The 144,179-nt window shown below is 42.1% G+C and overlaps 1 protein-coding gene across 2 annotated transcripts; it reads right to left on the reverse strand.

The window, feature by feature from the left end:
• Window positions 1-8,358: 8,358 nt before the first annotated feature.
• On the reverse strand, window positions 8,359-109,351 carry FBXO38 (F-box protein 38). Of its 2 annotated transcripts, none has more exons than XM_089671105.1 (22): window positions 109,269-109,351; window positions 102,175-102,333; window positions 100,108-100,241; window positions 89,713-89,876; window positions 86,533-86,698; window positions 86,302-86,439; window positions 80,735-80,872; window positions 72,640-72,733; window positions 71,810-71,940; window positions 67,689-67,859; window positions 64,714-64,856; window positions 63,449-63,716; window positions 52,872-52,982; window positions 50,263-50,436; window positions 43,058-43,705; window positions 42,832-42,926; window positions 41,357-41,459; window positions 37,715-37,881; window positions 35,222-35,367; window positions 34,836-34,939; window positions 18,003-18,116; window positions 8,359-11,511 (listed from the first exon to the last, which is right to left on the reverse strand). In XM_089671105.1, the coding sequence occupies exons 2-22, from the start codon at window positions 102,297-102,299 to the stop codon at window positions 11,333-11,335; spliced, it is 3,513 nt and encodes a 1,170-aa protein (XP_089527231.1). In that variant the 5' UTR covers window positions 102,300-102,333; window positions 109,269-109,351; the 3' UTR covers window positions 8,359-11,332. The 2 variants fall into 2 exon arrangements, with proteins under 2 accessions (XP_089527231.1, XP_089527230.1); XM_089671104.1 differs by having other exon boundaries at window positions 42,832-42,929.
• Window positions 109,352-144,179: the final 34,828 nt, after the last annotated feature.

The raw sequence follows: 144,179 nt of genomic DNA on the forward strand, positions 1-144,179 counted from the left end.
TTCCAATTTCAGAAACCTGGAGCAGTTGGTGAAATATCAGTAGGGAGGTGTAAGAAACTCATTGGTTACAGGAAGCAATTGATTTCAGTATTTTGTCCAAGGAGTATGCTACCAAATATTAAATTGAGGGTGTCAATTTTGTCCAGTCCATTTTCGAGGTTTTGCACGGAATGTGTCAGATTTCTGAAAGGGGTGCCAATAATTTTGGCCCTGACTATCTCTGCAGCAACGAGGTTCTTCATCAGAGAGACTAGCAAAGTCCACAGAGTACTTGCAAATATTACAATGATCAGAGTCCCATTCAAAATATTCAGTATTTCTATCATGGCAAGCATAGACACTACATCATCTAGCATATATATCCAATCTATTGTATATTATGCACCTAGGTAGCTTCCATGCATACAGTAATGTGTGTTATATTCTAGACCTGTGCTTCCATGATACTGTCTCAGCAATCAATTTTTTCTTGATATACAGTTTCTTTCCCCCATCTACTAACATGTAAAATCAGCTCATTGGATGGTCAAGTACCTTTGATTTTCACATGAAAAAAACCCTACTTGCATTTTACTGAAAACAGTTTACAACCATCATGACCCAGAACAGTAAAAAATTGAACATTTGACCAATTAACATTTTACTCATGACCGTTACACAGGTATGGTTTGCCTAGAGCAAGCATAGGAACAGTCTGCCAACTCCATCAGTCTTGATTACCACTTTTTTAATGTGTAAATGGACAAATGAACCCTGTTTATGCGTGTCATGTACATCAAAAATATATATATATATATTACACCTGACACACACACTGTATAAAATTATACCCACAATATACTACATCTTAACTGCCATCAGCATCAGGTGATTTGAAGAATGGAACATCCCCATCTGCCCTGGGTGACATGAACGTTGCATTGGGCTCCCTACCTGACATGACATTTGGTAGTGTGATCCAATTTGTGAAAGAGGTAGGGCATGGGAAAATTGACTTGTTTCAACCATCATGTTAAAGACTGCTTGATGAATCAGGGAAGAAATATCTTCTAATCCAGAGAGTGACCGTCCCAGTGCTGCAAAAAAGTAAACAGCAGACGTCTGTAGTGACAGAGGGCACTGGCCATGGTAGAAATAGTGGTCATTAGGCCTATCACTTTCATACACTATCTTGGCAAAGTCAAATCTGTCAGAAATTGGGCGGTTGAAACCAGCAAGATTTTCCTGTTCCACAAAAACACTCAACCCTTCCTTGTGGCGAAGATTATTACCAGATATTCCAATCTCTCCAGACAGAGTTAGTTGATTCTTCTAAAAATTAACTAGCCCTTCGAAGAGCCTCTTCCTGGCGAGAGATAATATGAAATCTCAAATCTGCTAGCAGAAGAACATAGTCAAGGTGATGGAAGATCCTCAAATTGTGTACTCGGAAGAAAGCTAGCACCGCTAATAAGAGCTTTGAGAAGACTCAATGAGCTAAACTTAGGTAGAAAGAAAGGCAAACTAACCGATGATAGAATAAACAAAAATTATACTCTGTGCTACTGGATAACTGGGCAGCTAGAAAGGAACCAATATATGTTAATTCCCAACAAATCTAGAAAAAAAATTAAAGCACCAACAAACTAAATCATGTACCATCATGTGGCGAACACATGTTCAAATATCCATATATAATTCATAAAAAAATAAACGTTCATAAATTCCTATGTAAAATTAATAAATACAATAAAACCCTGTGAAATAAATATATTGTCCATAATCAGTTCATCAATATAAAAAGTCCAAAGATTTTTCAAACAAAGGAATTATTATTATACAGGATTTATTTATTGTGCCAACAGTTTGCGCAGCATGATAGTAAACCGTAACAATCAACTCTGGATCCACAGATTGAAGGGTTGAAGCATCCGACACTACAGGAAGACAGTGTGCGTGTTAACTCTGAAGATAAGCTTCTGATAGAGAACATCCAATCAGAATGCTGCACTGTTGAGATAATGGTTCTTATGGACTCCCATCAAAACCTTGCTGGCCCTAAGAAGGAGTTCAAAACTTCATATCCAATACTGGCCTGAGATTGCTCAACTTCTTCACCAGATTGATCAGGGAATACAACCCCCTCGCTGATCCATGGGAAATGGAGAACTACCGCTTTGGCATCAAATAGCTCTTGTACATATCCCTCCAGAGCAAGCCTTCTTTCCCTTGAAGACGGTATACGAATCTGGATGAAATAGTTGTTGGGGGAGGCATCTAGCTACTCCAACTGGCATCCACTCTTCACTAGTGAAATCACCCATGCACCCTGAATGTGCACTACCCAGACCCCAGAAAAGAGGGAATAGCCTTGTTCCTACCTGCAGAGTCTGGAAGGGCAGACCTTCAGAAAGATCTGTCTGTTGGCTTAAATCCTTGGGCGAGCTTAGACTTCTGACCCTTAAGACGCCCATATATGGATCGAAATTGGACCATTTAAGCAGGGACCTGGCAAATTTCAATACATGTATTGCAGGGAGGTTGTACAGAAGTGATCTACCATCCTAGCAGATTTTCCCCAACCAATCAGCACCACTGGCTAGAGCAAGCAGTGCCGATCAGTGTCTTCTGATAGCAGGGAAGTCTACCCACTGACAGGATACAACAGGTCAGTGGGGAGGATTCCCACATCCACGTCGAGTGTGTAGATGGGGGATTCAAGTAATTTTTTTCGTTCGACCTGCTGGTTAAAAGGAAAAAAAAAATACTGCTAATGGGCAGCCTTCACAGAGCACTGAGCCACTTTTCAGGACTGCCAAAACTGATCTCTGGACCCTGACACATGACAAAAGGGCTTCTGCTCCATGACTTCATGGAGAACTGCTAGAATCTACCCAAGCCCTCATGGTTCTGGCTACTGAAGATAAGGCTACTGCCAATCTACATGCAGTCTCAGCTGCCAGATCCTTTTTAAAGGATAAGCTCACCTTTTTTTTCCCTTTTCTAAATTCCATCTCCCCTATGTACCAATATAGCATTAATGTGCCTCTTTAGCAGAAATTCAAAAGCTTTCCATTTTTTTCTACACACCTTTATGTCACTGTCCAGATGGTTGAATAAAAAAAAAAAAAAAAAGCTTCTCCATTACTTCTGCTTTATTTCCTGCAGAGACTTTGGTCAGCTGGTAAATTTCTTCTGTGTCATGACCTAAATTAGCACACACTCTGCATCATCTACCCTCCCCTACCTACCACCCACTTCCAGGTGTATGTTTATTAAATGAAATGTAAAAAAAAAAAAAGTAAGTGTCCTAACCTTGAACCTTGGGGTACACCACTAATAACCTTAGGCCATTCACAGTATGAATCATTATATCACTTCCCTCTGCATGTGGTCTTTCAACCAGTTTTCAATCAATCTACAAATTTAATTTTCTAAGCTTGTAGATGTTGACTCAGACGTGGTTCGCACTATTGTGGGTTTGAGGCCTGCATCTCCTGCAGAAAAAAAAAAAAAAAAAAAGGTGCGTACACCATTTTGGAAAGCAGCGGCCAGGAAATCATATGGTTCCTAACTTACTATATCCACGGCCACAAATTGGTTTCTTTCATCATAAAAAGAAACCAAACTTGTATGACTATTTCAGCCTTTCTTGAATTCATGCTTACTATTGCCTAAAATATTAATGCTAGCAAAAACTCACTTGTATCTTCCCAACTACAGGAGTTAAGCTAAATGATCTGAACTTAAAATGTTACACTTTTCTAAATATAGGCACCACATTGGCCTTGCACCAATCTAGTGGTACCAAGCTAGTCATCAGAGAGTCTCTAACAATTTAGAATGGCTTGAAATAACAGAGCTCAACTCTTTGAGGACACATGGGTGTAAACCATCTGGCCCCAGTGCTTTATTCACGTTTAGTTTGTCTAAATATTTCTAGAATATATCAATATTGAGCCACTGAGGTTCTTGTAGGACTATGCCAAAACTATCCCCACTATGGACCTGAGCTCCCAAAAAACATATTTAATACATTTACCTTCTCTTTGTCCCCATTCACAAAACTCAAAATTATCTTGTAAAAGGCCTACATGCTCAGACTTGACCTTTTTACTATTAACCACTTGCCTACCGGGCACTTATACCCCCTTCTTTACCAGGCCAATTTTCAGCTTTCAGCGCTGTCGCACTTTGACAAATGCACGGTCATGCAAGATTGTACCCATATGAAATTTTTATCACAAACAGAGCTTTCTTTTGGTGGTATTTAATTGCCGCTGGGCACTTTACTATTTGCACTATAAACAAAAAAGTGCAAAAAATTCAAAAAAAAAAAGTTTGTTTCTATTATAAAATTTTCCAAACAGGTAATTTTTCTCCTTCACTGATGTGCGTTGATGAGGCTGCACTGACTGGCAGCACTGCTGGGCTGCACTGATGGGCACAGGTAGGTGGCACTTCTGGGTGGCACAGGTGGGTGCACTGCTGGGCACCGATCATGAGGGCACTGATCATCAGTGCCCTGATGATCGGTGCCGATCCCTGCTCTGACAACTGCCGGTTCTCAGCAGTACTTTCCTCACGCACTGACAGCGTGAGGAAAGTGCAGCCAAGAACCGGCAACTGCATTTCTCGGTGATCACCGTGTCATTGGACACGGCTGATCACGTGGTAAAAGGCTGCTGTGATTGGCCTTTTACCACAAACAAGAGATCCCTGTGCTCAAATCCATACAGCTAGCGCATGCATTTATCCATCAGGTCCCTATTTATTGCATAGTTTGCTTGAAAGGGTATATACCAGTGTGCAGAGGGTCCTTCAGAATTTCTGGCCTTTTACCACATCACGTGGTCAGCTGTGTCTGTAGGACACAGCGATCACAGAGATCGCCGGGGGCGTGCAGGAGAGCGCGTTCTGGGAGGACGTCATATGACGCCCTCACAGAACTGGCCGGCTGCAGTGTAGCCATTTTTGGGGGTCTGTACTACTCTTTCATATCTGGCTTGTTTTGAATTTTTGCAGCCTTCAATTCATTTTTAAATATTCTGTTATATTCTTTGTAACTTTCAAATGAGGATAGCGCTGTTTAATTTTTTTTTTTAATGTTTGGATATTTTGCCTTTTCAAAAAAATGTTTTAATCTTTCCAGCAATGTGCTTGCTGTTCACAGCTGACATTAAATGATGATATAAGGCTTACAGTTTGAAGTAGAATGGTACTGTTTGCATAAGATAAATATAGTATATATAAAGATTTCCCATAGCAAACAGCATAGCTCAGTATAGAGTATACAAAGAAACACTCACCTGTAAACCACCATGTACATTACATTTTACATCTTTTCAATATAGCACGTATCCAGACTGTGTGTAAACATACAGTGCAGTGTCATGTACACAATGGGCATCTGGCATGTATAAAAACTTACATTGACCACAGGCGCTAACCAGTTTTGTGTACACTGAAATAGATGTGCATCTGAAAATGTAAATTTTAGCAGAAACCCTGACAGTACTATGTCCATTGCTCCTACAGTCAGGTCCATAAATATTGGGACATTGACACAATTCTAACATTTTCGGCTCTATACACCACCACAATGGATTTGAAATGAAACAAACAAGATGTGCTTTAACTGCAGACTGTCAGCTTTAATTTGAGGGTATTTACATCCAAATCAGGTGAACGGTGTAGGAATTACAACAGTTTGCATATGTGCCTCCCACTTGTTAAGGGACCATAAGTAATGGGACAAGTGGCTTCTCAGCTGTTCTATGGCCAGGTGTGTGTTATTCCCTTATTATCCCAATTACAATGAGCAGATAAAAGGTCCAGAGTTCATTTTAAGTGTGCTATTTGCATTTGGAATCTGTTGCGGTCAGCTCTCAAGATGAGATCCAAAGAGCTGTCACTATCAGTGAAGCAAGCCATCATTAGGCTGAAAAAAACAAAACAAACCCATCAGAGAGATAGCAAAAACATTAGGCGTGGCCAAAACAACTGTTTGGAACATTCTTAAAAAGAAGGAACGCACCGGTGAGCTCAGCAACACCAAAAGACCCGGAAGACCACGGAAAACAACTGTGGTGGATGACCGAAGAATTCTTTCCTTGGTGAAGAAAACACCCTTCACAACAGTTGGCCAGATCAAGAACATTCTCCAGGAGGTAGGTGTATGTGTGTCAAAGTCAACAATCAAGAGAAGACTTCACCAGAGTGAACACAGAGGGTTCACCACAAGATGTAAACCATTGGTGAGCCTCAAAAACAGGAAGGCCAGATTAGAGTTTGCCAAACGACATCTAAAAAAGCCTTCACAGTTCTGGAACAACATCCTATGGACAGATGAGACCAAGATCAACTTGTACCAGAGTGATGGGAAGAGAAGAGTATGGAGAAGGAAAGGAACTGCTCATGATCCTAAGCATACCACCTCATCAGTGAAGCATGGTGGTGGTAGTGTCATGGCGTGGGCATGTATGGCTGCCAATGGAACTGGTTCTCTTGTATTTATTGATGATGTGACTGCTGACAAAAGCAGTAGGATGAATTCTGAAGTGTTTCGGGCAATATTATCAGCTCATATTCAGCCAAATGCTTCAGAACTCATTGCACGCCGCTTCACAGTGCAGATGGACAATGACCCAAAGCATACTGCAAAAGCAACCAAAGAGTTTTTTAAGGGAAAGAAGTGGAATGTTAGGCAATGGCCAAGTCAATCACCTGACCTGAATCCGATTGAGCATGCATTTCACTTGCTGAAGACAAAACTGAAGGGAAAATGCCCCAAGAACAAGCAGGAACTGAAGACAGTTGCAGTAGAGGCCTGGCAGAGCATCACCAGGGATGAAACCCAGCGTCTGGTGATGTCTATGCTCTGCAGACTTCAGGCTGTAATTGACTGCAAAGGATTTGCAACCAAGTATTAAAAAGTGAAAGTTTGATTTATGATTATTATTCTGTCCCATTACTTTTGGTCCCTTAACAAGTGGGAGGCACATATGCAAACTGTTGTAATTCCTACACCATTCACCTGATTTGGATGTAAATACCCTCAAATTCCAGAAACCCACACTTCCAGAAACTTTTACTACACAACTAACTACCATTGCTCTGCAGCTCCTAAAAGGACAAAAGAAAAATGCCTGCCTTTTTCTTGATACTTTAACTGTGATAAACAAAGTTTATATTTATAGGATGCACTTAGATCATCCAGGACAATAAATCTACACAATGTTATCACCTTCATATTTTTCTCACTTCTAAGCATTACAGGCATGAAAATGGTATAAATAGGTTTTTAGAAAAAATTAAAAATTCAATGTACTGGAATGTAGTGACTTCACAAGGCCTAAATGCTTTGTTCACACAGGCTGTAGCTTGTATAAGAGCAGCATGTACAGCAAGCTTTGTTGAAGCCCTTGAAGTTTCATGGGAATGCTAAACACGAATCCTAATAGGATTGCTGACTGTCACTTTAAAAAAGTGATTAGAGGGCTTCAGGAAGTTTCAGCACTACATGAAGTATGCTGAAAGCCTGCTGAATATTGCTTAAGTGACAGTCAGAACTCCCATTAGGATCAGCATTTAGCATCTCAAACTAGAACTGAAAAGTTCTTTAAAGGCTTTCATTAAGCAGCTCTAATCTTACTTTGCTTCACTAAAGCATGCTGCATACACTGCTCTTTCACAAGCTAAAATCCATCTGAACAAACCCTTATAGGAAACCTTTACTGAGAAGTACTAAAGCCACCATTACTCATCATTTTCTACAAATCCCAGGTATCCGAACGGCTCTCGATTTAATACTTTTGGTCACTGACCTGGAATAAGCACACAGATCAGACTAAAGTCAAATACTTTGACGCACTGACCTGGAACAAGTGCGCAAATCAGGAGTTCTGACTTCACCGCTTTCAAATGTACATGATTGTTCTAGGTCAGTCCCTAAAAGTATTACATTCATTGGATTAGCCAGGTAATCAGCATGTTCAAAAGATTACAGTATGTCAGCAACAACAGCCTCTGTATTCTCTCAGTACACGTTCTAATGGGTTTGCGGGTTTAAACAGCAGTATAAGCTTAAAAGATATGCAGTTATAGACCCAGAACAGCAATACACAGCAGACTGGGGAGGAGAGTGTGATCTATTGGATCAATACTGCCTTGTCATAAGTAGAAGAATTGTATTTTATATTCTTTTGCTAAGATACATTACAAAACACAGTAAATATGAAAGCATTACTGTAATGAAGGGGTTGAATCACCAGAGGAGTTTCGGAAGTCTGCAGCTACATGTGAAAATTACTAAATTCCAAGGATACTTGTTCTGATTGCTTTAGTAGACTCAAAATGAAACACAAAACTGACAAAGTGACCAGTCCAATGAGCTTTTACTTGATGCTGTTATTTGGAAGGTGTTGGATATGGATTTAAAAATTGACACAAAGCTTATGGAAAAAGTTTACAAACGTATCTGTAATTAGGAAACAAAAATACAGGAAATATACAAACTTTTTTCAGCTCTAGGAACTGCTCATTTATATCCTGATTTGCCTTCAATTCAGTGCAAAAGTCATGGTTCAAGGCCAACTCCACTCAAAAGTGCCACTTCAGCTTCGGGTGGTTGCTGGTTGACTGATCCACAGGCTCCCTCTTGTCTCTCTGGGATGATGATGATGGCTCCACAGTTCACCAAAAATCCTAATTTCCAATGATTGCCAACAGCTATTACAAAGCAAGATAATGGTGCCATATTGGATTCTTCATGATGTAGAACCAATTGTATAATCCATTTTGTTGGAGGAAACAACTGCTGCAGGGAAATCACCCTATTTGACTTCAAAAGTCATAAGATGCTATTGGGCAATTCAACCTATTGGCATACAACCAAACCGGACAGTAATTTAGTGTGGAGTTTACATTTTGTTTGTTTTTTTTTTTCCTTAATGCAAAGTCTACTTTGTATTGAACATAGAAATATATGTAACCCAGGGAACACAGTTAGTGCTGCATATTTAGCATGTTCTCTTGGAAATCAGTTGCAACTACTATTGGCGAAGTCAGGTGCTCAATGTTTACAGAAATTCACTTGGTGGGCTTTATATTCTGATACCCGTTATCAATTCCCAGCATGTGCCTCGCTGCAATCGTACAGCTAGATCATCAAAGCTGCTGTAAAAGGGCTGACTAAAACAGAAAAATCAGCACAAAATGTAACATTTTGCCAATGGCAACCCAACAGGTTTTACTTTATGGAACATTTAAACAAGAATTGCACCATGGGCAACAACAGTTTTGCACTCAATTTCTTTTAACTTTCAATGCAACAGCTCCATACTGTCACTACATCTTTACTAACTTACTCTTTATTAAGACATCTAAGGCATTGTCTTGTGATAAATAAATCTTATCACAAGGACAAATGCTTAATTTCTATCAAGTATTGGCTACCAGAAGGCACTGACAAAGCCCAACTATCTACTGCAGAGTATTTATTGTATATATGTTCTTCCTGGTATCTTAATTGAATACCTTGAGACTGAAAGAAGAATGTCAGTCAGGCCAAAGAGAAGTGTTACTAAACCCAGGACCCTGCATTCACTTTATCTTGTCTCCCACTATACATAGAAAATGAAAATGCAATTAATTTAGTAAATATAAACTGCTAAATACAATTTTGCATCAGCAGTTAGAGCAGACTTGTGACTTCTATCAGTGTCCAGCTGAGCACTGGTTAAGGCTTGTAGGAGTTTTCATTCTCCTATGACTGCCCTATGAGGCTGCATAACCCTTGACCCTCTGTCTGGACAGTGCTGATTGGTCCTGTGTAAAGAGTGACTCCAAAGACTCTGTGTTATCAGGAGATCAGTCGGGGACAATGGAAGAAAGAGGATCGGAGAAGCCTGAATTAAATAGCAGTTTTACACAATAGGGAAGATTAACCCCTTAGGTTCCACAGTGAGTATAACAAGCATACTTGACTGCATATACAGACTGATTTTACTGTTGTGGGTTTAGTAACACTTTAAATGCATGTCTGCTTAGTTGATCTTTGCTTCAATTGTGAGCTTCACAAGTCTTTTTCCTGAACATTAAAGTGAACCTGTCATATGCTCAATGCTAACTTCATCAATCCACAGTGCTTAGTACACAGAGTCAAAGTTGTTGTCCCATTTCCTTTTATGTTTGTTTAGAATTGGTCATTAAAGTAGAACTATAGGCAAAACTTTTTTTTTCTTAATTTTGGATAGAGTAAGGGAGGGTTATAACCCTGTTCAGATTTTCACCATCTGTGTCCCATTGAGGAGATTTCCCTTTGCTTCCTGTCCAATAGCCAAACAGGAAGTGAGCGGAAATCCCTGAAAATTAGATTAATTTCTTGGGGACCCCGAGGTCACCAGAACTAGTGTCCCCATTGGAATATTTCCCCTCAAGTAATTTTCTGGGAACAAGCCAAAAGATGGGATTTTCTTTTACTTTCAATGATAACGGTAAACAGGACAAATAGAGAGAGTGAGTCTCCCTAACAGGAATACAGACAGCAATAAAAACTGACGGGTGTTGTAATCCATTTCCACTGTATCCAAAACAAACAAAAAAAATGTTACCTTTAGTTGTACTTTAAGCTAAATAACGGTCTGCTGGAAGCTACCTGTGCCTGACTTACACGTTCTCCTTCTTTACACACAGTGGTGTTTAAGTGCTACTTAACTGCCTTGGGATTAGCACGCAGCTTGTGAGTCAGACATTGGCATTCTTCTTCAGAACGGTATCTATCTTGATGAAATATATCCCTCGCCTATTAACCAGCAGCATTGGTATTGGGAGCCTCCGACTACTCAGTAAGCAGGATAACGGTGTACAATGAGGACCCCTAAACATGCTCAGGAGTACTTGGTAAACTTTGGTTGTAGTAGACTCAATCTACTGTGGACTGTTGGCTCCTGCATCCAAAGATAAAATGCAGATATAGGAAAAACAGCTGTTCCAACTGTTCATATAATACATTTTATGTTCACCTGAGGCTCTTCTTTAAGTAGCCAGCTTTTTTCAGGAGGCCTATGCAGCCACAAAAATACAATAAGAATTAGTGATGACTTATTTAGATGTAAGTGCACCACTGTCTCCAACACAGTGTCAGAGCTTTCAGGAAGACATAGTACTAGAAAAATAAGGGGCGCTGCGCTGCTTTCGTAGACTTTCTGGTCTTGAACAAAACATCCACCTGAACTTGAGCTGCACGGATTGCTTTCAGCCAAGTGGTCCAATGGAAATGTTCATTTTCGTGGATCTCCTCTTGGTCTCTCCGTGCCTCCAGCAGAATCATCAAAAACTGATTATTTTGCCTCTATATATAGTCATCTTCTACAGGTTCACCATTAACATCACAGTAATGTATAAATATGGCAACAACTCGCTGGAATACTCCTTTCTTTATCTGCCGAAGCTCTGAAATCTCCTCACCAATCGTTTCCATGCAGATGTCAGCTGAAAGTTGCCCTTTTCGTCGGGGAGCATATATGGTAGCTGGGATTAAGTAAAAAAAATGCATAGTGTATTAAATTACAAGAACAGCCAATAGAAGCATGTGAGCACATTCTACATCTTCACAGGAATTCACAAAGGTCTACAATAGAAATCTGTCACAGAATCACATATCTTCAAAACAATCTCAGAGGATCTCTGTCACTCTAACTACAAAATTGTGTACTTGTTACAAGGAAGTGACACTAAACCTATTCAGAAAAAAAAAAAAAAAAAAAACACACCTCTATCCTGCTCTAATATACATGTCAGAATTCAGAGAATGCCAGCATCCAAGTCCTATGGCAACTATATTCCTTCATGACAGATTTCCTTTAGGACTGCTTTCTAATTGATAATATATCAAATCACTCACAAAGCAGGGCTATATTCCTCAACTCAACTGTACTCGGGCTGTGTGTAATTTGAACGATCTCTGCAACTGCAGTGTTAGAGACGGTTCTACCATAGGGAGTCACAGATCTAAACAAGTGACTATTGCAGTTGTTCCCAAAATAGTGCTATTAATTATCCTAGGACAGTGATGGCGAACCTTTTTGAGCCCGAGTGCCCAAACTGCAACCCAAAACCAACTTATTTCTTTCAAAGTGCCAACACTGCAATGAAACCTGAATATCGAGCTTTTGGTTTAGAAAAAACAACTCGTACAGTAGTGCAAACTAATTAACAGTACAGGGATGACCAGAGACTGCGGACACAGTACAGGGATGACCAGAGACTGCGGACACAGTACAGGGATGACCAGAGACTGCGGACACAGTACAGGAGATGACCAGAGACTGCGGACACAGTACAGGGGATGACCAGAGACTGCAGACACAGTACAGGGATGACCAGAGACTGCAGACACAGTACAGGGATGACCAGAGACTGCGGACAGAACAGGGATGACCAGAGACTGCGGACAGTACAGGAGATGACCAGAGACTGCGGACACAGTACAGGAGATGACCAGAGACTGCGGACACAGTACAGGAGATGACCAGAGACTGCGAACAGTACAGAAGATGACCAGAGACTGCGGACAGTACAGGAGATGACCAGAGACTGCGGACACAGTACAGGGATGACCAGAGACTGCGGACAGTACAGGGATGACCAGAGACTGCGGACAGTACAGGGATGACCAGAGACTGCGGACACAGTACAGGAGATGACCAGAGACTGCGGAGACAGTACAGGGATGACCAGAGACTGCGGACAGTACAGGGATGACCAGAGACTGCGGAAAGTACAGGAGATGACCAGAGACTGCAGACACAGTAGAGGGATGACCAGAGACTGCAGACACAGTACAGGGATGACCAGAGACTGCGGACACAGTACAGGGATGACCAGAGACTGCGGACACAGTACAGGAGATGACCAGAGACTGCGGACACAGTACAGGAGATGACCAGAGACTGCGGACACAGTACAGGGATGACCAGAGACTGCGGACACAGTACAGGAGATGACCAGAGACTGCGGACACAGTACAGGAGATGACCAGAGACTGCAGACACAGTACAGAAGATGACCAGAGACTGCGGACAGTACAGAAGATGACCAGAGACTGCGGACAGTACAGGAGGAGATGACCAGAGACAGCGGACAGTACAGGGATGACCAGAGACTGCGGACACAGTACAGGGATGACCAGAGACTGCGGACAGTACAGGGATGACCAGAGACTGCGGACACAGTACAGGAGATGACCAGAGACTGCGGACACAGTACAGGGATGACCAGAGACTGCGGACACAGTACAGGGATGACCAGAGACTGCGGACACAGTACAGGAGATGACCAGAGACTGCGAACAGTACAGAAGGTGACCAGAGACTGCGGACACAGTACAGGAGATGACCAGAGACTGCGGACACAGTACAGGAGATGACCAGAGACTGCGGACAGTACAGGAGATGACCAGAGACTGCGGACAGCACAGGGGATGACCAGAGACTGCGGACAGCACAGGGGATGACCAGAGACTGCGGACAGTACAGGAGATGACCAGAGACTGCGGACAGTACAGGGGATGACCAGAGACTGCGGACAGCACAGGGGATGACCAGAGACTGCGGACAGCACAGGGGATGACCAGAGACTGCGGACAGCACAGGGATGACCAGAGACTGCGGACAGCACAGGGATGACCAGAGACTGCGGACAGCACAGGGATGACCAGAGACTGCGGACAGCACAGGGATGACCAGAGACTGCGGACAGCACAGGGATGACCAGAGACTGCGGACAGCACAGGGATGACCAGAGACTGCGGACAGCACAGGGATGACCAGAGACTGCGGACAGCACAGGGATGACCAGAGACTGCGGACAGCACAGGGATGACCAGAGACTGCGGACAGCACAGGGATGACCAGAGACTGCGGACAGCACAGGGATGACCAGAGACTGCGGACAGCACAGGGATGACCAGAGACTGCGGACAGCACAGGGATGACCAGAGACTGCGGACAGCACAGGGATGACCAGAGACTGCGGACAGCACAGGGATGACCAGAGACTGCGGACAGCACAGGGATGACCAGAGACTGCGGACAGCACAGGGATGACCAGAGACTGCGGACAGCACAGGGATGACCAGAGACTGCGGACAGCACAGGGATGACCAGAGACTGCGGACAGCACAGGGATGACCAGAGACTGCGGACAGCACAGGGATGACCAGAGACTGCGGACAGCACAGGGATGACCAGAGACTGCGGACAGCACAGGGATGACCAGAGACTGCGGACAGCACAGGGATGACCAGAGACTGCGGACAGCACAGGGATGACCAGAGACTGCGGACAGTACAGGGATGACCAGAGACTGCGGACAGTACAGGGATGACCAGAGACTGCGGACAGCACAGGGATGACCAGAGACTGCGGACAGCACAGGGATGACCAGAGACTGCGGACAGCACAGGGATGACCAGAGACTGCGGACAGCACAGGGATGACCAGAGACTGCGGACAGCACAGGGATGACCAGAGACTGCGGACAGCACAGGGATGACTGCTGACCTTTGGGGAGGGAGGGGGAGCGGGTACCTGAATTTGACAGGTACCCGCTCTTACTTCCGCAGAGTTTTTTTTTTTAATCTTACCTGTTCCTTTATCCAGCCGCGCGTTGTCTTCCCGGCTTCTGTAGTGTGGGCGCTCGTCGGACAGCCGGATGCCCAGTGCGCATGCGCGAGAAGCGCTGCGCTTTGTGATTGGTCCGGCGGCTTCTGGGATCTGTCATGTGTCCCAGGTACCGCCTTACCATTCACAAAGAGCACTGTTTCTTGTGCATGCGCACTGGGGACCCGGCTGTCACGCACACTACAGCCGGGAAGACAGCGCGCCGCTGGATTCTCCTGGCGTGCCCACAGATAAGGCTCGGCGTGCCGGCTGTGGCACGCGTGCCACGGGTTCGCCATCACTGTCCTAGGAGATCCAGCATCTGTATACTCCTTATGGACTACAGCAAATGTCCGCCTACTGACTCAGCAATATCTCTTCTCACGATCTATAGCCAAAATAGATTCTCATTTTACTAGAGTAGGGAAAAAGTAGAATTGTGGTCACCAAAGGGTTGCAAATACTGTTCTGTATATGTAACGCTAAAGAAGACTGTAGAGTGCAAACATCCTGGAAAAAAATGATAGAGACAAGTGGACACATATACACTCAAATACATATGTATGCCACTGTAATCAAGGAAGAAGCTAATCGAGTGTGATCTGTGCTTCATTAGCTTTAATGAAGGGCAAATCTCATTAAAAGGGCAAGTCTCATTAAAAAGAACCTTTGAACACTTTTGGAACTCTATGCGATACAAAATAGTTTATTGATATAATAAATAAGGGTCAAAAATAAGGTTACACCCACGCATGTAAAACCCAGCCCCAAAAATATATTGAGCCCCACCTTTCCTCATACACACGAGCATAAACACACATCAGGGGTGCTACTTACAAAAAGATTAATTGCACTGCACATTACATATTGCTATGCACACCAGAAAGCAATAATTTTAGGACCATTATTCATGGTTAACTCTATACTGATGACATGTAGGGTATTTTAAATCATCATCTATGGAAATATAAGGTACCGATGTTTGCTGACGTTTCACGAGCAAATGCATCATTAAGGCAATAATAACTACAGAAAAAAACATTGAGTGGAAACAGTGTAATTTTTCAAACAATTACTTTGCCTAGAATATGTAAATTCAGATTTTTTTTTACTCTTTAAGAAACCATATGAGGTCAGTACTAGCCTTTCCAACTTCCCCCAGCAGCTATCCTAAGGCCTCATTCACACAGGCGTACTTAAATGTACATCTTTATGAGAGCTGTGTTTTGCCTGCATGGGATGCACAGGTGTTTCCTTTATCTGCGTGCAGGAAGTCCCATTCATGTTAACTGCGATGCAGCCACTGCACGGACACAATCGCTGCTTCCAATGTGTCATCCATGTGGGCACGTCCCCAAACACACATGGTCTGCGTTTGGGGACACGCAATCACACAGATTAACTTGGGAGCAGTGGCTGTGTCTAAGCAACTACTGTGTCCCAATTGACATAAATGGCACTGCCTGCATGTGGATAGATGAAACATCTATGCTCCAAATGCAGGCAAAACACGGCTCTCACATAAGTGCACACAAAGTGATACTAAAAGGTTCAGCTTAAAAAAATATAAATAAAATAAATAATTACTTTTTACACACACACACTCGAAAAAGTATTCATACCCCTTGAAATTTTCAACATTTCATTTTGTCATGTTACAACCAAAAATGTAAATGTATTTTGTTGGGATTTTATGTGATAGACCAACACAATTGTGAAGTGGAAGGAAAATGATACATTTTTTTTTTAAATAAATATCCGAAAAGTGTAGCGTGCATTTGTAGTCAGCCTCCTTTATGCGGATACCAAAAACTAGTGGAACCAATTCAAAAGTCACCTAATAAGTAAATAGAGTCCACCTGTGTGTAATTTAATCTCAGTATAAATACAGCTGTTCTGTGAAGCCCTCAGAGGTTTAGTGAACAAACAGCATCATGAAGGCCAAGGAACACACCAGACAGGTCAGGGATAAAGTTGTGAAGAAGTTTAATGCAGGGTTAGGCTATAAAAAAAAACTATCCTAAGCTTTGAACATCTCACGAAGCAGAGTTCTATCATCCGAAAATGGAAAGAGTATGGCACAACTGCAAACAAAACAAGACATGGCCATCCACCGAAACTGACAGGCCAGGCAAGGAGAGCATTAATCAGAGAAGCGGGCAAGAAGCCCATGGTAACTCTAGAGAAGCTTCAGAGATCCACAGCTCAGGTGGAAGAATCTGTCCACAGGACAACTATTAGTTGTGCACTCCACAAATCTTGCCTTTATGAGAGAGTTGAAAGAAAGCCTTAAGAAGTCCCATTTGCAGTTTGTGAGAAGACATGTGGGGGACACAGCAAACGTGGCAGAAGGTCAGATGAGACCAAAATTTAACTTTTTGCCTAAAAGCAAAAAACTATGTATGGCAGAAAACTAACACTGTACATCATCCTGAACACGCCATCCCCACCGTGAAACATGATGGTGACAGCATGTTGTGGGGATGCTTTTCTTTAGCAGGGACAGAGAAGCTGGTAAGAGTTAATGGGAAGATGGTTGGAGCCAAATACAGGGCAATCCTAGAAGAAAACCTGTTTGAGTCTGCAAAAGATTTGAGACTGGGGCGGAGGTTCACCTTCCAGCAGGACAACAACCCTAAACATACAGCCAGAGCTACAAAGACTTGAAAATTGCTGTTCACAGACACTCTCCATCCAGAGCTTGAGCTATTTTGCAAAGAAGAAAGGGCAAAAATGTCACTCTTTAGATGTGCAAAGATGGTAGAGACATCCCCAAAAAGACTAGTAGGTGTAATTGCAGCTAAAGGTGGTTCTACAATGTATTGATTCGGGGGGGCTGAAAACAAATGCACACTACACTTTTCACATATATATTTGTAAAAAATGTTGAAAACCATTTATCAATTTCCTTCCACTTGACAATTATGTGCCACTTTGTGTTGGTCTATCATATAAAATCCCAATAAAATACATTTATGTTTTTAGTTTTAACATGACAAAATGTGGAACATTTCAAGAGGTAATCCTCTTCTCAGGTCCACCACCGGCATGTCATGTGAGGATGGGGAAGATGTGCATAAATAGCCTTATATAAATTTCACCAAGCATAAATGGTAAGTACAACCTACTTAGTCTTTAATATATTGGAATACATATGTAAGTTTAAATATTCAATTGCTTGTCTTGTTCAAGAACAGCATGCATTAACAAATGTGGCCATGAATTCTGATTTCCCATCCATTGCCTCAATAACTCAACAAATACTGAGTGGCTACTGGTTGGCTGATAAGGTCTGGGTGACCTGTGTGCTGGCACCTTTTACAATGACTAGCCTAAGCACAATACTGTTTACTAGCTTACTTTTTTCATCATCCTCAAAGTCATATCTTGCATAGCTGTTCGGTTCAGCAGTTCTAAGCGAGCGAAGCCATGGAAAATCTGTGATCATGGAGTATGGAGCACCATCTACAATGCCTAGAGGAAGAATGGAAAAGTTAGCTAGCATTCAAAGTTACAACCATATAAATCAACTGAAGTTAAATGGCAACCTAATGTTACTTTCGTGACAGGTTTCCTTTAATGGATAAGATCAACTTTGTTTACCTTTTTTTTTTTTTTCTAAATTCCAGCCCCCGTGTACCAATATAGCAATAATGTGCTTCTTTTGCAGAAATTCAAAAGCTTTCCATTTATTTTACCCATCTTTATCTCACTGTCCAGATGGCTGTATAACAAAAAAACAAAAAAAAAAAACAAAAAAAAAACAAAAAAAAAAAAAAAGGTTCTCCATTACTTCTGTCTTACTTCCTGCAGAAACTTTAGGTCATGGCACAGGAAGGAGTTGACAGCTGGGGGGCGTGTCCAAGATGGCGCCGGGAGCAGACGCTTCTTTCTGAAGCTCCGGCACCCTAATCCTCCATCCGTTACCATCCGGGATACGGAGGCTGCCCACAGCGGATCCCCAGCTGCCCAGACACCATCTGACATCTGAGGAGGGGTGTCGAGTCGCTCTGCCCCTTCTCTGAACATCTGGGGCGCGGGGCGGATTGAGGCCTACCGCGGCGTGTGAAGCCGCGGTGTTTCCTAGATCCGCGGCTGGAGCGGATCGCCGTTGCGGCCGGACTGCCGCCCTATCGCCTTGCCCGCCAACCCCTGGAGTCCCCTGGAGTCAGTCCGCTATTGGGGCAGGTTGGGTGGGCTCCTAGGGTCCTCCTGGTGGCCTGGTGGACTGTGCTGTGTCCCTGCAAGATCCCAGCAGGATACTGGAGGTCTGACCTGCTACAGGAACGGTGCTGGCTGGGAGAAGGCATCCTCCTGCATAGTCCCCTTCCCCAGTGGATAAATCAGGGGTGTCTGGGATATCTTCTGGCAACCTCTACACAGTCTGCATACCTGGCCTATATATCATAACATCTATATTTCACTGACTGTAACATTATGTTGAACCTTCTGTGAATACCTCCCCGGTGGGGGACACGTACACGAACCAAGGGGGAAAATGCCAGAGTGACCTCCTTGGGCCGCGCCACCGTGACATTCTTCTCGGCCATTGGGCTTCTACACCCTAACATTACACTTCAATAGTCTGGGGGTGACTTGGAAATCTGTAGACCGCTTTTGGAAATGCACCGCACTCCCCGCACTAAACTTAAACACCGGGCCAAACAGCAATCCCCTTTACAAGGCCACATTGCCAAGTTGATACCTAGCCCGCCTGAGCCTGATGATACCACCCAACTTCCAGGGGACCCCGAGTCTGATGGCGATAGCGGCAATTTCCGTCGGGGATGGTCGATCCTCTTGAACATCATCCCAAAGCCTTACTACACAAATTCCATGCTATAGTGCGAGAGGAGATTACTGTTGCTTTGCGTAAATTATCTTCTGATCTGGCGAGAGGCCTAAAAGAGCTGGGTCTCCGCGCCCACCAATTGGAACAACGCATGGATCTGGCAACTACAGTCCTGGAGGGTCATGAACAAGAAGTGGAGGATCTACATGCTGAGCTGGATACTTTGAAAGATAAGCTGGAGGATGCTGAGAATAGAGCTCGCAGGGATAATCTCCGCATCCGTGGAATCCCGGAGGCAATCACCGATTTGCAGGGCACTGCAACTGCCCTTTTCCAGGAGCTGGCCCCTGAGATTCCTCTGGAGCGTCTGGAGTTTGATCGTATCCATAGAGCTCTAGCACCTAAGTCCACGGAGGGTCCTCCCAGAGACATTATTAAATTTCACTTCTATCGCACTAAGGAACGTCTACTGCAGGCAGCTCGGAATCATTCGGCTTTGGAGTTTCAAGGTCATTCTGTCCATCTATTCGCGGATCTGTCCCCAGTCACGATTGCCAAACGTCGCACCTTGAGACCTTATCTTCGGATTCTTCAGTCAGCTGATATCAAGTACAGATGGGGCTTCCCTTTCAAGCTTTCTTTTTCCTTTCAAGGTCGTCAATTTCAAGCTTCTACGCCAGCAGATCTCCGGCGTCACTTTCGGGAGCTCAACTTGGAGTTGCCACAATCCCAGAGTGAGGAGACTTTACTACCTACGCATCATCAAAATTCTCAGTCTTTGCTTAAATCTCCTCCTAGTCAAAGCGGTTCACAGGCTCTTCGATCCTTACAGGCCCAGCGCTTTCAAGAAATCTCTGCGACCTGATGTTTATGTAGCTTAGTCCCATGTGTTTTTTTTTTTTTTTTGTCTCGCCGCCACTCTCTGGACTTGAATTTAGATTTGTTCAGGGATTTTACATTTCCGTGTGCCATATCTCTTCCGGACAAGAGTGGATGTTACTTTTCTCTGCATTTATTGTCCTGCGAGTTTTGGATTGCCTATTCACAGGTGTATTAGCCTTAGTTGTTTGTATAATGTTTATATATTCTATATCAATGCCGAGTTGTTCCGGTGGAGGGTCGTGTCCCCCTCCGAGCTGGCTAGCGGTCTGGTCTTCTGTCCCGCCCGCTACCTAGCCTCTATGTGGGTGTTTTACCCACAGGTGATTCTCTATGATTTACAGATATCTTGTTTGTATATTAGAGGTCTTATTGTCCTCTTTTCTTCTTAGTTTCTTTCTCTTTGTCCTTTGTCATGTATGTCTTGTGTTTTTGCAAATTTTTGTTTCAAGGGCTCCCGGGGATCGTGGTGGATTTTATCTTCCTTCCTTTTAGATATCCATGGCGTTGAACTGGTTATCACTTAATGTCCAGGGGATGAACTCTCCACAGAAACGGGTAAAGATATTTAAGTTTCTTCGGGCTCGCAAAGTTGACATTGCTTGTTTGCAAGACACCCACTTCTCCACTACTTCTGCCCCAAAATATTTTGATGCACGTTACCCTCAGATATTTCAAGCTACTGGTCCCACTAAACAGAGAGGTGTATTGGTTGCCTTCCATAGTAAAACTCCATTTGTCTGTGTGAAGCGTATTGCTGATCCCAATGGTAGATACCTTCTGCTCCAGGGTACGATCCATGGAATAGATGTTACCATAATGTCTTATTACGCTCCTAACGTCAACCCTGGACCTTTTCTGTCACATCTATGTTCTCTCCTGGCCACACATCAAAGGGGTACGCTTCTGATGGCGGGGGATTCAAATTTAGTGTTAAACCCTTCACTTGATAAATATCCGGCAGAACGCTCTGACCCTTCCACTTCAGCGAAGTCCTTTGTACGGACGTTAACGACCTATGATCTGGTAGATTTATGGCGTGAATTTCATCCTCAGGGGAAAGACTACACTTATTATTCACACCCTCACCATTCTCATTCTAGAATTGATCATGCCTTTGTTTCACGTAAACATCTCCCTCTGGTTCGTTCTCTCTCTATCCTAACAGTCTCATGGTCAGACCATGAGCCTATTTTGGTAGTCTGTCAATCTCTCCTATGCAGGCCGACCTTCTCTTCATGGATAATGAATGATTCCTTGCTTTCACTGAAGGAGATTCAGACGGAGTTACATCGTAAGTCTTAGGAATATTTCCAGTTAAACCCAGGTTCTGTCTCTTCTTCAGTAACATTGTGGGAAGCGTATAAGGCAGTTCTTAGGGGGCATATTATCCATATAGCTTCAAGGCGAAAGAAGGAAAGACAGCTTAAGCAATGTCAGTTAGAATCGAAGTTAACTTCCGCGTCAGCCCAGTTTAAACAGTCACCTTCCCCGTCAAATCGTAGAATGTTGGATCAGGCTCGCTTAGAATTGGATCTGTGTTTAACAGATGAGGCTGAGCGCTCCTTGCGTTGGACTCACCAGAAGTGGTATAGCAAAGCTAACAAACCAGACCCTATGTTGGCCCATATATTGCGTTCTTTTGCACAACACCCCAAACCGATATCTTTACGTACTCGTCACAATACCCTTACGAGCAACCCAGTAAGGGTTTTAGAGGAGTTCCGGCACAGACTAGCTAAACTTTACTCTGATCCCACCCGGGCTGACCCTCAGTCTATTTCTGACTTCTTATCTAGTTTGTCATTACCCACTTTAACGTCGGCCCATAGGGATCTGATGGATCGAAATATCCAAGTATCTGAGGTTTTGCAATGTATAGCAGAACTGAAAACAGGCAAATGCCCAGGTCCTGATGGATACACGGCACTATATTATAAGAAATTGGCTGATGTGCTCGCTCCCCACCTTGCCGCTATGTTTAATGCGGTGAAGGGAGGCTCGAATTTTTCCCCGGACTATTTAACTGCTAATGTGGTTATGATCCCTAAACCGGATCGAGATCATTCTTCCTGGGCTAATTACAGGCCTATCTCTCTTATCAATATCGATATGAAGATTCTTACTAAGATTTTGGCTACTCGATTGAATTCCTTCCTTTCTCGTCTAATTAAAAAGGATCAGGTGGGATTTGTTCCCCATAGGCAGGCCGGAGATGCTATCAGACGTATTTTACAATTGCAACATTTGGCCCATACTCGTAAAATCGATATGATGCTCTTATCCTTAGACATCAACAAGGCTTTTGACACTTTATCCTGGCCGTATCTCCTGTCAGTCCTCCATCGTTTTGGTTTCGGCCCTTCCTTCTTACGATGGATCTCTTCACTATATACATCCCCTCAAGAGAAGCTTAGATACTACGGATTTGAGTCTTCTACGTTCTCGGTTGCTAGAGGTACTAGACAGGGCTGCCCGTTTTCCCCTTTACTTTTTATCTTAGCCCTGGAACCGTTGGCAGAAGCAATCCGTATACATCCTGATATTAAGGGAATTGATGTGGCAGGCTCCCAACATAAATTATCGTTGTTTGCGGATGACATATTATTGTCAATCTCGATCCGGGGGTTACTTTGCCTAATTTGCTAGCAGTTCTCGATTCCTTTGCCACCCTCTCAGGTTTACATGTCAACCCAGCTAAATCAAGAGCTATGTCAGTTACCCTCCCACCACCACTTTTGACTACTTTGAAGCAAACGTTCCCCTTCCAATGGCTTTCGGCCTTACCATATCTAGGAATTAAGCTTACCCCGACATATGATGGACTGTATCAGGCTAACTTTCCTACTGTTTTTCATGAGTTGACTGAGCTCTTGTCCTCTTGGTCTCATTTCCCGTTATCATGGTTCGGTAGAATTAATGCAATCCGTATGACCTATCTTCCTAAACTACTATACCTATTTCGTGTTCTGCCAGTTTCAGTACCTTAGGATATATTGCGTATACATCAGCGAAAACTTTTGTCCTTTATTTGGGGCTCCTCTCGACCTAGAATTAGTAAACATATTTTATTTGCGCGGCGGAATGCGGGCGGGTTATCTGTTCCAAATCTCCAGTCCTACTATTTGGCGGCTAACATTGCTCCTTTAGCTCATATTCATGCTTCTCACCATTTCCCCCTGTGGGCTGTAGTAGATATGATGGACTCTCACCCGATACCGCTCCCCTCCTTGCCCTGGCTCCCTAATTCTCAGCGTCCATCTAACCTTAGCCCAACGCTGACACTTTTGCTTCGTCTTTGGGATTCTGTAAAATACTCCGCATTATTCCCTCCGGGTAAGGATAACCCTAGGCAGTTTGTCTGGTGGCAGACACATGGTTTTTATGATGTCCATTCACTCCTATCCCCCACCAGAATAATTTCCTTTGACACTTTGCGTTCTTCTTATAACATTCCCCTCCGAGAACATTTTGGTTATCTTCAACTTCGTCACTTTATTCATACTCTAATACGTACGCATCCAGGACCATACCGTTTATCCCCTTTTGAAAGCCAGTGTAGACATAGACCTCATGCTCCAGGTTTGATCTCCCTGATTTATTCTTCCATTATGTCTTATAGAACCCCTCCGATTCGTTCCTACCATCAGCGTTGGCAGTCGGAATTAGGGGGAACCCTGGATCAACAAGACTGGCAGCTCATGACCCAAACATTATCTAAGTGTTCCAGAAATGTCATTATTCTTGAAAATGCCTACAAAATTCTATACCGATGGTACTATACGCCTGCCCGTCTAGCTAGTTTTATCCCTAACTATTCCCCGGTTTGTTTTCGGGGATGTCAACAATTGGGTACCATGGCACACATCTGGTGGACTTGCCCTAAGGTAAGCAGGTTGTGGATTAGGGTATATGCCCTCCTCCGCACTATTCTTCATACAGACATTAAGCGTAATCCATATGAAGCTCTTCTATTTAAACCACCTGAGGGCCTTCTCCGCTCTGAACGGCAGCTGGCATCACATTTATTTATGGCAACTAAATTGACGATTGCGAGGGCTTGGAAGACTCCTGTCTTTAGCTTTGAGGCTGTCAAAAATCGGATGAACTTCATAATGGTCAATGAAAAACTGACGGCCATATTGTTGGATACCCATACAAAATTTCTGCAGATATGGCGTCCCTGGCTGGATATAGCTCAGCCCTCGAGATTCGACCAGTCCCTTTTATCGATAGGAGGATGGATTCTGCTGTGATCTCCCTGGGGCCCCTCCCTCTCCCCCTTTTTTTTTTTTTGTGTGTGTGTCTGTGTGTGTTGTCCGTGTCTCTCTACTATTTGTCTTTTTCTACTCTTCTGTTTACTCTGTCCTTAAACATAATTTACGGATTGTACCTGCTGTTCTCTGCGCTGCATCCTTAAGGCTATTTATGCAATCTAGATTTTTTTTTTTAAATTCTAGGTCATGAATATGTACTGTTTTTTGATGCGGCCTTTTCTCGGGCCTCTCCTGTTTATTATAATGTTGATGTAGCAATACTTCCCTTTGGAGTTTACATTATCATTGACCCACAAAGGTCTGTTACCCGTTCCCTCCCAACCTCCCTCCCCATCCCTTCCCTCAGGGCACCTATGTAAACTTTCCAGATTTTGCCTTTATCGATGCATGCCTTGCACCAGCTTCCCTTCATTTATTGTAATATGTAAATGTTGGTCATTGAATTTTTGCTTCGATTGTCTGTTCATCTTTGCTTATTATTCAATAAAGCTTTTTGTAAAAGAATTGACAGCTGACCTCATTAGCACCCACCCTGCATCATCATCATCCAGCTGCCACATTTTGTTATGTTACAGCCTTATTCCAAAATGGATTAAATTTATTTTTTTACTCAACATTCTACAAACAATACCCCATGACGACGTGAAAGAAGGTCATTTTGAAATCTGTGCAATTTATTAAACATAAAAAAACACACATGTACATAAGTATTTACAGCCTTTGCTCAATACTTTGTTGAAGCACCTTTAGCACCAATTACAGCCTCAGGTCGTTTTGAGTGTGATGCTACAAGCTTGGCACACCTATTTTTGGGCAACTTCTCCCATTCTTCTTTGCAGTACCTCTCAAGCTACATCAGGTTGGATGAGGAGCATTGGTGCATAGCCATTTTCAGATCTCTCAAGAGATGTTCAATCGGGTTCAAATATGGGCTCTGGCTGGGCCACACCAGGACATTCACAGAGTTGGCCCGTAGCCACGCTTTTGTTATGTGGGCTGTGTGCTTAGAGTCGTTGTCCTGTTGAAAGATGAACAGTCACCCCAGTCTAAGGTCCATAGCGCTCTGGAACAGGTTTTCATCAAGGTTGTCTCTGTACATTGCTGCATTCATCTTTCTTTTGATTCAGACTAGTCTCCCAGTTCCTGCTGCTGAAAAACATCATGCTTCACTGTAGGGATGGTATTGGCCAGGTGGAGAGTGGTGCCTGGTTTCCTCCAGATGTGACACTTGGCATTCAGGCCAAAGAGTTCAATCTTTGTTTCATCAAACCCAAAAGTTTGTTTCTCATGGTATGAGAGTCCCTCAGGTGCCTTTTGACAAACTCCAGGTGGGCTGCCATTTGCCTTTTACTGAGGAGTAGCTTCCATCTGGCCACTCTACCATACAGGCCTGATTGGCGGAGTGCTACAGAGTGGTTCTTCTGGAAGGTTCTTCTCTCTCCACATAAAACCGCTGGAACTCTTTCAAAGTGACCATCGGGTGCTTGGTTACCTGCCTGGCTGAGGCCTTTCTCCCTTGATCGTTCATTTTGGCTGGGTGGCCCACTCTAGGAAGATTCCTGGTGGTTGCAAACTTCTTTCCTTTATGGATGATGGAGGCCACTGTGCTCATAGGGACCTTCAATGCTGCAGAAATCTTTCTGTACCCTTCCCCACATCTGTGCCTTGATACAATCCTGTCTCGCAGGTCTACGGACAATTCCTTGGACTTCATGGTTTGGTTTGCGCTCTGACATGCACTGTTAACTGTGGGACCTTCTATAGACAGGTTTATGACTTTCCTAAGCATGTCCAATCAACTGAGTTTTCCACAGGTGGACTCCAATCAAGTTGTGGAAACATCTCAAGGATGATCAGCGGGAACAGGATGCACCAGAACTTAATTTGAGTGTCATGGCAAAAGCCGTGAATACTTATGTGCTTTTTTTTTTTTTTAATAAAGTGTAAAGATTTCAAAATTAACTTCCTTCACGTTGTCATTATGGGGTATTGTTTGTAGAATGTTGAGGAAAAAAATGAATTTAATCCATTTTGGAATAAGGCTGTAACATAAAAAGCGAGCTTATCCTTTAAGGTAGATGTGTAATTAAAACAAACTTTATACAATGTTTTAATATGGCAAATTTTACGGCAGATGTTTACATAGATTAACACAGTTCACATCATTCAAACTTGATCTTCTGTTCCCACTAGTGGGAAAAACTATAAGCTTGCATATGTAATGCAGCAATTGTAAAAATGCCACAAGCATAAAAATGTAAAAATGACATTAAAATTAGTTTAGGGCTCTTCACACTGTCCTGCGGCCCAAAATGCTGCTGCCCACACAGCATTTCCTGCCTCAGAGCCATACGGTGGGGGGAGGTGTGATGCGCTTTTATCACAGCTCCATTTTTTTCCTCTGACAGAGCTATACATGAAGTGCACAAAGTGACCATACATGCACAGCAGTAGTGTGATATAATGCAAACATGTTGCTCTTTTATGCAACTTAGAGTTAAATTTATTTTCCTGCATGCAACTTCCATGAAAAATTGGCTGCTATAAAAATTAACATAACGTGTGTTTAAAATATGCTCCTTAAGACTTCCAAGTGCTGTGAGATTTGTGGAGTTAACTTTACTATTAAATAAGTGCTTGCGGCACAACACAGAAGGAGGCAGCCTAAACATTTTTAGATTTCCTATCACTTTTTTTCCTGTGACAATTGTCACCAGGATGAAAATAAAAAGGTGAATCTACCTAGCAGGGAGACAGGCAGCACTAAAAACACAACATGAATTCTAAACCTTCCTTAATCTAACATTTTTTTTTTTTTTTTTTAAACAAAGAAAATGTACGCTATATATATATATATAAATATATATATATATAAAAGGTTCATGACAGAAAAATGAAGGATGTTATGTCCTCTCCTCCATTTGGCTGCATCCTTGTACATATACATTATATTGCCAAAAGTATTGGGACACCCCTCCAAATTATTGGATTCAGGTGTTCCAATCACCTCCATGGCCACAGGTGTATATAACCCAGCACCTAGGAATGCAGACTGCTTCTACAAACATGTGTGAAAGGATGGGTCTTTCTTAGGAGCTCAGCAAATTCAGTGTGGTACCTTGATAGGTTGCCACCTGTGCAATAAGTCCATTTGTGAAATTTCCTTGCTATTAAATATTCCACGGTCAACTGTCAGTGCTTTATAAACAAAGTGGAAGCAACTGGGAACAGCTGCAACTCAGCCATGAAGTGGTAGGCCACGTAAAATGACAGAGTGGGGTCAGTGCATGCTGAACACGCACAGTAAGCAGAAGTCACCAACTGTCTGTACAGTCAATAGCTAAAGACCTCCAAACTTCATGTAGCCTTCAGATTAGCACAACAGTGTGTAGAGAGCTTCATGGAATGGGTTTTCATGGCCAAGCAGCTGCATCCAAGCTTTACATCACCAAGTGCAATGCAAAGCGTCAGATGCAGTTGTGGAAAGCATGCCGCCACTTGACTCTAGAGCAGTGGAGATGTGTTCTCTGAAGTGAGGAATCATGCCTCTGTCTGGAAATCCGATGGACATGTCTGGATTTTGTGGTTGATAGGAGAATGATACTTGCCTGACTGCATTGAGCCAAGTGTAAAGTTTGGGGGAGGAGGGATTGTGGTGTGGGGTTGCTGTTCAGGGGTTGGGCTTGGCCCCTTAGTTCCAGTGAAGGGAACTCTTAAGGTGTCAGCTAATCAAGACATTTTGGACAATTTAATGCTCCCAACTTTGCGGGAACAGTTTGAGGATGGCCCCTTCCTGTTCCAACATGACTGCACACCAGTGCACAAAGCAAGGTCCATAAAGACATGGATGAGAGAGTTTGGGGTGGAGGAACTTGACTGGCCTGTACAGAGTCCTGACCTCAACCTGATAGAACACCTTCGGGATGAATTAGAGCAGAGACTGCGAGCCAGGCCTTCTCATTTGACATCAGTGCCTGACCTCACAAATGCGCTTCTGGAAGAATGGTCAAACATTCCCATAGACACACTCCAAACCCTTGTGGACAGCCTTCCCAGAATAGTTGAAGCTGTTATAGCTGCAAAGGATGGGCCAACTCAATATTAAACCCTACGGACTAAGACTGAGATGCCATTAAAGTTCATGTGTGTGTAAAGGCAGGTGTCCCAATACTTTTGGCAATATAGTGTATATTATTACAAAATATACACATAAACAAGGCTATTAAAAACATTAAAATAAAAAAATTTATGGGAGGGGGGTGGGTGTCCGGCTGGCTCCATGTATGGTCGCTCCTTTACAGAGCTTCTCAGTCATTCCAGCTGTAACAGTGGCAACTCTACGACTTGCGGATTACCGACACCCTACAATGAAGGGCACACTTCCCTGACCGTTCTGACAATGCCCCGCCACCGAAGGTCACCCGGCCAGAAGTAAAAGCTGACAAGACTCTTACCCGGCCTGGGACCCCAGCAGCCAAAACGGTGCCGGCGGCCTGCCGCTCTCATGGAGGAGAGATCTACATACACATCTGACCCGCACCTGTTATTATCTCTTTACGATGAGGATCCGGGTGAGTCGTCTCCTCTATCTCCCACCACTTGCAGCCATGATAAATCACGGCATAGGATAGAAGAACCCACATACACAGCAATGCATATAACTGCTCTCTCCCACGTTCCTGCCTCACAGTTACAGTCAGCTATAGAAGCGTTCCCTGCCTCTGACCAGCCAGTATCTGTATAAACCATGAAAAATATGCTCCTTTTTTTAAGACAAACTCTGCATAGTGACATTGCAGCTGTGATAGCTCCAATCTCAAACACTGTACATGATCATGCCCAACGCCTGTAACATGTTGAAACCAAAGCTACAACAATTAAAACGCAAAATAGCTTACCTAGAAGACCGCTCTAGATGGAATAACATTAAATTCCGTGGCATTCCCGAGTTGGTCAACCATCATGCCTTATCTAAAACAACTGATGAAACCTCTCATCCCATCGCTTAATAATATAGAATTAGCAATAGACAGAGTGCACAGAATTCCAAAACCATCTTTTTTACCAGCATCAGTCCCTAGAGATGTACTGGCACAAATACACTTTTACCATATTAAAGAGAAGCTTATGGCTGCAGTGAGGAACTCAACAGCACTCCCCACATCTCACGCAGGTGTTAACCTATATGCTGACCTGTCTAAAGCTACATTACTTAACAGAAAAAAAAGCGGATTTCCATTACTAAAGCCCTACGCAATAATGGCATAGGATACCAGTGGGGTTTCCCCAGTAAACTCACTATCAAATGACAGGGCAAGTCTTTCACAATTAGATGTCTGGAAGCAGGTGTTGACCTACTCAGAGATTGGAATATCTTACCTGCAGACGACCATCAGTGCACTCCTAACCAACCTCACCACATGAAAGGGGATTGTATCTGATCGTGACCTAATATCCCTTCGGTAATCCTACTTAAAATCTGTCTAATACTTGTAGCTGGAATGCCTTGGCCTAATCCACTAAATTTTAGGAATAAAAAAGGTGCATACCACCATGACAACCTGCTATTGCCATGGTTACTAAACTACCCCCACTCAACAGTAGCGGTTTATGCTACCCATATTTCTTGTATTTATAACAAGATTTTTTTATATTTTCTTTGTTCTCGTATTTTACGTTGGTACTACCAGTCTCACATACGCTTATATTTACTATGAAATTTCCAGCAAACTAAACCACGGAAATCACTCTTGTGTGACCTTACCATTCCTCCTAAGACCTTCAACCTACTACCTCTACCTCGTCGAATGCATGCCATCATAAATATTGACACACCGCTCATGCATAATGTGACTCCTCTAAACCTACTTGAAGTAAACCCTTTGAACCAGTCTATATGCCTCAACTTCTACAAATATGGCACTTAAAATAGTATCCCTTAACGTTTGGGGACTCCCGGTACAAAAGATCATCAATTGTCAAAGAAGCTCATTCACTCCAAGCGGATATCATCTTCATCCAGGAAACCCACTTTGCTACTACAAAGACTCCCCACTTCACTATGAAACATGTTCCTACCTCATACCTAGCTTCAAACCCCAAAAAGAAGAACGGAGTTATGACTGCAATAAAAGATAAATCAAAAAAGAAAGAAAAAGCACCAAAAATTAATTTAAATATATACAAAAACCGCAGCAAACCTAAAACCTCAATCAAGGTGAATAATACAAACAAAAAAATAGGAATGCACTGTGAATTACTAAATATACATCTATAATCAAAAGTCCACATAAATAAAGTCACTTCAAAATTAGTGCACAAAATTTTTTTTCAAAATCACTTCAAAATCGGTGCAAAAAATATATATTTTGTATAATTGTGCTCATAATCCACCACCAGAAGAAATAAACTCACCAAAGCTTTTTGCTGATTAATTAAAACCAGCAAAAACGCTGTTGCTCTGGGAGCAGTGAAGTATCCAGGTGGCAAAATCAATACTCTGTATTGGAGGGATATCCAAGATTGGGAGCAATACTCTGCAACAGAAGCATCAAACCAGCACCTGGGAACCTTTTATTAAACGTATCCTCCAGTCATAGTCAAGGAGCCACACTCGGGAATAAAGAAAGAGGATGATGGTGCAGCGAGTTTAAAACATCATATTTAATCAAAAATAAGTAAAACACTCACAAATAAGGTGTCACGCCGACACTAGCATGATAGGCAGTCAGCAATACCATCAGATTGCAATCAGCAAGCAAACCCCCTTACCACGGATACCTCCGCTAGACAGCAGGGAACGTCCTGACGTCACGACATCCAGGCTCCGCCCTACGCGTTTTGTCACACAGGACGTCCTCACAAAATGCGTAGGGCGGAGCCTGGATGTCGTGACGTCAGGACGTTCCCTGCTGTCTAGCGGAGGTATCCGTGGTAAGCGGGTTTGCTCGCTGATTGCAATCTGATGGTATTGCTGACTGCCTATAATGCTGGTGTCGGTGTGACACCTTATTTGTGAGTGTTTTACTTACTTTTGAATAAACATGATGTTTTAAACTCGCTGCACCATCACCCTCTTTCTTTATTCCCGAGTGTGGCTCCTTGACTATGACTGGAGGATACGTTTAATAAAAGGTTCCCAGGTGCTGGTTTGATGCTTCTGTTGCAGAGTATTGCTCCCAATCTTGGATATCCCTCTTCAATACAGAGTATTGATTTTGCCACCTGGATACTTCACTGCTCCCAGAGCAACAGCGTTTTTGCTGGTTTTAATTAATCAGCAAAAAGCTCTGGTGAGTTTATTTATTTCTTCTGGTGGTGGATTATGAGCACAATTATACAAAATATATATTTTTTGCATCGATTTTGAAAAAATTTTTGTGCACTAATTTTGAAGTGACTTTATTTATGTGGACTTTTGATTATAGATGTATATTTAGTAATTCACAGCGCATTCCTATTTTTTTGTTTGCAATAAAAGATAAGATGAACTTTCATCTAACCTCTGAATTTAGAGACCCCTCAGGGCCGCTTTCATATCCTGGTCTGCGTCATTAACAATATCCAACACATCCTAGTCAATATATATGGACCAAACTCAAACTAAATCCAATTTTTCAAAAAATTACACGCCTTGATTTCATCACACAAGGGCCACTTAATTACAGGAGGAGACTTCAATATAGTTGGAAACGTCCACCTGGACACGTCATCTGGCAAATGACCCTCCAATCACTCTTTGAATCACTTTTTACACACCAACGACCTCTACCCTCTTCGGAACATTTTACTCATATGATGATTATCCATTGCATACAATCTAAAAACATTCTGTCTACCACCACTCTTCAGACCCCAGTGTTCCAATAGTTCAACAATCCTAAATATCCAGGAAGAGAGATTTCCCTGTTCTATTCCACATTATTTAGTTACAATTTAATCTAAGAACAACGTCCTTAAACTAGGAACTGATATTTTCCCAATCAATTCCAGACCAAACCTGGCGCAAAGCCTTCATTCTTACATATAAATCCTCACATTGCGCTACACATTGAGGATCCTGTCTATCCAAAACTCCTCCACCACTGGTATTTAACACCTGTCAGATTATCCAAAATTTACTCCACCTGTTGTTCGCAATGGCATCAGTGTGGAGAAATAGGCTCTCTCCTTCACCTACTATGGTCTTGTAAATCACTAAAATCCTTCTAGAACAGTGTTTTTACAGTAATTTCCAAAGTAACAGGAATCATAGTGAGCCCTGACCCCACTAGAACTATTTCATATTGGTCTAGAAAGATTCCCCCTTAACTCACATTTTATAATTCATATATTATATGCAGCCAAAAATAATATTAACAGGTTGTGGAAGTTGCTCACATAGCTATGATAATTAGTGATCTAAATTTCCAGTGTGATATGGAAAAGAGGTTTATCCTCAACAGCATTTCTTACACCTAAATTTTTATGGTCACACAATCCAAAATGTATGGTTCGAATCTGATAGCTCACCCATTATGGAGTATACAATAATACTTTGAGTGGTATAATGTTCAACTTTGTTAGTTTCTACAGTTGTTCCTGTATTTCCTATCTTCTTTATTTTATTTATTTCAGGTAGTTATATAGTGCTGTCAATTTACGCAGTGCTTTACATATATATATTGTACATTCACATCAGTCCCTAACCCACAAGGGGCGCACAATCTAAAGTCCCTAACTTACATTCATACATACACATACTAGGGCCAACCAATTTAGACAGAATCCAATTAATCTACCAGCATGTCTTTGGAGTGTGGGAGGAAACCGGAGTATACGTAGGAACCCACGCAGGCACAGACAGAACATGCAAACTCCAGGCAGGAGGTGCCATGGCTGGGATTCGAACAAATGACCCTAGTACTGCCAGGCGAAAGTGCTAACCATTTAGCCACTGTGCTGCCCCCAGGTTCTTAGTTGTATTTGAACTTGTAAGTAATGGTTCCCACACAACATAACTGAATCTTTGTAGACTTTACCCCCATTTTATGTTGGAATTGTCAAATACTGCATCAGCCATTTATACAACTGTGAACTTGTCTTGTTTTCTGGTTACCTGCTTTGTAACTGCATTCGTTTAAAACTTCAACAAAAAAAAGTATTTGAATCTAAAAAAACATTTATAGGATTATGTACATTAATGTGTACCTGTATGCAATAAATGCACGCACACACCACTGAATTCTACTTGGAGAAAGTGCCCTTTAATAATAACATTTTCCCCTTGCAGATTAATGGCTTACAATCTGCAGTGTTGCTATTTAGCAAAAATGGTTGCCATTAACAGACCCAATCACCACCTCTTGCGTGAGCAGCTAAGTACATTAAGGAGAAGGCCAAAAACGCACTCAATAACAATGCCTTTATTTTGCCAAAATATTGTTTATTCTCTTCTCTACATCAATTGTTTCACACAACTTGAAACTGACACTTCCCCAAAGTGTAGCTCAAGCTCAAGATCCCCTTTGCTCATGCACCCCCTTCCATATCCATGTCACTTCCACATCATAGCCCTGTCCCATGTGAACTGTGCTCACATAAGTTGTGTGCAGTGGTGAGAAAGTTAAGTAAAGAAAACAACTCTTTCCCTTTTTTGTTCCACTGTATATTTAGGTCAGTTCTCCACCATCTTCTAAACACAGACTTCTGTCATAATATTTTCATTCTGACACACTCCCCTGTGATTACAAGATTGTATAGTACTACAATAGGCACCATGAACACATACTTTCTTGCATATGCGAGACCACAGTGCTAGATCCCTTGACAGAATGAACTGCGGCTGGTAAAGAGATGGATCTCTAAAGCAACCCATTATTTATTTTTTTTTTTTGCCATCTGTATCCCACTGGGGAGAATTCCCTGCAATTCCTGATCCATAACTGAAATAGGAAGTAAGAGGAAATCCCTTCAAAGTGAGGGAATTGTAGGGCATCACTAGAACTAGTGTCGCCAATGGAAGAATTCAGCCTTTACTCTTGTTCTGGTGTCAACTTAAAAATTGTTTTTTTATTTCACTTACTGTAAACAGGACAAATAGGGGGTGAATCTCCCTAACATGTGCACAGACAGCAATTAAACTTGACAAAGGGTTCTAATCCCTCTCCATTCAAAAAAAAAAAAAAAAAAGTTTTGCCTTTCCTTTGCCTGCCTTTAAATTCTTACACACTCCTTACTGGTTGGGGCAGATAAATAGATAAATACCTTCCAGTGTGTATATGTCCCGGCCCCAAGGATACTTTGTATATTTCTTAACTTCATCTTCTGTCCGAGTGGCCTCAGGAAAAAATTCGTATTTAATGAGCTCTCTGTGGAAAGGAGATCAAGGAGATATTACAAATCAAAGCAGAGAATGGGAAAAGGGCAGAAAAAGGCTGTGATAGGAAAAGTAAACTGTAATAGTCTAATGCTTTGATGGAAAAACCAAAGAGTTTAAATCAGAAAGATAAATTATTTTTTTTCAACTAAAAATAGTTACTGCAGATCTAATTTTTTTTTAACCAGGTTAAATCCTCTTCCTTTGTTGGAATTGGTACTGCTGTCTCCATATCTGAAGGCATCAAGAAAGCAGACACTATGCAGATACTCACTGATTGATGTTCGCTATGGTGTCCATCCAGCTCCGCACACGGACTTTATTTCTTACATTAGGAGGATTGCTAAACTCATGTATGATACAGATGTGGTAAGGATATGGTCCACTAAATATCTGTCTCTCTAAGGTCAATGTATCTACCTATTTGGAAAGAAAAATTATTAAGAATCGGTTTAAAAACACACAGCTTCTATGAGGAGCATTTGAGAAAAAAAAAATAGTAAGCATAAGTTTGATCCTAGGTTTATGAAATGTCCATGTACGGGCTCTAGCCTACGTTTATCCCATGCCCTAATTAGTGGCTTCATCTAAGTTTTATGACTTGACCCCTCTGTACTGCACTTCCTGAACTAAAGCCATGCATACTACAGGTCCTTGATAAACTGGTAGGTAACAACAATTAAAAGTATACCTAAAAATATTACAGCGAGTGTGGCACATAAACAACAATTGGATGTTACACCATTATGTTAGAGAGGTTGTGGGAAAAAGGGCACAATGGCACATATATGGTGGGGATGTCCTAAAATACAGGGGTATTGGCAGGAAATAACCCAAAACATTCAAGAGATATGTGGGATTACTCTACAGAGGGACCCGTGGTTAGGTTTATTTTATAATTCTGAGTCTTCAGTGACATTTCATAAAAATAGGGTGTTGTATCATTTACTTAGTGCGGCTAAGGGTTTAATTCCCAAGCAAGCCCCAGAGCCCCAAGAATAAGTGACTGGAAAAATCGAGTTGAAGACAGGTATAGGATGGAGGAGTTGTATCATGTGGAGGACGACAAAAATTGAAACATGCAGGAAAACGTGGAATAAGTGGTCAGATTTTAAATGATCTAAGAGATATCTGGGTTTGTTTGGAGTTTAAGGTGAAAAGTCTAATGGCGAAGTGGAATGAGGGAGCGGAGGGAGGAGGTGAAGGGACACCAATATAGGTAGAAGTATATGGAAGGAAATAGAAATTAGGAAAAGGGATATGGACCGGGGTATTTAGATTGGGGGAGGGAGGGAGGATAGGCAGGGTAGGGGGTAACGTTAAGAAGAACAGAATTTGTATTTATGTGAATTGTACAAGTATATGGTTCTTTTTTTTTTTTGTATGAACAAAAACTTAATAAAATACTGAATTAAAGAAAAAAAAAAAAACTATAGCTAAAAACAAGACTTCTGATATAAATGTTTTTCTTTTTTACTTTTTGGATAAAGTAAAGAGTGGTTAAACACCACCACCATTTTTTCTGTCGGTGTCCAATGCCTTTAAGCCAACACCGCTGACTTACTGCTGAGACAATGCTATGTTAACAGTATGCAAAATTATGGTATATTTAGATTGTATATTGTTACCACCTTTAGGCCCCTTTCACATGGGGTGGTTTCCATTCCAATCAGCAGGGGACCCGCTCACAGATCTCCTGCTGATCAGAGCAGATGACACATCTATGTCCGCTCTTTTTCTGCAGAGCGGACACTACCAGATTCCGCTCTGATCTATGGGCGGGCCAGGAGTAAACTACCTCCAATGTCCATTTAGACCCAACTACCCTCCAATCCAATTAGCCTAAACTGAAGAGAATGGATCCCCTTCCATTTTTATTTTTAGGGGACTGGATCAGACCCAGAGGTAGGTGGGTGTAAAACAGACTTGTGTCTGTTTACATCTGCCTGTTCATAAGCATGCATGGACTTTCCGATCAGGCCTGCCTGAAAAACCAAAAGGTGTACCTGAACAGATCACCCATGTGACAGGGCCCTACTCTATATAGAGAGATAATTTACAGAACAGAACAGACTTGGTCACTGAATTAAACTTTTAAAAGAGAAGCAGGGCTTTCCCCCCCATTTATACTTTCCTAGGTGGATGCAGCACCGGTCCGATGTGAGAACTCAGCGATCACATGACTGCTCATCACAGAGTTCTCACAGCCGCTCTGAGCAGAGAGCAGGACTGTCAGTCATCGGTGTCTGCTCCACTTCCCCCAGTGCTCACTGAAGTGCTGGGCTGTGGAGGGGAGGGAGCTCCAAGCACTTCACTGAGAGGCTGAGCCAGGTGCTGCTCCAGACTCTGGGATGGATGCTGACTTTAAAGTCAGGATCTTTCCCCAGCCTGGACTTCAGTCCGCTGTCAGCTGAAAACAGGTCTCCAGTTTGACAGCAAAAGCCTCAGTATGTGATGCAGGTGCTCTTATGGTCACCATACACGTGACAATCTGACCGTACAATCAGGTTCTAGCACTACATAGTCATTGGTAGATTTAAAGGAGAATGTATAATCAGATTGTACTTATATTTACATGGTTTACCGTTAGTGAATGCAAAGTGATTTCATTAATGCTTGCTTTATTATGACCTGAACTAAAAAAAAAAAAAAATTAAAAAAATTATATATGTAAATATGTTTTGCACATTGTGTGTCAGGTAAATATTAAATACTGTAGATTCCCAATTTGTTTTCTCATTTTGAGCTAGCTAATGAAAATACTTACTTGCTGCATTGGACGTAAGTAGATTATTCGATTTCTCTCAGGAGGCATTCTAAGAATCTGGTCCAAGACCTGTTCCATATTTAGCTTTTTACATTGTGCATAGTCAAAACGATTCACTATGGGAGCATTTTCAACCTTTAAGTGCTTTAAGACACGGCATCGTGTTGCTTTAAAGAAAAAAAGAAGGGGGGGGGAGGGAGAGATTTGTAAAGTGTAGAAGTTTATATTTGCTCACTATTTATTAGGCCCCATTTACAACAACATTTTTTAGTGTGGTTGCCGAGTCTGTTACGCGACAGCATAGGGATGCTTATTCACTTGAATGGGCTTTGCTACATGCAACAAAAGTAGCTCAAATACCTTTTTTGACACAGGTGACTTTTTTGAAAACAGACGATTTTGATTGCTTTTTCAGACTGCCTAAGTGTGAATGCAGCCATAGGGCTGATCAATAAGTTATTATATACAGCAGGTCAGTCATGTTGCCCCAGAGATTTTACATGCATAATGCTAATATTTGAGTGAAGTGTACTATAATATACATGTATAGTATACCAGTTTTTTTTATAGATTCAAATTTCAATCCATTTACCAGAACCCATTAAAGTGTATGTAAATCCCAACAATGAACTCTAGCTAGGTTGCTTTTGGTCTGTTAACCACATGCCGCCCAGCCACTTTAGAAATACGTTGGCAGGACGGCACGGCTGGGCAAAACCACGTTTTAAAACGTGTGTTTGCAAAACAGGTAGGGGGCACACGCGAGGCGCGCCACCGCCCTACCTGTCCCGACGATCATGGCCGCCGATGTCAGTCGCCGGGTCACAGCCGGTCGTTACTGGCTGTGTCCTGCCGATTAGCGGCAATCACTGACAGAGAGCAGGGCAGCAGTAGCTCTGTTCTCTGTCAGTTCCCTATCAGCTCCTGACATGCTGATCCGGAGAGAAGAATTTCTCTCTCCGGATCAGCGTGTTCCCGTGCAGTACACACTCCCACCCCCTAGTAAAACACTCCCCTCACACAGTTAATCCTTTCAGTAAATAAAAAAGTTAACCCCTTCCTCCCCAGTGCCATTAGTACAGTGTCAGTGTTTTTTTTTTTTCCACTGATCACTGTATTGGTGTCACTGGGGATGTCAGTGACCCCAAGTCAGTTCCCCCCCAGTGTCAGCATGTCTGCCGCAGTCCCGCCATAAGTTGCTTATCACCGCCATAAGTCACTGATCGCCGCCATTATTAGTATATAAAAAAAAATAAAAATCCCAGTATCTTTACCGCCATTTGTAAATGCTATAACTTTCACGTAAACCAATTAATTTACACGTATTGGGGTTTTTTTTTTTAGCAAAGACATGTCGCAGAATGCATTTTGGCCGAAATTTATGATGATATTTGATTTTTAAATTTTTTTTACTGTACATGTTTTATAGCAAAAAGTCCAAAATATTGTTTTTTTTTCTCAAAATTGTCAGCCTTTTTTTTATAGCGCAAAAAATAAAAACGCACAGGCGATCAAATACCACGGAAAGAAAGCTCTATTTGTGTGAAAAAAAGTATTGCATGACCGCACAATTGTCCGTTAAACTAGCGCAGCGCTGTATAGCAAAAGAATGGCGTAAATTGCAGTATCTATACCATAGTTTATAGATGCTATAACTTTCACACAAAGCAATCAATATACACTTATTGGGATTTTTTTTACCAAAAACATGTAGCAGAATACATTTTGGCCTAAATTTATAACGGAGTTTACTATATATTTTTTATAACTGAAAGTAAAAAATATTGTTTTTCTTCACAATGTTTGGTCTTTTTTTGTTTATAGCGTGAAAAATAAAAAGCACACAGGTGATCAAAGTACACCGAAAGAAAGCTCTATTTGTGTGAAAAAAAGGACGTAAATTTCGTTTGGGTGCAGCATTGCATGACCGTGCAATTATCAGTTGAATTAGTACAGCGCCGAGTAGCAAAAAGAGGCCTGGTCATTAAGGGGGGTAAATCCTTAGGCGGGCAAGTGGTTAAGTATACCATTAAAGGATGGTTTGATAAATTTAAAAATACTTGTTGATCCTTCTAGATCTTTTGTGAGCTGATAACTTCCTGTGCTCTGTGCTGCCTTATCAATTAACCACTTCAAATCCGGACACTTTTACCCCTTTCCTGTCCAGGCTAATTTTCAGTTTTCAGCGCTGTCACACTTTGAATGACAATTGCGCGTTCATGCAACACTGTACCCATATGAATTTTTTAGCATTTTTTGAGACAGATAAAACTTTATTTTGGTGGTATTTATTCACCACTGGGATTTTTATTTTTTTGCTATAAAAATGAAAAAGTCCAAAATATTTTGAAAAATATTATAACATTTTGCAAATAAATAATCTTTCTTCATAAATCTTGGACAAACTTTATTCAGTTATCTTTTTAGTAAAATAAAAATAACCCAAATTAGTTTATAACTAAAAATTATCATTTTTCAAATTTTGTTTTACAATCTTTTTTTTTTTTTTACATACTGTCACCCTAGCAGTACAGTGTCACCATAGTGACACTGTACTACTTGTGGGGGTTATGAAGATTTTTTAACACAGATTGCTTTTACACCCATAAAGGCTGTAAAAGCAATCATTTCTCCTTCTCTCTGGCTGCATTCTTGAGAAATACTGTGTGAGCTGTGATTGGTCACAGCTTGTCACATGGTACAAGGCTGTTGTGAATAGCCTTGTACCATGTGACCTCTGTTATCATTCACAGATTTCACACGTAGTAAGCAATGATGTCAGAAGTGACATCTTGCTTACTACTCTTCATGTGAACACCGATTGGCCAATCAGTGATCACATGATCGGGACTCACACAGAGGTACCGTACAACGATCGGTGCTCCACTGTGTCTGGAGGACACAGCGGGCACCGGATTGCGGTGCGGCGCGCTTCCAGGGAGCGCGCACAAATAAGGGGCGGGGAGGTCGTTTATAAATGGCCACCCGCCCCTGCACTGTTACCATCCAGCCCATGTATATAAACGGTTAAATTGATCTCTAAGGACTAAAGAACCACACCCTTTGATGTTATGGACAATAGGAGAAGGCCATAGTTTCCTAGTTCTATCTAGTTTCTGTTGATACAGTCTTGTCATCATAGGATTGTAGTGTGTTGCTACAGGATCCTCAGTTGATAAAAAAAAAAAAAAAAAAAAAAAAAAAAAAAGGGAGCCTGGAGAAAAGAAACAAAAAAGATACCAAAACGAATGCAGCCACCACATCTAAGGATTTGTACCCTGTAATACAATTAATTTTTGTTCTGGGTTTGATACACTTTAAATGATAAAGGTGTAATTTTTCCTTAATTGCTACTCTTTTCAAGGAAACTGTATCACCATATCATACTTGTTCTTTTAGCCATGAATTTAGTCAGGAGTACCACGTTATTTACTGGAATATTAAGGGAAAAAAAAAAAAGCAGAAGGTGATATAATACGGGGCCTCTGATTCCTCCTGTATTCAATTGTAATGTAACTGTACTACTTGCCCTCATGTTGTAAAGAGCTGCGCAAAACTGTTGGCGCCATATAAATCCTTTATAATATTATACTGGATATATGTATTATAACCATTATACCTCTTTATACATCTTTTACTCACCGTGAATGAACATCATTTTTGGGCAATCCTTAAGAACCAAATCAGTAATGCCACAGTTGGTTAGTGTAATACCCACAAGATTCTTGGATTTAAGGTTCAAAACCTGGGCAAAAGGATAAAAAGTAAAGGAGTCAAGAGTATACTCACACTGCTTTTCCCAATGGCTGGACAGTACTGCATTTGAATTATGCAAAAATTATGTAGAATAACAGAAAACATAGAATAATAAAAAAAAAACGTCCAGGGATATGCTTGCCTGGCATAAAATTACTAAACTATATACATATATATATATACACACACACACACATACATATACACACACACACACACACACACACACACACACACACACACACACATATACATATACATACACACACACACACACACACACACACACATATACATACACAGTATTTGTGCAGGTACTTTGAAACAAGAGAGACCTTCAGCAGTCTGCATGCCCATGTGCTGGGCCATTGTGATCCAGGCTCTGGCACTTCCTTGGTATAATGAAGCTTGCCTGCTCCTTCCACCTCCTATGCATTCTCATTAGCCAATGAGGCAGCCTATAAGGATGATGGGCACAACAGAAATGTAGGGGATGGAGAGAGCAGACACGCAGCAACGCTATACAACATTGTTTCAGCTTTGCATCTTCAGAAGAGCCTTGCATATGGGCACAGAGGCTGTTACAGGTATTTGTAGGTATGTATAGGTAGCTGAACACTATACTTGCTATTGGGTTAGGTAATTGAAACCATTGAATCAGCATCATAGCCATACAACCTGCTTCAATTCAGAATGAGATGTTATCAAGTTTCAAAGCATCAATTTTAATAAGAGTGTATTTCACATATGGAATTTGATATACCAATCTAATAAGGCCTTTCCCAAAAGGAGTACTTCAGAAGAGAAGCAGTTTAGTAAAACACAACACTCTTAGTTTGATGGGGTCCACTTAACTGACAGCTTGCTCATTCTCTGTTATACTAATTTCCACTACACATACCACAGTCCACAATTCATAAAAATTCAGGCTAAAGTGTGTAGCTGCAGAGCCCCATGGAAGTTATTGCTGTTTAATTGAGCAGACAGAGGTCAATGACTGGAGGAGAGCTGGTCCTGTAACTTTGACAGGTCCCATGATCAGGTTCTCCACCTGGTTTGTTTTGCTTCTCTAAACTCATTGGGGGGGAATTTACTAAAATTGGAGCAGACAGAATTTGGAGTAGCTACGCCTAATAAACAATCAGATTCTAACCCCAGCTTGTTGAAAACAAAAGCTAGAACTGTTTGGTTGCCACAGACTCCTGCTCCAGTCTTAGTAAATTCCCCCAGTTGTGACCACATTTTCAATATATGGCCATACACAACCATTCCACATTTACAGTATATAGAAATATTAAATAATGCAGAACACAAAAACACATGCATATTCAAATATAGAAAGGCTTCACAACACACTATACCTGTACATGGTCATCCTCAATGACTGGATCACTAGTGCTTGTAGACTTATCTGCAGTGCGTTTCCTCTTCACAGCTTTCCTATTTTTTGGTGTTGCTTCTTAAAAATAAACGTTAAACAAAAATATTTGTTCTGAAAAGGTAACTTCTTTAACAATTACACCAATTAAAAAAAAATGTGCCAAAAAGGTTAAAAAATGTAAACAGAGAAGCAGTAAAGGCACTCACCACCATCAGACACCAGTGACACCTGAGAAAGCCTTGATCTTGCCCTTGTGAGAGGCCTCTGAGAATTCTGTCCATGCTGTTCTGCCCGGCATAAGGCAGAGGAAGCAATTGAATCTGTTTCTGTATTAGTCCTGTGTGTTGCACTTTGTGGAGTCCTGAGTGTGTACTCTGGGCCATTTCCTGGAAAGGACCGACTAGTGGAGGGCTGAGGCCCTTCACTACCCCCACTATTTCCTCTTTGCATTGTCAGCTCCAGGTTCATATTTCTGGAACAATGGGGACACCGTGCGCTAGGTGCTTGCTCTGGGGCAGCACTGGGTTCTCCGGTCCTATTGCATGTACAAGAATCAGATTCTTCCGAAAGATCAGAACTTTCATTCAAAGAGGGATCGCTGTCCATTTGTTGCGGAGCAGATTCACAAGCATTTATAACTCCACCTGCTGTGCCCACATCACCACAACCATCTTTGCTTTTGTTCCTCTCAGTTGGATCGCTGGCTGCCTTCATATCTGCCTTGATCTGTTCACTAGTTACTTGACACCCTTTTTCACAGCTACTCTCTTCACTTGGTGTGGCCTGTTCTGGCGGACTCTTGGCTGTAACACTGCACTTCTTGCGCAAGGGTGCTTTGCCTTTCCCACTTACAGCTGCAGAGAATACAGGTACACAGTGAAAAGCACAGTAAATCTTCTACACACATTATTTGCACTAGCTGCCACAGTCACATTACAGTGATGCTTTAAAGTTTGTGTAGCCAAAACATTTTTAAATATTTTGGATAGAACAGGTAAGGGTTAAAACACCTGACAGTTATTTTTTTTTTCTGCCTGTGTGTCATTGGGGAAGAGTGAATCACCTCAAAGGAGAACCAGCAATAAAAACAGAATAGAAGGTCTAACCCTTCCTCACTATTCAAAAAACAAACAAAAATGCCTAACGATACACTTTAAAGGAAACCTATACTAGGCGGCGATTGCGGACCTCCTGTTTTCATGTGGATCTAAAATCTTCAATACTTTCAGTCATTGTCCTGGAACAAGTATAGGGAGCAGTAATGCTGAATTCACTGGTTACATGCTTGGTCTCAAAATATAGTACTCAAAACAAGCATTAAAAAGAGGCACCCTGCTGTGGCCAGAAGACCAGCAGAGACAGTAGCTGGCTGGAGCGTACTTCGCCTCCATCACCAAGCACAGGAAGGATCACAGAAGCATCAGACAGTGACAGGTGGGATCGGTGTGAGAGCTGAATGTACTCATGTTTCAACTACCTGCTGGTATTCACAAAGGAGTGTGGAAGAAAGAGCAGAGTCAGCAGGGTAGAGATGCCTAGGAAATCTGCAGATCGGCCAGTATATGCTGAGAGGCAGCAGAGCTCTCATACCATGTGTCTGCTCCAGACGGTTGGCAACTCAGTCATGCGGCGGGCCCGCTGCTGGCCCCGGGCAGTGTCCGAATGCCCACATGGTCAGTCCACCCCTGCATCTGCCTGTACTGATATAATGCCGACTGACATTAAGTGAATACAGTTTGCTTACCATTAAGAAATTGTCTGTGAAGTGCCTCCCTTGATCAATTAGAAGCCTCAAAATTAAAAACATTAATGCTCAATTTTTACATCTATAGTAGTTAAAAGCACAATGGATATAACTTTAAAGAATATGAAGTATCTTTGCATAGGTACTTTAAGCAAAATGTATAATATTGTTGTCAGTATATGTCTTGATGTTCTTTTTTAAATTGCAGATATTGGAGTGTAGTTAATTGTAATATTAACTTTTCTTTTTTTTTTTTATATTAACAATTTTTATTGGTTTTCAAAGAAATCATATGTTACAGAAAACAAGGAGAGAAAAACAAAAAAGACAAGCAAAACAGAGAAGTACATCGATGGCAAGGATTACATTTAGTCAAGACCAATAGAGTCATATATTAACAGTGCGTTAATAATCAGGGTCTTACAAACTTTTCTTTTTTAAAGGCACAGTATAACAATTAAACCATATGCGATTTGTAAGGTTTTAGACCTCTCCTATACAAAATAGTGGAGCCTGAACCTACACTTTATATCTGGAATATCTAGGTTGTTTACAGTTTCATACAAAAACACATTTATGATCTTTCTTTTTTTTCCTTTCTGTAAATACAGCCCTGGCCAAAAGTTTTGAGAATGACAAATATTAATTTTCACAAAGTCTGCCGTTTCAGTGTATTTAGATATTTTTGTCAGATGTTACTATGGTATATCAAAATATAATTACAAGCATTTCAGAAGTGTCAAAAGGATTTTGACAATTACATTAAGTTTATGCAAAGAGTCAATATTTGCAGTGTTAACCTTTTTCAAGACCTCTGCAATTCTCCCTGGCGTGCCATTAACTTCTGGGCCACATCCAAACTGATGGCAGCCCAATCTTGCATAATCAATACTTGGAGAGTTTGTCAAAATTTGTGGGAGGTTTTTTGTTCACCTGCCTCTTGAGGATTGACCACAAGTTCTCAATGGGAGTAAGGTGTAGGGAGTTTCCTGGCCATGGACCAAAAATGTTGATATTTTGTTCCCCAAGCCACTTATGGCAAGGTGCTCCATCCATGGCTGAGAAGCAACCCCACACAAATGGTCTCAGGATGATTTACTGTTGGAATGACACAGGACTGATGGTAGTGATCACCTTCTCCAGACAATGTTTTTTCCAGATGCCTCAAACAATCAGAAAGGGGATTCATCAGAGAAAATTACTTTACCCCAGTCCTCAGCAGTCCAATCCCTGTACCTTTTGCAGAATATCAGTCTGTCTCTAATGTTTTTCCTGGAGAGAAGTGGCTTATTTGCTGCCCTTCTTGACACCAGGCCATCCTCCAAAAGTCTTCGCCTCACTGTATGCGCAGATGCACTCACACCTGCTGCCATTCCTGAGCAAACTCTGCACTGGTGGTGCCCCGAACCCACTGCTGAATCAACTTTAGGCTATAGTCCTGGTGCTTGCTGGACTTTCTTGGACACCCTGAATCCTTCTTCACAACAATTGAACCTCTCTCCTTGAAGTTCTTGATCTGATAAATCAGTGGTTTTCCACCTGTGGGTCGCGACCCCTTTGGGGGTCGAACGACCCTTTCACAGGGGTCACCTAAGACCACTGGAAAAAACATATTTCCGATGGTCTTAGGAACCAAGACCCTGCTTGTCTATCTGTCCCCAGGCGGGTCCGCCCACATGCAGTCACGCCCACATACGAGTACCCGGCGTGATGACATCATTGTGTCAACCCTATCACATACACCCCGTACAAATACAGGTGTATGTGACAGGGTTGGTGCCATAATGTACTTATGTGGACCAGTCAGTGTAAAGAGCAGCCACTGTGACGAAAGCAGCTACTCTGTTAAAAGCAGCTACTGTGTTGAAAGCAGCAGTATTGGAGGTAAAACTACACTTCATGAATTATAATTACTGGGTAAATGTAAAATCATGTACTGTAAAATCATCAACTACTGCAAAAAAAAAAAAAAAAATCTGTACCATGGGAACTTAATCTGGATGCGGATCGGTCTTTTTATATGCAGCTGTGGTTGATATGAATACTGCCCCCTTGTGATAGTAACAGGTATGTAAAAAAAACAACACAGAGAATGGTAAATCATAGGAAACTTTAATTAACTGTATTTACTGAACTATGCCATGTAGCATCTTTTGTATTATTAAAGCTATTGTTATATATTATAAATAATTTTATGGTTGGAGTTCACCACAACATGAGGAACTGTATTAAAGGTTCAGGGCATTAGGAAGGTTGCGAACCACTGCGATAAATGCTTGATTTAGGTGCAATCGTAGTAGCAGCAATATCCTTGCCTGTGAATTCCTTTGTGCAAAGAAATGATGACTGCACGTTTCCTTGGCGGTAAATTAATATTTCTGTCATTCTCAAAACTTTTGGTCAGAGCTGTAGATCCAAGTATAGTGTTCTGCCATGCGTTGTGTGAAGTATATCAGCCCTATCTTGGCAATGGAACAGTTTTAGAGGAGTCTCCGGTCCTCCCTTTTCTGTCAGCTCCTGTGGACTCTGCGGTTTAATTTACTACCGCAATGTTAAGTTTTTTAATGGCAGCAATCAATCTGGAACATTATATGTATTTAATTATTTAATATACATATTTTTTTAAGATCTTTATTAGAAAAACCTTTTGGTACTCCTGAGATTTTGGATTCTTGGGTTCTTTCCTCCATGCTCTGGGAGACACAGCACACCTCCTGGTAATGGCACAAATTGATGTTCCATACTTGAGGAGATGGACTGGTATCGCCTCATGCTACCAGTAGTAACACCGACCCTAGCCAGATGGAAAACTAGTGAAAAATAGTAGAGAAAAAAAAATGTCAGTGGCCTTCACCTGTAAAACCATTCCTGTTTTGGGGGGTGTCTCATTGCTGCCCATCTAGTGCACCTGTTGGTAATTTCATTAACACCAAAGCAGCTGAAACTGATTAAACTACACCCTCTGCTACCTAACTGACCAGATCAATATCCCAGGAGTTTAATTGCCTTGATGCTATACTGATTAAAAAGTGTTCCTTTAATTTTTTTGAGCAGTGTATATTTGAATTATCCTTGAAGGATATTAAAACATTTCCTTGTAATTGAGGTCACTGTATTGTATTACTTTTCTGTTCTGTTTTGGTTTTAAATGAGAAACATTTTATTGTTTTATTTAAATAACATACAATTTTAAAGAAACTGGTCAATATGTAGTGCCTCAAAAGCCCAGCCATCAGTTTTTGCTGTTTTAGCATTTTGACTAACCAGCCATAGTTTGATAAAGTCACACAGTTAGGATAGGGAGGGGGACAGTATCCTCTAGTGAAAATAAAGTTCTAGCAAAGGTTTCCAACCACTTAAGCAGTTGGGTACCTTTAACCAATAGCCGCCCGGCCAATAGCCGTTTTGGCGGCCAGGAAAAGGCTCTAGATTTCCGGGTGGACGCCATATGGCGTCCTCCCGTACATGCACAGTTTTCGCGCTTGCAGAGCTGCGCAGCGGCACGATCTGTCAACGGCCGTGTACCTCGGACACAGCCGATGACATATCTGAGTACCGGCCCCCGCTGCCGGCACCATGTGACCTGCTGTGACCAATCACAGCAGGTCACATGACAGTTGTATATAATGGATGGCTTCATACATGCCATCCATTTAATACTAGTGTCTAGCTGTGAATGGTCACAGCGATCACATGCACATGTAATGTGATTAGCTGTGGCCAAATCACACCTAAGCACAAAAAAAAAAAAAAAAAGCCCTGAATGAATCAATGTCATTCAGGTAAATGCTTCCCTTTAGCAAAGAAATTCTTTGCTATAAGCAAATTGTGTAAAAGACAAAAAAAAAAAAAAATACTGATCACTTCCCCAAAGTAGTACAATGTTACTATGGAAACATTGTACTACTTTCGACATAGTGAAATATGAAAAAAAAAATTAAAAAATAAAGAAAAAAAGTAATAAAAAAATTAATAGAAAAAAAAAAAATATATATATATTTTGTTTTTTCATACTGTCACCAGTCAATGTCTCTGATCACTGCCATGCCAGCTATATGATGAGGCTGTACTGCACTGGTGACAGTAAGTAAAAAAGAAAATTAGTGAAATTAATTTTTTAAATTTTTTCATTTTCCAAAAAATGACAAAAAAATACAACTTCAAAAAACTCGCCATGCCTCTTATGAAGTACGTCGGACTGTCTACTTTGCAAAAAGGGGTCATTTGGGGGATATCTGTACTGTTCTGACATTCTTGGACCTCAAGAAATTAGATTGGCTGTCAGTACTTCCGGATTCATCAATATTCAGATCTATGCCATAGTTTGTGAACTCTCTAACTTTCCTACAAACTAAAAAATACATTCTAATTTGGGTTATTTTCACCAAAGACATGTAGTAGAATACATCTTGGCCTAAATTTATGAAGAACAATTATTTATTTGCAAACTTTTATAACAGAAAGAAAAACGTGTTTTTTTTTTCTCAAAATGTTCAGTAATTTTTTGTTAATTTAACAAAAAATAAAAACCCCAGCGGTGATTAAATACCACCAAAAGAAAGCTCTAGTTGTGTGAAGAAAATGATAAAATTTTAGTTTGGGTACAGTGTTGTATGACCGCGCAATTGTCATTCAAAGTGTGAGAGCGCTGAAACGTGAATAGCCTGGGCAGGAAGGGGTAAAAGTGCCCGTTATGGAAATGGTTAATCACCTCCATACTGCCTTATTGTGAAAAACCAAAACACACACACACACACAGAAACACACAGGCACGCGGGTGGTGGAGGTATATTTCTGGAATGCCATTAATAAAGGTCACTTTCAGGCTATTCCTGCAACAGCATTCCAAAAGTCAGGCTAGGGATGGCCGCACTGTACAGCTACAAAGTGAGGCGCTCTAGCAGTGGTGTAATAAAAAGTAGAAAAGTCTAGATTGAAGAACACAAAATTGAATAAGAAATATAAAGCAAAAAAAGTTAACCTTTAACACACCACAACTGAGAAATAACATATATGCACTAGAGGACACTAGCAAAAAACAAAAAAAAAAAAAAACACTGAAGCGTGCTGGTAATAAGAAGGATTGCCCAAGACTGGCTTATATTCTTTTGTTTGCTAGTGAGTAATTCTCTTGCAGGCGGAAATCTAACATGAAATTTAAAGACTTCCTGTGCCTTACAAATGGACGTAAAATAAATTTTTAATGTAATTAGTAAAAGGTTAACTCAAAAAAAAAAAAATCTTTCCGTTCAGTGTGGCTCCTCCAGCACTGCAAGGCATAAAACCTGCGGTTGCAGGTCCTCTGACATCATCACTACCAATACAGAGTCCACAGGCTGGCATTGGACATGAGGAAGCCAGGAATAGTCCACTGCTACAGGATAGGTGAGCGCCAGCTGCCAAGGAAGTGGAGGATCAGGTAAGTAAAAATGCTTTTTCCTGTCCACTAGGCCTAAATGAACATTTAACCCTTGTAGTGTGGGGGCATTCCCACTGCAAGGGAGAATTGTTTTTCCTGAAGCTGGACTTTAAGTGCAGAATGGCAAAACTGTGCTCATCAAACGGGCATATAATTCCAATACAGTTATATGAATTTGCTCCTGTAGACCTGGAGCGCAACACCAACTAGACTAAGTTTACAAGCAATTGATGAGCCCATTCACTTACTTATTGTGCCCTCTTGGGATTCTGCCAATTGTTCACCTTTGTTGTTCTCAGGAGGGTAGTCAACTGAAGTGCCACACTCACCGTGACTACCAACAATGTCATCATCATCTTCGCTGTCAGAGTCATGGACTGTAATTGGCGCAGCTTTCACAGCTGGCTGTAAACCACTGGGTCCTAAAGAAGTAGAGGAAAAAAAAAAACAAAGAAAACAAAAAACAACATGAATGCTAAAAATAACTCCTCCTCCTCCCCTCTCCAAATAAACAAAAAAAATAAAAAAAACACAACATCCTTATTTCAGGTGGGTTATCCCCATATGTTCAGCAGGTCAGCATTAACTGCCATGATCTGGTAGCACAACACTCAATTGTGGTATTCGGTCATCTGGTAAAGTGTCATCAGGAAACTCCGGTTGGAGACAGGTATTACAGTGATGTTTATGGGTGAGCATTTCTAAATGAAAAGTAATCAAAGTGGACAAAAAAAAAATGGAGAAAAATATATAGGATCTGCTGTGGCTAGATTGTTTTAGGGGCTGGAGTTGCCATCATGATCCTGGCTTCACTACCTAGTGAATCATTAATAATACATTAAATTGAATCATTAATCTGCATCAACCAGTGAATCTGAGTTCCTATTTTTCATGCTTGATCCAGTTCAGTCACTGACTAGATACGAACATTGTGGATCAGGATGACAATTTTGTGGGTTGATCCTCAAAAAAACCCCCAAAAAAACCAAACAAAAAGTCAATAGCCGCTGCCCTACTGATACCCTGATGTGAATATGAGTAAACACACTAACATATTTACATATTCTGATAAAGCAGAAAAAGTGTTTAAAAAGAAAAAACAAACCACCTATTCTGGACCTTTCCAGCTACTTGTATCTGAAGTATCGTAGTTTTTGCTCCATAAGACGCACTTTAGTCCCCCCAAGAAATTGGGGTAAATGTCTGTGCGTCTTATGGAGTGAATATGGAGCAGCCGGCCCGGTATTCCCCTGTCGCTGCCACGGTGTTAGAATATCGGGGCAGCCGCTCGGCTCTTCTGTGGCAGCGCCAAAAGCAGTTCCAGATGGAAAAAAAAAAAAAAAAAAGTCAGAAGCTACAAAAAAACTAGCTGCTGACTTTTAAAATACAGCCACTTACCTGTCTCTCGGTCCAGCAGTTTCCTCACCACAGCTGGCTTCACCGGCCGTGCTCTCTCCCTGGCGCCGGAATCTTTAGTGTGGGCACCCGGCTGTGACAGCTTGCGGCTTCACAGCAGGATGTCCACTGCACATATGCGAGAAGCGCTGCTGAATGGCTCCATAGTCCTATGAGACCTGTCACGTGTCCCAGAAGACTAAGGGGAGGGAGGACAACTTAAGCAATCACAGTGGAAGTGGGAGCAGGTACCTGTCAAATTCGGGTACCCGATCCCCAAAGGTCTGCAGTCTCTGGTCATCTCCTGTACTAGGTCTGCAGTCTCTGGTCATCTCCTGTACTATGTCTGCAGTCACTGGTTATCTCCTGTACTATGTCTGCAGTCACTGGTTATCTCCTGTACTATGTCTGCAGTCTCTAGTCATCTCCTGTAGCACATCCGCAGTATCTGGTCATTTCCTGTACTATATCTGCAGTCCATTGGTTCAGAATAATTTTTTTTCTTGTTTTCCTTCTCTAAAACGGTCTTATGGAGTGAAAAATACAGTAATTTGTTTCTCAGAGTCTCAAAATACACAAAGGATCTAAAGTCAGGTGTCAATTTATTTATTTATTTTTTTTACAGCTCAGAAACACCTGATGATTGTGCAATTCAGCAGACTGGCAAGCTATCCAGATCCTACTTTTCACAGAAAAAAGCTAAGACCACTAAATCTGTTGTGAATTTGAAGACAAATTTCTCAACATTGCCTATAACTAAAGAGGTGAATGAGGACTTGTTTTAAAGTGGAACTTTACCCATAAAAACAAATAATGTTCTTCAGCAATGGAACATACATTCACCATGAATAATTATGCTACCCAAATTAATTAATGTGTGCAGTAAATTTCCTCCAGCATTGTTCTGGGTTCTTTCTTCTGGAGGCTGCCATTTTGTTAAGGCCAGAGCTCTTGAGCAGCAGTAAATTTGTGAGCAGATCAGACTGGATTTTTGGCAGTGCCAAAATCAGAACAAATGAGCATGAGCAGAGCATGGTGACACAATAGATTACTGGATTTTAAGCAGTATAGGCATTTAAAATATGTTTAGTGTTTTACATAGCAAAAGGGGCCAGCCTGAACTGATCTAGCAGGACTTTATTTTCTAACTAAAGTTCTACTAAGTGTTTTTACTGCTCATTAGGAATATGTAAATAATTTACATATAATTTACAGGTGAAGTTTAGCTTTTACAGGCTTGCTAAAGATGCTTTAATTTTTATTTACAGACCTACGAAAGCAAAAACAAACAGTGTCAAATTATGAAATTTAACTTAGCAAATCTTTCTATTGACATGGATTTTCATACATCTTTAAAATAAGTCGCATTTAAAAATAAATCTGCAAGTGCCTAATTGTTATTTGATGTTATTGATAAATAGAAAATAATAATAAAAAAAAAAAAAACCTGAACAAGACAGACCTGCTCGTTCCTCATCCATATCCATGGGTATCACTGCCACATTTGGAACTTCATTTTCTTGCTCTGGAAGTCTTAATTCATCTTGTGACACATCTTCCATGTCATTTAGAGCTGTCAATTTTAGGGAAACATAATTAAGGTAAAGTATAAAAAACACCCAAAAAATAAAAAACACATACACACCACATAGCGACTGAAAGTGAATATTTAAAAGTATAACTGAAGACAGCACTCTTTTTGGTGTTAGAGGAGAGGAATTAGGACATCTGTAAGTTTTTTTTATTGCGGTCTCTCTTTTTTGTACCAAAAATGGAAAGAAAAGCCCTACGCTACTGCTAAGAGGTCCAGATACAAGTTTATTCCAATAAAAGTCAGGAGAAAAACCCATACAGCAGCTAACACATTTTGGGGGTCCAATGCCTTCTTCATCAGGGCTTGATTGAACACAGTGTGAATGGACTAGAAGTGAACTGGACATTTAACCACTTCCCACCTGCAATGTACTGCGACTGGGTGGCAGCTACAGGCAAAGCAATGTATCCGTACGTTGCTCTGGCTGTACTAACACAAAAGGGCGCTGCGCACCGGAGGGCCGACACAGAGGCGATCAAATACCACCATAAGAAGCTCTATTTGTGTGCAAAAAAGAGCACACATTTTGTTTGTGTACAGCATTGTACGACTGCACAATTACCAGTTGAAATAGCACAGTGCTGAACAGCAAAAAATGGCCTGGTCAGGAAGGGGGATAAATCCTCAGATGGGCAAGTGGTTAATGTTATTTCTTCCATTGTGATTACAAGCATAAGCCTTGTCAGCAGCTGGTGTGCTGTCAAACCAGCTGCTGACAAGGCCTATGGACCCAATATGTTTGTGTTTCTTTTTTTAGCATATTTTCATTAAACTTTATGGAATAATGCACTAAGCCTGTGCACCCTATTTTGTTTATGTTTCACACATGCAGGCCATTCATTTCCTCAGTTCAGTCCTGTTTTTTCAAAGACAAAAACGGATTAAATTTACATCAGTTTTTCATCCATTTTTTTACATCCTACAGCTACAGTCCTTAACCACTTGGGTCCTGGAGCCATTTTTTCAAAATTTTTCATGCAAAACAGACCATTTGTCCATTTACATCCTCAAGGATGTGCAAATCCTATCGCCCGAGGCTCGATTTTCTGCTCACTGGTGCAATGCTTTCCAGGCTCCTGAAAAAAAATGTGCATTTATTTTTTTAAAAAGATGAAGCTATCCTTTAACTGAGTGGACACTGGAGGTTGATTTGGCTGCTCAGCACGTGCTTGTACTGAGCACCCAAGTGCTTACATGTGTGAGGGTAACCTGAAGGAATAAAATTTTCTTTTTCTCATTTGGCCTGGCGCCTCATTTACTCGCTCAGCAGATGTGCTTCTGCTGAGCGTTGAGAGCCCAACACTCCCCTTTCCTGGCAAGCACCCAATCAGTGCTCATTACAATGTAAGGTTTCTCCCCTCCCTGCTAGTCCCCCGGGTGTGGTGCTGGACACAGGTGGGGAGGGGAGGAGGAGATAAATAAGGCAATGTTAAAAATATTAAAACTTAAGTCGCCATAAAGCCCCTTTTATTTTTAAAAACCACAGACATTCCTAAAAAGCACCTCAGACTTAAATATGGATTTGGTTAAAAAGCCATGGCCCACCTCTTCAAAGTGGCAAACCAGGCTCTTCTTGGCCACCACGGGGCCAGCAAGATCAGTCTGCAGCTTGACTGGCTCAGCTTCTGTAGTACCCACGTGATCAATGCCAGTTCGAAATTCCTGTCCTGCGCTAATGCATCCAGACCCTCCGTCCCCTGCTCTCGGGCCAGGGAAAAATGCCGCTTCACCTTCCTGGTTTTCCTGAAGGCAAAAAGGTCCATTTCCGAGCTGCCAAAAACTTGACTTACCTGAAAAAAAGACCTCGAGGTTGAGTTCCCACTCTCCCTGGCGTATTAACGGTCGGCTGAGCAAATCTGCTTACATGTTGGCAGACCCCTTTATGTGGACCACCAACACTGAAAGGACCCTGCTGTCCGGCCATCCTAGAATTTCCTGCGCTAGGTCCAAGAGATTCCAGGAACTGGTGCCCCCCGATGATTCAAGTATGCCACCATCGCTAGATTGTCTGACAGAATTTGAACTTATTTTCCCCAGATCCTGTCTTCGAAGGACTTCAAGGCCTGACTTACTGCCAGCAGTTTCCTGCAATTTGAGGTCACCCTTAAGTGTGGCTCTCAGGGGCCCTAGGCTTGTTGGTGCTCTAGAGGAGCACCTCAGACCCACTCGCTTGCATTCGTAGTTACCTGAACAGGGTCTCACTGTGCCCATGGTCTTCCTTCCCCCAGATTCTGGGCTCTGAGTTACTACCTAGGACTCTCTTCTTACCCTTATCCTTTTTGGCCTTGACAGGGAACTTTTTCCCCTTTTCGGTGGACCCCGATAACACGTGGGCCAGCCCTGAGCCAAACAATAAAGAACCCTCAAAAGGGCAGACTGCAGAGTCAGGCTCTTGACGTCTGATCACCCTCTCAGGTTTTAACCCACACTGGGGTGAGTTGAGAAGCGCTGCAGTCTTAGCTGATGCCCTGACCATCTCCACCACAGCGTCTGCTAAGTAGGAGACTGCCTTACTGATCACCTCCAGGTATTCTAACACCTTTTCTGTCTGGACTTCTCCCTTTTTCTTGGTACCCTGAGACACAGGATACTCTATGCATCCAGGCATCAGTAATCATAGCAAGGCAAGCGGATGCCAGGGCAGGAGCCATAGTAGCAGCATTGGCAACCCAGGCTCTACGTAACAGAGTCTCAGACCCACGGTCCATCTGATCTCTGATGTTATCTGAATCCTCATAGGAAAGGTCAGATTTTTTTAGACACTTGTGTTATTACAGTGCCTAGCTTGGGAGTCTTGAGAAATTTCTCTTCCTCCTTCTCCCCAAAAGTGTACTGCCTTTTCCAGGTCTGTAAGTTTAAAACCTCTCAGGATCCTTCCACTCTCTCAAGACCATATCTCTGAAAGTTTGGTGCATGGGTAACTCTCAACCCTGCGGCCTCACCAACCCCCTATACATCTTATCTTAGGTCGAGACCTGCGTTGGTGGTTCTGGGATGTCCTCTAAGGCATAAATAGCTCTTAGGAGCCGCTGCACATCTTCCACCCGGTCTGGATTTCCCGCTAGCCTGGCTAACACCATCCAATTCTTCCCTCTTTTAGGAAGCTTTGGTCAGAGACCTCAGCCTCCTCTGTGACCTGAGAGGATGAGGAACCCAAACCCCCCGTCCAAAGTCTCCTCCTGGGAAGATGATCCTTCCCAAGAGGACCGAGTAGCCACCTCCCTGGATGTCAGAGCTGTCGAAGAATTGTAAGGAGGCCAACAGCTCTGTTTGCACTGACAAAAAAACCTCCATAACTGCAGAGGTTTCTTTCCCTGACAACTTGTGGATACATTTGTAACAAAAAGGGTCTGGCATGGTTTTGGCCTTGGGTGTCTTGTGGGCACTCTCCTGGGTGGTTCCACAGGGCTCTAAGAAGAGACAAACAAGGGGCCTAGTTAGAATGGTACTCCTCCCTAGGTACACCTGTAGGGGAGTGGGGAAGGACTCTACCCCCACCAGCTGAGTCAGACTCACCACCTGTGGTGTTCTCACTGGTTGAAGCCACTGCCTTGCCTTACATCCTCAGCAGGGCCCCTCGGGACTGCAACACCTTCGATAGGCTACTGGGTCCACACTCCAAGGGGTGATTCCTGGAGGCTCCTCACCGACTTCATCAGGAAGGGAATGCTGACTGGCACCGCCATCTTTACAGCGGAAGTCCTTCCCTAACCGGAAATCTGGCTGAGAACGAGGCTTGGTCCACAGCCTCGCTACTGCTTCTGGTCTTGAGCCCATAGACCATTCACAACCCATTTTCAATGCCCTGGCTGAGGGAAGAAGGTTCTCATCCAAGATTTGACGGTACATTGAACCGTCCATCGTCCCTTTGATGCGGTGCAGTTGTCCTGTCCCCTTAGCAGAAAAACACCCCCAAAGCAGAATGTTTCTACCACCATGTTTGACAGTTGGGATGGTGTTCTTGGGGTCATAGGCAGCATTCCTCCTCCTCCAAACATGGCGAGGTGAGTTGATGCCAAAGAGCTAGATTTTCGTCTCATCTGTCCACAACACTTTCAACCAGTCCTCCTCTGCATTATTCAGATGTTCAGTGGCAAACTTTAGATGGGCCTGGACATGTGGTTTCTTGAGCAGAGGGACCTTGCGGGCACTTCAGGATTTCAGTCCTTGTCGGTGTAGTGTGTTACCAATTGTTTTCTTGGTGACTGTAGTTCCAGCTGCCTGGAGATCATTGACAAGATCCTCATGTGTAGTTCTAGGATGATTCCTCATTGTTCTCATGATCATTGACACTCTTCGAGGTGAGATCTTGCATGGTGCACCAGACCTAGGGAGACTGACAGTTGTTTTGCGTTTCTTCCATTTGCGGATGATTGCACCAAGTTGCTTGGCAATATTTTGGTAGCCCAGTCCAGCCTTGTGTAGGTCTACAATCTTGTCCCTGACATCCTTGGACAGCTCTTTGGTCTTTGCCATGGTGGAGAGTTTGGAATCTGATTGTTTAATTGCTCCTGTGGACAGGTGTCTTTTATATAGGTAACATTAGATTAGCAGCACTCCCTTCAAGAAGAGATGAGAGGGATGATCAGCGCAAAAACTGTGCAAAGTCCTGGGCTATCCTGGTGCTGTTGTGGATGAGCTTGGGATGGCCCATATGGCACTAAGGGCAATGCTTCCAAAAAGTGCTGTAGCAGACTCTGTAGGGTGAGAGAAGGAGAAGAAGTGCCTCTAAGTGCAGCATACCATTTTATAAAGGTTGAAAGGTAGAAACACTCAAATGGTTGAGGTTAATATTAGCATTAAAAACCGTAGTAGGTTGTGACATCAATCAGATGGGTGTACAGGGTGAAGAGCTGTCATCAGAAGGGAGGATGGTGTAGTCAGCGTACCGCTGGAGCAGCGTGGTGGCTGGAGGGGACAGCTGAGGAGCCGGCCGGCGTGCACGTCCTCCCTTCAGAGCCGGGTGGAACGTACACTGGAACGCAGCGGCGGCGTGGCCGTGATGTCAGATCCTAGAATGCACTGCAACGTGTTTCGGAGCATGCGCTGGCCTGCGAAGGCGGAAGTGCGCTCCTTTATCAAGCAGGGGGAGGTGGAAGAGCAATGTGGACTTTATACGGAAATGGGAGGCTGATGGACACTTCAATTGACCAATCAAATGGGTACACGTGATTGAACAAGTGATTGAACCATTGCTGTGAGATAATTAGATTAGAATATAAGTGGATGGAAAGTCACTGAGATAAAAAAAAAAAAGGGGGGGAAATTCACAAAAGAAGAAATTGTGGAAATTAAATGTGGAAGATGAATGGATGGGGACAGTGAACAAATGAAAAAAGTAAATGAGATAGGTGAAAAAAATTTTGAAAAAAAAAAAAACAAAAAATAGAATAAAAAGGAAAAGGATGGTAAAAATAAAATAAATATTAAAAAAAAATATATATATATATATATATATATATATATATATATATAAAAATGAAAATAAAAGTAAGGGGATCGCCTTGCAAATGTGATACATCAACATGGGATAAAAGTGGTACACTTAGTAAATAATGAATAGCAAATAACAGTGGTATGACAAAAAGTCCATATGGTTGAAAGTGGTTTGATGATAATTGGAATATAGTGATTAAGGACTTAATAGAAGTGGAGGGCAGAGTAATTATAACAGATGGAACAATAAATGAAATAATAATAGGGAGAATGATACAAAAAAGGGGGGGGGGGGGTGTTCTATGCATAATACTCCCTTAGATATTGGTAAAGGGAATGGAGTAGATAGTAAAATGAAGGTTAAGAATAAACTTAGTGCTAAATATGAATATCAATTTGAATGAAGTAAAATTAATATGAAATAAAAGATTAATTAGGAGAATATAAACTAAAAAATGTATAAAAAGTACAAAAAAAATAAAAAATATTAAATATGAAAAATATTAAAAGATATATTAATACAAAATATATTAAAATAAAAAAAAGCATCGAATTTAAATAGAAATTCAATTCAGAGAAGAAATTGGGGGAATAAAAAATGAATAAATATATAAATGAAAAGATACAAAAAAAAACAAAACAAAACAAAAAAAAAAACCGACAACTCATAAGGAAAGAAAAAAAAAATTAAAATCTAGATTAAAAATTTTAAAATTAAGAGAGCAATAAAAAGCAAGAAAGAATAAGAGGCAAGAGAAAATATAGTATAGTAAATGAAATTGTAAAATGGTTGATAGTATGGTGTTGATGTCTAATTCCTCATTAAGTCCCCCCGGGGATAGTGTGTCTAGTATAAATATCCAATAAGTTTCTTGTGAGCAGAGTTTATTAAAGCGTTCAGAATCTGAAAGGCTTTTGGGGATGGATTCTAAAATCCAGACTTGTAGGCCGTCAGTGGATTTATGATGGTATTCCAAGAAGTGGCGGGGGACACTGTGTTTGTCCTTACCATCTTCTATGAGGCGTCTGTGTTCTCCGAATCTGGCACGGAGGGGTCTGATGGTGCCCCCCACATATAGGAGGCCGCAGGGACAGGATAAACAGTATATCACGTGGTCAGTGGAGCAGTTATAAAATTCTTTTAGTGTGTAGGTTTTTCCTTTGGTGATGAAGGTTTTTTGACCATGTTTAACGAATTGGCAAGTTTTGCACAGAGCTTTTTTACATTTGTACATACCCACAATAGGTACGAGGCTAAGTGAATTGGATGTGTTGGTGGGGGGGTTATATTTGCTGGGGGCAAGTCTATTTTTGAGATTGGTGGCTCAGCGGTAAGTGTATTTTGGTTTCTTATCAAGAATGTCTACTAGGTGAGGGTCTTGCAATAATATTGGCCAGTGCCTGTTGATGATGGATTCCATTTTGTGGAAGTGTTTATGGAATTTGGTTATGAATCTTACTTGGTTTAAGGGCTCTGTACTGTTGTGTGTTGGGGGTCTGCCCTCTCGGTAGAGGGAGTAGGCATCATCTACCAAATTGTGTGGATAGCCTTTGTCTTGAAATTTCTTGATTATGATGTCACTCTGGAGGTTATAATCAGAGTCTGTGGTACAGTTTTGTCTAAGATGACAGAATTGTCCTTTAGGTAAATTCTGGATCCATTTGGGATGGTGACAGCTGTTGAAGTGGAGGTATGAGTTGCCAGATACGGGTTTAAAATGATTCTTTGTGTATATGTTGAGATTGTTGTGGTATAGTTTAAGATCAAGGAATACTAACGTGTCTTTGTGGTGAATGGAGGTAAAGGATAGGCCAAAGGGATTGGAATTACAATGGGTTACAAACTGGTCTATGTGTGTTGTAGGGCCATCCCAAATGACAATGAGGTCATCTATATAACGGCCGTAGAAGATGATGTGTGAGGCAAAGGGGTTGTTGCGCCATATGTATGTGTCCTCCCAGAAGCTCATAGTTAGGTTGGCGTATGAGGGTGCAAAGTTGGCGCCTATGGCTGTCCCTTGTATTTGTAGGTAAAAATCATTGCTGAATGTGAAATAATTGTGTTTGAGACAGAAGGTGGTGGCATCTATTATAAAGGATGATTGTCTGGGATTGAGTGATTGATTCAAGGATAGATAATGTTGGATGGCAATAATGCCTACGTCATGCTGTATCGAAGTGTACAGTGAGCAAACATCCAGTGAGACCCAACAATAATCAGGTTCCCAGGTATATGTTTTTAGCAATTCTAACAAGTGTCTACTGTCTCTGATGTATGAATGTTGGGCCTGTGCCAGTGGTTGTAGGAAGTGGTCAATGTATTGTGAAAATCCACTGGTAATGCTACCTGTGGCCGCTACAATTGGTCTTCCTGATGGGTTAAGGTTTTTATGAACTTTGGGTAGAAAGTAGAAGTACGGGGTGTTAAAGAAGTCCTTGGATAAAAAGGAGGCTTCCTGTTTAGTGATGACTCCCTCAAGTAAAGCTGTAGTTGTTAGTTGTAGGGCTTCTTGTTTAAATTCAGGTAGCGGGTCTTTGGTTAATTTGAGGCAAGTGGATTTGTCTGAGAGGAGTCTGTTGGCTTCACTTATATAGTCAGTTGTGCTGAGAAGGACAATACCGCCACCTTTATCGGCCGGTTTAATGATGATATCCTTATTGTCGGACAGGGTAGTAATGGATTTTTTTTCAGCTTTATGTAGATTCGAAGACAAATGTTGATGGCTGGGGTTACATAATTTAATGAGCTCTGAGTAAATTACTTTATAGAAGCTTTCTAGATAGGGGCCCTTGGAGTGTGTGGGATTAAATACGGATTTGGGCCTAAGTGTGGTGTGAACAACTGGTGTAGGATTGGTAAATTGTAAAGAAAGTTGAGTTAGAGAGAGTTTTAGAGACAGATGGTCTTCAGGGTTTGATTTGGCGTATAATTGTTCAAGTAGGTCTAGAACATCTGGATCAGATGGGGTTGGGAGATTAGTATCTTCTATGTCAGATGAGGTGCCAGTCTGTTGGTTTCTTTAAGGATTAGATGTGAAAGAATCTCTTTAGGGTAAGGTTGCGAATGAATTTGTTTAGGTCTTTGAATAGTGTGAACAGGTTTGGTGGGGAGGTGGGGGAAAAGTTTAGACCCCAATTAAGCAGAGAGATTTCAGTGTCTGATAATTGATGGTTCGATAGGTTGAAGATTTTTACAGTTTGCGATGTTTGTGTTTGGTGTGTGGTGCGGTGTTTACTCCGTCCCCCCCTACATCCTCTGTGTGTTTTCTTTTTCTGTGGGGGGGATTTGGGCCTAAAAAAGGAGAAGTGGTGGTAGGTGAAGAGTTGGTGGAATTTAGATTGGAGTTATGGCATATGGTTATGGGAGTACCAGATCCAAAGGTGATGCCGATGGTGCTTGGGGCGGAGAGGGGTGTGGGTTGGGTGGCGTTTGTGTGGGTAATGGTGATAGGGTCCTGGGTGTCTATGGGTGTGTTGACTACAGAGTTGAGTACTGGGGTGGTGATGGTGTGAGTTATAGTAGGAGTGTTGTTGGAGTTATTTATGGGAATGTGGTGTAGAGGTTTTGTGGTGTTAGAGCGGGACTGATGTGTGTGTTGTGAAGTCTGTGGGCTCATGTTGATGGGATGGTGGTTGTGATGTGATTGGACCTCTTGGGTCTGGGGGACCGTGTTGGGATAGGAGGTGGTATGGGTACACGTCGTATGGTGTGGTGTTGTGTTGTGTTGTGCACAAAGCGGGGGAGATTATTAAATCCATGAAGGAAGGGATGGTGTGGTTCTTCCATGTGAAAAGTTTGTTGTGGTTATAGTCATCTAAGTCTCTTTTAAATTTGGAGAGTTTGTTTGATACTATAAAATTCTCTTGATGCTTAGTGTTCTTTTTGAGGTTTTATGTGGGGGGCACCATCAGACCCCTCCGTGCCAGATTCGGAGAACACAGACGCCTCATAGAAGATGGTAAGGACAAACACAGTGTCCCCTGCCACTTCCTGAAATACCATCATAAATCCACTGACGGCCTACAAGTCTGGATTTTAGAATCCATCCCCAAAAGCCTTTCAGAGTCTGAACGCTTTAATAAACTCTGCTCACAAGAAACTTATTGGATATTTATACTAGACACACTATCCCCGGGGGGACTTAATGAGGAATTAGACATCAACACCATATTATAAACCCTTTTACAATTTCATTTACTATACTATATTTTCTCTTGCCTCTTATTCTTTCTTGCTTTTTATTGCGCTCTTAATTTTTAATTTCAGTTTTTAAATTTTTAATCTACGATTTTTGTGTATCTTTTCATTTATATATTCATTTTTTATACCCCCAATTTCTTATTCTCTGAATTTCTATTTAAATTCGATTCTTTTTTTATTATACTTTGTATTAATATATCTTTTAATATTTTTTATATTTAATTTTTTTTTTTAAGTGCTGTGCAGAGCAATACAAAGCAGCCTGTTCGTGCAGACAGGGGAGAGGTCTGAATTGTTTAAGAGAATCAGCAGCCGGGACCCGGTGATTGAAATGCCAAGGAACTAATAGCAGTACGGGTAGCCCCCTACCCAGAAAGAGACACACACACACACACACACACACACACACACACACACACACACACACACACACACACACACACACACACACACACACACACACACACACACACACACACACACACACACACACACACACACACCCCTATAGGAGTACTTCTGCTATAAGGCAGTTGAAAAGCAGATAAAAAGTGTCCCTTTCATTTTTTTTGAGCAGTGTATAAGTCAAAGCAAATGTCAGCATTAAAATAAACCATGCAGGGCACAGCACAGGTTCACTTTGACTAAATGCTTTGGGAAATGCATTTCTTCTCACATTTCTGTTTCATTTCATCTAACCTGCCTTAATAGCATTTAGACAATGTCTGCCATGAATGGGACAGACCGTTCTTCTGATATGCTTACAACATACACCCTGGACTTCCAACAAATTAGATGTAATGCTCACCCTCAGCAGCAATATGCTGTTCTTCCACATTGTTCTCTGGCCTGAGGTCTGGTTCTTCATTTCCTTCCTCTTGCGGTGGTGGAGGCGGTGGTGGTGGTGGTGGCGGCGGCGGTGGTATGTGAGGTGGCTGTTGGTTATTATTGTGCTGTAGGTTGTTGTTTTGATGATTGTTATTGTTTTCATTCTCATTGTTGGAGTTCTGATTGCTTACCAAGGCAGAAGAAACACCAATTCCAGTGCCTGCACTAAGGCCCACGCGGGCACAGCCCTTAAAAAAAAAGAAACAAGTGCTTGTAAATATTACCATTTATGACTGTTTACTTTGGGGAAAAAATACTGTTACAAAAGATTTAAAAATGGGCTGCATCTCTTTTCACTACAAAATTTATCCATACTCATTAATGTCATAAACACAATAAAATTCAACATTAAAATACAAGGAGCACTTTTGTATCTTGCAACAATCTGGGCAGTTAAAACAAGTAAAGCACGGCATCACTCAGTCTCCACAGCCACAAAATGACTTTATATTAATAACTGTATGATATAATTATGTGTGTAGGGATTACCATCAAAGGGTCTGTGTTGATGCAATTCCTGCTTGCCTATCCTTTCCTATTCTTCCAGCTGACATCTATAGTTCAGAAATCGATGTATCAGTTACTAACTATACAACAAAAAACATATCATACTTACCTTCTCTGTGCAATGGTTTGGCACAGAGCAGCCTCAATCTTCCTCTTCCAGGGGCCCTGCCGGTGCTCCCGAGTCCTTCCCCCTTACGAGTCCCCATATAGCAAAGGGGTATTTGTGCATGCTCACTCTCGAGCCAGCTCATTGTGTCCATTGACACACAGAACATGGCTCAGCCCCAACCCCCGCTCTCTCCTCACTGGCTGTGAATGAAAGCAGTAGCAGCCAATGGCTCCTGCCTTTTTATCCAAAGAGGAGAGACAGCTGCTGCACTTGCTGAATTGAGATCAGGAAGGTATTTTGGGGAGGGGTGCTGGGATAACTGCACGCAGGTGGTTATTTATTTACTGCATCGAATGCATTAAGATATAAAACCTTCTGCCCTTAGAACCACTTTAAATAACTTTTGGGTGGTTATTAAATCACTTTGGTTTTGTCTATTAGAGAGTGGATAGTAAAATGAGTGTGCTGCAGAAACACAGACACCTAATAAGCTGCAAAAGGCATTTATCTTAATCCACCATGAACATTGCCAATCTCAGCAGGATTTGGCATCCGTAAGGAAGGCTCACCTTAGGAGGTTCTCGAAACATCTGGTCCAGTGAGATAAACTCCAAGCTGGGGAGCAGCTCCACAAACTGACTGAAGGATTCCAACTTTATGGCATGGCAGCGAACCAGGCTAAGATCAACCAGCCTGTTCCAGCGAGAGTGATCTTCAAAGAGTACAGTTCAGGTTATCAACCAAGCTTTAAACGTTAATTTAAAATATATAATACAAATATAAAAATGACAGTGTAAGTCATGCAAATAAGTTCCCCCAACAGTCATGTTTTAGTTTTTGTGTGTACATAGAACACTCCTCCTGTCCTGACAAGCCCATAAATGGAACTGGCCAGCACTCTGATAGACCTAAACGAGGTGAAGACATACAAAAGCACCGAGAAATGTATATCGGCTTTTACAATTTCTTGGACTAGATTTGTAAACTGTCATACTTCTGTTAGCACAAAAAAAATCTACAGAAAAGAAAGTAATATTTATCCCTGGTTCCCACTAACATGAAATGAAAGTCACACAATTTTGCTGTAGGACTCCCCAACGACCATGTGCGACTTCAAAGTGACTTCACTGATAAAAACAAGGAAAAAAGCATAGGAAGCGCCACATCTAAGTGTAGATTGTAAGTAGAAAACCAAGGAGAATTAGAAAATTGCACCCGCATGCATTAAAAGAATCTGAGCATAAAAACATCCTTAAAAGGAAGATTGCAGTCTTCCGGTATGGTTGTTTTTATGCTCCGATTCTTTTAGGAGTGGACACACAATGCCAGTTTGTTGCACGTTTTTTGTGCATGTTGGAAGCTTTCAGGAAGAGAACAGATGCGAACACAGCCTGAATTGCAATGCAAGCGTGACGCGCATTGTGCTGAAAGTTTCTGAAACATGTGACAAGTATACATTTACTGTGGGGGGGTGCCACATGTTCAGAAATGCGCAGATGTGAATGCAGGCTAAGCAGATGTGAGTTTTCCTGCCAAAATGTGCGATGCTGCACAACCAAAGGGGTTCTTGAGCTTTGGTAGATGCGTGTAAACCTGTGTCGTGTATAGGGCAGCCCACTCAAAAACTGGGTTTTTGAGGGCTGTCCTATATGTGATGCATGTTTACATGTGAAAAACGTACAAAAAGACCCCAAAAAACATGGGAGCAGGAATGGGCGATTCTGCTACCCAAAAGGTGTGAATGGAATGTGCAAGGGAGGAAGTTTTTAGGCAGCAACGATGACCAGCGAGGAGACATGAGGGTTAAACAAAACAGAAAAAAAACAAAACACACTGCATCAGAAGTCACAGCAAAGTCACTGCAATTAGGACAAATGTACGACTTGCTGGCAATGTACGACTTTCTCCCATAGACTTCATAGATTGAAGTCTATGGGAGTTGCAGCACAAGAATCACCCAAAAATAAAATCGATGTGTTTTCACTCGATATGTGACTTTACATGTTGCCAGAATATCGCAGGTCAAAATCGCGCTAGTGTGAACCGGGCTTAAAGTGGTTGCAAACCCCAAAAAAGAAATATGAACAAAAACATATCCCTTTATTGTGTGTACTCGTCTCAATCCAGAGAACTGAGTGTAATTGCTGTCTGCTGCTCTATTCCTCTGCTATCAGCAGGAGTCACTTCTGACATGCTTTCCTGACACCAAGAGAAAAAAACGAAGGAGACAAGGGAGGGAGCTCCAGCACACAGCCTGTGACTGATCACCGCCATACGCCATACCAGCTCCCCGATCACCGCCATACCCCATACCAGCGCCCCGATCACCGCCATACCCCATACCAGGGCCCCGATCACCGCCATACCAGGGCCCCAATCACCGCCATACCAGGGCCCCAATCACCGCCATACCAGGGCCCCAATCACCGCCATACCAGGGCCCCAATCACCGCCATACCAGGGCCCCAATCACCGCCATACCAGGGCCCCAATCACCGCCATACCAGGGCCCCAATCACCGCCATACCAGGGCCCCAATCACCGCCATACCAGGGCCCCAATCACCGCCATACCAGGGCCCCAATCACCGCCATACCAGGGCCCCAATCACCGCCATACCAGGGCCCCAATCACCGCCATACCAGGGCCCCAATCACCGCCATACCAGCGCCCCAATCACCGCCATACCAGTGCCCATTCCAGCATCCTGATAACCCCCATACTCTATTCCAGCGTTCTGATTACCGCCATACCCAAATACCAGCATCCTGATCACGGCTATACGTCAAACCAGCATCTGGCATTTTAGGGTCTCAACTGATCAATTTTCAGATATATATCCCACAGTTTGTAGACTCTATAGCTTTCACACAGACTAAATAATTTACACTGCTTTGGGTTATTTTTACACCAGAAAAGGTAGCAGAAAACATTTTAACCTAAATTTCTGAAGAATTATTTGCTAAAGGAAACTTATTCCTTTACGAAGGAAAATTTTTTCCTCAAAATTTTCGGGCCTTTTTCATTTATATAGCAAAAAATAAAAAACCCAGTAATGATCAAATACCACCAAAAGAAAGCTCTGTCTCAAAAAAATTAAAAACATTTCTTATGAGTACAGCGTTGCATGACTGAGTAATTGTCACTCAAAATGTGAAGGCTGAAAATTGACCTGGACTGGAAAGGGGCGAAAGTGTCTGGACTTGAAGTGGTTAAAAGTCAAACTTGCTAAACCATTCTCCACTCCACTGCAGTGTATAAAGTTGGTGGGTTTCCATAAACAAATGCAAAAATGATAATAGATTAGCCATTTAAAAAAAATGGAACATATTGGTCCTATAATATTCCTACTGCAGCATCATTAAATTAAGTGGAGTTTTAATCTACCTTGTTTATGTGGATGAAGGAATCTGTAACTTTTTTTCCCAAACAGCATGCTGGCTGAACAGGAAAAAATTAACTTTCTAGGGCGACAGATATTGGTGATCATCAACAGAAAATGAGCAACCTACAGTATAAAGTCTAATTAGTCGGCTTTTATTACCTGTGATCCAGTTCTTTGGATTGTGCAGGTGAGGGCAGTTATAGATCACCAAGTACTTGATGCAGGAAAAGACTTCATTTACAGCTTTCATGCCAATGTCAGTGATAATACCAGGGTTCTCTGCCACATCTGCCAGGCCATACTTCATTAGATCAGCATTAGTCATCTTACCTGTACACAAAAGAAGCCTTGTTGGAGGTCAGGCAAGGAACAGAGACAATAATGGGATTTTGGTCTTACCTGTGAAATCCTTTTCTTAGGAGTACACAAGTCACAGGATATCTTCATCTCAAATACAATAAAGGTTATGCTACCACCTTCAGGTGATTGGACACTAGCAAAAAAGATCCATCCCCTCCCAGGAAAAACCCCTTCCCATCGGGCAAGGCTTCAGTTTTTATACAAAAGAACACAAAGGCAGAGGGGCAGGATCTCTGTGTCCTGTGATGTACTCAATTTTACAGGTAAACCAAAAACCCCATTTTCTTTATTGTACATCCTAAGACACAGGTTATCTTCATCTCCATTACAACAGTGACATCCCAAACCACTGAAAATGAGGGAAGAGCAACATGGTCATAAGCCAATACTCCAAATAACTAATCTAATCTAAAACAGGTGAGAACCTCCCTCAGTAACATGCAAAAATTGCCAACCAGAAGTGGCCTCCCTTCAAACCATAAACTTGAAATATAAGCTGACAGATTCATACAGAAATGGTAGAGTTTCAAGCTGTGTGACCCTTCCTTGGGCCTTCAGGAAGCACAAAGAGGGAATCAGACTGGCAATTTGCAGCAGTTGACTTTAGGCAACACTTGATAGTATGAACCACATCCAAGGGGTGAAAAGCCTTGTCCCTCTGCGTTTGAAGATGCCAACACAATGTACAGGATAAGATGGAACAAACAAATCATCACCTTGCCTGACAGGAAGGGGGTTATACCTGGGAGGGATTTCCTGTCTTTTTTGACAGTGTCCAGTCACCTGAAAGTAGCAGCAGAACCCTATCATAATAGGAATGAAGATGCTCTATGTCCTGGTATGTACTATAAAGAAACAAACTGGTATGATAGTGTAAAGAAATGTCAATATTCTTACGCATTAATAATATTGCATACAGTATGGCACAAAACAAAGAATAAATAGAGGAAAGAGTCATGGGGTTGGGCCCTTTAAAGCTTGCTGTGACACACACACATATAATATATATATATATACAGTTGTGACCAAAATTATTCAACCCCCACTGAAATTGAGTGTTTTGGCCAGTTTGACATTGCTTTTGATCATTCAGTCATCTTGCTTACATTTACATTAAAGAGGCACTTGTAGGTCAGACAAATATAACATAACAGTTATAATGAAATAACCACAAATGTCTTTTCTGTGCTCACAGCATTATCAGTTTTATTCAACCCCCAAGTGACATTCAATCTTAGTACTTAGTACAGCATCCTTTTACAGTTATAACAGCTTTTAAACGTGAAGCATAGCTTGACACAAGTGTCTTGCAGCGATCTACGGGTATCTTCGCCCATTCTTCATGGGCAAAGGCCTCCAGTTCAGTCACATTCTTAGGCTTGCGCACTGCAACTGCTTTCTTTAAGTCCCACCAGAGGTTCTCAATCGGATTTAAGTCTGGTGACTGCGATGGCCACTCCAAAATGTTCCAGCCTTTCCTCTGCAACCATGCTCTAGTGGACTTGGAGGTATGCTTGGGATCATTGTCCTGTTGAAAGGTCCAACGTCTCCCAAGCCTCAGGTGTGTGACGGACTGCATCACGTTTCCATCCAATATCTCCTGGTACTGAAGAGAATTCATGGTACCTTGCACACGCTGAAGCTTCCCTGTACCTGCAGAAGCAAAACAGCCCCAAAGCATGATTGACCCTCCACCATGCTTCACAGTAGGCAAGGTGTTCTTTTCATCATAGGCCTTGTTCTTCCTCCTCCAAACATAGCGTTGATCCATGGGCCCAAACAGTTCTAATTTTGTTTCATCAGTCCACAGAACACTATCCCACAACTTTTGTGGTTTGTCCACATGGCTTTTGGCATACTGCAGTCGACTCTTCTTATTCTTTGGAGACAGCAAGGGGGTACGCCTGGGAGTTCTGGCACGGAGGCCTTCATTACGCAGTGTGCGTCTTATTGTCTGGGCTGAAACTTCTGTACCCACATCTGACAAATCTTTTCTCAGTTCCTCAGCAGTCACACGGGGACTTCTCTCCACTCTACGCTTCAGGTAGCGCACAGCAGTCGAAGTCAGCATCTTCTTTCTGCCACGACCAGTTAGCGTTTCAACAGTGCCCTTTGCCTTGAATTTGCGAATGATGCTTCCTAAGGTGTCTCTTGGTATGTTTAACATCTTTGCAATCTTCTTATAGCCATTGCCCTTCCTGTGAAGAGAAATCACCTCTTCTCTTGTCTTCCTGGACCATTCTCTTGCCTTCACCATGTTTGTAACCACACCAGTAAATGTCTAGAAGGAGCTGAGTATCACAGTCATTTTAAAGCTGCCTAATTGGTGCTTATTATGCTTGATTGCTGCTCGGTGACATCCACAGGTGTTTTCAATACCTGATGGAAAGCACCTGTATGAACCTCTGTTCTTCAGAGTGGTAGTCTTTAAGGGGTTGAATAATTGTGGCAATGAAGAAACCACATAAGAACCATTTACTACTGTATTACATAAACAATTGATGTCATTTTAGTTGCATTTGGGTAGTTACAACGTCCTTGTAGGATTTGATTCTGAATACAATTCCAAATGTACACTATAGTCCCTAAACCCCTTTACAGCATTGGGGGTTGAATAATTTTGGTCACAACTGTATATATATATATATATATAATAGATATATAGTTATTAAGATGTGTTTTTTTTTCCTCTCCAAGCCCAGGGATTTGACAACAGTTCACACAATCCAATTAAAACAGTTGGCACATATCCCAGACTTTCTGGCAAAACTGTGATTACAGTAAGGCTGGGTACATAAGGGCCAAACAATGGCAGTTATCTGCTGGTTCAACAGAAACTGGCCAAAATTCTGTCAGTGGGTGTACCTGTCTTTCTGACAGAAGCTGGGGGGTTTGGGGGTGAGGGGCAGTCCCCCTGTCACAGCACAAAGATACAGCAGGTGGAGACGGCTGCACTAACATTGCACATGTTAGTAAGGCAATTAAGGTGATCTGTCAAGATTTTTTTTTTTTTTTTCCTGTTGGGTTGAAAAGGTCTTTAACAAAGCAAGGCTGGTTGCATGTGACCAACTACTACTAGCTATGCCACAACTTGGATAAATGAGAACTTTCACCTACGACCACTGTTATGCATATTTGATGCCTGTCTGTAACTCAGTTTGGATTGAAAGACATGCAGGTGATAAGATTTTCAGAAATAGAGGTCAGCGATGACAGTCTGCATACTTTTTAGTTCAAGTTACCTCTAAAACCTATATATTTTTACAGCTATTCTTTAAAAAGTGAACCTGTGCCCACACTATAGGTTTAAAAATATTCAGCACAGGCAGTAAAAGCACCTTAAAAAAAAAAAAAAAAAAAATCCTCATTCTCTGTGGCTGCAAGAATTGTGGAAAATGTATTCTTCACAACAGAAGCACTGAAATCTCAACTATGGTGTTGTATCCCCCCCCCCCCCCCCCAAAACTGCAAATATAAAAAAGGAGCACTTGCTGTCCTGAGGCCCCTATAAAGGCTGCTTTTACACGGATTCTTTTCAGTTTACCCGCACCGCAGTGCACCTGCGGCTTTTCTGTGAGTTAGCTGAGCTTTGCCATAAACTTTATATCTTGAGGGTTTGGTGCTCTTTCAGAAAGGGTGCCAAACCCACAGAATGTAACAGAAGTGCGCTTCCTTGGTTTGAGGTCGTGAGCCACATCAGAGGGCTCCTAGGGCCACAGGTTGAGCACTCTTGCTATACAAGTATCAGGATTTTCATTCACAGCGACATTTGCTGCTTATATCAGGAATTGGCATTCCCAGTTTGCTTATTAAACCACTCTTTGAAAATAAATTTTGATGCTTCTCATTAAAAAGGCTTTAATCATTTAAAAAAAGACAAGCAAATCAGTCTGACCCATCACATTACACAGTTTACTTACATTGTAGCAAAAACTCATCAACGTATCCCAGATGTAAAGTTTCAAATTGAGGGAACTCTAGCTCTGCCATCTTCAGTGCAGAAAACACTCCGTCTTTGGTCAGAGAGGGCTGAATGCGTACTTCGTGTAACCTTGATGTAAGCATATATAGCATTAGCATACAATACATGAGCCGGAAATATGAGGGCATTACAACACAAGGAATGACAATACATTTCAGATATGCGTCTTGTGCAAGTCTCCTGTGCTAGAATGACCTTATTATTATGGTGCATGAAATGAAGGCTTATCACCCACAGTGAAAAGTCAATTTATTACAAAATTTTATATTATTCTGCAAAGACAATGGTATATATTTTTGACAATTTCTCTGAGACTAAAAGTTTGAAAAAAAAGACTTGTTTATATTGACCTGCTTTGATTTGTAATTCTGAAGAACTATAAAACTAGGAAATTGACTTTAATAGAACATACTGGATAGCAGAATTAATAAACATTAATGTCAAAAACAAACTGCTCAGTGAAGTGCAACAAATCAGCTTTTAAAATTATTTTCTAAGCTATGTGGGAAAAAACAGAACAATAAAAGCTAATTATTAGCTATGCACAACAGCAGCAGTTGATACTGAATTTGTCTCAGCCACATTTTATGAATTCCTCTAACTGTATTCATCAATATGTACAGCAAACAACACATCAATTATGAAGTGATTTGCATCTGGCACATTTTGGAAATGCATACTAAATGCTGTAAAGTATTTAGATGTGCTCTCTGAAAATGTGAATAGGGAAAAGGATGTTTGCAATGTACTTTATAACATATATCCTACCTTCTAGCAGCTGTTATTATGAGGTAGCCAAGGTCCACTTCAAGAGCATTCTTACAAGCTCCCAAAACAATTGTATGCAAATTCCGAAACCCTCCTGAAAAAGACCAGCACACAACAAAAAAGGCTATGAGGTGTAATTATATTTAGTCCTGAATTACAGCTATTACAAATATTTGCCAGTACTCAGGAAATCATCCCTTTATCAGATTACCAGCAAATGTCCTACCTGTACTAGAGAGATGCAGGTGTACTCTTTCTTAAAAGAGAAGCCCAAAGGTCAGCTTAGAAACAGACTAGATAGTGGATAATGATCCAAAGGCAGAGGAGGCCTGGAGGGGAGGGTGCGGGGGGGAGGAGGGTGGAGAGATGGGGAGTGGGGGGTCGGGCAGGTAATACTCTGCATAGGAGGGGTAAGTGGAAGAGGATGGGTGGAGGAAAGAGAGAGAAAAGAAAGAGCGGGACAACATGGAAGAAGTTCAGTTTGTAACTTTTAAACCACTTCCCGACCGGCCGTTGTATATAAACGGCCGGACGGTGGCACTGCAGGGTCGGGTGGCCGTCTATAAACGGCCTCCCCGCACCCTGCTTGTGCGCGCTCCCTGGGAGCGCGCAGCACCGCGATCCGGTGCTCGCTGATCCGGTGCTGATCCGCGATCCGGTGACCGCTGATCCGGTGCTCCGGACACAGTGAAACACCGATCGTCGGACGGGACCTCTGTACGAGGTCCCGATCATGTGATCACTGATTGGCCAATCAGTGATCACATGCAAAGTAGTAAGCAAGATGTCACTTCTGACATCATTGCTTACTATGTGTGAAATCTGTGAATGATCACAGAGGTCACATGGTACAAGGCTATTCACAAAAGCCTTGTACCATGTGACAAGCTATGACCAATCACAGCTCACTCAGTTCTTTTCAATGAGTGCAAGAATGCACACAGAGAGAAAGAGAAATGATTGCTTTTATATCCTAAATGGGTGTAAAAGCAATCAGTGTAAAAAAATAAAAAAATAAAAAATCTTCATCACCCCTCACAAGTAGTACAGTGTCACCATGGTGACACTGTACTGCTAGGGTGACAGTATGTAAAAAAAAAAAAAAAAAATATAAAAAAAATAAAATAAAAATGTAAAAAAAAATGTTTAAAAATTATAATTTTTGCTTATAAACTAATTTGGATTTTTTTTTTTACTAAAAAGATAACGGAATAAATTTTGGCTAAGATTTATGATGAAATATTATTTATTTGCAAAATTTTATAAAAAAAACACTTTTTTTCAAATTTTTTGGACATTTCATTTACATAGCAAAAAAAATACAAATCCCAGTGGTGAATAAATACCACCAAAATAAAGCTTTATCTATCTCAAAAAAATGGTAAAAAATTCATTTGGGTACAGTGTTGCATGACCGCGCAATTGTCATTCAAAGTGTGACAGCGCTAAAAGCTGAAAATTGCCCTGGTCAGGAAGGGGGTAAAAGTGTCCGGTCTGGAAGTGGTTAATGTAAAGGGGCTAAGCTGCCCTGGAAAGAGATTTAGATTATTTAAGGAGTTACAACATAGGATATCCTCAGTGGTTTTTTTGCAGGAGACACATTTGGATTTGGAATCTAAGATTAGGCTGCGGTCAAGATATTTTCCGACATGGTATTATGCAGATTCACCAATTAGAAGAGCAAAAGGGGTAGCTATAGGGTTCGCAAAAAATATTAGGTTTGAAGTGGAGCAGAGAATAACAGACCCAGAGGGCAGGTTTTTGTTTTTAAGGGGTAAGTTGTAGGATATTGAGTGTACAGTTGCTAGTATATATTGCCCAAATAAGAAACCGGAGATATTCCTAAGGGAAGTATTGCAGAGGCTGATGGATTTTAAAACAGGTCGATTGATAGTAGCGGGGGACTTTAATCTTTGTATGGATCCACGGCTGGATACTACCTCCCATTTGAGGAAAGAGGAGAATAGGTCCTTGAGATTATTAAAGAAATCATTGAATGAATATCAATTAGTGGACATATGGAGAATCAGGCATATGAAAGATAAATATTATACATTTTATTTGCATGTTCATGAGACTTACTCCAGATTGGATTACGTATTGGTAGAACATCAACTCATAGAATCCGTGGTAGAGGTTATGATTGGAGGGAGTTCTATCTCAGACCATTCTCCGGTTGCAATGAAGTTAAGATGGGGTAGAGAAGATAGAGGTGGTTTTGTGTGGCGGATGAATGAGGCACTTCTTCTGGATGAGATCGATCGAAAGATTAAAATAGAAATTGAAAGATATTTTGAAGAGAATGATACTGAGGAAGTGTCGGTTGCAACACTGTGGGAAGCCCATAAAGCCTATACCAGAGGACTACTTATTGCAATAGGGGCAAAAAAGAAAAGAGAAAGGAGAGAAAAGATCGATAGACTTTTAAATGAAATATGTGATCTAGAACAGGCCCATAAAAGGAATATTTTGAAAGAGTTAAGGCAGAAGATAACAAAAAAGAAATAAGAATTAGAGAGGGTAATAGAGGAAGATAAAAGAAGAGTCTTTAATAAACTAACAAGTGAAAGGTATAGATGGGGAGATAGGCTGGGAAAACATCTAATGAGGGCATTGAGGGAAAAGAAAAATAGGAATTAAACAGAAAAAATAAGAAACTCCAAGGGTGAAATGGTCCATTCAACTAAAGGAATCGCTAGAGTATTTAAAGATTATTATAGTGAACTATACAACATTATACCCCAGGACACCCCTAATAATACTGATACAGTAAATAAAGAAAAAAGAAGTACATTTTTAAAAAATGCAGGTCTAACAAAACTAAGTAAAATCCAACTGAATTCCTTGGATTCAGAAATCACGTCAGAAGAAATAGAAATAGCATTGAAGGATACAGTGGTCGGGGAAAGTCCGGGCCCAGATGGATTTACTGTAAAATACTATAAAAAGTATAAAGAGTTACTAATACCCAGATTGAAGACATACATGAATGCTCTTGGAGACGAGTTGGAAATTAGGGGAGAGTCCTTACAGGCCAATATAGTTTTAATTCACAAGGAAGATAAAGACCCTTCTCTGTGTGTAAGTTACAGACCTATTGCGCTGTTGAATGTTGACACTAAATTGTTTGCAAAAGTTCTGGCAAACAGGCTTAAGGTCTTGTTGCCAGAATGGATACATGGGGATCAGGTGGGGTTTGTCCCGGGAAGAGAGGGTAGAGACAACGGATTAAGATCATTGTTGCTTATACAAGAGGGGGAAAAAGGGAAGACCCCAGTAATATTACTGTCAATTGATGCAGAGAAAGCATTCGATAGAGTGAACTGGAGTTTTATGATGGACACCTTGGTGGAGATAGGGTTGGGGGATAGAATTAGGAAGTGGATTGGTAATTTATATAAAGTTCCCACAGCCACTGTCATGGTAAATGGAGGAAGTTCGGAGCTCTTCAGGATGTCAAATGGAACAAGACAGGGATGCCCCCTATCCCCATTGTTGTTTGTCTTGTTTCTGGAGCCATTGTTGTCGATAAGAAAGAATATCAATATAAAAGGAATAAAGATAGGTGACAGAAAACTTAAGGTAGCGGCCTACGCGGACGATCTGTTTTTCGTTGGAAACCCTCGTATTTCTCTACCAAACTTAATGAAAATATTGAAGGAGTTTGGGGAAATATCAAATTTAAAAATTAATCCAACAAAATCTGAAATTTTAAATATAAATCTTAAAAATAGTGAAAAAGAAAAAATACAAGAAGAATTCCCCTTTGTGTGGAGAGAGAAAGAATTAAAGTATCTTGGGGTAAAATTGTCTGCTTCAATTAATAATATGTATAAGATTAATTATATTTCACTTTTAAACGAGATAAGAGGAATTGAAGAGGTTGGGAACTGGAAATCCGTCTTGGATGGGCCGTATAAATTCGATAAAAAAGATAATTTTGCCCAAAGTCTTATATAAGTTTCAAATGATCCCAATTAAACTTCCAGAGGTTTTTTTCAGGACACGAAGGAAAATGTTGCTGGGGTATATAAGGAGGAAAAAAAAAAAACGAGGATACGCTATGAAACGCTGACTAGAATTAAAGAGAGAGGAGGCCTAGGGCTCCCAGATTTCAAGAGATATTATAAAGCGGTCTTGATCGCGAGAATCTTTGACTGGACTCATAACCCAGGGAAAAGTTGGGTCAAAATTGAAAATATTTTGAGTGGGTCCAATCTAAGCAGGATTATATGGTTACCTACACATTATAGAGGTCTAGACGTTAATACAAGTGTGTACACTTCTATTGTTTTAAAGGTCTGGGAGATGTTACACAGACAAAAGGGTTGGGTTTTCAATTCCCAGTTAATGCCACTTAAAAATACAGATTATTTTGCACCTGGGAAGGAAGACATCACAGGGAACTGGATTATTAAACAGGACGCGCAACTGAGAGATATAATGGTGGGTGAGGAACTAAGATCTTATAGAGAGATGGAGAAGTAAAAGGGAGAGGTTTTTAGCAGAATTAAAATTAAATTATAAGTGTTTAGTTAGATGGCACATTACACCGATTGTGGAGCACAAGATGAACGGGGAGAACTCTCCACTATGTTGGAGAGGCTGTGGAGAAGTGGGTACACTATATCACATATGGTGGGAACGTTCAAAGATACAGGTGTTCTGGGGGAAAATCGTCCATTTAATGAGGAAAAGTACTAAGATTGATATTAGATTGTCTTCTTCATATCTCTGAGCTTACAGTGAGATCATATAAGGATTCAGGGATTTGGTACTTTCTGAGTGCAGCCAAAAGCTTGATCCCCAGGTTTTGGAAAAAAAGTGAGGTGCCGACGGAAGAAGATTGGTTGATCAGAATGAATCAGTTATGTGAGATGGAAAGACTTTATTACATACACATAGACGAGATGGAGAAGTACTATAAAAAGTGGGGAAAATGGGAAGAATTTAGACAGAAAGTGAAATATACTTGATTTATACCTTTTGAAACAAATAAGTATTTTAGAAATGAGTTTTAGAAAGAAAAGGATAGTGTTATTTTTTTTTTTTTTTTCTCCTCTCGGATTAGAAAAGAAAAGGCAGAGTGGGTTGGAGGGATATGAGGATGGGCATGGGAGGGGGGGGGGGGGGAGGGGGGGAGGGAATTAGGGTTGTGGGAATTAAATAAATTATGAGGAATATAATGATCTTTTAATGAAGAAAATGTTTGTTAATTATATCTGATCGAAAACCAATAAATATTTATAAAAAAAAAAAAGAAACAGACTAGAGGGTATAGGGGGTTGGACAAAAAAAAATAGAAACACTACATGATTTGCAGGTATAAAAAAAAGTGACAACATATTTCGTGTTGAAAGCGGAAGTGATTTAAAATTCTATTGCTTCCACTGTCTGATAAGACATACTAGTAATATGGAAACGTGAGAGCTGACAGCTTCAAAAGAGGGCAAATTGTTGGTGCCCGCTTAGCTGGTGCCTCTGCGACTGAAATTTGCAATTTATTTATGGTGCTGCAAGGTACATTATGAAAGGTTATGACGGCATATACAGTTGCCAGGAAACCGTCATGTAATAAGCATAAGCACGGTCGACATGGTCAACTGACTGAAAAGACAACAGGACATTGCGCAGGACTGTGACCCGGAATAAGAAAACAACTGTAGCAAAAGTGACTGCAGACCTTAATGTCAGTCTTCCAAAGCATGTGTCCACAAAAACTTTGCAAAGGGAACTCTATTGGTAACTGCAGCTTGCCCATTAATTTTTTCCCTAACTACTAGTGACTGATTTTAAAGCACAGAAGAGGAGAGAGTGGTGCAACACACATAAATCATGGACTCTCACTCAACAGAAGACTGTAATATGGTCCGATGAATTGACCTTAGCACTGTTTACAACCACCGGATGGGTTTACACATGGTAAACACCGTCCCAGGCTTAGGACCAGGACTGTCTTGTGCCAACAGTAATGCATAGTGGCAGTGCAATCATGGTTTGAGCAGCCATTTCTTAGTATTCTTCAGGCCTCATCATCACCTTGAAGGGTAGAGTTACGGCCAGTGACTATGTACAAGTGTTTGGGGAACAAGGTTAGGGCTTGTTTTCTGCCTCCGGCATCCCTGTGAGGACTGTAGTGATTTCTGCATGAAGAGTGGTATCAGATTCCATTATCCACAATCCAAGACATATTTATCAATTTCTAGGAGAATTCAGGCCATCTTGGATACCGAAGGCAGTCCAACACTATTAGGTAGAGATTTTGTTCTTTTACCTGGTGTTTAAATAATTTTGTCCAACCCCTGCATATAACCTAACTTTTACAGTATAACTTCTTACATCGTACATACATGTACGGTCAGCCATTCATACAGTGCTAGTTTGAAGGGGGGGGGGGAATTAGATAAAAGTCTTTTAGTACACAGCTACTGGAAAGATGACCCAAAAAGCTTGACAGATATTTACCACTTCCCACCCACGCCAATTCTGACATTTCTCTTATACATGTAAAAGTCTATAATTGTTTCGCTAAGCGGGACCAAAACACGCGGTCACCTTTGCACGCAAGTATGGTGGCATGTGGACACTTTGAAAAAAAAAAATTTTATTTTACATTTTTTTTTTTATATTTACACCTGTCTAATTTATTTTTTTTAAATTACTTTTATTGTTGTCACAAGAAATGTAAACATCTCTTGTGATACCGAACAGTGACAGGTCCTCTTTACTGACAAATCTGGAGTCTATTATTTCTTTTCTACCCTTACCAGCATCAGATTAGACAAAGATCGGTCTGATCTGATGCTTGAACTAGCTAGCAATGGCCGGCAAACAGAAGAAACATCAGGAAGTGACAAAATACTCCTCTCTTCTGGTTTCTACAACCATAGAGATGATCGGGGACATTCTGGTCCCCGATCAGCTCTATGGTAAGCAAGTGGAACTGCCAACGTCAGTGCCAACCTCCTTACAGGGACAAGATAACCCAATGAGGCACCGGATGGAGCAGAGGGGTGGGGGGGTTATGGCGGGGGTGACTTTACATAAAAGAGAATCGCTTGCAAAACCAGGATGATGCCTATAGCTGGCCTCATCCCGATATAACCACTGAAAAGTCCAGGATGTTGTAGGACGTCCTACAGGCAGGGGAGTGGTTTAACAGTAATATGGGCGTACAAAAAAAAAAAAAAAAAAAAAAAAAACACATTTCTGATAATTCCAGTGATTATTAAGAAATAACTTTTGTCTTCTATACACCAATGCCTTTTTAGGGATGCAATTTAATTCTGTACAGAAAGAACACAAAAATAAAAAAACACATCAACGTCTAAGAATATTATATTTGTGAACTGTTCCAAAATCTGCAGACATAAAGCACTGCTAGAAAAACGTCTATAATGTGGAACAAAAAAAAAAAACAAAACAACTTAGTCTCCCTTCACTCAGAGTTCCTGAAAAATGCAAAATATAGGGGGAGGGGGTGGCAATGTGGTTTTGGGCATTTAAGGTTGCATCAATGTTTACACAGTCGGCATAGCTGCTAGTACACAGGCACAACCTGCTAATGAAGATCAATTTATTGGTTACACTAATGCTGAGGTGTTTGAATCCCTCCCCACTCAACCAAAAAAATGCTGTCTCTAGGTAGATACTTGCATGAGATGCGTTGGGGATGTCGTAAGCCCCTGTTCACACAAATGCGATTTGTAAAGTGATCTGACAGTTCAAAAATCACAAGTCGCACCCTATTTGTGCCTATGGAACCGTTCAAAATTGGTGCGACTCTGACTTTGCGGTGAGGCACCGATTTTGAAAAAAATTCCTGCATTATCATGTGTAACTTGCATAGACATATGTACATGAAGTTGCACGGATGTCAGGAAAGCCATACATGAAATTGCACCGACCAGCAGCTTTGGCATCGCCCCACTCCAAGTGAACATTCAGTGTGAACCAGGGCTAAATATTGGCCCTAGAGTTGTAAAAAGGTAGCACTATGGCAGTTTCCCACAAATATTTTGAAAACAACCTGCTTATTTACTTTAAACCAGACACGGTTAAAAATTAATCAGTTTCTAATGCACTATTAACATACCAGACCGCCAGCTGTCCTCCACCACATGCTGGATAAGTCCTCCAAGGAATGGAACTCTAACCAACTCCAAATGTTCCAAGTTCCGAGCAGAAGCCAAACCAGTCACCAAGGGCACATACTTTAAAGAGTTTGTGGGTCCTTAAAAACAAAAGTAAATACACGATAACTTAATAAAGGGATGAAGTATGACTCCCAAGATCGACACAGCTTTCAGCTGAGTGAACTGATCAGAATTCTTCTCTACAGTACTACTACACATAGTAAAGTCAAAACAACCTAGTAGACATGTGGTGCTTGTAATAATAATGCTCAGGATTCATTAAAGCCCAACTCTAAGCTACGAAATTAAATGTGAAAAAGTTGTTGCCTGTAAAATCCATTCTTGGAGTACAGTACAGAATACAGGCATAGTTTTAGACGGCTGGGTTATATGTTGCTACCTTCAGCTGCCTGGGCACTGGCAAACAGAACTCTCAGCAGCCCCATATAACCCCTCCTACTAACAGTTATCTTCAGTTTTTTTTTTTTTCAACAAGCAATAAAGGATTAAACAGACAGAGGTAATGGGTCCTGTGTACTGTACGCCAAAAAACAAATTATACAGGCAAGTAAGAAAAAAATATTTTTTCCTAATCGTACAGTGCAGGACACAGACATAGTTTTAGACAACAGCACGTCCAAAGCAATGTATAAAAAGGGGTGGGGAACAAAGCAAACAGATTTCAATAGGCCTACAAAAAACAAACAAGGGCATATCAGCCTAACTAGATGGCTGCTTGTAGCACCTTATGGCCAAAGTTGATATCAGCAGAATATCCACCTGGTAAAACGTGTGAACAGAAAATCAGATGGCAGCCTTACAAATCAGCAAAACAAATGCTTGATGCTGAAAAACCCTAAAAACTGCCACAGGCCTAGTGGAATGGGCCTTATTAGGAAGGGAAGAACCTTATCCTGCAGAGAATAGGCTTTAACAAATACCTGTTGAATCCATCTGGCGACGTTGCCCGAGATCATTTTGGGCAGACAAGAAGCCTTGGGTCTCAGGACAACCTTTTCATTGTGTAACACCAGGAAAGGTTCCTTACAAGATAATGCTGCCAGCCTCGATACTTGCCTAGCAGAAGTGATGGTGACAGGAAACAAAACCCAAGTATGAGTTCAGCCAATTGAATATCTGTGGCAGCTCAATTCGTCACAAAGCAGTACAAACAAACAGTGGCAAAGTGGTTAGCACGTCTGGCTGGCAGCACTAGGGTCGTTGGCTCAAATCCCAACCATAGCACTACCTTCACGGAGTTTGCATGTTCTCCCTGTGCCTGCGTGGCTTTCTTCGGGGTACTCCAGTTTCCTCCCACATGCCAAAGACATGCTGGAAGGTTAATTGGCTCCTGTCTAAAATGTATGTGTATGGATCAATGCGAGTTAGAGACCTTAGATTATATGCTCCTTGAAGGCTAGGGGGTGATGTGACTGTATAATAATAGGTCTATGTAAAGCGCTATGTAAAATAACGGAACTATATAAAAAGTACCTGTAATAAATACATTAAAAAATAATAATAAAAACAAGGATGAGCTGGTGTTGTGTCTATCAATGAATTCAGAGAAAGGGATTTTACAGTGAGTAACAAAAAAATCCTTCTGTGTGTTTCATTCATTGACGGACACAGCCGTTCACATTCTTGATGGTAGGGACATCCCAAAGCAGTGCTGTAACGAGGGGTGAGTAATCAGAAAAAAAAAAAAAAAAAAACACCACACATGAACACCACCCAAAAAACACCCCATAAGAGGAACCAGAAACCTCAAAAACAGCCACCTGCAAAAGTTTGCAGCCGAAACATGCATCCAAAGATGCCAGAACATCAACTTTCTATAACTTGGTAAAGGTGTACACAGACAACCAGGTAGCCGCCTTACAAACTTAAGACACGGACGCTTGGTGTTGGAAAGGACAAAAACACTAAACTTTCTGGTAGACTGTGCCGTGTTGGGGAAGAGAGGCACCTGACCCCTGATGGCATAAGCCTGGACAACAGTCTGCCCAATCTAACGAGAAATAGTAGCCGAAGAGGCCATCAGGCCCTTTTGTGGGCCATCCAGAATCACAATCAGCGAATCTGACCTTCAAAAACGAGGCTGTTCACACAGGTAAATACAAACCGCTCACACCACATCCAACAAGTTTAGCACAACCTCCTTAGGATGCGATGGCTGCTGACACAGTGAAGGGAAGAGATCAATGTCCACATTCAGGTGAAAGTCAGAAACCACTTTCGAAAGAAAGGATGGATACAGGTGGAGAACCACCTTATCCTTGTGGAGAATCAAATAGGGAGACTTACAGGACAAGGCCACTAGTTCCGACACTCCATGTGCAGAAGTGATAGCAACTAGAACAGCGACCATCTGGGAGAGTTTGAGCAAAGGGAGATGTTCTCAAGCAGAGTGTTCTAAAGAACCGAAAGAACCAAATTCAGGTCCCACGGTGGCAATGGAGAGTGCACAGGGGAAGCAACATACCAATCCCCATAAATAAAAGTGCGAACCAAGGAGTGCATAGCCAAGAGGCATTGAAAGAAGATTGCAAGGAGCAGAGGCTTGGACCTTAATGGTACTCAAGTCCAGTTTCTGATCAACACCCCTTTGAAGAAAGGCCAGGATCCGAGACACAGAAGGAGCGTGGATGCAAACCCACAGCCTTGCACCACAAAATGAAAGCCTTCCAGGTGCAATGATAGATCTTCAGGGAAGTGGATTTACGCACCTTAAACATAGTGGGGGAACACAGAAGCCAGCAACCACCGGTCCTCAGAACCTAGCTTTCAATAGCCAAGTAGTCAAAACCCAAGATGGTAAAGCAGGGTGAAAGATTGGTCCCCGAGACAAAAAGGTCCTCGCGCAGTAGCCACCGCAAGGGGCCGTCTGATCCAGCCATGCCTCGTAGGCTCACCCAGAGTTAGAAACGAATACAAGGGGGCACCAATCTGAGTGTAGAGGGTTAATCATGTATTAAAATGCATAAAAGTTAGTAACGACTCACAAACAAAAGGAGTGTGGAGGCATGTAAAAGCAATCCTCAGGTAAACCAGGGAAGCCAGCGGTGTGAATTAGGGTCCTGGTCCTTCTGGATGGAGCTGTCAGCAGTGTAGGTAGTTTGAATTTGGCGCCGTTGACCAACGTGGAATGCAAGGAAATCCGGACCCAGCGGCAGACCAAGAGGAAGGCGAGAAGTCAGGTGACGCGTTTCGAAGCAACTGCTTCTTCTTCAGACCTGATTGGCTGTAGGTAAAGTTAGCCTCTTATAGCGGGCAGGCCGGACAAGGCAGGCTGTTTGTCGAGGATTGGCAGTGCTGGACTAAAGACGGGATATGCAGCATGGATCGGCGGATGGGATCGGAGCACCGCCATGTATAAGCAGTACAATCACTAATTGGCATACAATTACAATTTACCTGAGGATTGCTTTAGATGCCTCCATACTCCTTTTGTTTGTGAGTAGTTACTAACTTCTACGCATTTTAATAAATGATTAACCCTCTACACTTAGAAACGAACACAAGGGGGCACCATTCTATCTTCTACAGAGTATTGCTTCACTCTATGGGGAGCTGCATTCATCTGTAACCCTTTCAAGGATTCATGGACATTATGGACTTCTATGCCCCATGTGTATTTTCATTAGTGGTATTGTTTGTTACAAATTCCAGTTGTACCTCAGATGTTCATGCTTCATTTAGTATTTATACTATGTAGTTCCCTCTCAGCGCCAATTGTCTACATTTGTTGTATCACCCGGCGTTACCAGAACTGAGATGCCTTCAGCATCTAACCTGCACAGCAAACACATTAGAAGCTTAAGCACCACCAGAGCATCCATTGCATCCGCTCAGGGACCCTTCACTCTTGCCATGAATCTCTGCACCTTTTGATTGAGGTGGAATGCCAGCAGGTCCACGTCTGGCATGCCCCACTGCAGGCAGATTTGATGAAACACCTCTGGGTGAAAGGATCACTCTCCTAGATCTAGCATCTGTTGTCTGAGGTAGTCCGCTTGCCATTTTTTTTACGTCCAGAATGCAGACGTGGAGGGACTTGGCATATGAGGTTCCGCCCACCGAAGACTATGAGAGACCTCCAGCACTGCAGCTGAACTCCTCATCTCTCCCTGGTGATTGACACAGGCCCCCGCCATTGCATTGTCCAACTGGATCCATGGAAACACTGTGATATGGATGTCAGGAGCCCAGTCATATGTGTCCCTGCAAGGCGTTTAACTTGCTGGCTGCCCCAGTCCAGGATGGGGCTTGTAACAGCCGATCCAGCACTTAGCTAAAGATCTGTGTATGCTTGTTGGCCAGGCTGGAGTGACTACAAGGATTTACATTATTCAGCCTGTCGCCCAGCACGACTGTTAATTGGAGAACTTGCAGAAAAAGAAAAAAAAAAAATCAAAAAGGCCATGGTGCACAGGTACCAAAAAGGGAGCTAGGTCCTTACTCCTATACTAGGCATGAAAAAAAACTGAACTGCATATAGAAGAGAGGTGTTTAATACCAGCTAGGACTACCCATAGAAGGCTGTACTTGTTTTTTTTTTTCTGCCTAGCGTCTTATCTCTGAAGGTGGCACTATAACCCTACGGTCAAGAATGTGAAGGGCTGTGTTAGTCAATGAATGAAAAAGAAAAATGCTTGTACAAGTAAACAAAGAAGAACATGTAAGTAGCCCTGTAGCTTTCAGAACCATGAATAGTTGAAGTGAAAACTCTGAAACCTATTCCATGCAGGCACAGAAACAATGACCTGTGAGGGAAGTACATGCTGAAGAGCAGCATGCAAGTCCTCCAACATCTACTGAGAAGAATGCATATTGCAAGGCATGAAATCAGGGAGGAGGGAGAGAGCTAAACTACAGCCTGTACCCTCTGGGGACAACATCCCTGACCCATAGGTCCAGAATATCTCAAACACAGGCATTCGAGAGAGTCTCTTAATGGAGAGAAAGCCTGCACTGGACCTCTGCTGTAGGGAGCCTCAAAGATGTCCAGGCAATACCACACAGAGTAGTAGGAAGGAGTTCCAGATTAAGAACAGAAGGATCTGTAAAAGCAGAACTAGTGCCCCAGGTACATATGTCTTACGCAGACTGCAAGGGTCTTACAAAGTTTCCATGGAAGCAGTCACAGGCTGCAGGACAGGGCCAAGAAGCCCGAAATACTTGTAAGCCTTGCAAAGCAATCTCTTGTCTACAGCGTATTTCTCACTATCAGTCCTGAGATTTACACAGCCTAGCCAGACTTTACAGCCATGTTAGTAACCTCAGATTTCTCTACAGCAATGAACCAATAGGGCTAGGTCACCTCCTCACCCCCATCCTAAGCTGACTTTGATCTTCCCTCCAGGCAGCACATAAAAATACATTTACCTACATACATTGGTGTTCTTTATGTATCTGGAGTTTGGCTTTAAGCATATTAGTTTGTTTGAATGATGCATGTGAATGGAAAACATATACTCTTTAATGGCACCATGTAACATGACATGTTCACAAATTAAAACCTTACCAGCACAATTCCGCATTACAAATGTTCGCAGACTGATGCACAGGAAGTCCTTAAAAGGCTGAGGTTTGGTTAAGCGCACCCATTTCAAATATAAATGCCGCAGCATTGGGATACAAGGTATTTCAGGCACATTTACTCCTTTTCATGGGGTAAAAGGAGACAATGGGTTAATAAATATGCAATATGCTTACACACAATCATTAAAATTCCATAGATTAATTAAATGCTTACCTACTAAATGCAAGGTCTGAATTTTGGCTGCAATTGGTATTTTCAGCTTATTTTCTGGTGGTATGGGAAAAGCTCCATTTCGATTTCGAAATTTCCCTAAAATATGCACCTGTGGCATGTATGTCCATATAGCTTCTACAAGCTCCAGATGTGAAGTCTCCACACCCTGGGAAAAAGCATGGCAAAATTATAATATAGTTGTCTTTAACACATTTTTTTAATATTCAATTTTTTTTTAACTGTGATTTGTTGTGTGATTTTTAGCTTCCAATTTGTTCTCAAAAGTGCACACTGTGTCAGTCAACCTTATTGGAAGCACTTAATACTCACCTTAGAGATTCAGTTCTGGCAACCATCATAACCTCACTCCCATTTACATGGGGCACCCATGCATTGTCATACTTGGGCATCAAACTCACTTCAGATATGCTGCTGCTATACCTGGCCAACTATATCCCTCTATACGCTACTTTAGAAATAGACTTAAAGAAAAGGTCAGCATATTCCTTTTCTATGATGGGTAGAATCACTACTTTAAAAATGACTTTACTAAACACAAAATACTATATTACTAAAAAATGTAATTCTCTTATTTTAAAAAACATACAGTGGATATACAAAGTCTGCACACCCCTGTTAAAATGTCAGATTTCTGTGATGTAAAAAAGACAAATCATTTTAGAACTTTTTCCACTTCCACCTTTAATGTAACCTATAAACTGTACAACTCGGTTGAACAACAAATCTTTTACGTCGAAGTGAAAAAAAAACCCGAAAATAATATGGTTGCATAAGTGTGCACACCCATAAACGAATACTTTGTTGAAGCACCTTTAAATTTTATTACAGCACTCCAGTCTTTTTGGGTATGAGTCTATCAGCATGGCACATCTTGACTTGGCAATATTTGCCCACTCAAAAACACTCCAAATCTGTCAGATTGTGAGGGCATCTCCTAGGCACAGCCCACTTCAGATCTCACCCCACAGATTTTTGATCGGATTCAGGTCTGGGTCATTCCAAAACTTTCATCTTCTTCTGGTGAAGCCATTCCTTTGTTGATTTGGATGTATGCTTTGGGTCATTGTAATGCTGAAAGATGAAGTTCCTCTTCATGTTCAGCTTTCTAGCAGAAGCCTGAAGGTTTTGAGCCAATATTGACTGGTATTTGGAACTGCTCATAATTCCCTCTACCTTAACTAAGGTCCCAGCTCCAGCTGAAGAAAAACAGCCCCAAAGCATGATGCTGCCACCATGCTTCACTGTGGGTATTGGGTTCTTTTGGTGATGTGCAATGTTGGTTTTTGTGCAAAACAAATTTTCTGGAATTATGGTCAAAAAGTTAAACCTTGGTTTCATCAGACAATAACACATTTTTCCACATGCTTTTGGGAGACTTCAATGTTTTTTGCACAATTTAGCCGGGCTTGGATGTTTTTCTTCGTAAGAAAAGGCTTCCGTCTTGCCACTCTACCCCATAGCCCAGACATTTGAAGAATATGGGAGATTGTTGTCACATGTACCACACAGCCAGTATTTGTCAGATATTCCTGCTGCTCCTTTAATGTTGCTGTACATCTCTTGGCAGCCTCCCAGACCAGTTTTCTTCTCGTTTTTTTCATCAATTTTGGAGGGATGTCCAGTTCTTGGTAATGTCATGGTTTCGCCATATTTTCTGATGATGACCGTCTTAACTGTGTTCCATGGTATATCTAATGCCTTAGAAATTCTTTTGTACCCTTCTGCTGACTGATACCTTTTAACAATGAGATTCTTCTGATGCTTTGGAAGCTCTCTGTGGATCATGGCTTTTGCTGTAGGATGCAACTAAGAAAATGTCAGGAAAGACCTACTAGAACAGCTGAACTTTATTTGGGGTTAATCAGAAGCACTTTAAATGATCACAGGTGTGTACTGACTCCTATTTAACATGATTTTGAATGTGATTGCTTAATTCTGAACATAGCTACATCCCCATTTATAAGCGGGTGTGCACACTTATGCAACCACATTCATTTTAGTTTTTTATGTTTACTCCCCCGCTAAAAGATTTCATTTTGTTTTTCAATTGAGTTGTACAGTTTATAGGTCACATTAAAAGGTGGAAAAAGTTCTGAAATTATTTTTGTCCCATATTTTTGTATCACAGAAACCTGGCATTTTAAACAGGGGTGTGTAGACTTTTTATATCTACTATATGGGGTTCAAGGGGGTGCAAGGTGGCGCACAAAACCTTAAATGCTCCTAAAATATCTGGTGGTAGGAGGGTTCCACACCTTTAGAGATACTATAAAGCAGCTCAATTGATCCAATGATCACAAATCTATTCTAGTAATTATAAGCCAGACTGGACTAAACTCTAATCTCGAGTGGACTCCCTGCAACTGGCCTCCTCACAGGGGTCCCACCCAGGGACTGTAGGGCCATATTGTGTCCCACTCCCTGCACCCATGGGATACTGTCTGCAAAAAAATTCCCTTCAAGTAAACACATACACCAGTGGCCTCTCTTTAATAACTCAGCTTTCCACCAGATCCATCATCCAATCAATTTGTGTGGGGTGTTCGGAACACTCAGATGTGATTAAAAACACAGAGCTGATTCACACATGGGCGGTGTAGATTAAAGCTCAAATTTCACAGCTAATTGATCCAGTAGTTGTTCACTAGTTTACGTCAGCGCTGAGCAAACCTTTTGGTGCTATATAAATACTGTATAGTAATAATAATGTCAGGTTTACATCAGGTCCAGGACACGATTAGCACAGGATTTTATCCTATTCACACTTATGCGGGTTTAGAAACCGTTCCCATAGAAGTCAATGGCCTGTAATCTGCAACTGAACCTGAAGGCACTGCTTAGAAAACGTACATGACTTTTTAAAACGGTTCAAACAGCATCCAATCCTCATACATGTGAACCGGCACTGAAGATATGCATATTTGCTCTCTCTACACTTCCATGTAGGCAGACAAAAGTTTTTATTGGTTGGAATATTCTGTTATTCTTCTATAAATGAAGAGCTACCTATAATATATGACTAAGCAAAATGACAATACTATGTCAAGTTCATTAAAATACAAAGTGTACAGCAGAAATGACAGAAGACCTCACAGCAGAGACAGAATATGAAACCACTTCTGCTACAACATTATTGGACAGGCAAAAAGGAGCACTCACCAGGAGATTGGGACAGGACTGCAAGGCTTCTAATACACCAGGAATGCTAAAAGCTTCATGGCCTCTCACTCTGCGTCTTTCCAAATACCTTGGATGAAGGCCATAAAGCTGTTCAATATCTGGCATCTTTTTGAGCAGTTTCAGGAAACTGGAATCAGTGAAACCTACCAAAATATAGAGGGGGGGAAAGCAAATCAACAATGCTATCAGTCACAGAACATGTAAAACTAGAAAAGCTACAATTTCTGGGGAAATTGTGTGAAGTGTTCTTGCCTCCACCAGTAGTCGACAACTGGAGTGGGCGGAGTAACTGGGTGGAGTGGCTTGAAAATGAGGGAGTGATGGCAGTTTAGAAATCATGTCCTGATTTTCAGCTCACACTCCAGCTTTTGTCAGCTCCCACTCTAGTTTTGAACATTTCGCCATTCATTCCTATGGGACCAATTACACCACAAAAACGCTGATATTTCGTGAACCATTCGGCGAAACGTTCCACAAAGTAATAGCACACCAATCGGGAACAATCCACATGTTTCGGTATATTACTGTCTACGTAGTGTAAAAACTGTGGGAGGAGTTAGGGTGGTAAATTTGGCTATAATAATAAGAATATATATATGTGAGATAACAGTAAGTGGTCTTGCCATGCAAGCACACTTAACAAGTCATGAATATGGTTGATAGGATTTCTAGAAGTTTTTAAAGCCCCTCTCTTTTTTCCCACCGCTCCCACCCACCTCTATCCCTTCTAGGAATTTTTCTCTCAACGTGTGCGTGTGTGTCACAAATACAGCAGTGCAATGGGGCCCAAGATCACTGGTTCCCTACCATTCCCCTGTGATGTCAGTCCTCTTTTGGATCCTGACCTCGGTTTAAGGTAAGAAAGGAAAAAAAAAAAAAAAAAAAAAGGGGGGACGTCGTTCGATACACTAGACAACATCAAATTAGGCCCATTATTAGCAAATATTGGTATTTACTGTATTTTCCGGCATATAGGACGACTTTTTAACCCATGAAAATCTTCTCAAAAGTCGGGGGTCGGTGCCGCCACCCCCCCTTCCAACGGAAGGGACAATAAGTACAGGTGGGGCAGGGGGCTGCGGTTTCTTACCTGGCTCCGGTCCCACGACGATCCAGTCCAGGAAGCGCGGCTGCTCCTTCATTCAGTTTGGCCGCTCTCTCACTCGATGTTCGTGCGGCCGCTTGGCTCCGCCTCCTCACCGGTGATTGGGCACCAGAACTGTAGCTCAGGAAAGGCACACAGGCGAGGAGGTGGAGCCGAGCGGCCATGCGAACATCGAGTGAGGGAGCGGCCGGTAGGTGTGCAGTGCAGATGGTGCTGCTGAAACCACGTATGCTGGCTGCAGCAGCACCATGCTGGAACAGGGGGTCAGCAAGTGTCATTGGTGTCAGTGGGAGCAATAATGCCCCATCATTGGTGTCACTGATACTAATGATGGGGCATTATTCCTCCCACTGACACCAACGATGGGGCACTATTCCTCCCCCCCCCCACTGACACCAACAATGGGGCACTATTCCTCCCCCCCCCCACTGACACCAACAATGGGGCACTATTCCTCCCCCCCACTGACACCAATGATGGGGAACTATTCCTCCCCCACTGACACCAATGTTGGGGTACTATTCCTCCCACTGACACCAACGATGGGGCACTATTCCCCCCCCCCCACTGACACCAACGATGGGGCACTATTCCTCTCCCTGACACCAACGATGGGGCACTATTCCTCCCCACCCTCCCCCCACTGACACCAACGATGGGGCACTATTCCCCCCCCCCACTGACACCAACGATGGGGCACTATTCCTCCCCACCCTCCTCCCACTGACGGGGCACTATTCCCCCCCCCCCTCCGACACCGACGTTGGGGCACTATCCCCCCCACTGACACAGATGGGGCACTATCCCCCCCCACTGACACCAACGATGGGGCACTATCCCCCCCCCCCCACTGACACCAACGACGGGGCACTATTCCTCCCACTGACACCAACGACGGGGCACTATTGCTCCCACTGACACCAACGACGGGGCACTATTGCTCCCACTGACACCAACGACGGGGCACTATTGCTCCCACTGACACCAACGACGGGGCACTATTGCTCCCACTGACACCAACGACGGGGCACTATTGCTCCCACTGACACCAACGACGGGGCACTATTGCTCCCACTGACACCAACGACGGGGCACTATTGCTCCCACTGACACCAACGACGGGGCACTATTGCTCCCACTGACACCAACGACGGGGCACTATTGCTCCCACTGACACCAACGACGGGGCACTATTGCTCCCACTGACACCAACGACGGGGCACTATTCCTCCCACTGACACCAACGACGGGGCACTATTGCTCCCACTGACACCAACGACGGGGCACTATTGCTCCCACTGACACCAACGACGGGGCACTATTGCTCCCACTGACACCAACGACGGGGCACTATTGCTCCCACTGACACCAACGACGGGGCACTATTGCTCCCACTGACACCAACGACGGGGCACTATTGCTCCCACTGACACCAACGACGGGGCACTATTGCTCCCACTGACACCAACGACGGGGCACTATTCCTCCCACTGACACCAACGACGGGGCACTATTCCTCCCACTGACACCAACGACGGGGCACTATTCCTCCCACTGACACCAACGACGGGCACTATTCCTCCCACTGACACCAACGACGGGGCACTATTCCTCCCACTGACACCAACGACGGGGCACTATTCCTCCCACTGACACTAACGACGGGGCACTATTCCTCCCACTGACACCAACGACGGGGCACTATTCCTCCCACTGACACCAACGACGGGGCACTATTCCTCCCACTGACACCAACGACGGGGCACTATTCCTCCCACTGACACCAACGACGGGGCACTATTCCTCCCACTGACACCAACGACGGGGCACTATTCCTCCCACTGACACCAACGACATGGGCACTATTCCTCCCACTGACACCAACGACATGGGCACTATTCCTCCCACTGACACCAACGACATGGGCACTATTCCTCCCACTGACACCAACGACAGGGGCACTATTCCTCCCACTGACACCAACGACGGGGCAGTATTCCTCCCATTGACACCAATGACGGGGCACTATTCCTCCCACTGACACTAATGATGGGACACTATTCCTCACACACTGACACTAATGATGGGGCACCATCATTGGTGTCAGTGGGGGGAATCGTGCCCCATCATTGGTGTCAGTGGGAGGAATAGCACTCCATCATTGGAATACCATACCATTCCATATTGAAATCAAATCTGCTGTTTTTTCATTTTTATTTGGTGTGCGTTGGAAGAGGGGTAGTCTTATACGGCGAGTATAGCGCAAACCCTATATTTTAAAACAGGAAAAGTAGGGGGCCGTCTTATACGCTGGAAAATACGGTACTTCAAACGGATCCACAAATAGCACAATGCATTAATGATTATGCGGATATTGTATACTGGAAGAAACGCTCGATTTCAGATCACCTTGTACATAGTCATTTTGATCAAATGGGGACATGATAGATGTAAATATTTCGGCACATATACAGTTAGGTCCATATATATTTGGACACAGGCACAATTTTCATACTTTTGTCTTTAATTCAAGGGGTTGAACATAAATATAAAGTACAAATTTTAGGAACTGCAACCATTTTTTATACACAGTCCCTCCATTTTCAGGGGTTCAAATGTAATTGGACAAATGAATATAATCATAAATAAAATGTTCAATTTTAATATTTTGTTGAGAATCCTTTACTGACAATGACTGCCTGAAGTCTGGAACCCATGGACATTACCAAAGACTGGTTTCCTCCTTTCTGATGCTTTGCCAGGCTCTAACTGCAGCGGTCTTCAGTTGTTCTTTGTTTGTGGGTCTTTCTGCCTTTAATTTTGCCTTCAGCAAGTGAAATGCATGCTCAATTAGGTTGAGATCAGGTGATTCAGCCATTGCACTTTTCCTTCGGAAAGCTTTTGGGTTGCTTTTGCAGTGTTTTGAATCATTTTCCATCTGTACTGTGAAGCACCGTCCAATCAACTTTGCTACATTTGGCTGAATCTGGGCTGACAGTATCTCTCTAAAACACTGCAGAATTCATCCGGCTGCTTCTGTCACATTATCAATAAACACCAATGACCCAGTGCCACTGGAAGTCATACATGCCCATGCCATCACACTGCCTCCACCATGTTTTACAGATGACGTTGTGTGCTTTGGATCATGAGCTGTTCCAAGCCTTCTCCACACTTTTTTCTTCCCGTCATTCTGGTACAGATTAATCTTAGTCTCATCCGTCCAAAGAATGCTTTTCCAGAACTGGTCTGGCTTTTTTACATGTTTTTTTGGCAAAGTCTAATCTGGCTTTTCTATTCTTCAGGCTTATGAATGGTTTGCACCTTGTGGTGAACCCTCTGTATTTGTTCTTGTGAAGTCTTCTCTTGATTGTAGACTTTGACAATGATACGCCCACCTCCTGGAGACTGTCTTTCACTTGTCTGGATGTTGTAAACGGGTTTTTCTTTACCATAGAGAGGATCCTGCGATAATCCACCACTGTTATCTTCCATAGACGTTTATGCCTTTTTATGTTGCTGAGCTCACCAGCGCATTCTTCTTTCCTCAGAATGTACCAAACTCTTGATTTGGCCACTCCTAATGTTGCCGCTGTCTCTCTGATGGATTTGTTTTGTTTTTGAAGCCTTACAATGGCCTGTTTCACTTACATGGACAGCTCCTTTGAACTCATGATGTAAGTTCACAGCAATAGATTCCAAATGCAAATACCACATTTAGAATCAACTCCAGACCTTTTACCTACTTAATTGATGAAGAAATAACGAAGGAGTAGCCCACACCTGGCCATAAAACAGCTTTTGATTCAATTGTCCAATTACTTTTGGTCCCTTGAAAAAGGGGGGGTGGCTATTCTTAAGAGCTGTAATTCCTAAACCCTTCCTCCAATATGGATGTACATACCCTCAAATTAAACTTGCGAGTCTGCACTTTCAGCCCATATCCACTGTGTAACTATAGCTTGAATATGTTTTGGTACATACCTGAAAAAAAATAAAAAGTGTGCCTGTGTCCTAATACATATGGACCTAACTGTAGCTGTGATATTGTGCCTATTGTCAATTTATATTGCCAAGAAAAAGACGAACTACCAAATGGTGAAACTCATCTAGGCAAACATTTTGTCAGCTGCCAAACAGTTAGTAACATATACTTAATGGTATATGAATGTGGCAGTTGTGTGGCAAAATCGAAAAACCATTTTTGGCAAACACATCTATGAACACATATTAGCTATCAAATGTGATGACATAATGTTACTTATTGGGAGACATGGAACTTGGAAACACAACACAAATCCATGTTGTGCCAAATCCTTTGTTTTGGAAAGAGCACACCCAAACATCCGGGGGTGGTAGTGAATGGGACTGTCTTTTTCTGCAAAGAGGCCAGATGGGTTTATCATTTAGAGGCTCCGAAACATCCTGGTCTCAATGTAGTGAGCTACAAACCTTTTTTTTCTGATTTTTCTTTTTTTTGCTTTGTTTGTTTTTGTGAAATAGTGTTAGCCCTGTGGGTAATATCTATATTTTTTCTATTCTTAGTGGTGATATACTAAACACGGGATACCAATTATTATACAATGCACATGTTTATATAATATGGTAAACGGTTATATATTAATGCTGTATTCAATCTGTAAATGCCATATGACTGGGACCTTTAGTGGACAATATGATTTGATCATTACTGTGCTTTAAACGCTCTGGGAACAGTTTGGGGATGTCCCTTTCCTGTTACAACATGACTGCGCACCAGTGCACAAAGCAAGGTTCATAAAGACAAGGACGAGAGAGTTTGTGGTGGAGGAACTTGCTGGCCTGACCTCAACCCAATAGAACACCTTTGGGATGAATTAGAGCAGAGATTGCGAGTCAGGTCTTCTCATCTGACATCAGTGCCTGACCACACAAATGCGCTTCTAGAAGAATGGTCAAACACTCCCATAGACACCCTCCTAAACCTTGTGGACAGCCTTCCCAGAATAGCTGAAGCTGTTTTAGCTGCAAAGGATGGGCCAACTCAATATTGAACCCTACGGAATAAGACTAGGATGCCATTAAATGTTCATGTGCGTCTAAAAGGCAGGTGTCCCAATATTTTTGAGAACACACACACACACACACACACACACACACACACGTATTTGATCTCCTGCTGATTTTGAATGTTTGCCCACTCACAAAGAAATGATCAGTCTAAAAATCGAATGGTACGTGTACTGAAACAGAGAGACAGGATAGCAACAAAAAATTCAAAAGAAATGCATGTCTAACAAATTATGCAGTGATTTGCATGTTGATGTGGGAAATAAGTATTTGATCCCCTATCATTCAGCAGGATTTCTGGCTACCAGATGTCTTTCATACAGGTAACAAGCCAACAGGGGATTTGTCACCAAGTACCAAGTCATGTTTTGTGAAGAGGATCAAGTACATATTCCCTCATGAACATGCAAATCAGTGCATAAATTGTTAGACATGCATTTCTTTTGAATTTGTTGTTGCTATTCTGTCTCTCAGTGTTATAATACACCTACCATTTGATTTTTAGACTGATCATTTCTTTGTGAGTGGGCAAACCTTCAAAATCAGCAGGGGATCAAATACTTATTTCCTTCACTAATAAATAAATAAATTATATATAAAAATATATATATTTTTTTAATTACACACACTTATTTTTTTTAATCAAATATAGCGCAAATCATACTTCATCTAACAACTCTTCTCAACTCTATTGCACATCTCGAGATCTTTGTGGATCTATTCTCTGCATGTGGATCTCAGTCATATTACTACACTGTTTTTCTGGTCTACGCTCTCATCCAAACTAGGCATGACAACTGTTATAAACTTAACAAGATACATTTATCATGCTAATATTTTAATTACTTATGTTGATATCCTGTTTAACAATGTCACAAGTCATCAGTATTATAATCCAATACATCAAGTTAAAAAAAAAAACCTTTATCTGATGTTATGTATGAGATAGAAGCTACACACGCTGTATTTGATGAGCAAATTTTGATCCGTTTCAATATTTGTATAATATATAATTAAAAAAACATTTTTACATACATGATATTGTGGTACTGTTAAAAGCCCTATAGTTTTTTTTCTTAGGTTTGTTTTGTTTGGATATTTTTGATCAAAAGTGTAGGCACAATATAAAAGGGGGGGGGGCAGTAAAATTACAGTACAGAAGGAATAAGTACAGTTCTTAGGTGGAGGTGGGGTAGGCTTCCCTGAACAAATGAGTTTTCAAGGATGGTGGACAGGGTAGGAGCTGACTGGACATACTGGGGCAGGATGTTTCAGAGGATGGGAGAGGCTCTGGAGGTGAGCGTGGGAGGAGGTAACAAGGGAACTGGAAAACATGTCTTTGGAGGAGCGGAGAGGATGGTTTGGGCAATATCTGCAGATGAAGCTGGTGATGAAGCTTGGGGTGATATTGTGGATGGATTTGTATGTTTTGGTTAGTATTTTGAATTTTATATGTTGGGCAAGTGGAAGCCAGTGAAGAGATAGGCAGAGAGGAGCAGCAGTAACAGACCAGTTAGTAAGGTGTATTTGTCCAGCAGCAGCATTCATAGTAGACTGAAGGGGGGATAGCCTGTGTAGGGGTGGGCAGGTGAGAAGGGAGTTGCAGTAGTCAGTAGTCAAATAACCAACAGTGAATAAGCCGTATTGTGATGCTGTTAGTCAGGGAGGGGCGAAGTCAGGAAGGAGTGAATTCTGGAAATCTTGCAGAGGTTAAGGAGGCAAGATTTACCAGTGATTGGATGTGGGGGCTGAAGGAGAGGTCAGAGTCTAGAATTACACCTAGCACCCTGGCAAGTGTGGAGAGACCAATGGTTATGCAGTTGATCTCAATGGTAAAGCCATGGGGAGGGGAGCAGGGAGGAGGAAATATTACAAGCTCAGTTTTAGAATTTGAGGAAGAGGTGTGACATCCATAATAAGTAGCTCAGTAAGTCTGTGATACGCAAGGAGATTGAAGGGGTGAGTTGGAGTCGAGAGATAAATCTATCATCAGCATAGAGGAGGTATTGGAAGACATAGGAGGTTATCAACTGGCCCAGTGAAGAGATACAGAGAGAGAAGGAGAGGCCCAAGGTTGGAGCCTTGGGGTACTACCCTACAGAAAGAGGTAGAGGAGCATAGGAGATGGTACTGCACAGTGCCTTGAACATTTCAACATTTAGTCATGTTACAACTAAAAATGTAAATGTATTTTATTGGGATTTTATGTGATAGACCAACACAAAGTGGCACATATTTGTTAGGTGGAAGGAAAATGATAAATGGTTTTCAAACTTTGTTAAATATAAATATCTGAAAAGTGTGTCATGCATTTTTTTTATTCAGGCCCTCTAAGTCAATACTTTGTAGAATCACGTTTTACTGCAATTACAGCTGCAAGTGTGTTTGGGTATGTTTCTACCAGCTTTGCACATCTAGAGAGTGACATTTGTGCCCATTCTTCTTTGCAAAATAGCTCAAGCTCTGTCAGATTGGATGGAGAGTGTCTGTGAACAGCAGTTTAAGTCTTGCCACAGATTCTCAATTGGATTTAGATCTGGACTTTGACTGTGTCATTCTAACACATGAACATGCTTTAATCTAAACCACTACATTGTAGTTCTGGCTGTATGTTTAGGGTCATTGTCCTGCTGGAAGGTGAACCTCTGCCCCAGTCTCAAGTCTTTTGCAGACTCTAGCATTTTCTTCTAAGATTGCCCTGTATTTGGCTCCATGCATCTTTCTATCAATTCTGACCAGCTTCCCTGTCCCTGCTGAAGAAAAGCATCCCCACAACATGATGCTGCCACCATCATGTTTCAGGGTGGGGATGGTGTGTTCAGGGTGATGTGCAGTGTTAGTTTTCCGCCACACATAGCGTTTTGCTTTTAGGCCACAAAATTCAATTTTGGTCTCATCTAACTACAGCACCTTCTTCCACATGTTTGCCGTGTCCCCCACATGGCTTCTTGCAAACAGGACTTCCTATATCAGGGTTTCTCAACCAGGGTTTCATGAAGCCCCAGGGTTGCTCCAGAGGTTGGTAGGTGTTCCTTGAGCAATTTGTCTCTAAGTTCCCACTGACACTACTGATCTTTTTAGCTATCTATAAGGCGGTAATTCTTCCCAATGACCACAAGTGTAAAAAGCACTCTTCCCACTGACCATCATACTAACATATTATGAGCTGTAGATATAGTACATTTTTAGCAGGGGTTCCCTGGAACCAGAAAGTTATTTCAAGGGTTCCTCTGTGTTGAAAAAGGCTGTCTTATGGCTTTCTTTCAACAATGGCTTTCTTCTTGCCACTCCTCCATAAAGGCCAGATCTGTGGAGTGCAAGACTAATAGTTTTCCTGTGGAGAGATCCTCCCACTTGAGCTGTGGATCTCTGCATGTCTTGGTAGGTTTGCAGTTGTGCCATACTCCTTCCATTTTCGGATGATGGATTTAACGGTGCTCTGTGAGATGTTCAAAGCTTGGGATTTTTTTTTTTTTTTTTTTTAAAACCTAACCTGGCTTTAAACTTCCCAACAACTTTATCCCTGACCTGTCTGCTGTGTTCCTTGGCCTTCATGATGCTGTTTGTTAACTAATGTTCTCTAACAAACCTTCGAGGGCTTCACAAAACAGCTGTATTTATACCTAGATTAAAATTACTCACAGGTGGACTCTATTTTCTAATTAGGTGGCTTCTGAAGGCAATTAGTTCCACTAGATTTTAGTTTGGGGTATCAGAGTAAAGGTGGCTGAATAGAAATGCACGCCACACTTTTCAGATATTTGTAAAACATTTTGAAATCCATTTATAATTTTTCTTCAACTTCACAATTATGTGACACTTTGTGTTGGTCTATCACATAAAATACATTTACGTTTTTTGTTGAAACATGACAAAATGTGGAAAATTGCAAGGGGTATGAATACTTTGTCAAAGCACTGTATGTGACACTTCTAAGGGTTCCATTATCGAGTCCCTTTTCCCTGTACTTGTTTGTAGAGAATGAAACAGGATGTATGAATCGAGGGGGCAGACCAATTCACCATCTGCCTGTCCCCCATTCATAGATCCTGTTTAATTCATGAAATGAAACAAGATGGTGTGGGGAATCTGATTATGAAGATTTTGGCAAAATGAAGACAAAGCAACACATCTCACTGAAGGTAAATAAGGTCCTTTGTGCTGAATTTTTATTTTTATGTAAACTTAGGCTTTCATGAACACTATATGAAGACACTTACCTGTGGGCATATACTCCCACCAACGTCCAGCACAAAGATCAACCATTTTGACTACACGCAGGTACAGAGTTACGGCTTCCTTCAATTTCCGTGACAAGCATTCCATACACATTATATCCTGAAGGGGGAGGTATCTATGAAAAGAACGCATTCTCTGTGAGATATTTAACATTTATTAATCAGAAAAACAAATTTGCTAACAGAAAGGGTAAATAATTTCACAGTTAATTCTAGTACAAAACAGAAGCAAATTCTTAAACATGTTGTGCACAGTGGACCCTTTTGCTGGTATTTGCTTGGTGGATTAAATCTGTTCATTTAAATGCAAATGTCATTATACTCAGTTATAACATCCAAAAGGTCATGCTGACATGTCAGATTCCACTTGCAAGTGGCATTGAAGGCAAAACCTAAAATCATGATTCTTGATCCTTAACCCCAATAAAACAGAGACCGCGTTAGATTAGGGACCCCATTTCTTTACTACCGTGTTTGTATACTATTACAGCTTTGCTGCATCACTGCTCCCCATTGCTTTGCTGCTCTGCTATCCCCCTCAACCCCCTTACTCAATTTCATATACAGTTACTCTCTGGGCATGTCTTATTGCTCCAAAGCTTCTGCATATGGTCCTTGTATACTGTATTCATTTCTATAGACGTGTAGCTTTGTGCTCTGCCCCTAATATCTTCTCAATAGTTTCTTATGGTGATATTCAAATTCATATATATATATATATACATATATATATATATATATATATATATACATATATATATATATATATATATATATATATATATATATATATATATATATATATACACATATACATATATATACATACACACATACACACATATATATATACACACACACACACACACACATATACATACATATATATATATTTTCTCTTTTAAATAATATTAAACATTTTGGGTTTTTTTGTTTTCATTGTAATAAAAATTATCAGTTTTGACCTGTGCAGTGGATCTAATATAGCATAGCGTGTTATTTAATGTGTTAGGCTACATTCCCACCTGCGATTAGGGCTGGTGCGAATTATAGCAACAGTTTTCATTCCGGCTCTTAACTAGGCAGTTAATCGCTGGCTGTGCAGGGAGCTGCGAATAGGTGCAGCCGCCACCAACCTGTCATTATAATGAACATGGTCGGGGGGCGCAGCTAACCGCAGACAGCCGCAGGGAGAACTGCCGCTACATTTCGCCCTAATCACTGGTGTGAATGTAGCCTAAAGGTTTTATTTTACATTTTTTCTGGTACAATTGGGTCTATTGATTGTGAAAGTATTTACATGGCTTGCATGCATCTGGTAAAGTAATAGGTTTGCTGCATTTGTCTGATATTGTGCGATTGCAGTGAGAAACACATTGCAACAGTTGCTATTGTGATTCTGTGAATCAGCTGAAATTTTGCCCATTTGTCTGGTGTTTGGACAGCAGGCAGCCAGTTGGAACTTTAGAACAGACGAGAATGTGTTGTCTACAGACACAATTATATTACAACTTACTTGTTGGTTTATGATACATATATACCCACTGGATATGGGGACATCGGCCTCTACAATTAAGCCCTACACAGGTAAAACATGTTAGAGGGACTTTCCAGAAATGTTAAAAACCATCACATTTCCCAAAATCAACCTGTATTTGGTTGAAAACATCCTTCATCGGTAAGCAATTACTTACAAAGATCAGATAAAGAATGGCCAGCACAGTGACTGCATCTACAGGTGAATAGACTTATCACATGGCAGCTTCCCTTATTCCCTGTATGATTTGCGTGAATAATGTTTGGCTGAAGTGCAGGGCAGACAGATATATCAGATTTTATTGTGATCAATTCATTTTAATAACATTTTTTACTGTTAGGATTCTGTAGCATCATTAGAGCTGGACTGGCACTAATATTGCCCCATGCACCTATTGTGTCATAGGAACAGTCCTTTTCTTACAGTGACTATAAACAACCAAGCTCCAGATGTTGCTCACAATTGGGTGCAGAAGGAAAGTACAGCATATTTCTAACAATTACTCTACTCACTTAAATATATGGCAAAGGACTTCATGGGATAGCTGGTTCATGTAATCTTTAGGATCGCTGGACTTATTTTCAACACTTTCAGCATTTGTTTTGCATGGTTTTACGTATTTTCGTCGAGGCCCCATCTTAAAAACTGGAGATGAGGAATCGCTTCATAAACTGCAAAGTAAAAATAGATGTAAATATAGGAAGAAAGCAGGAATGAGACACACATACCAGATTGGCCAACCCAATTGTTGCAGATTTTTAGGCTCTCACAATCAGGACCTTCTGAACCCTCCTGTATTGTATTGTAACTCTATTGTCTCCATGAATTTCATAAAGCACTAAACAAATTTTGGCACATTAAAAACGGTGTATAAAAAGTAAAGGGTAACTTCACTTTTGCGGGAAAAAGACAGCAAAAAAAATACATAAAGCATATACAATTTCTACAGAAACCATTATGTAATTTAATGTTATTAAAAAATTACCTTTCCATTTCAATCTGCAGCTGCTGTAATTTTCACTACAATTCAATGCAATATGGCTACCTGAAGGCCCTTCATACACCTTTGGTTTACAGAACCCCCCACTCCCCGAAATATATTTTTCGGCTTGTGTGACCGACTCATTGATTTTCCCTAAAGTCTGCACAAAGATTTTAGAAGTCAGATTTTAGGCATCCTCTGCAGCAAAAATTTTATTTTGAGATTTTCCCAATGGGTTAATCAGTTCTAAAGGGTTGCAGGCCCTACATTTTCCTCATTAGAACACTTCAAGTCCATCAGCTGATTAATAATGAAAAGTTCCTCCCATTCAGCTTCACTCTGAACATAACAAACAGCATTTTCATCATAGCAGAAAAAGGCAGGGATCTGCAGCAAAGTTTGTTAAAATCTCTGCAATTTACACAGATCACCCAGAGGGGATTGTTTTTTTTCTCAAAAATAGTGGAGTTTCTATTTAAATAAGAATATCCCATACAGATTCATTATTTAGAAGGATACTTTAGAATGGCAGTAACAAACTACCTGCAGTAACTTTTTACCAACGTAGAATAGAAACAGTGTAGATGTAGTAAACTAAAAGAGATTTTCTACTTCATAAAAAAGTAAAAGCCCTACCCAAGTCATCACTGTTGTGCCATGGGGAAATCCCAAACAGAACCGCCAAGAAGCTACAAGGCTGGAGACCTGATAAATACAAACCACTTTCAGAAGCTAGGTGCTTTGCAACACAGACACAGCTTTTACTGAAAAACAATTAAAACCAAGGGATTTTTAAGGATGTATGGAAAAATCTGGGCAACTACAAGCAGTGCCAATTCATATATAACATAACTGCACATATTACACACACACACTATATTGCCAAAAGTTTTGGGACTCTCCCCCAAATCATTTAGGTATTCCAATCAACTCCACGGCTACAGGTGTATGAAATAAAGCACCTAGGCATGCAGACTGCTTCTACAAACATTTGTGAAAGAATGGGTCGCTCTCAGGAGCTCAGTGAATTCAAGCGTGGTACCGTGATAGGTTGCCACCTGTACAATAAGTCCATCTGTGAAATTTCCTTGCTACTAAACTTCCCACGGTCAACTGTTAGTGGTATTATAGCAAAGTGGAAGCAACTGGGAACAACAGCCACGTAAAATGACAGAGCGGGGTCAGCGCATGCTGAAGCGCTCAGAAGTCGCCAACTGTCTGCAGAGTCAACAGCTAAAGACCTTCAAACTTTGTGTGGCCTTCAGATTAGCACAACAGTGCGTAGAGAGCATCATGGCCGAGCAGCTGCATCCAAGCCTTACATCACAAAGTGCAATGCAAAGCGTTGGATGCAGTGGTGTAAATCACGCCACCACTGGACTCTAGAGCAGTGGAGACGTGTTCTCTGTAGTGATGAATCACTCTTCTCTTTCTGGCAATTCGGTGGACGTGTCTGGGTTTGGTGGTTACCAAAAGAACGGTACTTGCCTGACTGCATTGTGCCAAATGTAAAGTTTGGTGGAGGGGGTGAGAAGACATTTTGGACAATTTCATGCCCCCAACATTGTGGGAACAGTTTGGTGATGGCCCTTTCCTGTTCCAACATGACTGCGCAGCAGTGCACAAGGCAAGGTCCATAAAGACATGGATGAGTGAATTTGGGGTGGAGAAACTTGACTGACCTGCACAGAGTCCTGACCTCAACCCGATAGAACACCTTTGGGATGATTTAGAGCGGAGACTGCGAGCCAGGCCTTCTCGTCCAACATGAGTGCCTGACCTCACAAATGCGCTACTGGAAGAATTGTCAAACATTTCCATAGACACACTCCTAAACCTAGTGGACAGCCTTCCCAGAAGAGTTGAAGCTGTTATAGCTGCAAAGGGTGGGCCAACTCAATATTGAACCCTACGGACTAAGACTGGGATGCCACTAAAGTTCAGGTGCGTGTAAAGGCAGGTGTCCCAATACATACACACACATATATAGTCCCCTTTTAGTAAAGTGCCATTCTTCAAATGAAACCAGTCCTGTATAATTCTTCAACTGAAGTCAGTTTTAATTGTTCCACAATGGTGTCCCAATACGTGCAAAAAGTGCTAGTGCTCTAATTATAATAAAAGTGCTCCACTGGACAGTGCTCCTGTGCCCCACATAGATGTAAACTCACCCTATATTACTGATCACCTATCTCTAGCATGGTCAACAGAGCTTGTGGGGCAGACCCCTTTGTCATCTGTTTCTTTGCATCTCCCGAAACTGTACTGCTAGGGAAGGCATATATTCTCAAAAAAGAAGAGAGGGTCCCATAACGTAAAACCACACCAATAATTTTATTAGATAAATAAGACAGATGCATTTACATAAAATGTTGCCCTAACAACCAGCACCCAGTATACTCAGCTTGTATATAGATGGCAAGATGGCTGCTATCCCCGTCCAATACTGGAACTTCAGATGCGCTCCCCTGCTGGCAAACACGTGTCCAGAATTACGTCACTAAGTCTCAACGCGTGTCAACCTAATTGGTCATTCTCCTTTGCTTTGTGTTTTACATTTACACACTGTATTTTCAGCAGTCACCAAGATATACACTTCTGTGGATTTAACACTTGTTTTCCTGAGCGCAGAGGAATTTTTCTTTTTACAAGCAGTGGTAGCTACCAGGAGCGTCTTTAAACCAGCTGGTAAGTAGGGTTGCCTAATACTTGCACTGCCTAATAGCACTGAGGTGACATTCAAAAGGAATTGTTTTGGTAACGTGCAAATGGACCCTTAGTGCTGACACCTACAGTATATAGCCAATGAAGTCTAAACTTCCAACCTACATTCCTCTTCCAGGTCAGTGACATGTTAAAGTAAAAATAAAGGCTCTCTTTCATTGTGGATAGACTAAAGGAGGGTTATAACCCCAGTCACTTTTTTGCCATCTGTGTCCAACTGTGGAGATTTCCCTTAACTTCCTGTCCCATAGCCAAACATGAAGTGAGAGGAAATCCCTGCAAATTAAGGGAATTCCTTAGGGACCCTCAGTTCACCAGAACTAGTGTGAGATTTTCTTTTACTTTCAACGATAATGGTAAACATGACATTAAGGCTTTCACCAAAACAAAAGATTGGGATAAATCTTGCAACACTTGTTCTATTGACAACTGTTTAAGAGGCGATCCTCATTTTGGAGACATACAGTGCATTCACAAAGTATTCAGACCCCCCTTCACTCTTTTTTGTTATGTTGCAGCCGATAGTTCGGTTGTTTAAATTCATTTTTTCTCATTAATCTACACTCGGTACCCCAAGGTCTGAATACTTTGGGAATGAACTGTATCCTTTCACTCATTGTTGCATCTATGGTACAGGAAATGAAGGGGACTTTAACAAACAAAGCAAAAATACCCCCCCCCCCCCCATGCAGACCTAATCCTCCACCTCCACAGTTCTACACCACGATCCAATAGCTGCAGCCTCTTGCAATTTCTTACATTTTGGCTGCAAGTGCACATTTATGATGGACTCTGGACCCAAGGCACCACACCAGAAAAGGCCATGAGGTTATATTGAGCAAGACAGTGCAGACATATGGGTTAGGTTAGGTCAGAATGAAATGGAATAAGGTACTCTGCTTTTTTTCTTTTGCTTTCAGTGAGAATGGCAAACAGGACAAGTTGAGAGGGTGACTCTCCCTAATGGGAGCACAGACAGCAATAACAACCTGGCAGGTGTTCTAATTCATCTCCACTGTATCCAAAAATTAAAAATATATCTTTAGTTATATTTTAGTGCTCATTCACACCATGGTGCAGAGACGTCAGTTTTTCTGTATGCGCTTTGCAAGGCCACAACAAAATCAGTTATTCTCTATGTGCCCTGTTCATACCACATCACTAGTGTGACATGCAGATTTTTTCAGGAATTTGCAATGTGTATACAACTCACTGCAGTGTGCATGTAAACTGATGTCTCTGCAAGTGAAATCTGCATGTCAGTTTCTATGCATGTATGGTGTGAATGAGCCCTAACAGCAGAACTAAACCCTCCTATCCTTTTCAACCAAGGGAGCTGTCATCTTAGCCTCCGTTTGATCTGCAACTGCCATGATGCATTTGATGATTTGACAATTTGGTTGAAAGCACAAGCAAATGTGACAGCATTCCCAGCAAGCCGAGAATGAAACCGTTTTTAGAAACCGTTAAATTGAAAGGTTTAGCTCCACTTTAAGGCCTTGTTCACACCATGGTTCAGAGACGGCAGTTTTTCTGCATGCGTTCTGCAAGGGCACAACTAAATCAACTGTTGTCTATGTGCCCTGTTCACACCACAACACTAGTATCACTTACAGATTTCTTCTGCGCAGGAACCTGCAAAGTGCATAAAACTCATTGAAGAGTGCATGAAAACTGATATCTCTGCAATCAGTTTCCAACAGTTTTTCTGTATGTATGAAGTGTATGAGGCCTAAAAGGACAGGTGCACCTTTACCACCATGTTACACCTGTATTTAGGGTGTAACATGTTGGTAATCACCAGCCCCCTCATGCCTGGTTTCACATTTAGGCCTCGTTCACACGTGTGCAGAGACATCAGTTTTCCTGCACGCGTTTTGCAAGGGCACAAAAAAAAAAATTGTTCTGTGTCCTGTTCACACCACAACACTGGTATCACGTGTGGTTTTTTCAGTTTTCTGCACAGAAAAAAAAAAGTGACATCAACACTGTGGTATGAACAGGACACATCACTGATGAATGTGAAAACTGATATCAATGTATGTGAGGCCTCTTTCATATTCCAGTGCAGTGCAGAAAAACTGATGGAAACTGATGCACAGATTTCACTTGCAGAGACAGTTTACATGCGCGCTTCAATGCGTTTTATACACGTTGCAGATTTATGCACAAAAAAAAATCTGCACGTGATAGTAGTGTTGGGAACAGGGCAAATAGAGAACAATTGATGTTGTTGTGCCCTTGCAGAACGCGTGCAGAAAAACTGGCGTCTCTGCACCATGGTGTGAACATGCCCTGAAACTGATGTAAACTCATATCTCTGGAAGTGAAATCTGCGCAGTTTTCCTATCAGTTTTCACACATGAATTGTTTGAATGAGCCCTTAAAATCACTGCAGCTATGCGGGACTCCTCTCACACAGCAGCATCATTCATTGACAGTGATATGTGAATGGATTATAAAGTCCCTTCAGCCGAGGCATGAGACAGGCTTGGTTCACACTGGATGCATTTTAAAAATTGTGCGTTTTGTTTGCAATTTCACAGCATTTTCGGAAGATTTCTCAATGATTTCTTGCGTTTTCCATTGCGTTTTGCAGTGCGATTTCTACTGTAGTCTATATGTGAAATCACAACAAACTGCAGAAAAAGTAATACAAGTACTACTTTTAAAGTTGCACTTCAGCAAATCGCGTATGTTAAGACACTAACATTCATTAGATCCGATCTCAATTCCAAAATCGCACCTGATATTGCGGTGGTGTGAACCAGGGCTTAATGGACTACAAGCGCAATAATCAGCACCCTTGTAGTCCAAAGACACTTCCTCTAGATTAGTAGCCGTCTACCTGTAGAGAGGTATGGGCAGGGAGCTGTAGGTAGTGTCTGCAGGAGCCTGACACTGCACCCTTGATCCGCAGGTGCAATGATTTGCAGGCTTCCATGTGAAAAAAAAAAAAAGTAAATGCACATTCTATTTCCTGCAAATTCATGTGCATGTATTACTAAAGGTAAACTTATGAGTGGCTTCACACTGCCCCCTGCGCTTTTGCCAAAGTGAAGCTATCCTGTGGTTTTTGTGCGGGTTAGCTGCCCTTTCCCATAGATTTCTATAAGGTCCTGCAGTTCTGGTGCAATTTCAGAAAGCACACCAAAACCTCTGCATGCTGCATCTTAAGTGTGCTTTCTGAAACCGCATCAAAACTCCGGGACCTCATAGAAGTCAATGGGAAAGCGCAGCTAACCTGCACAAAACCCACGGGTTAGGTGCGCTTTAGCCAAAGCACAGTGGGACCACACCAGGGCAGTGTCAAGCTGCCCTAAGCCTTTAATCTGCATTTATCTTTTGAAGGAAACCTGTTAAGAGACTCCTGAAGCCTGCCAATGCGAACTATCCCTTCTGAAAATGCAAACTGCCTGGCTGTCACACCAGGATCTTGAGCTCCAGCCCACCAGGAATTGTGAGCCTTTTCCAACAATCATTTACACTGGGAATGTTTCAGGTCAGTGACCTAAAAAGTATTGATGTCAGACAGAGCCAGGCAACAAGCCTTTTTAGAAGGAGGCCAGGCAGCACTGCCTTTCAAATGACAGGGTCACTTTGGAACCCAGACTTGTGAATGGCTGGCACACAGGACACTGACAGCCTGCTAACAATACAGGACAAGAGAACAGCAGCAGAGTCCATGGTGTATGTAATGTAAAGCCTGACACTACATAAGAAGGTGGCTGGAGGATATATTGCTCACACAGATCCTTATTAAACCCACAATTACAGAGTACTATATATTCCTGGGGGTCCATTAGATCCATCCCAGGGTTGCAGTCCTGTTCCCATTACCGGTATACTGCTCTATCAGCCATAATAATCGTACTACAAGCGCCTAGCCCCTGCCATTACCTCCTGGTCACGGCTCTTCAGTATACAGGGAGCCCCCGGCCGTCCAGCAGCTGAGCCTCTGTGTACCGGAAACAACGAGAAAGATGCCCAGACAAACACTTCCTGATTCAGCTCCGCCCCTCTCTTCCCACACAGCCAATCTGCTCGCTTTGCCGGCAGAGCCAATAGTAGAGATACTAAGAGCCAGCGGCGAAAGGATTGGCTAGAGAAGAGCTCGTTAAGAAGGGGTTGCTGCTGTCTCCGTCACTTCAGCGGCGTGAGAGAGCTGTGGCCGGGCTGAGATTCGCGGTGGACTGTCCTTGAAGAGACAATATAATATATGGACAGATGAATTATACCACCGGGGAGTAGAGAGACGCGGGTTGGAATGGAGGGAGCACAGATAATTCTACGTAGATACCTTTACCCTCACTAAAGAGTAGAGAACTTTCCTTTTAAGCTGCCCGTAGACCAACCTGAAAATCGAACAAACTTCATGTTGATCGGTAAATCGTTATGCAGGCTATACATGGGTCGAATTCCAAACAAATTTTCTTTTGAAAATGCATTTTGTAATCTAATGGTGCCACCATTGATTTTGAAATTCAACTAACCAAGCCTTCAACTTCACTTCATGTTGTAAGAGGAAAGAATTTTTGTGGCCAAGAATTTTCTTTTTTTTTCAGTGAACACCTAATGTTGCTACGGCAAAGAATTTTCCTGGTTAGGAATATTCTTTTCTTTCCATTGATTTCCCAATTCCACCAACTAAGCCTTCAACTTCATCTCATGTTGCTACAGCAAATAATTTTCGTGGCTAAGAATGTTCTTTTTTTCCAGGTCAAACCTCATGTTGCTGCAGAAAATAATTTTTGTGGCTAGGAATATTGTTTTCTTTTTCTATTGATTTCAAAATTTGACCAACCAAGCCTTCAACTTCACCTCATGTTGCTATAAAATAAATTTTCGTGGCTAGGAATATTCTTTTTTTTCCATTGATTTTGAAATTCAACCAACCAAGCCTTCAACTTCACTTCATGTTGCTACAAAATTTTTTTTTTTGTGGCTAGGAATATTCTTTTCTTTCCATTGATTTTGAAATTTGACCAACCAAGCCTTCAACTTCACTTCATGTTGCTACAAAATTTTTTTTTTGTGGCTAGGAATATTCTTTTCTTTCCATTGATTTTGAAATTTGACCAACCAAGCCTTCAACTTCACCTTATGTTGCTACAGAAAATAATTTTCCTGGTTAGGAATATTCTTTTCTTTCCATTGACTTCCAAATAGGCCATACATTATACAATTTTCTTTCCAATTAGGCAGGCTCTTGCACGACATAGTTGAAGGTAAATCTAAAGGAAATTGGACAGAAAATTGTATAGTGTATGGCTAGCTTAAGCCTTCAACTTCACCTCATGTTGCTACTGAAAATAATTTTTGTGACTAGGAATATTGTTTTCTTTCCATTGATTCTGAAATTCAACCAACGAAGCCTTCAACTTCACCTTATGTTGCTACAGCAAAGAATTATCGTGGCTAGGAATATTCTTTTCTTTCCATTGATTTCGAAATTCCACCAGCCAAGCCTTCAACTTCACCTTATGTTGCTATAGAAAAGAGTTTTCGTGGCCAAGAATTTTTCCTTTTTGCCATGTCAAACCTTTTTGCTACAGAAAAGAATTTTCGTGGCTAGGAATATTCTTTTCTTTCCTTTTTTGAAATTCGACCAACCCAGCCTTAAACTTCACCACATGTTGCTACAGAAAATAAGTTTTGTGGCCAAGAATTTTCTTTCTAGGTCACAAGTCATGTTGCTACAGAAAATAATTTTCGTAACTAGGAATATTGTTTTCTTTCCATTGATTTAGAAATTTGACCAACCAAGCCTTCAACTTCACCTTGTTGCTACAGAAAAGAATTTTTGTGGCTAGGAATATTGTTTTCTCTTTCTATTGATTTCAAAATTTGACCAACCAAGCCTTCAACTTCACCTTGTTGCTACAGAAAAGAATTTTTGTGGCTAGGAATATTGTTTTCTCTTTCTATTGATTTCGAAATTTGACCAACCAAGCCTTCAACTTCACCTCATGTTGCTACAAAATACATTTTCGTGGCTAGGAATATTCTTTTTTTTCCATTGATTTTGAAATTCAACCAACCAAGCCTTCAACTTCACCTCATGTTGCTACAGAAAATTAATTTTCATGGCTAGGAATGGTTTTATAGGTGGAGGTCAGAGACATTTTTTCCCCTACTCATCTTTTTTGACTGTTTTTCACTAGTTTTGAATTTGGCTATGGTCAGTGTCACTACTGGTAGCATGAGGCGATACCTGGATCCAACAGAGGTTGCACAGGCAGTCCAACTCCTCCAGGATGGCACATCAATACTTGCCATTGCCAGAAGGTTTGCTGTGTCTCCCAGCACAGTCTCAAGAGCATGAAGGAGATTCCAGGAGACAGGTATTTACTCAGAGCTGGACAGGGCTGTAGAAGGTCCTTATCCCATCAGCAGGACCGGTATCTGCTCCGTTTGTGCAGAACCCTACAAAATGACCTCCAGCAGGCCACTGGTGTGAATGTCTCTGACCAATCAGAAACAGACTTCATGAGGGTGGCCTGAGGGCCCGACGTTCTCTAGTGGGATCTGTGCTTACTGTCCGGCAACATAGAGCTCGAATGGCATTTGCCATTGAACACCAGAATTGGCAGGTCTGCCACTGGCGCCTTGTTCTTTTCACAGATGAGAGCAGGTTCACCCTAAGCACATGTGAAAGGATCTGGAGAAGCTGTGGAGAACGTTATGCTGCCTGTAACATTGTCCAGCATGATTGTTTTGGTGGTGGGTCAGTGATGGTCTGGAGAGGCATGTCCATGGAGGGACGCACAGACCTCTACAGGCTAGACAATGGCACCTTGACTGCCATTAGGTATCGGGATAAAAACTTTTGACCCATTGTCAGACCCTATGCTGGTGCAGTGGGTCTTGGGTTCCTCTTGGTGCATGACAATGGCCGGCCTCATGTGGCGAGAGTATGCAGGCAGTTCCTTAAGGACACCATCTATTGTCTTATTAGGCACCAATGTCAGGCATGCATACAAGCACGTGGGGGCCATACAAACTACTACAAAGTACCATTTTGAGTTGCTGCAATTAAATTTCATCAAAATGGAATAGCATGTTGCATATTTTTTTCCCATAGATTTTCAGGGTGCCTTTGAATTCAGTCCTCTATAGATTGATAATCTTCATTTCCATCAAACGAAGGGGCATCCTTACATTCCTAACACATTACCCAGTACATACAGTGGGGCAAAAAAGTATTTAGTCAGCCACCAATTGTGCAAGTTCTCCCACTTAAAAAGATGAGAGAGGCCTGTAATTGGCATCATAGGTAGACATCAACTATGAGATACAAAATGAGAAAAAAAATCCAGACAATCACATTGGCTGATTTGGAAAGAATTTATTTGCAAATTATGGTGGAAAATAAGTATTTGGTCACCTACAAACAGGCAAGATTTCTGGCTCTCACAGACCTGTACCTTCTTCTTTAAGATGCTCCTCTGTCCTGCACTCATTACCTGTATCAATGGCACCTGTTTAAACTTGTGATCAGTATAAAAGACACCTTTCCACAACCTCAAACAGTCACACTCCAAACTCCACTATGGTGAAGACCAAAGAGCTGTCGAAGGACACCAGAAACAAAATTGTAGACCTGTACCAGGCTGGGAAGACTGAATCTGCAATAGGCAAGCAGCTTGGTGTGAACAAATCAACTGTGGGAGCAATAATTAGAAAATGGAAGACATACAAGACCACTCTCCCTCTATCTGGGGCTCCACGCAAGATCTCACCCTGTGGGGTCAAAATGATCACAAGAACGGTGAGCAAAAATCCCAGGACCACACGGGGGGACCTAGTGAATGACCTGCAGAGAGCTGGGACCAACATAACAAAGGCTACCATCAGTAACACACTACGCCGCCACGGACTAAGATCCTGCAGTGCCAGACGTGTCCCCCTGCTTAAGCCAGTACATGTCCGGGCCCTTCTGAAGTTTGCTAGAGAGCATTTGGATGATCCAGAAGAGGATTGGAAAAATGTCATATGATCAGATGAAAGCAAAATAGAACTGTTTGGTAGAAACACAACTCGTCGTGTTTGGAGAAGAGAGAATGCTGAGTTGCATTCAAAGAACACCATACCTACTGTGAAGCATGGGGGTGGCAACATCATACTTTGGGGCTGTTTCTCCGCAAAGGGATCAGGACAACTGATCCATGTACAGGACAGAATGAATGGGGCCATGTATCGTGAGATTTTGAGTGCAAACCTCCTTCCATCAGCAAGGGCATTGAAGATGAAACGTGGCTGGGTCTTCCAACATGACAATGATCCCAAACATACCGCCCGGGCAACGAAGGAGTGGCTTCGTAAGAAGCATTTCAAGGTCCTGGAGTGGCCTAGCCAGTCTCCAGGTCTCAACCCCATAGAAAACCTTTGGAGGGAGTTGAAAGTCCGTGTTGCCCAGCGACAACCCCAAAACATCACTGCTCTAGAGGAGATCTGCATGGAGGAATGGGCCAACGTACCAGCAACAGTGTGTGCCAACCTTGTGAAGACTTACAGGAAACGTTTGACCTCTGTCATTGCCAACAAAGGATATATAACAAAGTATTGAGATGAACTTTTGATATTGACCAAATACTTATTTTCCACCATAATTTGCAAATTTCTTTCCAAATCAGCCAATGTGATTGTCTGGATTTGTTTTCTCATTTTGTCTCTCATAGTTGAGGTCTACCTATGATGCCAATTACAGGCCTCTCTCATCTTTTTAAGTGGGAGAACTTGCACAATTGGTGGCTGACTAAATACTTTTTTGCCCCACTGTATCAGTATAGATATCCATCACATAGCAGTATAGATATCCAGCATGATATTTTTCCACATTGAGATCTAATGTGTTTTCAAAGTGTTCCTTAAATTTTTTTGAGCAGCGTAATTTGTTTGGGCCAGGTGATGTTTACTTTTAGCTGAATGTTGGCAAATTAAGTGTCAATGTACTCATTTTAAATACCCAATCATTGCAAGTAAAATTTAAAAATGTGTTTTTTTTTTATTACCAACATTCACTTTCTAAATGAACAGTCTCACTTCTTCCCAAGGTTTATAAAAGTCAAGAGATGAGAATTTACCACAAAAGAACTTGCCCATCATAACCATTTTCATTCACTGGGAAAATTAAAATGAGCAAGTTCACCAGGTGTGTGGAAAGTATTTTTTTTTACAGTGTCATTAGGCTTAAGGTCTGTTTCACAACTATGCATTTTTTAGTGCAGCAGAAACATACTACAGTCTATTTAATGGGTTTTTTTGGGACACGTTCACATCTATGCATTTTCCAGCCGCTGTGTTTTTGGAAACGGTCAGACTTTTTTAAATGCAACACTGCGTTTTGGTTCACTAGACTTCAATCCACACAGAAATGCATGTAGTGATTCAACTTTGATGTGACTTTGGATGGGTGTGACTTTGAAGCGACTTTGAAGCGACTTTGATGCCATTTTGGATGGGTGCGATTATGATGCAATTTTTCTTTTGCTAATGGGAAATTATGACATTTCTGTTCATACAGTGTGACTTTACTCTCTGGCACTCAAGTAGCATCCAAGTCCCACCCATCCATAGTCACATCCAAGTCGCACCCATCCATAGTAACATCCAAGTTGCATCTATCCAAAGTTGCATCCAAGTCACACCCTTCTAAAGTCACTTTAAGATCACATCAGGTCACACCCATCCAAACTTGCACCAGAGCTGCATCAAAGTCACACCGATCCAAAGTGACATCAAAGTCAATACTTTCCTTTTGTCAAAGAAAAACCTCGAAATGCATCAAAAACAAAGTGCACCGGAAAAGTGCATCAATTGCAACTTACAGAGGTGTGAACCTAGTCTAAGGCAGTTATATGGAAATGTTTTTTTTTTTTCATTTTGAGTCCCCTATAAATGGCTTCTTCATAACAGCCTAGTCCACTGTGGTTCTTTTAACCCTTTCATGGCCAGGGTTGTTTTTAAATTTTTTAACACAAGTTAAAATGCAAATTTGAAGATTAATTAAAACCCCCAAACATTATATATTTTCTGAAAGAGAAGACTCTGGAGAATAAAATGGTGGTAGTTGCATTTTTTTTGTTTCAGATGTTATTAGTGCAATGGTTTATCAAATGCATATTTTCAGTAAAAAATATACTGCTTTGAATTTTAGTGTACACAATACGCAAATGCAATTGATAAATATAAAAATGGAAAATTGATTGTCAAATACAGCAGTTTTCCTTTTCTGATGCGCTCTGTGTCAGCACACCTAGATATAGGACCCCCCTATCCTGCTAGCAACTTAACTCATAGGTTTGGGCTCACCTACAGCCTCGGCATTCTGTAACTAGTCCTACCAAACTGGGTGGGAGTTGTGCTGCGGTAGGTATGTGGTAGGTATTTGACAATCAATTTTCAGTTTTCCCTGATGGCTCCATGTCAGCACACCTGGGACTTAACTAGCTACATCAGGGAGGATTAACTAGCTACATCAGGGAGGATTACTGCTATATACTCTCTAATTTTGGCTAGGAGCAGAAGACAAGACTCATCTGCCAAACTCAACTGGTGTTAAGGCTCCTGGCACTGTACAGTAAGGAGCTATGCACATACAGTGGGGATCGAAAGTTTGGGCACCCCAGCTAAAAATTTGTATTAATGTGCATAAAGAAGCCAAGGAAAGATGGAAAAATCTCCAAAAGGCATCAAATTACAGATTAGACATTCTTATAATATGTCAACAAAAGTTAGATTTTATTTCCATCATTTACACTTTCAAAATAACAGAAAACAAAAAAATGGCGTCTGCAAAAGTTTGGGCACCCTGCAGAATTTATAGCATGCACTGCCCCCTTTGCCAAGCTGAGACCTGCCAGTGTCATGGATTGTTCTCAATCATCGTCTGGGAAGACCAGATGATGTCAATCTCAAAGGTTTTAAATGCCCAGACTCATCTGACCTTGTCCCAACAATCAGCACCATGGGTTCTTCTAAGCAGTTGTCTCGAAAACTGAAAATAGTTGACGCTCACAAAGCTGGAGAAGGCTATAAGAAGATAGCAAAGCGTTTTCAGATGTCAATATCCTCTGTTCGGAATGTAATTAAGAAATGGCAGTCATCAGGAACAGTGGAAGTTAAAGCAAGATCTGGAAGACCAAGAAAAATATCAGACAGAACAGCTCGCAGGATTGTGAGAAAAACAATTCAAAACCCACGTTTGACTGCACGATCCCTCCAGAAAGATCTGGCAGACACTGGAGTTGTGGTACACTATTTGTCAGGGCTCCGGGTATGACCAGAGGTGTGTGGACTGACACAGGGAAACGCAGGCTTCAGATGTAGTATAAACAATATAATTTATTTAAGACTAAACAATACATAAACGCAAGTTAAGACTAAACATAAACACAGTGCAAACAAACCAAACCAAAACATCCAACAGATAACAAAAGAACAATACTAAGCGTAGTCGGGCAGGCCGAGTCGGTAGCAAAGGGGCAGGCAAGGTACAAAGGAGCAGGCAGAGCGTAGTCAGGCCGGGTCAGGAACAATCAGGCAGACAAGGTACAAAGGAGCAGACTGGAGAGTGGTCAGGAATAGCAGAGGTCAGGACAGGCGGAGTTCAATCAGAGTCAGAGATCAAGCAGGAGCAGACAGGATGCAGGTACAGGGGCTCTTGGGAAACATACACCAAGGCCCTGATTGCAAGTCTGGCCATTCCTTATATGCACCTTCTGCAATCAGCCTCAGCTGTTTTGGCTGACTGCAGGAGTGAACCTCTGGTTGCTGAGAGCACCCGCTGGCCAATCCTGGTACTGCAACCCACAAGGCAGGTGAGTCCCACCACTATTGGCGAAGTCCATTCCTGACACTATTCCACTATAAAGAGATACTTGTACAAATATGGTCTTCATGGAAGAGTCATCAGAAGAAAACCTCTTCTATGTCCTCACCACAAAAATCATCATCTGAACTTTGCAAATGAACATATAGACAAGCCTGATGCATTTTGGAAACAAGTTCTGTGGACTGATGAGGTTAAAATTGAACTTTTTGGTCGGAATGAGCAAAGGTACGTTTGGAGAAGAAGGGGCACAGAATTTATTGAAAAGAACCTCTGTCCAACTGGTAAGCATGGGGTTGGATCAATCATGCTTTGGGGTTGTGTTGCAGCCAGTGGCACAGGGAACATCTCACGAGTAGAAGGAAAAATGGATTCAATAAAATTTCAGCAAATTTTGGATGGTAACTTGATGCCATCTGTGAAAAAGCTGAAGTTAAAGAGAGGATGGCTTCTACAAATGGATAATGATCCTTAACACACCTCGAAATGCACGGGGGATTACATCAAGAGGCGTAAACTGACCTCAACATAATTGAAAATCTATGGATAGACCTTAAAAGAGCAGTGCGTGACAGACAGCCAAGAAATCTCAAAGAACTGGAAGACTTTTGTAAGGAAGAATGGGCAAAGATACCTCAAACAAGAATTGAAAGACTCTTGGCTGGCTACAAAAAGCGTTTACAAGCTGTGATACTTGCCAAAGGGGGCAGTACAAGATATTAACTCTGCAGGGTGCCCAAACGTTTGCAGACGCCATTTTTTTGATGGAATGATGGAAATAAAATCTAACTTTTATAATATTATAAGAATGTCTAATCTGTAATTTGATGCCTTTTGTAGATTTTTACATCTTTCCTTGGCTTCTTTATGCACATTAATACAAATTTTTAGCTGGGGTGCCCAAACTTTCGATCCCCACTGTATGTATTGAGGTCCATGTGGTCTCCTTGCAGATTGTCTCTGGGGACACTTAACCTGCTACCACCCATGAGGTTGATTCACTTCTTTTGCAGTGTGCTGTGACCCCTTCTGGTACAGGCAGCCTCTTCAACTTGTAGGCTAAGGAGATCAGCTTCACCAACTAAGAGGTGAGAGTCCTACTCAAGGCCTTTGCATATTCTAGTCGGACTGACGAACAGGTCCTCTGCCCTCCTCATATTGGCTGTTGCCGTGATATAGGGTCTCAAGGCTTGGCACACATACAGGGGGCTAACGTCTTGGGTGTTCTCTGACAGAAATGTAGGAAGCACAATTTATTGTATTGTGTGTTATGAAATCTGGAGGCCACTTTAGGCATGAACTCAAACACTGGTCTGCGTACAGCTCTGGGACGAATGTAAGAAAAGGTTCTTTAAGCTGCTCCCTAGGCACAAGGCCCCTGGCCCGGATAGCTTGCCATATGAATACTATGAATCTTTTTTCCCATACTATCACCTTTTATTATAGGTTGATAGCTCTATTAAATTCTGTGTTACTGCATAGTTACTCTTGTTTTTAACTATTTGCCTACAGGGCACTTTTACCCTCTTCCTGCCCATGCTAATTTTCAGTGCTGTTGTACTTTGATAATTGTGTGGCCATGCAACACTGTACCCATATGAAATTTTTTTATCCTTTGTTTCACACAAATAGAGCTTTCTTTTGGTGGTATTTAATCTCCATTGGGTTTTTTTTTATTTTTTGCGCTATAAACATAAAAAGCAAAAAAAATTGGAAAAAAAAGTTTTTCTTTGTTTCTGTTATAAAATTTTGCAAACAGTTAAACTTTCTCCTTCGCTGATGTGCCTTGATGAGGCTGCACTGACAGACAGAACTAATAGGCAGCACTGATGGGCACTGAAGAGGTGCATTGATAGGCAGCACTGATGAGGCAGCACTGGTGGGAATTGGTGAGGAGGCACTAATGATGCTGCACTGATATGCAGCACTGATAGGTGTCACTGATGAGCACTGACTGATAGTGCTGACTGGCGGCACTGCTGGCCACTGATGGGTGACACTGCTTGGTGGTACTGATCATCAGGGCACTTTTGAGGCTGCACTGATGATCAGTGCCCTGATTATCAGTGCAGATGTCCTCTGTGACACTTGCTGGTTATCGGCAGTACTTTCCTCATGCTGTGTCAGCATGCGGAAAGTGCTGCCGATAACCGGAAACTGTATTTACTTTGTGATCAGCTGTGTCATTGGACACAGCTGATCACGTGGTAAAAGGCTGCTGTGATTGGCCTTTTACCTTGTCATGTGAAAAGCTGTCCATACAGCACAGCGATCACAAACAGCGCTGGGTGCGTGCTGCTGGGGGTGCGTTCTGGGAGGAAGTCATATGATGCCCTCCCAGAACTGGACAACCGTGCTGTAGCAGTCATTCGGCTATAGCCCGGTTATCAAGTGCTTAATCCGGAAGGTTAAACATAGCTCTCTCCCAACTCCAATTTCTTCTGAATACACCCATAACAATACATGTAAAAAGTCCCTTTTTACGTATTTCAGACTAGGCAACTTCGTCTTTTTAAAGCACTGTGTTTACTGGATCAATTAGTTGATATATTTAAATAGTTTACAGTAAATTACATAACTTAATCAGACATAACATAGTCCTCACTGTACATTTTGCTGTGCTATAATGGACTACACTCTGCCCCCTTTTGTGGTGCTGCTCACACCTTGTTTTATGCAAAGTCTCTCTCCAATTGTCAGTCCATTCATATGGGTCTTAGGATCAGGTTCTGTTGAAGAGTGGGTCACCAACAATGTAGATCACATTGCAACACTGCTCTTTACACAACCATTCCCGTGCCCAGACTGTGCCCTTGAGACTACCTCCCCTGATATATACTGTATGTCCTACACAAGGGGAAATGACACATACACAGAGGAAGATATGTCACAAGAATAGTGTACCCCCTCCAGCACCAAGCAGAATTTAACAATTTTTTACTTTAGGCACCTGCCTACATGAGGATGTATTTGGCAAAAGTCAGTAAAAGTGAACTAACCACTTTACAAATGCTTTATTAACTACATCAACCATTATATATGGGAAAACATGCAAGATACACTATATTGCCAAAAGTATTGGGACACCCCTCCAAATCATTGGATTCAGGTGTTCCAATCACCTCCATGGCTACAGGTGTATAAAATCAAGCACCTAGGCATGTAGACTGCTTTTACAAACATTTGTGAAAGGATGGGTTGTTCTCAGGAGCTCAGTGAATTCAAGTGTGGTACCATTATAGTATAAGTTAAGTATGCATCCATGAGATTAATTGTTATATATATAGTATGAGGGGGTGGTACCTGGGGTAAAGGTAATGTTTGGTTGGGATAGCTGTTGTCTCTAGGTACTTGGATGTCACCTACAGTTGTGTTCAAAATAATAGCAGTCAGACATTACTAACCAGATCAATCACTGTTTTTGGTAGAAATGATATTTCTACATGGCAAATAATTTACTAGGTGTAGTAGAGTAATAGAAATCCAACAGACCCAATAGTCATGACATGCATACTGCTGATTCTGTAATTGAATCACTAATTGAAAGGGGCATGTTCAAAATAATAGCAGTGTGGAGTTCTATTAGTGAGGTAATTCATTATTTGAAAACAGGTGGCAATTATTGCCCTTATTTAAGGAAGGAAGGCAGCAAATGTTGTACATGGTGGTTACAGTGCATTTCTCTCTGAAATTCTGAGGAAAATGGGTCGTTCCAGACATTGTTCAGAAGAACAGCATACCTTGATTAAAAAGGTGATTGGAGAGGGGAAAACATATAAAGAAGTGCAGAAAATGATAGGCTGCTCAGCTAAAATGATCACAAATACTTTAAAATGGCAACCAAAACCTAAAAGACGTGGAAGAAAGTGAAAAACTACCATTCGAATGGATAGAAGAATAGCCAAAATGGCAAGGACTCAGTCAACTATCAGCTCCAGGAAGATCAAAGAAGGTCTAAAGTTACCTGTGAGTACTGTTACAATTAGAAGACGCCTATGTGAAGCCAAGCTATCTGCAAGAAGCCCCCGCAAAGTCCCACTGTTGAAAAAAAGACGCGCTGAAGAGGATACAATTTGCCAAAGAGCACATTGACTGGCCTAAAGAGAAATGGCGCAACATTTTGTGGACTGATGAAAGTAAGATTGTTCTTTTTGGGTCTATCTAAAGATAGTTTGTCAGATGACCCCCAAGCACTGAATTCAAGCCACAGTACACTGTGAAGACAGTGACGCATGGTTGCGCAAGCATCATGATATGGGGATGTCTCTCATACTACGGTGTTGGGCCTATTTATCGCATACCAGGGATCATGGATCACTTTGAATACATCAGAATACTTGAAGAGGTCATGCTGCCTTATGCTGAAGAGGAAATGCCCTTGAAATGGGTGTTTCAACAAGACAACGACCCCAAACACACCAATAAACGTGCAACACCTTGGTTCCAGACCAACAAGATTGACATTATGGAGTGGCCAGCCCAATCCCCGGATCTTAATCCAATAGAAAGCTTGTGGGGTGACATCAAAAATGCAGTTTCTGAGGCAAAACCAAGAAATAGAGAAGAACTGTGGAATGCAGTCCAATCATCCTGGGCTGGAATACCTGTTCACAGGTGCCAGAAGTTGGTTGACTCCATGCAACACAGATGTACAGCAGTTCTCAGAAACAGTGCTTATACAACTAAATATTAATTAAGTGATTCAAAGGAAAGCAAAATCTTCAAACATTTTTAAGTTTATATAGTGAATGTTTGAGTTTGTAAAGAAGAATACAAACACTGCTATTTTTTTGAACAGTCTAATATTCACTTTTCTTCAATTTTTTTAGAGCAACAACACAAATTTTATATATTTTTCTTCATGTTTTGATTTGGAATAGAATGTGTAGTGTTCCCAATGCATTTGTGTGTATGGAAATAAAAGCTATTAGAAGGATTTTGAGCTTTAGTCACTTTTTTCAACACACTGCTATTATTTTGAACACAACTGTATGTGCTGCTGGGGGAGGTTTCTTCAATGTATGTGTATAATCTATGGGAAAAGGCCGCTATAACACTGTTCAACAAATTTTTATTTTTTGCCAGTTTTGGAAACAAAAGGATCCATTTCTTAATGAATTTCACATTCTGAGTTCAAATATAACAATGAAATTTGTCAATTGGCTCTAGTTTTTCTGTAAACGGAAAGTTTTCTACTATAGGCGTAATGACTACATAATGCACAATAATTATATAGATAGATGTCTTTCCACAAATATAAAGCAAGTGATATTGACTACATAACAAAGCCTAAATGGCATAATATATTGCATAGGATTACCAAGAAAAATTATAGCCATAAGCTAAGTTGAATCATTTTAATACTTAGGATTCTCACTAGTTTTGTCTTCAGTTTGTGTCGGTTTTGCTTCTCTTGGCTTTTCTCTTGTATTTGAGGAAAGGGCTATCTCTTACAACTGCACGTGACTACACGCTTCAGGTTCTTCCTCACTTGACTCAACCACGAAGGATTCTGGTGCTTTAGGAATTTGTAGCCCCTCTCCATGAGGAACTGGACGTATTGGCGATGGAATATTTGGATAGTGCACAGATAACTTTTTCTTCTTATTTAGCCCTTTTACAATTGGAGGCACCATACAAAAGTAACAATTACTAACATGTTCTGTTGGCTCTCTCCAAATCATTGGCACAGCGAAAGGCATAGATGCCTTTTTTCCATTCAACCATTGCTCCAGTGCCGTCCCACAAGAATTGCAGCATATATGTGGTGCCCAGCTCTTGTCCTGGTCTCCTATCTTGCAGCCAAAATACAAGTTGTAGGCTTTCTTAATCATTCCTGTTATCCTCCTGTTTTTTGTGAGATAAAAGTTATTTCACCGCAGATATAGCAGAAATTATCTGCTTTATTCACACAAGTTCGAGGCATTACTGAGTAGCCTATATAAGCATAAAACGAAATGTAAAGACGCTGTTGAACTACAATCAGCTACAGGTACTGCAGCTTTTATGCAGTGAAGTGATGCAATTAAAGGCTAATATTGCATCATCTCAGTATACATGCAATTTTCTATTGGTCACCAGTATCAATTGCGCAATATGCAGCTGAAGTTGCATCATAATTTTGAATGGCTTACGTCATTAGATGGGTGAATATATCATGGAAACTAGAGCCAATCAACATTTTTTAGGGTCATTTTCGTTTTCAGCACCCCAAAATTATGTAAGATTAGCTAATTTTATGCCCAAAACTTTTTACCTGTTGAACAGTGATTGGTCACTTTGATTTTATATTTACTTTGGAATGTATTTCACCTTTAATTAAGGTAATAATAATACACAAGGTTTATTAATATTCTTTCACTTTAATAATATTTATATTATGATTTGACAATATGGTATTTTAGTATTTACAGCTCTACACCATTTGTTAAAAAAAAAATTTTCACCTCATTTCCTTCGGTTGTTAGCAGCTACTTCATCCCTTGTGAGGATATTTGGCAGTGCAGGAGTCCACCCCCATACCATGATAGGTTGCCACCTGTGTAATAAGCGTTGGATGTAGGGGTGTAAAGCATGCTGCCACTGGACTCTAGAGCAGTGGAGACATGTTCTCTGGAGTGATAAATCATGCTTCTCTGGCAATCCAATGGACATGTCTGGGTTTGGCGGTTGCCAGGAGAATGGTACTTGCTTGACTGCATTGTGCCAAGTGTAAAGATTGATGGAGGTGGGATTATGGTGTGAGGTTGTTTTTCAGGGTTTGGGCTTGGCCCCTTAGTTCCAGTGAAGGGAACTCTTAAGGCGTCAGCATACCAAAACATTTTGGACAATTTCATACTCCCTACTTTGTGGGAACAGTTGGGGGATGGCCCCTTCCTATTCCAACATGACTGCACACCAGTGCACAAAGCAAGGTCCATAAAGATATGGATGAGCATGTTTGGGGTGGAGGAACTTGAGTGGCTTGCACAGAGTCCTGACCTCAACACCTTTGGGATGAATTAGAGCAGAAACTGCGAGCCAGGCCTTCTCGTCTGACATCAGTGCCTGACCTCACAAATGCGCTTCTAAAAGAATGGTCAAGCATTCCCATAGACACACTCCTAAACCTTGTGGACAGCCTTCCCAGAAGAGTTGAAGCTGTTATAGCTGCAAAGGGTGGACCAACTCAATATTGAACCCTATGGACTAAGACTGGGATGCCATTAAAGTCCATGCGCGTGTAAAGGCAGGCGTCCCAATACTTTTGGTATTATAGTGTATGTAACATTTAGTATGTGGGTCATACCATCAGAAAGTTAGGAGAGGGGTTGAATGTCCATTTAGGTATCATAGCAAGTGGTATAAGAACTAATGTGTAGATACAGTATTTTGTTGACATACATACAGTAATTCTAATATACCATCATTAAAAATACAAGGCATGAAGAAGATGTTGAGGGCAGAACAAGGTTAAAAGGCAGCAAAATTAAAAGTCAGCAGCTACAAATACTGTAGCTACTGGCTTTTAATATAAAGGCACCTGTTCAGGGATCCAGCGCTGTTCTCCCCCGGGCTGATTTTTCAATCAGCTTCAGGTCCAGGCGCCTGCACCTTAACCAAGGGAAACCAGCAGTGAAGCCTTGCAGCTTCACAGCATGTTTCCCACTGTGCATGTGCAGGCCACACTGCGCTTTGTGAATGGTCCCTCAGTCTTCTGGGACCTTTCATATGTCCCAAAAGGCTGTAGGGGAAGGTGAGAGGGTTGAACTTCTGCTTGGATCACCGAGGCAATCCAACCAGAAGTGGGAGCGGGTACCTGTCAAAACCATGTACCCGCTCCCCCAAAAAGTTTCAAATGCTAAAGAAGAGTGGGGGAGAATGAAAACAAGCAAAATTTCCCCTTTTGGGTGAAGTACTGCTTTAAGGGCTCATGCACACACTGGATCAATGCAGGACATAGCTAGACCACATAGAAAACAAATGTGTTCTATCTATCATGTTCACACTGCAACACAGCTGGGCGGTTTGGTGAGCTATGGTAAAATATAATTGTAGCATTTTACCAGCTCACACAGGAAGGCATGATGTGTCACTCAACTACACTGCACTGTTGCAGGGACACTACACATGTCTGCAGAGACATGAATAATTGTAACTCATGACTCTTCAAATATAGTAAAAAAAAAAAAAAGGTTAACCATGTGATGTGCATCACCTCCCCTGCCCAACCGCAGCACATTGCAAGTAAAGACTGACAGCTGCCTACATGCTGAAATAATTGAGCATTTAGCCTGCAGGCAAATGAACAAGCCCTAACACATCATAATTCCAGCTAGTGTAAACCTTTAATGAAATGTTACTCATCATGTAAGCATGAGGAGTATATCGCTACACTGGATATGGTGCATATTTGTATTGTGTTGTCATTTGGGCAGTACAACAGCTGAATAGTTAGCACTTCTGCCTGGCTGCACTAGGGTTGTCAGTTTGGATCCCAAGCACAGCACTACCTGCACAGAGTTTGCACGTTTTCCCTGTGCCTGTATGGGTTTCTTCCAGGTACCATAGTTTCCTCCCATGCTTGTTCCTTGTATACAGTGCAGCCAAAAAGTATTCACGTTTAACTTTTGCCACATTTTGTTGTTACAGCCTTATTCCAAAATGGATTAAATTGATTTTTTTCCTCAACAGTCTACAAATACCCCATAATGACAATGTTAAACAAGTTTGTTTTGAAATCTTTGCACTTGATTAAAAAGAAAAAAATTAAAAGAAAAAAGACATGAACATAAGTATTCACAGCCTTTGCCATGACACTCAAAATTTCCACAACTTGATTAGAGTCCACCTGTGGGAAATTCAGTTGATTGGACATGATTAGCAAAGGCATAAACCTGCCTATATAAGGTCTCACAGTTAGTATATGTCAGAGCACAAACCAAGCCATGAAGTCCAAGGAATTGTTCGTAGACTTCCGAGACAGGATTGTATCAAGGCACTGATCTGGGGAAGGGTACAGAAAAATTTCTGCAGCATTAAAGGTCCCAACGAGCACAGTGGCTTCTATCATCCATAAATAGAAGAAGTTTGGAACCACCAGGAATCTCTTGGCTGATGAAACAGAGATTGAACTCTTTGGCCTGAATGCCAAGCATCATGTCCGGAAGAAACCAGGCACCACTCACCACCTGGCCAATACCATCCCTACAGTGAAGCATGGTGGTGGCAGCATCATTCTGTGGGGATGTTTTTCAGCGACCTGATGGAGCTTGAGAGGTACTGCAAAGAAGAATGGGAGAAATTGTCCAAAAATAGGTGTGCCAAGCTTGTAGCATCATACTCAAAACAAATTGAGGCTGTAAATGGTGCTAAAGGTGCTTCAACAAGGTATTGAGCAAAGGCTGTGAATATTTACGTACATGTGGGGTTTTTTTTCATTTTTTATTTTTTAAAAATTGCAGAGATTTCTAAACTAACTCTTTTCACGTTGTCATTATGGGGTATTGTTTGTAGAATGTTGGGCGAAAAAAAGAATTTAATCCATTTTGGAATAAGGCTGTAACATAATAAAATGTGGCATAAGTTAAGCGCTGTGAATATATTCAAATCAAAATCAGAGATTAATGATCTTGGGGACAGAGTTGACCATGTTGAAACAAGACTGGGAGAATACGCCACTTCCTTTAACACCCTAGTAGACGTCCACAACGAAAGGGATAAAGAGATTGAATGGCTCAAAAATAAAGTCGCAGATCTGAAGGATAGATCACAATGTAACAACATTAAAATAAGAGGCATTCCAGAATCGATACAACCGGACCAATTAAGATCATATACCCAAGAGCTCTTTCGTGCCCTCCTACCTGATGCTACAAACACAGATCTGACCATAGATAGAATACATCGCCTTCCAAAAGCCTCCTATCTGCCTGATAAACTACCTCAAGATGTCTTGATGAGAACTCATTTTTTTTCATGTCAAAGAAAAAATCATGGAAATTGCACTCAAACCCCAAAATTTGCCTCCGCAATTATCCTCTACAGCTTTTCACAGATTTATCTAAGTGCACCATGCAACTCAGGAAAAATCTCCTCCCAATAACAAAAGCTCTACAAAACCACAAAATTATTTATCGTTGGGGTCACCCCACTAAATTGATCATCAACAGAAATGACTCAATCACCACAATCAACATCCTGCAACGTAAAAAGCGACACACAACATTCTACCACCACCAGAGCATCTCCAGTGTGGAACCTGGTAACTCACAAATGGCAAACTAAAAACTGACTGTATATTTGCAATCTTATCTCATGGTCCCTGCTTAGATGTAATTTCACATGTTTAAGCAAGCCACTGAGGGTACTACCCTTACCGAACACACTACCTGTAAGTATGCCTGCCAAAGGCATTATCACTTGTTTTTGCCCCAAAAGTACTATGGAATTTTCATTGCGTTCGGATCTTGGCTAAGATCCTATTTTTTACTGATTTGTTATCTGTTCAGTTATCTGTATTTGTTTGTTTCCTTTTTGTTTCTACTATCGTGTAATTCCTGATAGTCTAAATGGTTTAACTGACATGCGCATAAAAATGTATTACCGCTTTAGGGGCCCCTTGGTTAACCCCGATTAATATCAGTAAATATATCTATTCAATGGGTAAAAAATTATCTCTATCAATGTCAATGGCTTGAATCACCCGGCCAAACGTACAAACATGTGGAAACAGGCATTTAAAGATAAATGTGATATACTCTGTGTTCAAGAGACTCATTTTGTAGATTCGGCCCCTCCTAAATGCTCACACAAAAAGTTTCCACATGTCTATACTGCCAATGCCTCTGAAAAAAACAAAGAGGACTACTCACTTCTATTAAAGATACACTAAACTTTGTTCTTCATAAAAATATCTCAGACCCCGAATGTCAGTACCTGATTCTTATATGTACTATAGATAATACAGATTACACTATTGTAAATTCATATGCACCTAATACTCCTCAAAAAAGATACTTTACCAAGCTCTTCCAACTAATCTATGTTACCACATCAACCATGGGCAATATAACGTGGTCAGACCATGCATCGGTTTCAGTTACTATTTCAAATAACCACTTATTGAAACCACACAACCTCTGGCGCGTAAATTCGTCCATTATAAAAATACTCAACACTAACTTGATACTTGAAAAACATATTGAGGAGTTGTTCCATATAAATCTGTATCAAACTCTGGCACCCTTTGGTGCACTCACAAAGCATATATATGTGGTATAATTTTACAAATGTGCGCTAAAGCTAAAAAGCAAAGAAATAAACAGCTTAAAGCGGAGTTCCACTCATCCTGTCGAAAAAAAAAGTCAGCAGCTACAAAAACTGTAGCTGCTGACTTTTAAAAAACAGCCAGTTACCTGTCCCTCAGTTCCACGGTGTGTCCCCCACAGCCTGTTTCGCCGGCCGTCCTGTATTCCAGTAGGCCGGTATCTTCAGTGTGGGCACCCAGCTGTGATGGCTTGCACCTTCACAGCCGGGTACCCACTGCGCATGCGCGAGTAGCGCTGCGCTTCATAAATGGTCCTGTAGTCTTCTGGGACCTGTCACTTGTCCCAAATGACTACACGCAGGGAGGACACCTTCCATTTCCGTTCGCCTAGGTCAGTGGTGGGCAACCTTTTTTTTCAACTGAGCCAAATCTCGCCAAAACCACGATTGAAATTTATTTTGAGAGCCACATTTTTAAAACTGAAAATACATCCCCCATATAGTAATTCATCCCCCATATAGTAATTCATCCCCCATAGTAATTCATCCCCCATATAGTAATTCATCCCCCATAGTAATTCATCCCCCATAGTAATTCATCCCCCATATAGTAATTCATCCCCCATATAGTAATTCATCCCCCATAGTAATTCATCCCCCATATAGTAATTCATCCCCCCTATAGTAATTCATCCCCCATATAGTAATTGATCCCCCATAGTAATTCATCCCCCATATAGTAATTCATCCCCCATAGTAATTCATCCCCCATATAGTAATTCATCCCCCATAGTAATTCATACCCCATATAGTAATTCATCCCCCATAGTAATTCATCCCCCATATAGTAATTCATCCCCCAGAGTAATTCATCCCCCATATAGTAATTCATCCCCCATAGTAATTAATCCCCCATATAGTAATTAATCCCCCATATAGTAATTCATCCCCCATATAGTAATTCATCCCCCATAGTAATTCATCCCCCATATAGTAATTCATCCCCCCTATAGTAATTCATCCCCCCTATAGTAATTCATTCCCCATATTGTGTCAATTCACTTATCTTTGCTCCGCGCGTTCCTCTCGCCGTGTTCCCGCGCCGTTCCGGTCTTCAGGGCGGACTGTGAGAGGAGAGGAGTTCGTCACGCTGCCCCGCCTACATCCTGACAGCCAATGTTTGCCACGCTTCGCGGGCCGCATTAAAAGGTCCGCCGGGCCGTAGTTTGCCCATTGCTGGGCTAGCTGCAGAGTCCTGACTTTTGGGGCGGCCGCCCGAGAGGAGGGAGGGGAGCGGGTGCCCGGCACACAGAAGAGCCGCATTAAATTGTGTAAAGAGCCGCATGTGGCTCGCGAGCCGCGGCTTGCTGACCACTGGCCTAGGTGATCGGACCGGAAGTGGGAGCAGATACCTGTCAAATTTGGGTACCCGTTCCCCCCCGCCCCCCAAAGGTGCCAATCCTTAATGGGGAGCGGGGGAGCAGTACTTAAAGCGGAACTTCCCTTTTGGGTGGAGCTCCGCTTTAATGACTTACTACAGGATATTTGCAAACTAGAAACGCAAAATAAAGCTCAAGTTGATCAAACCACCTCGAATACACTCTCCAGACTAAGGAACAAATTACTCTCCTTACTAATGTACCAATTTGATAGAAGTATGCAATGATTAAAACTCAATTACTGCTCTAATGGAAACAAAGCAGGGAAATACCTAGTGAATAAAATGAAATCCCTGCATACTAGAACACCATATCTTAACCCAAAAGATAAAGCTAAAATCACAAATCCTCAAGAAATAGCAAATTCATTTGCTAGTTACTACGATTTGCTTTATAACCTAAATCAAGACAAATCCACTCTCCAACTATAGAAAATTATTTTCTATAGAAATCATACAAGCATTTTTATCACAAATTCGCTTACCCACTCTTTCGAAATCACAACTAAGTATCTGAAACTCCCCTATCAGAAGAAATTAAATAAACAGAACAATATAAAAACTATCCAATGGCAAAAGTCTGGGACAAGATGGATTTTCCAGCGAATACTATAACATTTTCACATTTCATCTAAACCAACTATACACTGACGTGTTTTCTTCCACCTCATTACCTTCCAAAATGCTACATGAACTATCTTGGTCTGACAGACTGGCCCTTTAAAGTGTTCATATTGCCACAGATTGTATACCTATTTAGATCAATTCCAATCCCAATTAAATCTAAGTATCTAACAAAACTACAATCCATGCTTAAAAAATACATCTGGAGAAATATGAGACCTAGATGCTCACATAATATATGAATCAAACACAAAAAAATAGGAGAAATGGGATTTGTTGACATTAGGGATTATCACAAAGAATCATTATTAGACCAACTTAAACATTGGTTTATAGTGGAAATGATACAAAATGGGGTGACATTGAAAAAAACTCTAGCCTTTACTACAGATTTAAGCGCCATATTACTAGCGAGCTCGTGGCAAAGGATTCCCACTAGTAAAACAACACCAACTGTACGAGCCTCAATTAAAGCCTGGAAATCCTTAAGCTCTATGTCTATAGATCCTCTCTGAATAAGTCCTATTCCTATACCTTTTGTAGTAGCAACTTTGGGAATACCAGGTAAAACTCCGGACACTAACTTGAGGAAAACAAATTTTTTATTAATCAGCGTGGAGTGACCCAGCAAGGGCTAATTCAAGCAAGCTAAGTGGCTTGAAAAACATCTCACAGGGTATACATATTAGCAATTACGTCACAATTCATAGATCTTCTCTTTCACTTTCTGTACATTCAAAAGACTTTCTAAACAGTGCAGAATATGACATTGTGGTTTCACAGATAGAAAAACTCTCTTCAGCTAAAAATAAGGGTACCAGGTGCAGATTGGAACACATTGTTACACAGGATATAAGGGAGGGGGGAAGTGAGCTGATGACCTTGTTGTTGCAAAGAAAGGCTGTTAGAAATGTTAAAGTTTAAAGGGGAACTCTGCAATACTTGGGTGCTGCCACACTATAAACAGCCTTAGAAGTCGTAATGCCTAGCATAGATATCTCGAATTGGAGACATAATGACATATGCACAATACAAGATATTTGTTTAAACGACATTAAAAATTGTGAATTTCTTATGAAAGAATTTAACCTCCTCCCTTCTGAAAAATCAACCTATACACGCATTAGGCGTTGCCTATCGAAACATCCAGTAAAAACAATATATATACCAAAAGTATCTTTACAGTTCTATAGCTCCGCTACTCCTAAATCAGGAGGTATAACCCTATTTTATAACCTTCTACAATGTAAATCAGAATTTAATAAGACTACTCCCTTAATCAAGAGGGGAAAAGACTTAGAGACTGAAATCTCTAATGAGCAGTGGGAATGTGCATTCGAGAATGTGTTTTCAGCTACTAGATGTGTTAACCTTTGGGAGCTAACGCACAAACTTTCCATAAGATAGTATCTAACTCCTTACCAAATGGTCAAATTCTCAGAACAACATAGTCCTCAATGCTGGAGAAACTGCGGTCAGATTGGTACTCTATTACATATGTTATGGACATGTAAAAATATTGGAAGCTAATGGTAAAAGTTTTACACATGATATCAGAAATTGCTGGGATATGAAAACAACGAGATCCTACCCTAGCCATTCTGAATATAAATATAGACACATATCCAATCCATTTTTGACTCTTAGTGACACATATTCTTCTAGTATCAAGACTTACCATTACAAGACACTGGAAAAAAGACTTAGCCCTTCTCTAAAAGAAGTCATTGAGCTAGTCCAGACCCACGTCATCTATGAGAAACCTTTAGCTTACCTAAACAATAGAATTACTAAACTTGACAAAGCTTGGAAACCCTGGTCCGACTGGTTCAGAACTGTAACCTAAGATATTATTATGTTTAACCTTTTTTTGGATACTCTAAAATTATTACTTTGTGGAACTAGTAGGACTGTTAGGAATTATTCAATATTTCCTTTTTTTTCTTTGTTAAACTTTACCGCAACACCTATACTGTGATATTGTGTAGCTTTTCACTGTATTATTTTAGTTTTTGGTTTTTTTTTGTTGTAACTGTATTTGTAAAACCAAATAAAAATGTATTATGGAAAAAAAAAGAATGGATATTGTAGTAGGCTGTAAGTACTCATTTTAGCCACTAGATGGTGTGTGTCAGGGATCGCGGCATCCCGTCGGCCGGCGCATGCGCGCTGGCGACGGCTCACGCCGGGACACAGGCACCAGGTCCCGGCGAGCCGGGGATGACAGGACGCCGCGCATGCGCAGTGGAAGCCGCGGGCGCACCTCGGGCGGCCAATGACAGCCCGGGGGCGCATCCTGGGCGGCCAATGACAGTGCAGGGCGCACTATTTAAAGATGCCCTGCACTGTCAGTAATTGCCGCAAGGTCTTTCTGTGATTCCGAGTTCCTGCACCCGTCTAGTGACCCTGTTTGACCCTGACTACGCTGCCTGCCCCTGTGATTGACCCGGATTGCCCTGACTACGCTGCCTGCTCCTGTGATTGACCCGGATTGCCCTGACTACTCTGCCTGCTCCTGTGATTGACCCGGATTGCCCTGACCATTCTACGGACTGACTTACCCTGCTGACCCTGCGTGTGACCCGACTACTCTTTGCCCGCCGATTCTGTACCTCGCTTACCCCCACGGGACCACGATCCGTTACTACCCTGCTGGGGCCACCATCCGCTTCACATCTGGCTCTCTGGTACCTGCATACGTCCCCGGAGGTCTCCTCAGCCACTGGTGGGCCTGCTCAGAGGTCGTGACCTGGTCCGGGACTGTTTCAAGTGCATCCCCACCATCAGGGGCCCTGGTGAAAGCACAGCCCGGGCTTAGACCCCACGCTCTGGGTAAGTCTGTCAGTTGGCAGCCTGAGGCACCACCTGGCGGATCATAACAGTACCTTGCGGCCATGACAGAGCCAGGAAGTGGACCGGCGTCCCTAGAGGATATTTGCCAGCACCTGGCAACTTTGACCCAGGCTTTCCAGAATTTCCACAGTCGCTGCGCCCGACTGGAGGACCGCATGGAGTCGTTAGCCCCCCTGACTCCCCCTGCTCAGAGTCCTCCATCTGCAGAACCTCCCGCTGCCCCGGCATCCGGAGCGGTTGCCACATCCCTAGCTCCTGAACCGCGTATTCCCCTGCCGGAGCGATTCCGTGGTGACCGGAGCCGCTTCCGAGCCTTCCGGAACGCTTGCACCCTGTATTTCGACTTGCAGCCCCGCACGTTCACCACCGAGACCGTCAAGGTGGGGTTTATAGTCTCTCTCCTTCAGGATGAGCCCCAGGATTGGGCTCACCGCCTGATGGAGAAGCACAACCCCCACCTTGACTCCGTGACCGAGTTTTTTCAGGCCATGGCTGTTTTGCATGACGACCCTCAGCGGGCTGCTTCCGCAGAGGCTACCCTATACTCTCTACGGCAAGGCCGCCGGACAGCCGAAGAATACGCGTCCAATTTTAGGCGCTGCATGGGAGACACCAGATGGAACGATGCGGCCTTATGTCACCAGTTCCTCATCGGGCTATCTGAGTCTCTCAAAGACGAGCTGGCATGAGTAGGCCTACCTGACTCCCTGGAAAAACTGATTGAGTTAGCCATTCAAATTGACCGTAGACTAAGGGAACGTCGGCTGGAAAGGAGAAGCCAGGGTCAAAGGGTGGCATGGATTCCACCAAGGGACACAGCTCCAGCTCCAGGGAGCCATCTGCGAAGCACGGAATCAGGGGACAACCCGGAACCCATGCAACTGGGACTGGCCCGTTCCCACTTATCGGTCGAGGAACGTCAGAGGAGACGATCACAGAACCTATGTCTGTACTGCGGGGAAGCTGGTCACCAGGTGCGCTCCTGTCCTGCAAAAATGAGTAAGTCCACGTCCTTTTCTTTTACTTTACCTGCAGGAAGGGATGATCAGTCAAGTTACCTGGCCATACCTGTGTCTTTACAGCTCCCCGGAGGAACATTGTCGGTGACCGCAATCGTTGACTCAGGAGCCTGTAGTTGTTTTATCGATCTGACTTTTGCCCACCGGCAAAAAAATCCCTCTCCAGACCAAAGAAAGGGGGTTCAACATCTTCTTGGCAGATGGGTCCAGTATAAAATCAGGGGTGGTGGACCAGGAGACACCACCCATTTTCACCACAATGGCAGACCATCACCAGGAGTTCCTCCGTTTAGATGCCATCGCATCTCCCCTTTTTCCAGTCATTCTGGGGCTCCCTTGGCTGCGGGCCCATAACCCCCAGATTGACTGGGAAAAGGGAACCATTCAATTTCGGTCGCCTTACTGTTTGAGTCACTGCCACGTCACAGGATCCGTGGTTCCCCGGTTCCTCCTGTGCTTGGATGGCAACACCAATCTATCCCAGGTTATTCCTCCGGCCTACCATGACTTCTTAGACGTGTTCAGTAAGTGAGGAGCTGACATTCTTCCTCCGCACCGTTCCTACGATTGCCCCATAGACCTCCTACCCGAGTCTGAGATCTCGTTCGGCCGTATCTTTCCTTTGTCTGAAACGGAATCGGGAGTACTAAGGGAATATATTGACGAAAACCTTCGGAAGGGATTTATTTGTCCATCCACATCCCCAGCCGGGGCCGGGCTGTTCTTCGTAGAGAAGAAGGACAAGTCATTACGGCCCTGCATAGACTACCATGATCTGAACAAAATAACGGTAAAGAATCGTTATCCCTTACCCCTAGTCCCCGAGCTCCTCCAGAGATTTAGTTCAGCAATGATATTTACTAAATTAGACCTGCGGGGGGCCTATAACCTTGTTCGTATCAGGGAGGGGGATGAGTGGAAGACGGCTTTCCGCACGAGATTCGGCCACTATGAGTATTTGGTGATGCCATTTGGGCTCTGTAACGCACCGGCAACCTTCCAGCACTTTATCAACGATGTTTTTCGTGATTTCCTCGATGTTTTCGTGGTGGTTTATTTGGATGACATCCTAATTTTTTCCCCCTCACTGGAGGTTCATCGAGGTCACGTGTCACGGGTATTAGAACGGTTGCGTCAACACGGGCTATACGCTAAGGCAGAAAAGTGCTGTTTCGAACAGCGCAAAATCACGTTCTTGGGACTGGTTCTCTCTTCCGCGGGGGTCGCGATGGATCCCCAGAAAGTCACGGCGATCTTAGATTGGCCAATTCCCGCCGACAAAAAGGGGGTACAGCGTTTCATCGGCTTTTCTAACTTTTATAGAAAGTTTGTTAGGAACTTCTCCGGTCTGGTCTCCCCCATCACGCAACTGACGAAACAAGGGGTCCGCTTTAAGTGGACTCCCGAAGCTCAGACGGCATTCGAAAAGCTCAAGAAATTGTTCACCTCTGCTCCCATTCTCTGCCATCCGCATTCTCCTCTCCCGTATGTTTTGGAAGTGGACGCCTCCGAAAACGCGGTAGGAGCGGTGCTGTCCCAAAGGAATGGTACCAAGGAACTACTGCACCCTGTGGCGTTCTTCTCCAGGAAGTTGACACCGGCGGAACGTAACTATGACATTGGAGATCAAGAGCTCCTGGCCATTAAATCTGCTCTAGAAGAATGGAGGTATTTACTGGAAGGAGCCACACACCCAATCCTAATATTCACAGATCACAAAAACCTTGAATATTTAAGAACGGCAAAACGACTGAGACCTCGCCAGGCAAGATGGGCTCTTTTCTTTTCGCGATTTACATTCCATATAACGTACCGACCCGGTACTAAGAATACAAAACCAGACGCTCTGTCCCGCATGTTTGAGGACCCCGACGACGCAGTGGTACCTGACACCATCTTACCTTCCGGAAGCTTCCTCGCTCTACAAACGGAGCTTCGCCCCCGACTTCTCGACGCTTCTGTAGGACTACCAGTTCCGTCTGGGTCGCCCCTCCAGAACCACGTTGGGCTATTTTGGAAGGAAGACCGGATCATGGTCCCAGAACAAGTGCGAACCTTGGTCCTAGGGCACTGCTACGACCATCCAATGGCGGGTCACTTCGGGGTTACGAAAACTCTGGAACTACTATGGCACTCGTTCTGGTGGCCGGATATGATCCAGGATTGCGAGCGTTACGTCCAGACCTGTCCCACCTGTCAAAGGAACAAGCCCTCCAGGAGTAGGGCATGGGGATTGTTTACCTATACCCAAACGGGCCTGGCAGATGATTGCCATGGATTTTGTGGTCGAACTCCCACCATCCCAAGGCTACACAGCAATAATTGTGATCGTCGACCGCTTCTCAAAGATGGCACATTTTGTACCCCTGGAGAAGACCCCATCAGCACCAGAAACGGCACGGATCTTCATTAAGGAAGTAGTGAGGCTTCATAGGGTTCCCGAAGATATAGTGTCGGATCGGGGAGTCCAATTCACCTCCAGGTTCTGGAACGCCTTGTGTAAAGCGCTGGGAATCAAGCTGTCGCTTTCATCCGCCTACCATCCACAGACCAACGGCCAAACCGAGAGGACCAACCAAACGCTGGAACAGTACTTACGATGCTACACATCCTACCTTCAGGATGACTGGCTGACGTTGTTGCCTTCCGCAGAATTCTCGTACAACAACTCGAATAACTCAGCTACGGGTCAATCCCCGTTCTTTTCCAATTACGGGTATCATCCCACATTCCTCCCTGATCTGATGCCTGAAAATCCGGTACCGGCGTCTCAAGACATCTTGACCTTCTTTTCTGTCAATAACAAAACGATTCAGGAAGCCATCGCTAAAGCCCAAGAGGACAGTAAAAGGGCGTTCGACAGGAAAAGAAGAGGAGAGTTACTGCTTCAACCAGGGGATCAGGTCTGGCTGGCAACGACCAACCTGAAGATGCTGTGCCCTTCAAGGAAGCTGGGACCCAAGTACATTGGCCCATTTCCGGTAAAACGAGTAGTCAACGAGGTGGCCTACGAACTCGAGCTTCCGCGAACCTTCAAGATATATCCTGTGTTCCATGTGTCTCTCCTGAAGCCATCCAGACCGGACCCCTTCCCGGACCGTGAATCCAGACCTCCCGAGGCATTCGCCTTAGGTGACCAGGAGGAATATGAAGTGGAGGCTATCCTCAGTTGTCAAAAGAGGGGGGGCCAGACGCAGTTCCTGATAAAATGGAAGGGTTATGGCCCTGAGGAGAACTCTTGGGAACCCATCCAGAATGTTCACGCCCCCAGGCTCATCTGGGAATTTTTTTGTGGCCACCCGCGGTGGAGAGATCAGTGGAGCTCCCGGAAGGTGCCCGTGGGGGGGGGGCAATGTCAGGGATCGCGGTGTCCCATCGGCCAGCGCATGCTCACACAGGCACCAGGTCCCGGTGAGCAGGGGATGACAGGATGCCGCGCATGTGCAGTGGAAGCCGCGGGCGCGCCTCGGGCGGCCAATGACAGCCCGGAGGCGCGTCCTGGGCGGCCAATGACAGTGCAGGGCGCACTATTTAAAGATGCCCTGCACTGTCAGTAATTGCCGCAAGGTCTTTCTGTGATTCCGAGTTCCTGCACCCGTCTAGTGACCCTGTTTGACCCTGACTACGCTGCCTGCCCCTGTGATTGACCCGGATTGCCCTGACTACGCTGCCTGCTCCTGTGATTGACCCGGATTGCCCTGACTACTCTGCCTGCTCCTGTGATTGACCCGGATTGCCCTGACCATTCTACGGACTGACTTACCCTGCTGACCCTGCTTGTGACCCGACTACTCTTTGCCCGTCGATTCTGTACCTCGCTTACCCCCATGGGACCACGATCCATTACTACCCTGCTGGGGCCGCCATCCGCTTCACATCTGGCTCTCCGGTACCTGCATACGTCCCCGGAGGTCTCCTCAGCCACTGGTGGGCCTGCTCAGAGGTCGTGACCTGGTCCGGGACTGTTTCAAGTCCATCCCCACCATCATGGGCCCTGGTGAAAGCACAGCCCGGGCTTAGACCCCACGCTCTGGGTAGGTCTGTCAGTTGGCAGCCTGAGGCACCACTTGGCGGATCATAACAGTATGCAGGGAATAAAGTAAGTGCTTTGGTTATTTTTTCATGCTATATTCCATTGAGTTTTTGTAGGGGCACGTTCACACCAGGGGCGGACTGACAACTCATGGGGCCCCCGAGGCAATAGGGGATCATGGGGCCCCTGTGTCCTTGCCCAAACTCAAACAAAGGTACCAGGAAACCTATGAAAAAGGTATCAGGGGCATCTAATGGGGCCCTATGAAGGTACCTATGGTATGAAAAAGGTACCTATGAAAAAGGTACCAGGGGCATCTCATGGTGCCCCCTACTGACCTCGGGCAGTGCCCGAGTTTCCAAATGGTCAGTCTGCCCCTGGTTCACACCAACAGTATCATTGCCCAATGCAAGAACAGGGCAATTTGCCTTATGTCTTTGGCTTTAGTTCACACAAATTCTGCATTTGCTGCACTGAAAAAAATAATATGTCACATTTTTATGCAGCACAGTGCATTCATACAAGCCGTAATGCACATAATTGCATAGAAGCAAAACAAACATAAAACAAAAGCAAGCACTAGAGTGCATTTTAACAATGATCTGCAGTACTTCTTCAAACTGCACACCTTCCCACATTATGCACACAATAATGCAGGCTGTGGGGTGTGAACGAGCCCTGATATGGATGTGGCATGACATATGTTCAAATGCAGAGCTGTGACAAATATTTATGAGATAAAAATGTTTCTAATAACAGATATGTACATCTTTTCATTATATAACAAACTTGGATAGTTTGAAAGGTAAATGGATTAATAATCATGTGGAGTAATTAATGTTTCTATAAAATGGCATGTTGATGGTGTTTTGTTATTCTTTGAGAAAATAAAGTGCCTTGGCACAAAACATGTGAGAATTTGTTCCTACTGGTTACCTAGCCCTTTCCCACCGACGCCTCCCACCCCTTTAAGAAGTGCTATATGCTGGAAGGCAGGCATTTCGAGCATGCGACTGCTGTGATTTGCAATCACAGTGGTCTCATGATTGGAAAGCTTCCGATCACAAGTTTGCATCTGGAGCTTTCCGGTACCAGCTGGTTACTGTGCTGGGAGCGTGCTCTCAGCACTGTATTGTGTTCACATAGGGACACATACATGCGATCACTCGACATTACAGCCCACCCGCTGAGAGGTCGCAATTACAGTATATACACTCACCACCCACTTTATTATGTAGACGTTGCTAGTGCTGGGTTGGACCCCTTTGCTTTAAGAACTGCCTTAATTCTTCACAGCATAGATTCCACAAGGTGCTGCACATCGGTGATGTGAATCTCCTGTTCCACCACATCCCAAAGGTGCTCTATAGGATTGAGATCTGGTGACTGTGGAGGCCATTGGAGTATAGTGAACTCATTGTCATGTCCAATAAAGCAGTTTGAGATGATTTGAGCTTTGTGACATGGTGCATTGTCCTGGAAGTAGCCACCAGAAGACGGGTACACTGTAGTCAGAAAGGGATGGACATTGTCCGCAACAATACATAGGTAGGCCATGGTGTTTAAACAAAGCTCAGTTGGTACTAAGGGGCCCAAAGCGTGCCAAGAAAATATCCCCCACACCATTACACCACCACCCCCAGCCTGAACCATTGATACAAGGCAGGATGGATCCATGCTTTCATGTTGTTTATGCCAAATTCTGACCCTGCCATCTGAATGTCGCAGTTGAACTAGAGACTCATTAGACCAAGCAATGTTTTTTCAATCTTCTGTTGTCCAATTTTGGTGAACCTCTGCGAATAGACTCCATTTCCTGTTCTTAGCTGACAAGAGTGGTACCCGATGCGGTCTTCTGCTGCTGTAGCCCATCTGCTTCAAAGTTCAATGTGTTGTGCATTCAGAGACAGTATTCTACATACCTTGGATGTAACGAGTGGTTACTTGAGTTACTGCTGCCTTTCTATCATCTTGAACCAGTCTGCCCATTCTCCTTTGACCTCTGACATCAACAAGGCATTTTCATCCACACTACTGCCACTCACTGGATATTTTCTCTTTTTTGGACCATTCTCTTTAAACTCTAGAGATGGTTGTGCACGAAAATCCCAGTAGATCAGCAGTTTTTTTTAAATACTCAAACCAGCCCGTCTGGCACGAACAACCATGCCACATTCAAAGTCACTTAAATCCCCTTTTTTCCCATTCTGATGCTCGGTTTGAGCTTCAGCAAGTCATCTTCACCACATCTAAATGCCGAAATGCATTGAGTCACTGCCATGTGATTGGCTGATTAGGAGATTATGATCTCTCCTTCAATCACTGAGCCCTCGCTAATGCTTTAAGCAAAGAGAACTCTGGTATATTGCAAGCTCCACATTGTGGCCTACATTTTATGCATGTATTAAAAAAGAGCCCCTTACTAAAAGGAAGAGGCAGTGACAAAAACTTGTAGCTCAAATTTCTAATGGGTTATATTTGCTTGAAACACAAAACAAAAGCTACCCTACTCCAGCACTCTCTTAGAAAATCTCTCAGCTATGCCATAAACTATGAGAGGTGGCTCTAGAGAGTTTTGAAAAGTCATCTATACACTTAAAAATGACTTATTATGTTAGTGGTGATAGAGCAGGCAAATTATTAGCTCTGTGGTTGAAGGGTGTTAGACATAAAACTAAGATTCCCTATATAGTCCACCCATCATCCAAAACCAACTTATATAACCCAAAAGACATAGCGGATGCCTTGAGCCATTGCTATGATAAGCTCTACCATCTAAAGACTGACCCTAAGACATTTCAACCCAATACTGATATGATTAAAGACTTTCTCAATAAAGATAAACTGCCCCAATTAACTTCAGAACAATTACAAATGTTGAACCTACCATTCTCTCCTCTAGAAATAGCACGAGTAATAGACTCGCTCCAAAATAAATCACCAGGCCCAGATGGCTTTAGCGGGGAATATTTCCAGATGTTTCAATCAATACTAATTCCCCACTAGGTTAAAATATATAACACTGCGACTGCCTCTTCCTCTTCCCCCCCCCCCCCCCCCTAAAATGCTTAGAGCTTTGATCATAACATTGCCCAAGCCAAGAGCCAGACACATCCCAAAACTTTAGGCCAAATCATTATTAAACGACTCAAAAATGTATGCTAAGCTGATTGCATTTTGCCTAATAGATATCTTACCACTTATAAACATTATTCACCAGGCCGGTGTTTGGAAAAGCCTTCTCTGCTTATAGCTTTGGATGCAGAGGAGGCATTTGATAAAATCCAATGGGAATATCTGGCTCAGACCCTAACTGCCTTTACAGGTCCAATATACTCTACCATTATGGCATTATATACTACTCCTTCTGCTCAAGTATATACATCTGGCGTGCTCTACACTCCCTTTTCCATCACAAATGGGATGAGTCAAGGATGTCTACTCTCCCCACTCATATTTAACCTATTAATGGAATCAATGGCAACATACATATGCTCCCAATCTGAAATCTCTGTTTTCAAGATACATGCCAGAACGCATACCATTAGCCTATTCACTGATGACATTATACTCATGTTAACAGATGTTGAAAAACCCCTGTTTTCTGTAAACGCTGCTTTACAAATGTTTAATCAAGTGTCTTACTATAAAGTAAATGAAACCAAATCATACATTCTAGGTTTGGGTGTACCCGAATCTGTGGAACACAAACAGATGTGCAAATTCCCCTATATTTGGGACCAAAAGGGAATCAAATACCTGGGGATAAAATTGACTCTTAAAGTTGAAAACTTAGTAGCAGCTAACTATATTCCCGTTATATCTACTTTACGCTCAAAACTACAAGATATAGCCAACATAGAACTATCATGGTAGGCACTCAAGCAAAGGCATGGTTCCCTCCAGCACATCCAGCACTATAGGCGGAGATAGAGAGCTCCCAAATACCAGAACATAATCTTTACAATTATTTATTATCCAATCGCTTTAAAAGATCTCAGTTGAAGACTATTTCACCTATTATTCAAGCAACTTTAATGGCTTGGCAACAACTATTAAAAACTGCACAGGAAGCTACACATCACACAGACATTGCTCTCCCTATTCTCAGTCTATCCTCATTCCAGATCTCAATGTTTCTCACTGGGTATCCAAAGGTAGTACTACGGTCAATGAGCTATACAGTATATAGGCCCAGCTCAAACATTTACAACCCTACAAGTAGAACATGGGCTGTCCAATCAGGACCAATTTAAATATACACAATTTACTCATTTCCTACGACAAAACATTCCAACTACCATATCCTTCCATTGGCGAATAGCTCAATTTTATTATTCTTCTTCAACTATCAAGCGTATCCTCACTTTTTTTATACTATTCTTCATGTTAAAGATACTTTCTGTAAGTCTTCCCCCATAAAAGCTTGGGAATGAGACTTTGGAGTTATATATTCACAAAAGGAGTGGCAATTGGCTCTTTGTATTATACATGCAGCTACTAAATATGTCAAACTTTGGGAATTAACCCAAAAATGTATTTTGAGATGGTATTTAACTCCCTACAGAATTTCAAAATTTTTGCCATATGCCTCCTTCACATGTTGGAGGAAATGTGGAGCAGAGGGCTCACTTTTCCATATGATATGGTCAGTCTCATCCAACATCTGGACAAAGATCTTTACATTAATTTCTCAAGTAATAAATCTGCATATTAATATATCTCCAGCCATGGTCCTATCTTCTCTGGGGATCAAATTAATCCCAGCCACGCTGAGAAATGTAACAATCCATATTATTTTAGCCGCTCATTTGTTAATAGTGAGACATTGGAAAAGATCCTGAAGTACCTACAGTTGCAAGAAAAAGTATGTGAACCCCTTGGGATTACGTGGAGTTTTGCATGAATTGGGCATAAAATGTGCTCTGAACGTCATCAAAGTCACAACAATAGAAGAACACAGTCTGCTGAACATAATACTACACAAACATTAGATGTTGCCATGGTTTAATTGCACATAACATATAAACATTCACAGTGCAGGGAGAAAAAAGTATGTGAACCTTTGGACTTAATAACTGGTTGACCCTACTTTGGCAGCAATAACCTCAACCAAACGTTTCCTGTAGTTGCAGATCAGACCTGCACAACGATCTGGAGTCATTTTGGACCACTCCTCTTCACAAAACTGTTTCAGTGTAGCAATATTCTTGGGATGTCTGGTGTGAATCGCTCTCTTAAGGTCATGCCACAGCATTTCAATCGGGTTGAGGTCAGGACTCTGACTGGGCCACTCCAGAAGGCGTATTCTGTGCTGTTGCAGCCATTGTTTTGTTGAATTACTTGTATGCTTTGGGTCATTGTCCTGTTGCATCACCCATCCTCTGCGGAGCTTCAGTTGGCGGACAGATGGTCGTATGTTTTCCTGCAAAATGTCTTGATAAACTCTGGAATTAATTTCCCCACCAATGACAACAATCCATCTAGGCCCTGAGGCAGCAAAGCAGCCCCAAACCATGATGCTCCCTCCGCCATGTTTTACAGTGGGGATGAGGTTTTGATGTTGGTGTGCTGTGCCTTTTTTTCTCCACACATAGTGTTGTGTGTTCTTCCCAAACAACTCAATCTTGGTTTCATCTGTCCACAGTATATTTTGCCAGTAGTGCTGTGGAACATCCAGGTGCTCTTTTGCAAACTTCAAACATGCTGCAATATTCTTTTTGGACAGCAATGGCTTCCTCCGTGGTGTCCTCCCATGTACTCC

This window comes from Staurois parvus, unplaced genomic scaffold (genome assembly GCF_062004578.1).
Source record: "Staurois parvus isolate SC_StPar_1 unplaced genomic scaffold, SC_StPar_1.0 ptg000099l, whole genome shotgun sequence".
In the NCBI taxonomy this organism is placed as follows: Eukaryota; Metazoa; Chordata; class Amphibia; order Anura; family Ranidae; genus Staurois; species Staurois parvus.

Excerpts from the sequence above, each read along its gene's own strand:
- FBXO38 (XM_089671104.1), bottom strand. The coding sequence starts at position 102,299 with ATGGGGCCTCGACGAAAATACGTAAAACCATGCAAAACAAATGCTGAA. Across the intron at positions 63,717-64,713 it reads TGTTTCGAGAACCTCCTAAG|GGCTGTGCCCGCGTGGGCCT; the intron begins GTGAGCCTTCCT and ends TTTTTTTTTAAG. Across the intron at positions 50,437-52,871 it reads TATGGATGAGGAACGAGCAG|GACCCAGTGGTTTACAGCCA; the intron begins GTCTGTCTTGTT and ends CTACTTCTTTAG.